Source organism: Staurois parvus, unplaced genomic scaffold (genome assembly GCF_062004578.1).
Source record: "Staurois parvus isolate SC_StPar_1 unplaced genomic scaffold, SC_StPar_1.0 ptg000154l, whole genome shotgun sequence".
Taxonomy (NCBI): Eukaryota; Metazoa; Chordata; class Amphibia; order Anura; family Ranidae; genus Staurois; species Staurois parvus.
The window spans coordinates 25,091,600-25,227,500 of NW_028317950.1; the positions used below are offsets into that span (position 1 = coordinate 25,091,600).

Here is a 135,901-nt window from a genome sequence, read left to right on the forward strand (position 1 = left end):
CTCCACACAGCCACCACACATCTGACAGTTGCCGCCGGTGGTCCTGAAACCATTCCTTCCGGTAGCCTTCTGCGGAGGTGCGGATGGTCTTAATACAGTAATTAGGTGGGAATGTACCTAAATCTTTACCCTTAGCATCATCATGTTCAAAGCAGGTGAAATTTCTTGGTACCGGTTTAGAGGCCAAAGGTAAATTTCGTAATCCGGTAACAGGGAACTTCTTAACAAAATCAGAACATTCCTTCTCAGTGATGTTATCTTTATACATTCTAATTAGGCAGGACATATTAGTTTCTTCTTCTAACAAAGGAACTGTGGCAAGTAGGGGGCGGGGATTGGCACATGAAACACAGTCTCCCTGTCCCTTGCTCTTAGTGGTCCATCTCACCCATTCAATCCATTCATTTTTGTCAGAGTAACCAGTTTCAATGCTTAATCTGTCTTCTGATTGCATCACTACTCCTGTCACCTCATTATCCAGTCGATCCCTAACTTTGGGGAATGAATTGTCTATGGTATTGACATGGACTCTTGGGGGGGGTTTTACCTGTAATATGAGGTTGGCCCAGGGGTCTGTTCCTGACACAGTTATTCCCAACCTATATTCCCCATTATCTCTGACCTGTGGGTTCCTTATTGTGAAAATGATATTCCATTGACCTTTTGCTATAGAGATTCTTTGATAGGTGCCTATGTCCTCTAGGGGAATTCTAGCTGATTGGGTCTCCCATTTATGAGGGTCTGTTGTCCACCATATATTCTCCCAGTAACCACAGGGCTTATTCCTCCCACACATGTACACATTATAAGGTCCAATATCATAAGTAACTTTAGTTGGGTCAAACACCTGGTTTTTAGTCAGAGTAGACTATGGTCTGATTTACATCCTCAGTAGTCAAGACTGGTGTTTCCTGTAACCCCCATCCCTTATCTTGTATTGACATTCTTCTCATCCTTCTCTTAGTGCGGGTTAGACCTTGTTTTTTTCTGACACTAGAATGTTGTGTACTATGGTTTTGTGTGTGCACTGGTTCTGCATTATCTGGGTCATTAGCTTGGATGGAGGTATTACATATACTCTTAATCACTCCATAATCATCTGGGTGATAAATACAGTTAGTTATTGTCCATACTGGGAGGAACACAGTCAGGGTTGCTAGTATGAGGAAGCAAAATGTCTGCCCAGAGTTCTGTGAGAGCATCAGAAAGGTCATGTTCTTCAAAGACTTTTACACCGGCTTCACTTCCTTTTTCTTCTTCTGTATCTGTGTCTTTGTCTTGCTTCTTAGGGGCTTGGTTCACCCTTTTTACACGACTGGCATGGATCCAGGCCTTGGAATCCTCAGTCAGGACAGCGGTCCTGGTGACAGCGATCACAGAAGTGGGGGGCCCAAAGGGATACTCTTGCTTCCGATTCCTATGGAGGGCTTGTATCACCACACGGTCCCCGACTTGGAAAGAGTGAGTTGGTTCCTGTGAAGAAAGAGGAAAGGTGCGAGCAACATTTCTTTCAACCTTGTCCAAAGTTTCAATAAGTTTTCTCACATATTCCTCCTGAATCAATTCCAAATCCCCTCTTTCTACCATGAGTGGCTGTCTGGCCCAGGGAGTGGGAAAGGGCCTACCCATTAGAACCTCAAAGGGGGAGTAACCTGTCTTTTTAGAAGGAGTCATCCTTACCTCTGCCAAGACTGCAGGCAGTATTTTCTTCCAGTTTGCATAGGTACCTCCAGTAGCTTTCCTAATTTTATCCTTGATGGTCCTATTCATCCTTTCCACTATACCTGAGCTCTGAGGGTGGTAAGGAATGTGAAACTTCCACTCAATTTTGAGTGTTTTCACCAAATCCTGACATACCTTGGCCACAAATGCTGGAACGTTGTCAGAATTAATCTGGAGTGGACATCCCCATCTGGGAATAATTTCCCGTGTGAGGATCCTCACTACAGTTTGGGCATCTTCTTTTGTGGTTACAAAGCTTTCTACCCAGCGGCTAAACATGTCCACAATTACCAAAAGATATTCTTGTCTTTTTCCTACCTTTGGCATGTGTGTAAAGTCTACTTGTAGGTGGGTAAAAGGTGTTGATGGGTATGTCAGGTGTTCATGTCTTGCCTTGTGAGGATTGTTTGGGTTATTCCTTATGCATGTAATGCATCTAGACACATAAGATTTTACCAAAGAGGGAAGGCCAGGAATGAAAAAATCATTATCCAGCAGTTCACATGTAACCTGCCATCCCCTGTGACCTACTCCATGATACTGTGAGATGAACAGAGGTGCACTGGCCTTTGGAATGCATGGTCTCCCCTCTGTGACACAAAGTCCAGTTTGTGGATCTTTGGTCACACCAGCTGCATTCCACTGCTTAATATCTTCTGAGGTAGCATATGTCTGTAAATCCTGCAATGTTTGATCCAACAGTGGCATTTCAGGGGTGAGCATTGGCATCTGGATCATGGCAGGCTGGGTAAGGGCCGCCTCTTTTGCTACTTTGTCAGCTAGAGCATTTCCCTTTGCAATATCAGTTTGTTCATTTGTGTGTGCCCTACAGTGTAGGATAGCAAGGGATCTTGGCAGTTGTATGGCTTTGAGTAAAGCCTTCACCAGAGATGAATGTGAGATGGATTTTCCATCTGCTGCAATGAATCCTCTCTTTTCCCAAATTATTCCAAAATCGTGGCACACGCCAAACGCATATCTGGAATCTGTGTAAATATTTACATCCTGTCCCTCAAAAAGCTGACATGCTCTTGTAAGGGCTATCAGCTCAGCGGCCTGAGCTGACTGGTATGGGATGGGTTTTGCTTCAAGTACTTTATCTGGCAACTGCACCACCGCATATCCTGCATGGTAAACAGTATCAGTGGGTCTCGAGCAAGAGCCATCTACAAAAACATTCTGTGCCTCTGGAAGAGCCACAGAAGACATATCCTGTCTTGGGGAGGTGTCCTGATGAATCAATTCCAGGCAATCATGCTGTGGAACAACTTCATCCTGCTCTCCCTTTAAGCCTAATAAGGCATTCAAAATTGGAGCTGGACCTGAAGTGGGAGAGGTATATTTTATTCTCAACTTAGGGTTTGACAACAGTATAACCTCATATCCACTAAGTTTCTGGGCTGACATGTGTTGGGTATGTATATTCTTGAGTAGAATAGACACATTGTGGGTGGTATGTAAGGTGGTCTCATGTCCCAGAGTGAGTGACGTAGCCATTTGGACCACCATAGCGCATGATGCTAGTGCCCTGAGACACGCAGGCATGCCTTGGATCTGTACTGGAACCATTTTTGAGAAAAAAGCAACAGGGCGGAGTTTTCCTCCATGTTCCTGGGCCAGGACCCCTGCCATAGTTTTACAATTTTCCCTAGCATACAGATGAAACATTTGATCATATGCGGGCAGACCAAGACCAGGGGCTATTACCATAGCATTTTTCAGATACACAAAAGCATTGCACATATCATCTGACCATTTCACAAGATCTGACATTTCTGAACCTGTGGCTTGTCTCAAAATGTTGTCATAGTAGGAACAGTCAGGTATCCATTGGCGGCAGTAAGCAATCATACCAAGAAAGGTGAGCATGTCTTTCTTGGTCAATGGGCGGGGCAGACCCATAAGAGCCGCAGCTCTTTTGTGGCTGACTTTCCTTTCACCTTTTGTGAGAACAAAACCAAGGTATTCAACAGTTTTCTGACACCATTGTAGCTCTTTCTTAGACACTTTATGACCACATTCACATAACCAGTTCATGAGATCTACACTATCCCCCTGGCTGGCTGCCCGATTAACACTACAGAGAAGCAAATCATCTGCGTATTGAACCAAAACTGAACCATGGCGAGGAGTCCATGGCTTTAAGGTAGCCTGGAGGACGACAGAGTAGACCACAGGCGAATCTACATACCCTTGCGGTAACTTACACCAAGCAAGGGTCTTTCTCCTGTAATGAAACGCAAAAATTGGGCGTGTCTCCTTGGCAACAGGGATTGGAAAAAATGCATTTGTCAGATCAATCACTGTGAAAAACTCAGCATCAGCTGGGATGGAGGAAATGAGTGTTGGTACATCAGGCACTATTGGGGCAATGGGAATCACAAGATCATTAATGGCCTTCAGGTCCTGCATAAATCTGTAAGAGCCGTCCGGCTTCTTAACTGGATTTATTGGGCTGTTGTATGGTGAGATCACCTCTTCAAGGACTCCTTCCTTGAGAAAGTGTTCCACCATGGGCGCTATTCCTTCCTCCTTTTCTTTTGACAAAGGGTATTGTTTGTGAAACACAGGTTGAGCCCATGGTTTCAGTGTGGCCTTATATGGAGTGCAGGAAATGGATCCCACATCCAAGGCACTTTTTGCCCAAACTTTGTCATTAATTGTTCCAGCAGGAAATGAGGGGTCTTCTTTAGTAATCATTGTCATGGCAGGGATGATTGGCATTTTGGCAGAGTGAGCCACAATACCACCTCTCTTTGTGGATTTCAAGTTGATGTTCAACTCTCCCAGGAGGTCTCTCCCTAACAAATTAACTGGACAATTGGGTATGATTCTGAATGAGTGATCTAGCAGAGTGATTCCCTGTATGGGGTCAAAAATTGGAAGAGGCGGTGTTTTATAAGTCTTGGTCAGTATCCCATTTATTCCCATGGAAGGTTCAGCATTCATTACCTCTCCCTTAAAATAATACTCACTCAGACTCGAACGAGTGGCCCCGGAGTCCAACAAAAATGGGATTAATTTGCCCTGTATATGTAAGGATACAAGGGGTTGTTCCTTATAAGAATGAGAGACAAGCGGGAATGCTGGGATACCACCTTCTGGGCACCTTCATTTATTTTGTGATTGTGTCTGCCAAGAGATAGGAAACCTCACATTCTGCTGTGGGAGGTCCCTTTGTGGTTGGCCTGGGGAGGGGCTATGCTGGGCGTGGTCCTGAGTTTCATATGGACATTGATTTCTCCAATGATCCTCAGCCCCACAGTTGAAACAACCCATGTCCCGTCCCCTATTATTCCTCCCTCTTCCCCTAAACCGGCCTCTGCCTCGGTTATTGAAACCCCCCCTTCTCTTGTACGGCGGGTTTGTGTGGGGAAAAGGATCTTCCTGAAAATGAGTGGCCACCGCCTTGGGTATCTCTAGACATCCGGCAGCATCTTTCTCAGTCAATTTTAATTGAAATTGTTCTCTGGTACAAGTGGGCCATTCAGAAATCATCTGTTTTACAGTTAACATGACACTGGGTTTTAGATTGGACAGGAAAGTCTGGATCAGTAGACTATGCATGGTGTCTTGCAATGTCAGTCCTGCCTCTTGTGTCCATGTCTCATTAAATCTTTTCCAAAAATCTAACACAGTTTCTCCTGACTTTTGCTTGCAGGCTACTGCGATAGGGAGGGAGGATCTAGATTGGAAAGCTCGTTCCATTTCTTCTGAGACCTCTCTCCACATATTGTCCCTACCATCTTCTGTGTTTAATTTATAATTTGTGGCAGTAATGTCGCCTGCTTCTAAGATGGATATGGTCCCAACATTACCCCAATTCCAAGGGGAAGTTTGTCCCAATATTCCATTGAGGATAAGGCGCATATCCTCTTGTGTGTAATTTCTACCTTTACATGCTTTCTTCAAATAGCTCACAGTAGCCGTTGAAGAAACAGTGGGTCTTGGACAATGTTTGACAATCCTATTTATGTCTTCTATCTCAATGGGTTTCTTTAATAGATTGTCTCCTATTGTCATGAAGGGCATCTGTTGTGTATTGGAATCAATACCATATTGGGTATTATGGCGTGTGTGTGATGAACTTAGCATGTCCACTATACCTAGACTATTAGCTGCTCTGAACAGCAGAGAGCCTGAACTAGCGGAATCATCAACAAGTGAGTCATCTGCTTCAGTAGTTGAAGAAACAGCTATTCCCCCTGTCGCTCCCTGTGTGGTAGGAATTTGAACCACACCCTGGGAGTGCGCGGGAGTTTGAACTGTACTAGGCTGTGTGGTACAAATGTGAACAGCACTAGGTATTTGAGGGGTCTGTGGAAGTGTTGGTGCTGGAGGTGCAGTGGGGTGCTGGACTGCATAATGTCCGGCTAAAAAATCAATATCTTCTTAGAGATGGATAAAGTTTTGTGGGCTGTGGGACAGGTGGGACATATGGGGGAGGGAATGGCATGAGAGGGTGTGTGGGTCTGTCTATTTCTGACTCTAATGCATGTCTTTTAGTGGCATCTACATTTCTAGCTTTGGCTTTATTTTGTTTCCCAGTTTGTCTATGAAACCAGAGAGGGGCAAATTCTAACCAATTTTGTCCTCCTCTGGCCATATATTTCTGATCCCACGCAGGATCTCCCTCATACCATGGAAAAGCCTGTTTATCCCCCAGACAGAGACCCCTAATCATATCCATATGAAAAGTATCATTACTCCCATCACGGGGGAACGGGTCAACACTTCCCATGAATTCACTCCAGTCTGCTAATTTATCCACCCAGGGGTTAACTAGATAGTAATCTGTCCCACAGATACGGGCTACATAATCTTTACATATCTCACCAACATTTGGGGGGGGGGGGGTTTATCCTTACTTCGACCACTTCCCATTTTTTACACTTACAAAGGTCTGTGTTACAAATCTGTCCTATAGGCTGTCCCAAAAGACAGGGGTCAACTTCCAAATGACAATTTACTTTATAAAAATGTCTGGACTTAAGATATTGATTGGGTCTTTCTCTAGTGGTTGACCAAAAGTGGAGATTATAACCTGGATATACAATACTTCTAATAATATCCTGACTCTGACTACCTCCCACTTTTTCTAACAATAAGCCTACAACACAATTTGAACAAGACATTTACATAGGCACCCAACTCAGTGTTGCCACGCAATCACCCCATCCAGATCATCAACCAATAAGGTTTAGCTGAAGGGGTGGGGCATGTCACACTGAAGTTGACAATACCTTCAGTAACCGCTGGTCCATACACTTACCACCTGGGCACTTGTGTCACACAAACAAATTATCTTATACTTCTATGCGATAGGAAGAAAAGCAAAGAGTTGCAGGACAGAACTGATCAACCCCGGACTTTTTCTGGTTTCTTCTCAAAGAAACTCTTTTCAGTCCCTTCTCTTAAGAGACTTGCAGTTCCCAAAACTGCTCCGGTCTTTCCAAAAGACCTTGTGCTTCCCACAGCACTCTGTGCCTGGCCACTGGCGTATTATGACGCGAGGTTCAGTGCTACAATAGGGCATGACATTTTTATCAGAGCCTTAACGGCAAGAGACTTATTTGGCAGAATGACAAAAAATCTTACTTACCGAAGGGTGATTATCTCATCCCGGAAACGAGCCCCCAATTGAAAGGAATTGACTCTCGTTCCTCTCGAGCCACTGACCCCCGTCAGTCCCTGGCCTTGATCAGTGTCTGTCCTCAGGCCTGGAGCCCCCTCTGAGACACAGGAAATGCACACAGACACAAGGTGGTATCTCAGAAGGAACTGAATTTATTCTTCCGTGTTTAAACTTTTATATGAAACTTAAAACAATGCATGGAAATAGAAGAACCAATCAATTGTCAGATATGCATAAACCAATCAGAATATTACATATGTCAGTCATGCCCAATCATTTGGCATTTATGTAAATTATTATTAATTGCGTCAAACATGAACTTTTGTTCAGTATAGAAAGTAGACAATTTCCCTATTTAACATTGGCTATAATTATTAATAATCTTGCAACAGGATATATCCAACCGCAGACTTTCAGTCTTGTGCTAGCTAAAAGAAAAAGGGAAGTTACACCTGAAGGGAAAAGAGGAACCTTAGGCTCTTATCGAAAGTAAAAAACAGTCTTAAAACACAAATTCATCTTTAAGTACTGACTAAGTTTTAAAATGGATACTTATCTTAAAATGGCAGAGCTTAGGCTAAGAGACAAAATGGCGGTATGGTAATGCTGAAAGGCTGATTCCTTCAAACCCCCTCTTAGGTCACGCACGTGACCTTACACCTTTTTTACAGGTTGGTACCTGGGGCCCTTAGTAGGTCCTTTATCAAGATACTGATTCCACATGGTTCTAGTAATGGTGGCGTCAATAAGTTTCTGCATTAAACCTCGGATGCAGGGGATACAACAGCAACCACACAGAGTTAATACTGCAGCAGCCATTACTATGGAAATCAGCATAGTTTTCATCAGGGTTCCCCATTTACCAAACAAATTTTCAAATAAACCAGCTAGTGGATTTTCTACTCCTGAGTTTTCAGCCAATTCTTCAGACAACATTTGGAGGCCTTGAAGGGCTCTAGTAATGCTTCCATCAGGAGCGATGTTATTGGGGATAAAAGTACAGCAGTAGGAACCAAACATTTTACATACCCCTCCTTTCTCAGCTAATAACATATCAAGAGCAATGCGGTTTTGCCAAGCAGTAAGGGATGTTGCATCAAGTTGGGCAGAGACCCCCTTTAGAGCATCTCTAGTATAGTTAACAAACCTTTGTTGATTATAATAAATGTAATTAATCAAATCCACATTTTTGTTAGGCTGTACCCATATAGCAATAGAGGCAAACCCTGCAGCAATCTGGTCCTGAGCTTTAAATTCATCAGGGACTCCTCTTGGTACACCTATAGCATCTATGTAAACTCTATTGTCAAAGGAACCACGGGGTGCATTTCTTTTATACCTTCTAGATCTGGATTTTTCCAAGATGGGCAAGCTTCTTATCCCATCTTCTACTTTGATCATAAATAAAGGCATGAGAAGATGGGTCAGAGCGCAGCTTCCCTTCCATCTGCTGGGGAGTCTGGCTCTGAGTCTCATATCTCCACACAGCCACCACACATCTGACAGTTGCCGCCGGTGGTCCTGAAACCATTCCTTCCGGTAGCCTTCTGCGGAGGTGCGGATGGTCTTAATACAGTAATTAGGTGGGAATGTACCTAAATCTTTACCCTTAGCATCATCATGTTCAAAGCAGGTGAAATTTCTTGGTACCGGTTTAGAGGCCAAAGGTAAATTTCGTAATCCGGTAACAGGGAACTTCTTAACAAAATCAGAACATTCCTTCTCAGTGATGTTATCTTTATACATTCTAATTAGGCAGGACATATTAGTTTCTTCTTCCTTCTGGAGGGATCGTGCAGTCAAACGTGGGTTTTGAATTGTTTTTCTCACAATCCTGTGAGCTGTTCTGTCTGATATTTTTCTTGGTCTTCCAGATCTTGCTTTAACTTCCACTGTTCCTGATGATTGCCATTTCTTAATTACATTTCGAACCGAGGATATTGACATCTGAAAACGCTTTGCTATCTTCTTATAGCCTTCTCCAGCTTTGTGAGCGTCAACTATTTTCAGTTTCAGTTTTCTAGACAACTGCTTAGAAGAACCCATGGTGCTGATTGTTGGGGCAAGGTCAGATGAGTCTGGGCATTTAAAACCTTTGAGCTTGATATCACCTGGTCTTCCCAGACGATGACTGAGAACAATCCATGACACTGGCAGGTCTCAGATTTGCAAAGGGGGCAGTGCATGCTATAAATTCTGCAGGGTGCCCAAACTTTTGCAGATGCCATTTTTTTGCTTTCTGTTATTTTGAAAGTGTAAATGATGGAAATAAAATCTAACTTTTGTTGACATATTATAATAATGTCTAATCTGTAATTTGATGCCTTTTGGAGATTTTTCCATCTTTCCTTGGCTTCTTTATGCACATTAATACAAATTTTTAGCTGGGGTGCCCAAACTTTTGATCCCCACTGTATATCTACCAATCAATCAATTCTGATGTACTGATGGCCAATCTCATTTCTTGAGGCCCAAAAATGCCAGGACAGTACCAATACCCCCCAAATGACCCATTTTTGGAAAATAGACAGCCAAAGTTATTTAGTAAGAGGCACGGCAAGTTTTTTGAAGTTGTAAATAAATATATATATATATATATATATATTTTAACATATTGTCACCAGTCCAGTCCAGTATTATCATATAAGTGGTGTGGTGGTGAATAGGGACACTGACCTGGTGACAGTATGTAAAAATAAATAATAATTTAATTATTTTTTTCAGTTTTTTTATTACTTTTTTATTTTATTACCATTTTCAACACACGGTGACAAAAGCAATACAATGTTACCATAGTAATATTGTACTACTCTGGGCAAAGATTTTTTTTTTTTTTTGCATTTCATTGGTTTTAGCAACCATTGTTACTGAATGAAACTGAAATAGTCTGGGGGAAGGGTTAGATTTTTGTCTTTTTTTTTTTCTATTGGTGTCCCCATCTAGGGAGATTCACCCTTCACCCTCTCTATGCATCCTGCAGACCACTGCCACTGGGACAGAAAGTGCGACAAAATGCAGAATGTTAGCATTTCCACTAGAGCAAGAAGTGAAATGAAATGGCGTAGTGGAGAGACCTGTTCCTGTGAAAAAAATGAATTAAAAAAATTGTTTTAAGCCGCCACCCCCACGCATATTTAAAAGTAAACACGTATGTAGCATGTGCCCAGGATTTTTATATTATTGTGGATCATGTGTTTCCTACGCTAGGTGGGAGGAGGATACATTGTATCTTTCTCCTCTTGCACGAGAGGAAGAAGTAAATAAACAAATGTGTGTAAAGAAAATATATTAGAAAAAATGAAAACAAAGAAAAAATTAGCTATACCATGGTACGATCTAAATCAATGCCAGGGTCAGCATTAGGGTTAAGGTAAAGGTAAAAGGTCAAGGACAGTATATTTTAAGTAGGATTTAAAAAATAAAAAAAAATTTAAAATTATTAATTAGTACTGTTTAGGTAGGATAAAAAAAGCAAAATACACACTGTTGTCTATGGGCTGTACTACGGGTACAAACAAATAATGTACACATATGTGGTATCGCTGCGATCATCAGGAGTAGGAGATATTATTTTGGGTTGTTTCTTGGTGGTAAAGCATGGTAATAGCAAAAAATACAAAAGCTAAATTTTTAAAAATAAGTTTTTGCTTTTCTTTTTAAATAATTTGAATCAGTTTCCCTTTGATAATAAAAATAACAATTCTAGGGCCATCATTCATAGTTAACTGTGAACTGAAGAACACCAAAACTACTGCTCCAGGCTTGTCCACCCTTGTCTGCCAGGACTATCAAGTGCTAGTCCAGCTTATATCTGAGGATGGAGGAATGACTGCCATCCGATAAAACCATTTCTTTATTAGGACAGATCTAAAAAGACAAAACTGATGACCTGCAAAGAGCCCTTTAAAGCATCACCTATGGATAATTTGGGGTATCAAAGTTTGTTGCCATTTCAATTTTATGGCTTGACATGTTGGGTTTGTACTTGGCTCAACATTATCTTTTATATTTCATCAAACAATGAAAATTTTTTAGTGTTTGTATACATCAAAACTAACTTATATACATTTTTTTACTAACAATAGGGGGTTTATTAAACCGCTGTGCTAGTATGCTGTAAGATAAAAATGAAAACAAAGAAAAAATTAGCTATACCATGGTACGATCTAAATCAATGCCAGGGTCAGCATTAGGGTTAAGGTAAAGGTAAAAGGTCAAGGACAGTATATTTTAAGTAGGATTTAAAAAATAAAAAAAAATTTAAAATTATTAATTAGTACTGTTTAGGTAGGATAAAAAAAGCAAAATACACACTGTTGTCTATGGGCTGTACTACGGGTACAAACAAATAATGTACACATATGTGGTATCGCTGCGATCATCAGGAGTAGGAGATATTATTTTGGGTTGTTTCTTGGTGGTAAAGCATGGTAATAGCAAAAAATACAAAAGCTAAATTTTTAAAAATAAGTTTTTGCTTTTCTTTTTAAATAATTTGAATCAGTTTCCCTTTGATAATAAAAATAACAATTCTAGGGCCATCATTCATGGTTAACTGTGAACTGAAGAACACCAAAACTACTGCTCCAGGCTTGTCCACCCTTGTCTGCCAGGACTATCAAGTGCTAGTCCAGCTTATATCTGAGGATGGAGGAATGACTGCCATCCGATAAAACCATTTCTTTATTAGGACAGATCTAAAAAGACAAAACTGATGACCTGCAAAGAGCCCTTTAAAGCATCACCTATGGATAATTTGGGGTATCAAAGTTTGTTGCCATTTCAATTTTATGGCTTGACATGTTGGGTTTGTACTTGGCTCAACATTATCTTTTATATTTCATCAAACAATGAAAATTTTTTAGTGTTTGTATACATCAAAACTAACTTATATACATTTTTTTACTAACAATAGGGGGTTTATTAAACCGCTGTGCTAGTATGCTGTAAGATAAAAATTTGAAACTAGCATCACTGTGTTCTCCAGAGTCTCTGCTTTCGGAAAATATATAATTTATTAGGAATATAAAGTCATTGTGAGCCACAAATCGTGCAGTTTAGCCGGAGTGCAAGAAAATGAAGAAAGTCTCCAGTGATTGGTCGGTCAGGGTCAGGTGACCTCCAACTGTCACTTCTGACACCAACAGCTCACTCTGCTTTGAGAGATTGGAGAGGAGGGAAGCAGGGAGAGTTCACTGGTCATTTCTAGTCACATCCACAGCGATTTTACAGTGATTTCGTTTCAGAGAAGACCGGAGATGACGTCTGAACGCCCAGAGACAATAAGTGAGTGTTATTAAATAAATTTTTTAAACCGTTGCTATGGTTACCGTTTCTCTGTTTTGATGGGCCTGTCCCCAGCAGTGTCCCTAGGAATCTGAATGACCCACCAGTAATCCCAATTACAGTGCTAGCCCCACCCACAAGGCCTACCCCTCCTCTAGAGGACTAGTTATTCTCCCTGTGGGTGGGGTTTGGTGTGGTAGGCCTGCCCTGTGGTTTCCAGGCCCCTCCCATATGCCATGATATAGGATGTAGTGATGAGCCTGAGGCTGGAGTCTGTGCAGACTACAAGTCCCAGCATCCCTTTGGGTATCAGGGCTGTGTGTTATGCACAGCCTGCCATCATCCCTATGCAGCAATCACTGAAAGCCCTGTCTGGGGATGATGTAGGAGAAGTGTGCTGTGACAGAAATCTCTTGTTGCCCCTAGCAACCAGTCAGCCTCTAGCTGTCAGTGCTGCACCAGGCTGTGAAATGAATTCTGACTGGTTGCTAATAGCAAAAATAGATTTTTCCTTATAATACACTTGTCATACAATGCATTTTTAATCCCCTAATTATGTAGAATTTGTAGAATTCATTCACTAGATCAGATTTTGGTGGACTGGGTTGTTTACATTTTGCTAGAATGTTATTGAAGTGTCCCAAGTGACATGTCATTCAGTTCTCTTCATCATTGGGGCCTTGTGATGTGGAGGCTTGAGTCCCTAATGCTGAACAGAAAACATGTCCATGTGTGAGATAGATATGTATATATACACAGGGCTTTCCTTCTGGCTGAACTAGGGTCTGACACCCCCACTGATGTACGCGGGGAACGAGTGGGACTTACTCAGCTCTCTGCAGCTGTGCCGGCCACAGAGTAAGCAGACGGATGCATTTGCCAACGCTGCCTCTATAGTGCTGGCCAGCGGCTGCAGCAGTTCTGACCGTCTCCAGCAGAGATCTATGTGAAGCTGCCCTCTCCCTGTATAGGGTAGGGGATATGCCTTGACAGGGGAGCCAGGAACAGGCTGCAGGGACTGAGAGAGATCTGCTGCCTGTAGGTTTGCTGCCTGTGCCCACTCCTAGTGTCCTCGCTCCTCCTGGCTGAGTGCACAGTTTCCCCATAACTATTTGTTCATGTTACATAGAGAATGAGGATCTATTGTTGCTGCTGAGGAACAGTATGGGGATCTATTGTTGCTGCTAAGATTCACATTATTGCTGCTGGGGTATCTATTGTTACTGCTGGGCTATCTTTTCTTGATGCTTGGCTAATTAGTGTTGCTGCTGGGTCAACTATTCTTGCTATCTATTGTTGCTCATACATCTACTGTTGTTGTTGGGGTATATATTCTTGCTGCTGGGGTAACTATTCTTGCTATCTATTGTTGCTCATACATCTACTGTTGTTGTTGGGGTATATATTCTTGCTGCTGGGGTAACTATTCTTGCTATCTATTGTTGCTCATACATCTACTGTTGTTGTTGGGGTATATATTTTTGCTGCTGGGGTAACTATTCTTGCTATCTATTGTTGCTCATACATCTACTGTTGTTGTTGGGGTATATATTCTTGCTGCTGGGGTAACTATTGTTGCTAGAAGGGGCCTATAATTCCCGTAGTCAGTGGGGGTTATCGTTAATACAAAGATGTGTTCTAATGGCTCATGCACATGGGAACTGAGAGCTGTACTGTATAAAAATTGGGCATGTTCCTGTGCTAGCAAATAACAGGTCTTGTATTCAGCTAGTAGAAATTAATGCCAAGGTGCAACACACAGCAGCAGTTCCCATTTATTAATGCCCATCCCCCGTGGTACTGCAGTTTTGTGATTGATGTGTATGGGGATATATGCTCTGCATCCCTGTAGGTATTTGTCCCTGTATGGAATTACTGCTGGGATGTGTAAATATGAATACAGCTGCTGCGTATATCATTCTGGTATTGATTTCTACAGGCTGTTGGCAGACAACTTAATATAAGACCTATGGCAAAGATATGCCTGGTATTACACTATATGGCTCAGAGGGCCTATGTGCATGAGCCCTCAACTTCTCTGTCACCCACCAGGCACGGAGTAGTAGAGCGCAACAATATGAAGCGCATCCATGACAAATATTGCAATTAAAGCCTCATTCAGATGGGCATTGGACCCCGTCCTGTGTGCAGGCTGCCTTTGCCTGCAAGCAGCTCAGGGTGGATGCAGAAACAAACTACAGAAGCGGATGCAGATGCAGCAGCTGCAATGACACAGCCACATGTGTATAATGTGATCGCTGCGCAGCCCCAAATGCAGATTGTGTGCACACAGGGCCGTGCAGATGATCCAGATTGTGACATGCATCTACTTCTATAGGCTGTTTGCATGTAGCTCAGGCAGATGCAGAGCAATGCTAGAAGGAGGGGGCGGCTCAGACAAGGGGTTGTGCTAGGAGTGGGTAGGAGGTGGAGAACACCCTGACCTGAGTAGTTCTTCCACCTATACTTTGAGGAACTTTAGACAGATTTTATATATATATTGCTGTCAATAAGGAATGCTTTCAGAAATAGAAGTGTTAATCATTTATTTTTATTAATGAACAAAATGGAAAGTAATTGAACAGAAGAGGAATCCAAATCAAATCAATATTTGGTGTGACCACCCTCTGCCTTCAAAACAGCATAAATTCTTCCAGGTACACCTGCATACAGTTTCTGAAGGAACCCGGCAGGTAGGTTGTTCCAAACATCTTGGAGAACTAACCAAAGATCTTCTATGGCTGTAGGCTGCCGCAACTCTTTCTGTTTTTTCATGTAGTCACAGACAGACATGATAATGTTGAGATCAGGGCTCTATGGGGGCCAAACCATCACTACCAAGACTCTCGTTCTTGCTTACACTGGAGATAGTTCTTAATGACATTGGCTGTATGTTTGGGGTCATTCTCCTGCTGAGGAATACATTTGGGCCAATCACACGCCTCTCTGATGGTATGGCATGATGGATAATTATCTGCCTGTATCTCTCAGCATTGAGGACTCCATTGATCTTGAGCAAATCTCCAACTCCACTTCCAGAAATGCAGCCCCAAACTTGCATGGAATCTCCACTATGCTTCATTATTGCCTGCAGACACTCATTATTGTACCGCACTCCAGCCCTTTGGCAAACTACCTGCCTTTTGCTACAGCCAAATATTTCATATTTTGACTCATTGGACCACAGCATCTGCTGTCATTTTTTTGCACGCCAGTTTTCATGCATACTTGAGTCGCCTAGGCCTTGTTTCCATATCTTATGCATGAAAACATAGGAACCGGGGTGCAGAAAAATGGCAGCAGGTGTTCTGGGCCGATGAGTCAAAATTTGAACTATTTGGTTGTAGTAGAAGGCAGTTTGTTTGCAAAGGGCTTGGGAGCAGTACAATAATGAGTGTCTGCAGGTAACAGAAGCATGGTGGAGGTTCCTTGCAAGTTTGGGGCTGTATTTCTGCAAATGGAGCTGAAGATTTGGAGTTGGAGATTTGGTCAGGATCAATGATGTTCTCAAAGCTGAGAAATACAGGCAGATACTTATCCATCATGCCATACCATCATTGTGGTGTGTGATTGGCCCCTAATTTATTCCGCAGCAGAACAACGACCCTCAAACATGCAGCCAATGTCATTAAGAACTATCTTCAGTGTACACAAGAAAAAGGAGTCCAGAAAATAATGGCTTGGCCCCCACAGAGCCCTGATTTCAACATCATCCAGTCTGTATGTGATTACATAAGGAGAAAGAAGGATTTGAGGCAGCCTACATCTAAAGATCTGTTGTTATTTCCAAGATGTTTAGGAACAACTTACCTGTCAAGTGCCTTCAAAACTGTGTGCAAGTGTACCCAGAAGATTTAAAGAATTCATGCTGTTTTGAAGGCACAGGGTGGTCACACCAAATATTGATTTGATTTGGGATTCTCTGCTGTTTATTTTTATGAGCAAAATGGAAATTACATAAACTATTAACACGTCTATTTTTGAAAGCTCTAATTTTTTTAGTGTGCTACTAGCAAATGAACCCAGCCGCTGCTTTCAGATGTACCCTCTAGGCAGCTCTACCTATAAGTCTGTGAATTATCACTCAACTTTAGAATATAGTTTCCTAGAATAAAGAACAAGCCATATACAGTATATATATATATATATATATGTGTGTGTGTAGGTGACCCTAATATGCAAACAAAAATAGTGAAGAAAACACAACTGGGGAATAATTCTAGAAAGAAAACCCAGGGGATTTACAAATTGGAAGCCCTGAGCCCACAGGATTTGAAGATAGAGAAAGATCTCAATTGTTTTATCTCCAGTATCAAGGAGGAGATATTTCAGACTTCTGAGATTTTATCATTCAAACTAAGCTAGATAGGTGTTGATAGCGATTTTATAAATGGGGAGCACACATTTTTTCATTTTTATTTTCATCTTACTATTTTTCATAAATGGCCACTAGATGACATTAGATTGTATATGCATTTTTGATGATGATGGTTATGTATTACAACATCACTAAACGGCAATTTTCTTAGATAACGGTTTATGGATTTTTTATTATTACTGGGTACAAATTGGTTGATCTTATTTGTTCTTAATTGTAATCCTGCTCTTCCACATGATATTTGTAAAAAATAATTGCTTATAATAATATATCATGGCCCAGCTGGCTAACTTACATGCAGATGGTTCATTGTAAAATAGTTCTTAGCGAGTGGAGGATGTCGCAGCCGTACCTCTGCTTGATGACGTTCGGATGTGACAAAATGTGTAGGTTGTGACCAGGGGCGGACTGACAACTCATGGGTCCCCCGGGCAATAGGAGATCATGGGGCCCCTGTGTCCTTGCCCAAACTCAGAAAAGTCTATGAAAAAGGTACCAGGGGCATCTCATGGGGCCCCCTACTGACCCCGGGCCCTCGGGCAGTGCCCGAGTTTCCAAAGGGTCAGTCCGCCCCTGGTTGTGACTTCAGTTGGTGACCTCACCTCTGCTTAAGTTGGTACACACTCTGGCTCCAGGTGAGTAGTGGAGCAGCGGGGTTCCCTTACAGCTTATGCAGGCTTGTCATTCCGGGTGCAGGATCAGGCACAGGGCAATGTCAATACATATGCTTATGTTTTTATATGTGTGTTAAAAATAATACAGATGGAAAATGATGAGGGTTCTTTCTGGTCTGTGTCATCACATGAGCTTTATGAAGTGACAGTTTGGTGACCAACTCTGGGAGTCTGATGGTTAAAGGAAAGGAGCCTAACTGGCGGTACAGATATTTTTACCTTCCAAGGTTGGAGAAGAGCAAGGTGGAGTATAACAGCAGGAGAGTGTGGAGATTACATCCAACGTGCATTCAGACCTGATTATTATTAAGGGGTCCATACAGTATGATGAGTGAGCATTTTAAAGGAGAAGCAGCACCAATCACAAGTGTTTTTATGTGGATAGAACTGGGCTTTGAATATCTGCTATAAGTTAAGGTTTACATATATCTATGGTTTTCACTTTGCTTTTATATATATGACTGTATATCTCTCTCAGGGATGTGCAATTCATATGGGCCGACGCCGAGGACATGTAGTTCCGGGCGCCGGTCAGGTAGTTTTTTGTTACCTGTAGCCCTGCTCCGGGCAAGCAGCAGGGCTCACCTGTCAGGTGGAAGCTTTCAGGTGGCAACGCTGCCGCCCGATTGCTTCCACACAGCCTACTATGTTGCCAGCCTCTGCCCCGGCTCCGCTTGCCCATCTGCGGGCTCAGGACCATTTCAGTGACTGCCAACGTGTATAGCAGAGGGAGGAGAGCGAACACATCTGTTCCCTTCCCCTTCTTGTCCTGACCTGGAAGTGATGTGACGTCACTTCCGGGTCCCCGTCGGCAGATTACCGGACATCAAGGCTGGAATAAAATGTAATGCGTTGCGATATGCACAGCATTAAATTCAGTGGAGCACAGGAGGGACATGCAGGGTCTTTTAGACCCTGTATGTTTTTAAAAAAAGAGAATCTGTCACCAAAAATCATCACTTTTTGTCCCATGTGTGATGAAAAAAAAAGTTAAGTAAAAAAAAAAAAATGTTTAATTTTTAAAAAATGAAAAGTTACATCCAAATATATAACCCCTACAAATTTTTCAAGGACTCCCCACCCCCACATATGTACGCACGTACAAACATAAAAGCGTGCGCAGGGGCGTCTACGCATGAAAGCGATGATTGCGATACACGTTACATATCGCAACACACGCCAGAATGGGAGCAATAATTCTAGCACGAGATATCCTCTGTAACGCTAAACTGATGACCTATAAAGGGCTTTAAAAGTGTCACCTATAGAAAATATAGGGTTACTAAAGTTTGTTACCATTACACAAGTGTGCGCAAATTTAAGGTTCGACATGTTGGATATCTATTTACTCGATGCAACCTCGTCTTTTATATTTTACTAAAAAAATAGATAATTTTTTGCTTTTTGTGCCCTAAAATTAACTTAAGTGTATTTTTTACTGAAATTTTGCATTTCATAGACCTTTGCGATAATATCGTGTGACATAAAAACAACTGGAACTACCACTATTTTATTCTCTAGGGCAATGGGTCCTCAAACTATGGCCTGTGGGCCAGATACGGCTTGCCAAAGTAATCTACCTGACCCAAAAAACAAAAACAAAATATGGCGCCAGCAAATAGCTAGGCTGCTTGCTGGGTTCTCGGCTGTGCGTTACAGTGTACAGTGCATGTTGGTGTCTAGTGCGTTACAGTGTACAGTGTATTGTGGTGTACAGTGAATTACAGTGTACAGTGCATTACAGTGTGCAGTGCATTTTGGTGTCCAGTGAATTACAGTGTACAGTGCATGTTGGTGTCCAGTGCGTTACAGTGTACAGTGCATGTTGGTGTCCAGTGCGTTACAGTGTACAGTGCATGTTGGTGTCTAGTGCGTTACAGTGTACAGTGTATTGTGGTGTACAGTGAATTACAGTGTACAGTGCATTACAGTGTGCAGTGCATTTTGGTGTCCAGTGAATTACAGTGTACAGTGCATTTTGGTGTCCAGTGAGTTACAGTGCATTGCGGTGTCCAGTGCGTTACCGCGTGCAGTGCATTTTTAATATTGTATTGTTTTTTCCTGTTTTTTTGCACTACAAATAAGATATGTGCGGTGTGCAAAGGAATTTGTTCATATTTTTTCAAACTATAGTCCGACCCCCCAACAGTGTGAAGGTCAGTGAACTGGCCACCTGTTTAAAAAGTTTGAGGACCCATGCTCTAAGGTCTCTGATTTCAGAAAATATATATAATGTTTTGGAGTTTTGTGTCATCTTTAGGCCCTAAATGATTTTTTAAACGTGTGCAAAAAACGCAAAAACACATATATATACTGTATATAAATATATAGCAAAGTAGCACGGCATATAATAATATGTTAGATGATTTATCTTCTTCAGCTTCAACAAGCCACTCTACAAAGGACCCGCCTACGTTGGAACGCCAGCAGGATCGTGGAAAGAGGAAAAGAAAGAGGCCACCATGTGAAGACAGCGAGCCACAGGCGAAGGTTTTAAAACTTGACCCTACTGCAGCCTGGATCCCACAATTGGGACTCCGCATGCAGGACAAGGCTAAAATTGAAAATGATCAGCCTGTCAGCTCTGCTGTTGTCCATGCTGTAGTCAAAATAATGAAAAATCAATTTCAACACACACAGAACATGCACATAAGAATGGTTGGCTCACTTGTAATACCAGTGTTAAAACCAACCATTCAGTTACACCTACTGCCAGGACATGTTTTTGTAACGGCCTATAATGGTAAACGGGTGGTGATGGCCGACAGTCAACTGGTGATCGATTATACATCAGCTGCCTTTAAACAGACTGAAGAATGCTATAGAGTTCTTCTGAAAGACCCACTAAAACACATTATATTATTAAAAGTGCAGCAGCAGGCAGCAAATGATCCCAGTTGTGTCATGTATTCAGCTGCAAATATGGTTGAGCTTTTGACTCCTGGAGGTAATTCAGAGTGTAAGTACAATATAAAGCTCCTAAGACCACATTTTATTCAATGCCTGGAAAATCAAAAATTTACCCGATTTCCCAGGAAACGCAAGCGTCCACCACCAAAACCACCCAAACCCACATAGGCATAATTTTGGTTGGACCATCCAATTTCTAACAACTGATTTTTCATATTCACTATGCAACAAATCATATACCAAATATGAGGAGGTAAGTATTGAGTACAGCAGCAGGCTAGAGATACAGTACAGTAGAGAAAGAGGAGGAGAAGGAGAGGAGTAGCATAGGAAGAGGAGTAGAGTAGAAGCAGGATATGGGAGGAGTAAAGTGGAGGAGGAGTAGAGAAGGAGCAGGAGAGGAGTAGAGTAGAAGAGTAGCAGGAATTGGAGTAGAGTTGGAGTACACGAATGTAAACTACTACTACTACTAATGTAAACTAGTAAAAATGTAAAAAGTGGAGGAGGAGTAGAGAAGGAGCAGGAGAGGAGTAGAGTAGGAGAAGAGTAGCAGGAATTAGAGAAGAGGTGGAGTAGAGTTGGAGTACACTAATGTAAACTACTACTACTACCACTACTACTAATGTAAACTAGAGTAAACTACGGTAGAGAAGATTAGGAGTATGGTAATAAAATTAAAAACTATAAAACATATACAAATATAAACAAATATATATATATATATATAAAATACATATACATATATATATTAAAAAAAAAAAAATTAGTTTGAGTAGACTAGAGTTAGAGTAGACTAGAGTTAGAGTAGAGTAGGGCTGGCCAGAGAGGGATTACTTTGACGCAGTTGGCCAGCTTAAACATGTATTGCAATGCATGTGAACTAAAAATTGCTGTGTTCATGCAAAGATTACTAGAAGGGGGCTATAGCACCATGCAGAGGGTTCATTTAGTATTTTTACTGGTAACATATAGTCATGCTCCTTAGACACCTAATGTGTGTGTGTGTGTGTGTGTGTGTATCTCTCTCTCTCAGAGATTAAGTTATGTGTAATAAAATGAAATGACACAGGGAAAAAGTATTGAACACGTTAACTGAAGTTTAATACTTTGTTCAAAATCCTTACTTTGTAATGACAGCTTCAAGACACCTCTTGTATGAAGAAACTAGTCACATGCACTCCTCAGATGTGATTTTGGCCCACTCTTCCACACAGTCTTCATACCTTGAAGGTTCCGTGGGCCCCTTCTAGGAAATCTGGTCTTTAGTTCTTTCCATAGATTTTCTATTGGATTCAAGTCAGGTGATTGACTGGGCCATTCTAGCAGCTTTATCTTCTTTCTTTGAAACCAAATGAGAGTTTCCTTGGCTTTGTGTTTGGGAACAATGTCTTGCTGAAATGTCCACCCTCGTTTCATCTTCATGATCCTGGTAGATGGCAGCAGATTCTTATCAGGAATGTCTTGATACATTTTTCCATTCATCCTTCCTTCAATGACATGAAGTTTGCCAGTACCGTATGCTGAAAAACAGCCCCACACCATGATGTTCCCGCCTCCAAATTTCACTGTTGGTATAGTGTTTTTGGAGTGACGTGCAGTGCCATTTGACCTCCAAACATGGTGTGTATTATGGCATCCAAAGAGTTCAATTTTGGTCTCATCTGACCAGACTATATTCTCCCAGTATTTCACAGGCTTGTCTAAATGTTGTGCAGCAAACTTTAAATGTCTCTTTCTGTCTGAAGCTCTCCACAAGTGGTCTTTGGCTCTTGGACAACCTTTTTGAAAATACTTTTCACTCTTCTATCAGAAATCTTGTGAGCACCACCTGGTTGTGGCTGGTTTATGGTGAAATGATGTTCTACTTCTGGATTATGGCCCCAACAGTGCTCACAGAAACATTCAGAAGTTTAAAAATCCTTCTGTAACCACTGCCATTAGTATGTTTTGCAACCGTAAAGTTGCAAAGGTCTTGAGAGAGCTCATTGATTTTACTCATCATGAGATGTTTCTTGTGTGACACCTTGGTAATGAGACACCTTTTTATAGGCCATCAGTTGAGACTGAACCAGCTGATATTCATTTGCACTGACAATGGACAGGATTGCTTTCTAATTACTGAAAGATGTCAGTTGGTGTCTTGACTTTCCATGCCTTTGTGCATCTCCCCTTCTCCATGTGTTCAATACTTCTTCCCTGTGTCATTCCATTTTATTACACATACCTTATCTCCTGAACATATTTGTTTTGGTCTCTTTGTATGTATTGATTGCATGGGTTTTTATCGACATGTGGTGAAAAGTTCATGTCAATTGCAACTTTAGAAATACATTTACCTAAAAAAATGGTGACGTGTTCAATAGTTATTTTGCCCGCTGCATGTAAATGTATAACTGTTGGGATTTGAGCACAGGTATATTTAATTTATATTGCATAGTGCAGGTCAGTGACCAGACTTCAACCTATAGCTCTTCTACATCTTGTGTCTATTTGCCCCATATTGGCACAATATCAACTGAAGTTTTCTATAAGCAAGTATTTTGCATTTTGAGTAGAGAAGAGACTGGCCAGAGAGGGGTTATGGTGATGCAGTGGACCAGCCTAAACATGTATTGCAATCTATGTGAACTAAAAATCCCTATTTTTATGCAACGTTTGCTAGAAAGGCTGTTTAGCAGTGTGTAGAGGGTTCATTCAGAATTTTTAGTTTTCATACATAGGTGCCCCTAATGGGTGCAATGACATTCCTGTGTGCATTTGGGGGCAGCATAGGCTCAAACATTTTTAGGGGAGATATTTAGCTTAGATGAAACTTTATATTTTGAAGTTGTTTTACTTTTACTAAAACTTTATTCATATCTTATAGGGAAAATCATCCAATAGAAGATAGAAATATTTTTATTCTTTCTTTCTAATGGGACACATCTCACTTACCTTCTTTTAAAGCTGATGGAGCACAAATTAATCAGACTGTTTCAAGAGCATAACTCAATAAAGTTATAAAAATGCATATTAGTTGATTTGTTTTCTTTTTTATATTTGTTTTACTGTTTAACTGTCTTGTGACCAATGCCATATGTACACAGCCCCACTTCCAAACATCTCCACTGTTGCTAAAACTCATCCCAAGTGCACACAAGTGCAGGGTAAATATGGGCCAGCAAATAGAAGTGATTTTGTGGCTTTACAGCCAACAGAATCTGATTGGCTAAACATAGAAAATACAGATGATTTTTATATCTTTACATGTAGATGTAAAGCTACCTGATCACTCCTACCGACATGTAGTCATGAAGCTTTTTTGTGTGCCTGGCATCCCTGCAGGTGAGTTCCACATGGAAAGAGTGCTGGCTAATCTCTTCCGCTTAGATTGAAACCTGGAAGCGCTTAGCTCTGAGCACTTTTGGTCTCAGGGCCTCAGAATCCCAGAGGCAGCAGCTTGGCAAACTTCAATTCAGGGACTTTGTCCTTTCCATCTACAGGCACTGCAAGCACAGAATGCATCAGGGGTCTTACAGATCCAGGAGTAATCCTGCTTTCTCATATAGCTCTCTGCTCATCCCTCTGCTCTTCTGTCCATTCACAGAAGGCTTTGTATTTTCTGAATGGGTTCACATAATACATAGCGCTCCAGCAGAGCGGAGGGGTTGACAGAGAGGCTGCATATGAATCTGAATCTGCAGGAACTGAAGGTGCAGCATTGGAGCACCAGAATTAAAGGAAAGTCTGTGAAGTGTCTTGCACTTTGTTGGCCTTATCCCATATAAGCTAGCACATTTTAAAAAGTGACTAAATTGCTGACGTTTACCTTTAAGTTAAAAAAAAAAACTTTAAGTAGCTTTACAGTGATACATGCTTTTACATCAAACGGCAATAAGGCCCACTTGGACCGGCAGATAGAATTGGCCAGTAGTTCTCTGTGGCTGTCCCTGTTCTAGCTGATAGAAATTGGCCAACGACAGGACAATGTTCCATCAAGTTTCATAAGGAAATAAGAGACTGCAGATGATCAGATTAAAATTGGCCAGCAGCAGAATATTTTTAATGGAGTGCAAATCGGCCAAAATGTACTAAAAAAAACACAGGCATGCTTTCTATAACAAGAATTATGTACAGCAGATGCCACAGAAGTGTAAGATTGACAAGTAGCAGGAATATTAGAAATAGCAAGGCTAGACCCAAAGACAAAGGCTGGGGCATTATTATAAGTATTAAAGTGGTTGTAACGTTTAAAGGTTTTTTTTATCTTTGATACTTAACTGAGGTAATGGATATCTCCTGATTTTTTTTTTGTTATCAAAGGAAAACTGGCCCAAAATAGTAAAAATATTTTTTAGCTGTGTGTTTCTTGTTACTACCATAACCTACCACCAAAAAACAACCCAAAATAACTTTTCCAGCTCTTGACGATCGCAGCGATACCATATATGTGAATGTTATTTGTTGTTTGTACCCGTAGTACAGCCCAGAAACAATAGTGTGCATTTTGTTTTTGTCTTTTTTTTTTTTACCTAAAAAACACTGACACTGATACCAATTTTTTTTTAAATCCTGACTTTTGACCTTGAACTTTGGCCCTGTCCTTGACCCATACAATAACCCTGGCACTGAACTAGATCAAACCTTGATCTAGGTATTTTTTCTTTATTTGTTATTTTATTTTTGAATATTTATTTATCTTTTTTTTTTACAAATTTTTTTCTCTCTATGCCAGGAGTTAGAGAGATACAATGTATCTCTCTTCATTCATAGAGAGAAAAAACAAGGAGGCCGGGCTGCACAGTGAATGATGACTGTGATAGCCAATTAGAGGCTATCACAGCGATCTTGTGACCCGAAATCGGGATTCCCAGGTCCCGATCGTTAGAACGGGACCCGGTGCTCTCAGTGACACCGCGGTCTTTGTGCTGGGAGCACGCAGTGTGGCGCGCTCCCAGCACAAAGACAGGTACGCAAATATGCAGCCCCACAGAAAAAAGCGCAGTTCCGTGAGGTCGCATATTTGTGTGACGTCGGCGTCAAGGGGTTAAGATACTGCACAGGTTACAACAGTGTAAATTGGCCAGCAGCAAAACCATTTTATTCAGGGGGATAAAGAACTAATGTATGCCTGACTTTTATTTTTTTTTTTTTTTCTATGGGGGTTTTGAAGCGCAGTGAAAAGTAAGTGATTTATTGGGTGGTAGTTTACTTGTACACTGTTCTTGCACTTATTCTTCTTTTTTTTTTTATTTCAATAATGCAGTAATATGCTGCAAACAAAAAAGCAGCTTCAAGAGCAAATGTTCAATTACAAGTGTAGACTCCACTTTGAGCATCCTTCACTAATGAAAGGCCCCATGAACATAACTAAAGAACAAACAAAAGAAATAAAAACCTCAAAAACAGCACAGCATATCATGAAAAAACAATAAATCACTACAATTACCAAATAACTTTTTTTACTAACAAAACCTGGAAAACTGACAGGCATCACATTTTTTTGGAAAACCTCAAATATCGCAAAATCACCTAATATCATTTCAAATAATCAATATTTTTACCGTATTGACACTATGGGATCTATTTATAAATGTTTTTTAAATTGGATTTCATAAAAAAAGGGTTAAAAATTGTGTAAATATTGGAGGGAATTAAAGAGTGGTGCGAGCATAAACGTGTGCAGATTTTCTAAATTTTGAAGAAGAAGATGCAGCTCATATTTAAAGGAACAGTTCACCTTTATGAAAAAAAAGCCTATACAGATAAGGGATGTCTGCAGATAAGAAAAAGCAGCTTTGACCAAAACTGAATAATGCCCTTGCTATAGGGATAGGCCATTTACATACCTTAAGAAGCCTGACCTGAAGCTGTCCAGGATGTTGCTAAGCATTGCTCAGCTATTACTGTTCACCTTCACTTTCACAGAAGTGAGCTCTTTCTCCGATTCACACCCCCTTCACCTGCGCTCTCCCCCCTGATGCAGTATCTCTGAGCTCACACTTTGAGAGCTCACCACTGTGATGGTGAAGGTGAACAGTAATAACTTGGCCTCACTTAGCAACATCCTGGGAGTTTACCTGTCACCATGCTCCTTTCCAACACATTTTCATGCAGCACACCTCGCTCGGTCCCAGCCCTGATGGTCCCTAGTTTTTGTATAGAGGATTACAAGAAGCCGATACTAAATCAAATGCAAGTACCTACATTAAATTGCATCATAAAATGCAATTATTGATTTATTCACACCTTGTTGCATTATTTTGTATCTTTTATATCAGCTTTGATGCAGACAGCACTAACACGTTAGCATTAACCCATTCATTACAGTTGTAAATGTAATTCTCAAGATGTCCAATTTAGAACCCTGGAAGAAAAGGGTGTCTGTGTTGGTCAGTGCTGGTTTAGTTGTCTGATTTCCAATATAACAAAGGAAAAATGGCAACTCTAGCCCAGGGACGGACTGACAACTCATGGGGCCCTCAGGCAATTGAGGATCATGGGGCCCCTGTGTCCTTGCCCACACTCAAAACACACCCAAAAAAGCCTATAAAAGGTACCAGGGGCATTTTATGGGGCCCCCTTCTGACCCCGGGCCCTCGGGCAGTGCCCGAGTGCTCGAATGGTCAGTCCACCCCTGCTCTAGCCATGTAACAAAAACAGAGCTCCACTTTCCACAGTAAGAGCTCTTAACTCCCCCAGTAACACTCACATTAACCCATGACGGCCAATGTCCCAGTCCTCTGATCATCAGCCCTGGAATATGGCCAGGTATCTCAGACATGTTCCATCTGGATCATGTGGATGCTACTCCTGTACCAATGAGAGGGTCAGTCTGGAAACCGGCATACAGAGCAGCTTCATTGGAGCAGTCATCAAATCCCAACCTGTGGAAAAGGGTTTGGATTAGTGATTATCAGAGAGTTCATGTTAAAGTGTATGTTATCCTCAACTATGAACTTCTTTACTTGCTCCCTGGTCTGATATAGTGAACCTTCTACCTCAGTGGCAACGACCACTTATTCAAGTTGCCCCCTCCCCTACCCATTGCATAAAAGTACCTCTGGAGGGAGCTAGAGATCTCACCTTTCCCACAGTGCAGGGGGTGACATCATCCTCCTGTCGACAAGAACTTGGGGAATGTTGAGCACAGCACGGTGCAGGGTCATCTTCTTGACTGGAAGCAGGATGAGGTCACACTTAAGTAGGCGCTGCAGGAGGAAGACAGAGAAAGGTAAGTATATTATCCATTTCCCCGAAAGTGTTTTGGGGAGGGGGTACAATAACAATAAACGGGCTTTGCCACAAAGGTAGAAGGTCCATTATAAATGCATTATTGGAAGTGATTTGGCATATTAGTTTGGTAAGTACGGAAAAAAAAAGTTCAGCAACAAACAGGCAACTGGCAGGTATTTTAGCACTTTTAGCTCTAAGGTAGCTGGTGATAAGCCACAGAACTAGCCATTCCAAGGGCTGGTGCTCAAATACTCTTTTGGTCAGAGGACATGCTCTGCATCTTTACTGGTAACTCTGGAGCTAGTGTTCATAGGATTCCTGGGCTTATCAAGAGGGATCCTGGAAGACCTGGCAAGAGGTCCTGTGAGGAATCCTGGAAAAACCAGCAGGGTTCCTACAAGTACTGTAACAAATTGGCTGAAAGGGAACCTGTACAGAGCAAAGCAACGGGTTAATGTTACCATCACCCATGTGACAACACTGGGCCAATCACCAAGTACCATTGTCACATAAAGCAAGTCACATGCTCCTCCATACCCAAATAAAAGGACATTTTTGATAATCCAGTCTTTTTTAAATGGCAATCTCTATTCCTTACAGTGAATGAGTAAATTAATAAAGTAACAAATAAATAAAGCTTTAGATTATCTTTCTTCTGGCACACTGGAAAATAAATCCCCTATTCAATATTGTACAGACTTGCCTACATTAAAGCCCCCACATGCAGAGACTGTCACATAATATTTATACATTGATCACAGTAGGACAGACTTTAGCATTATCAGTCCTCACACTTTACCACTCTCACCCCTTAAGCTGGTGATACAAGGATTGAAATTAGTCAGGGACTTGGCAAATTTTGAACCATGTATGGGCTAGCTGGTTGTGCGCAAGTCAATCAACTTGTGTACAACCAGCCTGTTGGGTTTTTACCCAACAATTAATAATAGCCAACAACACTGATCATTGTATAGCCAACAACACTGATCATTGTATTCGAATGTCGGGGAAGGCTCCCTGCTGGCAGAACACAAAAGCACAGTGGAAGTGATTCCCCCCATCTACCTCAAATGTGTGGATGGGGAAATTGGCACTTTTTTATTTTGTTCAACCCCCTGGCTGAACAAAAAATGTATATTGTGTTGCCAGCCTTACCTACAGTATGTCTTTGGCTCGTCATTGGCTTTCCTACACTTGTCAGGGTGCATTTGTGACTCCTGCCATACCTTGAAATAGGAAAGAAAAATCTTTTTGGTAATTAATGTTCTTTTTCAACAGCTGAATTGTTTCCTGATTTCTAACCTCCTGTGACAGAGCAGTTATCTGAAAGCTTTTTGGTAATTAATGTTCTTTTTCAACAGCTGAATTGTTTCCTGATTTCTAACCTCCTATGACAGGGCAGTTATCTGAAAGCTAAAAGGAAATTGGATCCTTCTGGTAAAACATATAGATAAATATGGTGCCTGTACATGTTTGGGGCAAAATGGAAGGTGGCGGTTTATTTACAGTACACGTTTAGGCTATACTATACAACACCTTTAAATGCTGCTTCCCCATTGCCTCCCATTGGTCTTCATAAATTTAAGCATAAATCACATTTTAAATACCTATTTTCCTTGTTTTCTCATGAAGTCATGTGACAAAATCTCTGGCTTATCTGTGTAATGTGCAGGGATGAGAATGGGGCTTAATTCCATAGAGCAGTCACATTGCCCACCTGCATCCACTGTTTTAGGCATTGTCTGTGGGAGAGAGTTCCCTCTCACCAGCTGCACATTACCAGCTTTGCAGTCAAGTTACTACATAGAGAAACAAGATGGAAAGGCATTTAAATTGTGATTTATGCTAAAGTATATGAAGGGCAATGGGGAGGCAGCACTTCAAAGGAAGTGTATGTTATAGCCTAAATTTCTATATGTGCCAAAAAGAACAAGTTGGGTGGAGCCTTGAAGTAAACTCTGACTATATTGGAGACTGGAACCTAATTTCTGGGTTGAAATAACGCTAAACTGGTGACCTATAAGGAACTTTGAAAGTATCGACCTATAGAAAATATAGGGTACTGAAGATCGTCGCCAGTTCACGAGCACGCACAAATTTAAGGCTTGATAAGTTGGATATCTATTTATTCACTGCAACCTCATCTTTTACAGTCATGGCCGAAATTGTTGGCACCCTTGATATTTTTCCTGAAAATCAAGTATTTCACACAAAAAAGGTATTGCATTAACACATGTTTTGCTATACACATGTTTATTCCCTTTGTATGTATTGGAACAAATATAAAACAGAGGCAGAAAAGCAAATATGACATAATGTCACACAAAACCCCAAAAATGGGCTGGACAAAAGTATTGGCACCCTTAACTTAATATTTGGTTGCACACCCTTTGGAAAACATAACTGAAATCAGTCGCTTCCTATAACCATCAATAAGCTTCTGACACCTCTCACCCGGAATTTTGGACCACTCTTCCTTTGCAAACAGCTCCAGGTCTCTCTTATTGGAAGGACACCTTTTCCCAACAGCAATTTTAAGATCTCTCCACAGGTGTTCAATGGGATTTAGATCTGGGCTCATTGCTGGCCACTTCAGAACTCTCCAGCGCTTCTTTGCCATCCATTTCTGAGTGCTTTTTGACGTATGTTTGGGGTCATTGTCCTGCTGGAAGACCCAGGATCTTGGACGCAAACCCAGCTTTCTGACACTGGGCCCTACAGTGCGACCCAAAATCCTTTGGTAATCCTCAGATTTCATGATGCCTTGCACACAGTCAAGGCACCCAGTGCCAGAGGCAGCAAAACAACCCCAAAACATCATTGAACCTCCACCATATTTTACCGTAGGTACTGTGTTTTGTTCTTTGTAGGCCTCATTCCGTTTTCGGTAAACAGTAGAATGATGTGCTTTACCGAAAAGCTCTATCTTGGTCTCATCTGTCCACAAGACGTTTTCCCAGAAGGCTTTTGGCTTACTCAAGTACATTTTGGCAAACTGTAGTCTTGCTTTTTTATGTCTCTGTGTCAGCAGTGGGGTCCTCCTGGGTCTCCTGCCATAGCGTTTCATTTCATTTAAATGTCGACGGATAGTTCGCGCTGACACTGATGCTCCCTGAGCCTGCAGGACAGCTTGAATGTCTTTGGAACATGTTTGGGGCTGCTTATCCACCATCCGGACTATTCTGCGTTGCAATCTTTCATCAATTTTCCTCATCCGTCCACGACCAGGGAGATTAGCTACAGTGCCATGGGTTGCAAACTTCTTGATAATGTTGCGCACTGTGGACAAAGGCAAATCTAGTTCTCTGGAGATGGACTTGTAACCTTGAGATTGTTGATATTTTGCCACAATTTTGGTTCTCAGGTCCTCAGACAGTTCTCGTCTCCTCTTTCTGTTGTCCATGCTTAGTGTGGCACAGACAGACACGCAATGCAAAGGTTAAGTGAACGTCTCTCCTTTTTATCTGCTTTCAGGTGTGATTTCTATATTGCCCACACCTGTTACTTGCCCCAGGTGAGTTTACAGGAGCATCACATGCTTGTAACATTCTTATTTATCCGCAGTTGTGAAAGGGTGCCAATACTTTTGTCCAGCCCATTTTTGGAGGTTTGTGTGACATTATGTCGAATTTGCTTTCTTTCCTCCCTTTTTTTGTTTTGTCCCAATACACACAAAGGGAATAAACATGTGTATAGCAAAACATGTGTTAATGCAATACGTTTCGTGAGAAATACATGATTTCCTGGAGAAATATCAAGGGTGCCAACAATTTCGGCCATGACTGTATATTTAAAAAAAAAAAAGTAATTTATTGCTTTTTTGTGCCATAAACTTAACTTTCTTGTATTTTTTACTGCAATATCATGGGACATAAAAAATTGGAACTACCGCTATTTTATTCTCTAGGGTCTCTGCTTTCAGAAAATATATAATGTTTGGGGGTTTTATGTAATCTTCAGGCCTAAAATTATTTTTTAAACTTGTGCAGAAAAATGCAAAAACGGCTCTGGCAGCGAAAGGGATAAAGGATAAGGCGGACATTCCGCTTTCCTGATGAGCAGCCAATCGGTGCTCAGTACACTGCAAGGTCTCTCCCCTCCCTGCTAGTCCTGGGTGCAGTGCTGGAGACAGGCAGGGAGGGGAAGAGGAGATAAACAGCGCAATGTTAAAAATATTAAACATTTAAGTGTTTTTAAAAGCCCCAGACATTTCTAATATCACCTCCGATTTAAATACAGTTTTGGTAGAAAAAAAAAATGTCTTATCTAGACAAGTAGATTGTCATGAGGGACAAGTAGATTGTCATGAGGGACAAGTAGATTGGGGCAAGGATTTAGTCCCTGGACAAGTAGTTTTTTTTTAAATGTCCACACCCCTAGGGTGGCTGATGCATCTCGGCAGACAGATCCATGCAGAATTCAGAAGAACACTGAATGCTAGGCGGTGAAGAACCCTTCTATTCCGGTAAGTGGGGGGGGGGGGATGGGGAGGGGTAGTTTGAGGGTGGGGCTTTGTTTTATGGTACACCCTGAACCCCTTTTCACATCTGAGTGTTTTGGGGCACCATTCCCTAAGTGTGACAACATTCAAGGTGAAGAATCCCATTTTTCTCAATAGGCCCCCTGAGTGTTGTCTTTGCTTGTCATGTGAAGCTCAAAAACATGACCTTCTTTAGGGTAGAATTGCACATTTTTAGACCCATGAACTTTTAAAAAGAAGTGTTGCCAAAGTTTTTTTTATACCATACTTCTCTTAGAACATTTTTTATAGGGCGCCCTCAACAAACAGATGTAAAAAAAAAAATTGAACAACACCTAAGTTACAAGAATAATGTGGCACAGCTACGTTGAGCTACAGAATACATTATTTTTAACCTCAAAATGTAAGCAGCAAGTATAAGAACAGTGGGGGCAATGTTATAAGGACCATTCACACCACAACATAGCATTGTGGTAACACACAATCTTCTATGCGTTAAGCCCATGTATTTTAGCAGTGCACAGCAAAGAATGCTTGGTGTGCTTGTGTGAAGCTTTGCCAATGCACCTGCCTAGGGACATGAATTTTTTTGCACAGTGCAACATGTGGCCTTCAGACCATAACTCTTTTTCAGCACGCTCGATACATTCCATGTATGTAACTCATATTGGGACCCCTTGTGCATTTAATATGGATTGTTTCTTAAATATGTTATAGTATATCACTGTTATGTATATTTTCTAACATTGTTTGATCTGAATTTAGGCCACAGAGCTCTATAAATCCCCTGAAGAAGCTGAACCCGATTCTGCGATCCCACCCCCAATTGAACTCACATATGATGTTTTTTGATATTTGATATACAGTATGTTTGTACAATTCATGAGGCTGTGAGTGCAACATACCCTTCAGATAGGTTCAAGACAATTTAATTTATGGTATAAAGGAATGTGCTTTATAATTTTAAACTGTTTATTTTTAACATTGATGTAGCAATAAAGTGTAGTATTTTAATTGGTTGTTTGGGTCCGCCGGAGTTCTGCTGTTTTTTTTTTGTTAGGTTTGTTTTTCTGTGCAGTAGTCTTACCACCAACAAAAGTCTTCCCCAGTAAAATCCCTCACCGGAAAAAAAAAAAATATCCCTCCTTCCCAAAGAAAATTCTCTCCTGAAGCAAAAATCCTCACTTCTCAATCACACAGAAATCATGCACAACCCCCATAGCCGCAGTCCACCACTCTTCTCTGCATCCCTTGTCCACTGCTCACCTGTGAACCCCTGTCTTACCTTTGCACTACCTCATCACCTATGAACCCCTTGTTAACCACAGCACACCCTGACTAACCTATTGTACCCCTTCATTCTACTACTAACCTCTGTACCCCTTCATTCACCTCTTATCCCTGAACCCCCTTGTCCACTTCTGCTCACCCTTCCACAACTGCAGCCCCAACCACCTCCACCTCTGCACTATCTTCCACCATTGCAATTATTTCCACTTCTGAACCCCGTTCTACTATTGCAACCACCTCTGCACCCACTCTTAGCATTGCAACAATTTCCACCTCTACACCCTCTTTCATCATTGCATTACCTAGTTCTAACCCCTTCTAGCATCTGCATTCCCTGCTCCATCCTCCTTGTACTACTGCAATCCCTTTCCACAACTGTAGCCCCTTTCCCTTCCATCTCTTCACCCCCTTCCATCATCAACCTTTGCAACCCTTTCCACCCCGCAACCCTGCCACCATTGCACACTCTTTCACCAAAATAACCCATTCAACTATTGCAATCACTTCCAACTTTGCACCCTTTTCCACCTTTTCTGCCCCTTTTAACATTTCATTCTGTTCCACCCCTGCACCCTTTTCCACCATTGCAACAACTTCCACTTCTGTACCCCTTTCTGCCACTGCAACCACTTCCACCCCAGCATTTTCTTCCATCATTGCACGCTCATCTACTATTGCAGCTACTTCAACATCTGCATTGCAACCCTTCACATTTCTGCACTCCCTCCCACCTCTGCACCCCCTTTTATCTGTGCAACCCCTGCCACCAATGTGCACAGCTCACCTGAAGAGTCAGTTCAGCAATCCCTTTCCTGCTGGCAAGTACATAGCGCTGTTGACAGCACTTAGGGTGGTGCCAAATGATGTTGTGAGCATTTTCCGCTGCCCACAGGTGCAGGATGAGAGAGAACAAGCACCTCATGCAGAATTCTGTTGCAGCAATGAAGAGAAGGGATCAGAAGAGGAGGAAACAAGAGCTGTCAGTCACACCCTGCATGGAGTACTTATATTGGGAGGAGGAGGAAGCAGGAGAGGAGGGGACAAGCACTGGAAGGAACCCAAGTCACTTGGGTCATCCTTTTCAGAATTCTGAAAATTAAATGCACTCAGAGGCTTGCCTCAGAGGCTAGGTGAGAACATTTCCCCATAGACCAGCCTTTATCAACCTTTTAACCTCGAAGGAACTTGTGAAATAACTTTCAGGTCTTTGGAAACCTCTACCTGAAAACCTATGGCACATGGTACTTTAACATGATCCATAAGTTGTAAATAGTTTTAATTAAAGATTAACAAATGTGGCCTACTTAGCATATTTGACACCTGGGGCAGATACTCCTATTATTTATTACCACCTTCATGCTCTATACAACAAAATCATTTTCCGTAATAATCTTGAAATTAAAAAAAATGTGGTATTCCTATATATTAGTGATCACACCATAGAAAAGGCTCCCTACATTGGTGGTTACATTGCCGCTTGCATTGGTGGTCAGTGTAGGATGGAGAACAATTCCCCATTGTTACCCACTCAAGGAACCTCTAGTAATCTCAGGAAGAACTCTACTGTAGTTGAGAAAGTGTGCTCTAGATTGTGCTAACTGAAATGCAGCCGCATAGTCTGGTGTCCAGTGGGAACACACTTTGTAGCGAATTGTCCCCATTGTGAAGGCACACACAGTAAACATTTGACCTTCCTTGGACATTGTATTGTTAAAACAATGGTAGACATGTACTTTGATTTTCAAAATGTTTATGAAAATATGATTTGGGCCTACTTACTCTTGCCTGTAGCATGACAGTTGCCAACACTACCTCTGGACTGCAACAAGAAATGTGTCCCAGTTCTCAAGAAAGAGCCACAAACTTGAAATTTCCCTGTATCCTTTATCATAAGCCTGTTCCTTCTTTTTGTTTAATGTGCATTATTCAACAAAATACTTACCTCACAATGTATTATTAACATGCCATAATTGAAATTTGGATTATATTTGCTAAATCAAAGGACTGAATGCAGTAATTGCTCATCACCTAATCAAACAGCAGATGCTGGGCTAGATATCTCAAGTAAGATGGCTCAATCAATGGGATAATGCTATAAAATAATGATTATAATGTGGATCCAACAGAAAACAATTAATTATATGGCTTTATTTACTTCTGGATTTGTCTAAAGAGGATCTGCCAGAGTGATGAAAAAGCATATCCAGGCCACAAGCTGAATTAATTAGTTAATTATACATGTCCTAAGGAAGATGTAGCAAATCCATCAAATTGTATTTATTGGCTGCACCCTGTAGCCACCAGACTCCATGCCATCCCTTCTCTCTAATTTCGATCATGCACATAACAGGAAATAAATTATTGATCATGTATTTGATTACTTTAAATGATCATTTGCTCAAAAACAAAAAAATCAGAGTTTGGCTATTTCTGCCAGGACCGACTGATTTGGTCAAATTCATTGAAAAGTATTTTTACCGATTAAGTATCTTAATTTGTACATTCAATATGCTAGAAACATCAAAATGATCGTTATATGTTATATTGTTGCATGTTGCATGACTAGCACATGAGTAGCAAGGAGCAAACAGTTGGGAGGAACTGACAATATGTGGCCTCCACATTTACAGCCTAGGCAGTAAAGTGACCTGCTGCAAAACAGGTACACACGGATGAGGAAAAGATGCCACTGACAGGTAGGTGCTATACAGAATATACAGCTTAAAGAAGATCTATTACTATACATATTTAGTTTAGCTGCTTAGTCTAAGTGCAATATAGTATTTGGTCCTGTTCAAATCCGTCTCTAAATTTCTAAGCAGCATGGTTGGACATTCCCCCATCCCATCAGATAATGTTGTTAGAAAGGATTTGTGATTGACAGCTCTGGTATCTGGCAGCAGGAGCTGCTCTGGAGACCATGAAAAACAGCACACAGTCTGTGATGATGTGTATTGTATCTGATGATGCTTATGCAAACACAGAGCAGATACTTTACACAGATACACAACTCTAAATGGTCCTTCACTATTATGAATGAACAAGCAGAGCTGATTGAGCTTTGCGCTCAGTTCTATTAAGTCTGAATTCTTCTTCGCTAATGTTTGGGAAAGAGATGAGCCTTCTACTTCTTCCCTAACACTTGTATGGAGTGTTCCCATGTTCTTTACCTTGTTTGGAAAGGGGGACTCCATGGGATCATACCAAGGGGGACTTCATGGGATCATACCAAGGGGTACTCCATGGGATCTCACCAAGGGGGACTCCATGGGATCTCACCAAGGGGGACTCCATGGGATCTCACCAAGGGGGACTCCATGGGATCTCAGGAACTACCAATACACTTCCTGAAGTAAATTCTGCACTAAGTTCACTTTGCAGGGGTCTTCCTTGGTCATCTCCTCAGTGGGCTTAATGTCTGCCCTGATAGCCATTCCATGCAGGGAATCCTGTACCTATTTTGGGTTCATGTGCAATGAGACCCTAGGACCTACTTCTATTTTAGTGTGGCTCTGACTGATCTTCCCTTAACCAGGACATTGCTTTCCCTCTGTTTGTTTTTCACAGCATTAGCGTGCCAGAAAATGCCTGATTCAACATGATGGATTTTTATTAGAAAAACTAAACAAGTGATGGCATAAAATGCAAATGGTATATTTAAAAGTAATTGTCAAATTTATCTTCAGAAAATGCTGAATATATTTGAATTACCTAAAGAGAAATTAAAGTGTTACTAAATTCACAACAGTAAAATCTGTCTGTATATACAGTAATATATGCAGTAAAACATGCTGGTTATACTCACTGTGAAACCTAAAGGGTTAATCCTGCACATTGTGTAAAATGACTGTTTGATCCTGTCTTCTCTGATCCTCCCTTCTACTGTCCCCAATCTATCTACTAATAGTACAGAGCTCTAGGAGTCACTCTGCACATGCTCAGTTTAGTGTATATTGCTAGAGAGTTTTTCTCTTCTTTGGTAAGGTGCATGTGATCAGCATAGGGCCAATCAGCGCTGTCCAGACAGAAGGTCAGGGGTTATGCAGCCTCATAGGACAGTCAGAGGAGAATGAAAATTCCTCCTACAAGCTTTAACCAGTGCTCAGCTGGACACAGATAGAAGTCACAATACTGTTATATACTGCTGATGAAAAAAGGTATTTATTAATTTATATTTAGTAAAATCATCGCATTTCCATGTTGTGTGTACTGTGGGAGACCAGATATAGTGAATGCGGGGTCCCAAATTTTGAGATGTCCCCAGAAAAGTAATGGGGAAATTTTCCAATGGTGACACTAGTTCTGGTGACCTGGGAGTCCCCAATGAATTCCCTTAATCTTCAGGGATTTCCTCTCACTTCCTGTTTGGCTATGGGACAGGAAGTGAATGGAAATCTCTGCAATGGGAAACAGACTGCAAAAAGACATCTGACAGGGGTTATAACCCTCCCTTACTCTATCCAAAAATGGAAAAAAAGTTTTACCTATAGTTCTGCTTGATGTCATGTGATCAGTCTGCTGCAGGCAAGAGGAAGCTTTTCCCCAGTCTCCTCTCCCCTAGTGATCAAAATGCAACATTGTAACTTTGTAGGTGAGAGGCTGCAGGTCACCAGGATTTATATGATTGTGTCATTTTTGAGAAAGCATCTCAACCCAGGAAGTATATGGTAACCCTGGATGATGACTAAACAAAGATGTCCCCTGTGTTAACCACTTGCCTACCAGGCAAATTCTGACATTTCACTCCTACATGTAAAAACCATAATTTTTTTTGTTAGAAAATTGCTCAGAGCCCCCAAATATTATATATTATTTTTTAAACAAAGACCCTAGATCAGTGGTTCTCAACCTTTCTAATGCCGCGACCCCTTAATACAGTTCCTCATGTTGTGGTGACCCCCAACCATAAAATTATTTTCGTTGCTACTTCATAACTGTAATTTTGCAGTGGGAGGACTAGTGCGACATCATTGGTGTCAGTGGTAGGAATAGTGCCCCATCATTGGTATCAGTGGTAGGAATAGTGCCCCCATCATTGGTGTCAGTGGTAGGAATAGTGCCCCATCATTGGTGTCAGTGGGAGGAATAGTGTCCCATCATTGGTGTCAGTGGGAGGAATAGTGCCCCATCATAGGTGTCAGTGGGAGGAATAGTGTCCCATCATTGGTATCAGTGGGAGGAATAGTGCCCCGTCATTGGTGTCAGTGGGGGGAGGAATAGTGCCCCATCGTTGGTGTCAATGGGAGGAATAGTGCCCCATCATAGGTGTCAGTGGGGGGAATAGTGCCCCATCATTGGTGTCAGTGGGGGGAATAGTGCCCCATCATTGGTGTCAGTGGGGGGAATAGTGCCCCATCATTGGTGTCAGTGGGGGGAATAGTGCCCCATCATTGGTGTCAGTGGGGGGAATAGTGCCCCATCATTGGTGTCAGTGGGGGGAATAGTGCCCCATCATTGGTGTCAGTGGGGGGAATAGTGCCCCATCATTGGTGTCAGTGGGAGGAATACTGCCCCATCACTGGTGTCAGTGGGAGGAATAGTGTCCCATCACTGGTGTCAGTGGGAGGAATAGTGCCCCATCATTGGTGTCAGTGGGGGGAATACGGCCCCATTATTGGTGTCAGTGGGGGGAATAGTGCCCCATCATTGGTGTCAGTGGGAGGAATAGTGCCCCATCATTGGTATCAGTGGGAGGAATAGTGCCCCCATCATTGGTGTCAGTGGGAGAAATAGTGCCCCATCGTTGGCATCAGGGGGAGCAATAGTGCCCCAACATTGGCGTCAGTGGGAGGAATAGTGCCCCATCGTTGGTATCAGAGGGAAGTATAGTGCCCCATCGTTGGTGTCAGTGGGAGGAATAGTGCCCCATCGTTGGTGTCAGTGGGAGGAATAGTGCCCCATCGTTGGTGTCAGTGGGAGGAATAGTGCCCCATCGTTGGTGTCAGTGGGAGGAATAGTGCCCCATCGTTGGTGTCAGTGGGAGGAATAGTGCCCCATCGTTGGTGTCAGTGGGAGGAATAGTGCCCCATCGTTGGTGTCAGTGGGAGGAATAGTGCCCCATCATTGGTGTCAGTGGGGGGAGGAATAGTGCCCCATCGTTGGTGTCAGTGGGGGGAGGAATAGTGCCCCATCGTTGGTGTCAGTGGGGGGAGGAATAGTGCCCCATCGTTGGTGTCAATGGGAGGAATAGTGCCCCATCATAGGTGTCAGTGGGGGGAATAGTGCCCCATCATTGGTGTCAGTGGGGGGAATAGTGCCCCATCATTGGTGTCAGTGGGGGGAATGGTGCCCCATCATTGGTGTCAGTGGGGGGAATAGTGCCCCATCATTGGTGTCAGTGGGAGGAATAGTGCCCCATCACTGGTGTCAGTGGGAGGAATAGTGTCCCATCACTGGTGTCAGTGGGAGGAAAAGTGCCCCATCATTGGTGTCAGTGGGAGGAATAGTGCCCCATCACTGGTGTCAGTGGGAGGAATAGTGCCCCATCATTGGTGTCAGTGGGGGGAATAGTGCCCCATCGTTGGCATCAGGGGGAGCAATAGTGCCCCAACATTGGTGTCAGTGGGAGGAATAGTGCCCCATCGTTGGTATCAGTGGGAGGAATAGTGCCCCATCATTGGTGTCAGTGGGAGGAATAGTGCCCCATCGTTGGTGTCAGTGGGAGGAATAGTGCCCCATCGTTGGTGTCAGTGGGAGGAATAGTGCCCCATCGTTGGTGTCAGTGGGGGGAGGAATAGTGCCCCATCATTGGTAATAGTGACACCAATGATTGGGCACTATTCCTCCCACTGACACCAATGATACTTACCTTGCTGACCCCGGCTCCAGCCTGGGCTCGCTCCCTCCCTCTCCCATGGTACAAACACTTACCGGTCAGATGGCTTCCTTCTCCGGCCGCTTTCCTCCTCTTCACTCGCTCGTGCTTCGCGGTGCCGCTCGGCTCCTCCTTTACAAGCTCCATCTCCTCGCCGGTGATTGGCCGCCTGTGTGCCTCTCTTGAGCTACAGTTCCGGCGGCCAATCACCGACGAGGAAGGATTGATCCCGGGGGTGTGTCCAGATGACAGGGACGGCATGTCATCCCGCCCACACCTGCAGACGGATCAAGGAGCGGTGTCTCGGTTCCTAAGGCCATCGGAAATATGTGTTTTCCGATGGTCTTAGGCGACCCCTGGGAAAGTGTCGTTCGACCCCCAAAGGGGTCGCGACCCCCAGGTTGAGAACCGCTGCGCTAGATAATAAAACAGTGGATGTTGCATTTTTCTATGTCACACTGTATTTACGCAGTGATTTTTCATACTCTTTTTTTTTTAAATATAATTTAATGAATTTTAATGCAAAGAAAAACAATATATAACCTATTTTTTTGGTAAAATATAAAAGATGATATTACACCGAGTAAATAGATACCTAACATCTAAAATTGCGAATGCTTATGAAATGGCGCCAAACTACAGTACTTAAAAATCTCCATAGGCGACACTTTAAAAATGTTACTGTGCTAGAATTATTGCTCTCGCTGTAACGTTTGCAGCGATACCTCACCTGTGTGGTACGAACACTGTTTACATATGCAGGCGCAACCTACGTTTGTGTTTGTTTCTGCGTTTGAGCACAGGGGAATGGGGGCACTTTAAATTGTTTTTTTTTTTTTTATTTTATTTCTTTATTTTTATTTTTACACTGTTACTGAAGTCATTTGGGGTCAATAAGACCCCAGATATCTCCTTTGCCCTGGAAAGCATGATTTAAAAAAATGATGTCGTCATGATGCCACTTTCCGTCTCCCAGGATCATAGAGACAGCTCTATGGCAGCCCAATGGCAATGCCGGATCGGATACTGGGCTCCATAAAACACATGGGAGAGTCCAGAGAAGCACCAGTGGGCACCAGGGGGGGGGGGGGTGTCCCCTCCTGCTGCCTGTAAAAGCAATCCAGTGGATAATCAGCTACTAGGATAATCACTGGCTGAAAAGAAAGATACCGGTAGCTACAGGCATCATCCTGGTATAGTGGATGAAAGTTCTGTAGATACCCTTATAGCAAGCTGTGTCATGCAGGCACCTGTGCAGGCACTTTCCTGAGCTAGGCTGTGTGTGTCCATAGAAACACAGTGTGTTTTTGCCATGTCCCCTACTCCCTCTGACTGACAAAAGCAGGATCCTATGGCTCCTGCTGCTCTCAGAATCTGATGTGAGCCAAGGAAAAAAAAAGAAAAGTGGTTCTGCAGAGGGGACAGCATTGAATTGTGAGAGGACTCAGGTAAGTGTTTAAGGATTAGGGGAGCAGGTATTAGATTTTTTTTCCCTTACTGCAAAGAATGCACAGATTTAAAAAACTTTTGCGCTTAGAAGCACTTTAGGTTTACATGTTATGTAGCATGCATGCAGTTACCATGAAAAATGAGGGGCGCCGAGTCAGGTCTGAAACACTAGTAAAATCAGAATTGTTTCAGCTTTCTAGTTCACCATTTGGTAAAATAGATGACTGTGGTACAATGTGTTTCAGAAGTCTCTCTCATTTCTTTAAAATGACCCTGTCTCTTTACAAAATGTTTTAAAAAAAGCCATACCTGTAAAAGAAGATATAACTGTAGCACCCTCCTAGGTAGCTAGGGGGAGCTGGAGGAATAGTCAGAGGGGTCAAATTTCGGTTCTGACTATTGGCATAACCACTGATAAAGGGGTACCCCCGGCCCTCCTGTAGGGGGCCCGGCCCCATCAGCTGCAGAGAAGGCACCAGGTAGCTGACAAGCCCATCTACAGCTGCTAAAGTCCATTGTTAGCCTCCTGTCATTCATCTTCACAGGTTTGACACTTTCAAGTTTCCTTCTGTTTATAGTTGATTGCAACTTTGTTTCTCTCCTCTTCCTCAGACTGCTGATCCCTTTCTGTTCACTGATACAAACCTCTCTTTCCTTATACAGCTTGACCCCCTGGCCCCCCACTGTCATCGCCTGTTCCCTCTGCAAATCACAGCTCAATTCTTTTTATTTAACTATTTATTTACTGATCAAGTTAATGTGTCTCATTTCCTATCACCTACAACTCAAATCTAGCATTAATATAATCCTATTGTGTTGCGCTCCTTAAAAATTACATATGATCACTTATCCATGCCCAGAACATATGACCATATGAAGACAAGTGAAAAAAGCATACATTAAATCCTTCATTAAAACATTCATATATAATAATCATTTAATTTACTTAAAAAACAAATTAATTCTTACTATTAATATATATCCGTGATTAAAAAATAGCTAAATCAATAATACATCATTTTTAGTGAGAAGAAAAAATATAAATCTCAAATAAAATTATTTTAAATAAATATACATATATACTTAATTAATATTGTGTGAGAGACGTATGGAGAGGAGAGTATAGAGGACTTGGGTCCTCGTGAGAAGGGATCAATCCCAGAGGGGAAAAATCAGTGATAAAGGATATCCACTATTTAAAAAGGAAAGAGTCTTAACCAAGCAGGTTCCATAGGAGGAGAACCAAAAGCGCATATAGCCTAATTATAGGCAGATAAGGAGGTGAGCTTACATCTGCACTAATGGGAGGATTCACAAACAGTCACGGATTCACATGCAATCACGGATTGAAGATTAATTAAAGTCACAATATATTTTTTATGTTATATGGGACACTGTTTTCACACAATATTAATTAAGTATATATGTATATTTATTTAAAATAATTTTATTTGAGATTTATATTTTTTCTTCTCACTAAAAATGATGTATTATTGATTTAGCTATTTTTTAATCACGGATATATATTAATAGTAAGAATTAATTTGTTTTTTAAGTAAATTAAGTGATTATTATATATGAATTTTGGTTAAAGGATTTAATGTATGCTTTTTTCACTTGTCTTCATATGGTCATATGTTCTGGACATGGATAAGTGATCATATGTAATTTTTAAGGAGTGCAACACAATAGGATTATATTAATTATACACAGTGGTAGTTATGTGTTAGATGTCTGCGATCCTATTATATTAAGGACATATTTTGTCCAGTTTTGTGTATTAGGGTGGCTCTCTGATTTTGGCTCGCAAGATATCTTAACATTTTTATGGTGTCAAATCTAGCATTATTATAAGATTCCTAATTGTATCTCACCACTAGTCTGATTGCATTCACAATTCCTGGTCAGTCCCGTTCCCTTACCTATAACCTTTAGGGCCAGTTCACACTGTATGCGTTTCAGCTGCTTTTTTTCTACATCCAAAATGCACAGAAAGTAGGTTATATGGATGTCAGTGTCACAGTTCACATCATTGCTTGTAGTTCCGGTTGCAGAAAAAAAAAAGTAGAACAGGCTGCATTTTTTTCTGCACAGAACTGTACTGGAACGCGGTAAAACGCATCAAAAACACTCCGGAATGCACAAAAAGGCACTGGAACGCACATATACCTAATTAAATTGAATAGAAAGAGTAAAAAATTTACTGGAATGCATAAAAAACGCACTGGAATACACCAGAACGTGCTAAAAATGTGTAAAAAGCGCACATACAAAAACGCATCTAGATTGTGTTTCTATAGTGTGCACCAGCCCTTAGGACTTGTTTTCACCATTTGTGGTGCAGAAACTCATGCATTTTCCTGCACAGCAAAGAAACGCAATGCCATTTGCAGATGTGCGCAGGTACCGTGAATACTTAAGTGCACCTCCACACATCTAGTAAACACAGATGCAATCAAAACGCATGGCACCACATTACTGAGTGTTTAGGTGCAACACACTTTAAAATAATATGCCTACAGTATTTTTGCATGTTCCCATACGTTAGGCAGTCCACTGAAATTAAGGGCTAAGGAAAAAAAATTGTCAAAAATGTTACACCATGGGGACACAGCAGCTGTATGAACACAGGTTTTCATCTGACAGGTGTGCAGGCGTGGGAAAGTAGCCCTGAATGCTCACTGTCTGTGTTCAGGGCTGTACACCTGCACCTATATGCCTGTCAAATTAGGACCTGCAGCATTTCCATAGTGTAACATAGGTTGCCTGCAAATGGCTCCAAGTGGCTCCAGCCACATAAACAAACCACTGATTCACACTCTACAGGCCACAGCACCCATGTGAATGAGCCCCAAGACCTCAATTACACACACAACTTTATTTATTAACTCAGTACAGTTTTATCATTTAGATTTTAGAATTTTCTTGGGATTGTGTATATTAATAACGTTTTCAGTGTATTTTTACCGTAAATATAATTTTGATTTTTTTTCTGGTGGGGGGGGAGGTGTGGGCCTGTGAGGTAGGCTATCAAACAGTGGCCCTGACTACTGGTACATAGTTCCAGGGAGTTGTCCTCAGTTTTACAGTTCCTCGGGCATCCCATGTACCCCTCATCCCCATCTAAGTTACTTACCCCTTAATATTATAAAAAAAAAAAAACAAGCTCAAGGACTGTTTACTGTCTCTGGAATGCAAGTCTGGAAGGAAATGCGTGTTGCCTGGCTGTGCAGGACTATAGGGGGACCCAAATCTCTAGCAACTCCTAAGGGGGTAGTGCTACATAACAAACTCATCTTTCCTGCTGCCCGAGACACCAATCCTGCTCTGATCCTGAGAACTCTTCTGCTGAAGTCCACACTGACAGTGACAGAAAGTGTTAATCTTCAAGGTTCCGTGCTATCCTTTTTCAAACAAACTTCCCTTTTTGACATATACAGTTTAGCTTGCGATTGTTTCCCATCTCTTTTTATGTTGAGTTCCAAGTCCCTTTTCTTGTGGTGTATACATTTTTTTCGCTTCTCTTGACATCACAATGGAACTCCTCCCTCCTGCAAACTTCTGGTAGAAAGGCAGTGACAAATCGTAACGTTTGTTATACGAGGTCGCTGAAGGAAGACTAAAGGGCTAATGTGTATCTCTGGACTACCATAAACCAGGTATGACAGTAGACTGGTACTGCAGGTAGACATGGGGGGGATTTACTAAACCTAATCCACTTAGAATCTGGTGCAGCTGGGCATGGTAGCCAATCAGCTTCTTACTTCAGCTTGTTCAATTAAGCTTTGTCAATAAAACCTGGAAGCTGTTTTTATGCAGAGCTGCACTCAATTTTGCACCCTCCAGTTTTAGTAAATAACCCCCATAGTGTGGTCATAGATGTGCAACTATCTCCCTGGGAAACCATGCGTTCATCCTTCAACATGCTGGGACCCTTCACTTAAGCCCGGGTTCACACTGATGGGTGCGGACTTTGTAGCGTTTTCTGTGCGAATTCCGCACCGCTTCAGAATCGCACCCCGTTCATGCGAACCACTGCGGGTGTGTATGTTAAGTTAACAACACCCCAAAAGCGGTCTGAAAACCATGGTGCAATGTGCAGAATCGGATCACATAGGTGTGAATACCCGATCCGCTTCTAGTGTGGACCCAAAAAAGGGTCCTGTACATTTTTGGTGCGGATGCGTTGCAATTAGAGCCATACAAAATGCATGGCTCCGATCGCACCGCACACAAATAACATTCGATTTGCACAGGAATGTGGTGCGGTTCCTGTGCGAATCACATGCGTTATACCGCACCGCATATATGTGAACTCAAGCTAAGTGTTCTGCTGCCCAACCTATAAACCTAGAAATCTGAAAAATATCCATATGGCTAGGAGTGCTTCCAAAGTTGGATTCACTCATAAGTGCCTCCTAGGGTAACCCTAAGTAGCCTGGTCCTGAATCAGGGGCGGACTGACCATTTGGAAACTCGGGCACTGCCCGAGGGCCCGGGGTCAGGAGGGGGCCCCATGAGATGCCCCTGATACCTTTTTCATAGGCTTTTTTGCGTTTTGGCAAGGACACAGGGGCCCCATGATCCCCTATTGCCCGGGGGCCCCATGAGTTGTCAGTCCGCCCCTGTCCTGAACTGAAAATTATGTACCCTTCAATGCAGGGGCAAGATCAGGATTTTTTATGGTGAACCTTAGGGATAATCTGTACATATGCGTTCCTGAAATGCAAATCAAAATCTATGCTGCAGCAGTTACTATTTACAAAACATATCCTGATATGTATCACAACCCCCTACTGTTTGTGCGTTTATTGCTAGGAATAGCTATTAGGAGGCTCCCAGGTCTGCTTACAAATGCTGTGAAGTCTTACTCATCATACTTGCTTACTAACTAAATGATACAAGTACTGTATACACAATGGCACCTTATGGCAAGTGATAGCCCTTGTAATGGCCCTTGCCAGTGGGTGGAGCTGGGAACTCAGGTGCTAAAATTTAATTGAAATAACTTAATGAGAAAAACATGTAAATGTTGAGTTATTCAGCCTAATAGCATGCAAGATCTCAAGATGAAATTGTTTTAAGAGAACAGTACCTAATTCAGTATGATCTTCATAAAATTACAGTGGGGAAAAAAATTCTTTGATGCTCTGCAGAATTTGTAAAATAAGTATTTGATCCCCAAGCAAAACATAATTTTGTACTTAGTGGAGAAACCCTTGTTGGCAAGCTCAGAAGTAAGACGTTTCCTGTAGTTGGTTTCCAGGTTTGCACACATCTCAGGAGGGATTTTGGTCTACTCTTTTTAACAGATCTCAAATTTTCTGTAGGATTAAGGTCTGGAGACTGGCTTGGCAACTCCATGACCTTAACGTGCTTCTTCTTGAGCCACACCTTTGTTGCCTTGGTGGAATGTTTTGGGTCATTGTCATGCTGGAGGACCCATCTTCAGTGTTCTGGTTGAGGGAGTGTAAAATATCGTATTGTCTCGATATTTTATTAACTTGTATTGATGAGAAATGTTCAGATAGAAAGTCCTTCCACTTCTTGAATAAACTCAAAAAGATGATTTAATAATAACGTTGCATAAAATTAGAAATAAAATATTGGCATACAGAATGTTTAAATAATGTCCAAAAAAATATAGTTAAGTTCTTGATAATAAGATTGTATATATGTATATGTGTATGTGTGTGTGTGTCTCAAGGCTTCTAGCAAAGAGTGTCCTTAAAAAGTCTTTGTTCTGCTCTTAAAAGAGCAATCCAGCCCCCACCATCTCCTAAAAGTGGGTTGGTATTCTCTTGTAGTCCCACTAAGATAATTGACACCAACAGAGGTATTAAAACAAAACCTCCAATCTACTTCTCTCAAAGTCTGAGTGTAACTTTATCTCTTACATAGATGGGGGAGGATGGGGGAAGGTATAGCTAATTGCTCTCATATGTGGCTTGAATGTAAAGGAAAAACCCAAGATATATGTTCATATGTATATTCACAGACTATGAAGTCTAATTACTTACTTTTCCCAATCTAGAACAAATATAAATATAATAATTCAATTATTCTATTAAGATCCAACTCATTCATACTTATGTTAGTACTGTTAATAAGAAGATATTAGATATTAGGTTAAGGAAAGCTTCTAACATTTCCCTCTCAAAATGATCGATTTTATCGAATCTTAATCATTTTCCTTATCTTAATCCATTTATACACATTCTCGTCACTTTCATATCCATTCATGCGTTTTTGGATCTTAAGATAATTGATCTGAACATATCTTTAATTTGATTCTATAATGGGAAAACAAATTCTTTGATAAACCTTTTGTTATGTATCACATAAAAATATTTTTACCCTTATTATTTTCCTTTTACCAAATAATTCACCCCTTAATAAATGTATAACTGTAACATTATAGTACAATACTTTAAAATATGTCACTTAAAAAATAGATGTTTCATATTTTCCCTCCAAAATGTGTGTAGCACACAGTTCTAAAATCCATACATTTTTCAAATTACCTTATCAACATTTAAACATAACATATGTTCCGTAGCTTCAATCCATACATGTATATCAAATGATTTTTTTTTTTTAAAACATACATATAACAATGTAAAGCTTGCCTAAGTTTTTCTATTTGTACCTTAGAAAAACTTATCTCTAGCTTAATTAACAACAGATGTTCTAACTAAGTAGAGTGACTCTGTTGTAACAAAAGTTTAACCCTTCACTTCTGAAAATACATAGTGTGTGATTGCAAATGTTCATGTGAAAACTGATCTCATCTTGATATGGTAAACATATCATGTCAAAATAAAATGTACACACAAAAAAAACAATATATCTGATGAATGAATTATTTCATCAGTAGTCAAAAGTCAATTGTTTTATAAGTTCTTCCTCTATGAGATGCCTTGAGATGTCTTGTCTTCTTCTAGCGCTCTGTAAAGTTAAAATAACTTTATTGAACATAAAAAGAACAACAAAAACAATGATGAATGAAATTCTTGTTGCAAAGCTTCTTCCAGAATAAATTTCCTTCTTGGAAAATGTATTATCATCTGAAAGGTTTAGAAATATTTGAGTTTTCTTCCTTTAACAGTTACTCTTAGGTCATTTCCTGTAACAGAAATGCAGTATCATTATTTTGGCATTAATAACTTTACATGGATTAATCCTCTTACATTTATCTGTTAATATTACATATCATAATCACAAACATTTCTAGTCATGACATGGAAGACATATTTTCATTATAACATTTCTTATTGACTTGTAGTGTTCTATTTTAGAATGCGGGCACTTCCGCCTAACAGTACTAGGGTCGCTGATTCAAATCCCAACCACGGCACCACCTGTCTGGAGTTTACATGTTCTCCCTGTGCTTGTGTGAGTTTCCTCCGGGTACTCCGGTTTCCTCCCACACTCCAAAGTCATGTTGGTAGGTGAATTGGCTCCTATCTAAATTGGCCCTAGTATGTGTATGTATGACTGTGAGTTAGGGAACTTAGATTATACACCCCTTGAGGGTTAAGGACGTGAATGTACAATATATATGTAAAAAGCACTACGTAAATTGACGACGCTAAATAAGTACCTGAAATAAACAAAAATAAATATAACAGGACGCTACATCTCCATTATTGGTCATGAGTCAAAACCTTGGTTTCAAAACCAAAGAAAGGTTTTGTATCAACCCAGAGATGACAAAGGATTATGCCTTTGATCTTATCTCTATAAAATTGGAAATATGCGTAACTGTTTTTTGTGTTGACTTACTTCTTGTAGTGTAAGACTGATCTGCAGTAATACATACTGGTTTCAAACTTTTCTCAGTTCCTATGTTGAAAACATGAGGTACAAACTTCTCACCTACAGCTGTACAAATATGTGTTGGTATGTTTTCCTGAAAATGTCTTTTTGTTACATCTATCTGAATGTGTTTGGATGACAGTGTTTTGTACCATATAGGATAATTTTCACGATAATCTTCCTTTAGGAGTTTCAGTGATGAATCAGATGTCTGTAATATAATCTTACTTGATCTAACAATGTGTCCAGTTACCTTGACTGCAAAGAAAACACTTAACAATTTTTTCATATGTGCATCAAAGTTTTTCTCCATATTTGTCAAAGTTCTTGAGAAGAAACCTATTATTTTCTGATTACCTTCTTTTAATTGTGACAAAGTTGCTGAGATTGCATTATTGGAAACATTGGTTTCTAAAACAAAAGGAATTTTACTACAAAACTCAACAGTATTTAATGTAGTAGCATTCTGCAAATCCCATTTCAATAGTTCAAAAGCTTCTTTCTCAGTTTGATCCCATTGATCGAACACACCATCTTTTTGTTTCAAACGATCAAATAATGATCTAGACTTCTCTGCAAAATTGGGTATAAAATCTTTACAATGATTTACTTCACTCAAAAACTGATGCAAAGCCTTGCGATTTGTTGGAATTGGATAAGCAGAAATAGTTCTAACTTTTTCTTGCAACAACTGTCTCTGTCCATGACTAATTTGCATATGAAGGAATTCCACCTGTCTTTTCATCAACTGAACTTTCTCTGTATTCAATTTCAATCCTGCTGTTTGTAACAACATAAATATTTCAGACAAAAGAGTGATATGTTCAGTTATATTTTGTGTATACAAGAGAAGCTTGTCTACATGCTGGACAATACATTCTGGCCTAGAGAATTTAGATAATATTTTTCCCAAATACTCATGAACAATTCCATCACTTAAATCTAAGCCTGGGGCTAATCTTGTGAATGTATACATTTCTTTGTTGAAGCTAAAAGCAAGTTTATATTGACAACTCTTAGCTAAGGGTACTGACAAATGGCTATTGGCGATTTCAAGTACAGAGAATATTTTGGCCTTGGCATCCAGATGTGACATTATGTTACAATCAGGAACAATAGATTTGTTATTTGTGATGCATTTGTTCAATGTCCTGAAATCAACTGATAAAGAATATGAATTATCAGCTTTGATAGGCCAAATACAATTATTCACCACTGATTGTACTTTCTTTAAAATTCCGTGCTGTAAAAACTCATCTACAATGGAAGAAATTGGATTAATTGATTCTAATGGCAATTTGTATTGAGGTTGAGGCTTAGGGTCTCTACCTTCAATGTCAACTTCAAAATCTATAAACAAACCTGAATCATTTTTGCTTTGACTCCAAAGATCTTTATGTGATCTAACCAATTGTTCCAATTCAAGATTGGTTCCTGTATGTGGCCATTTATGATCTGAAGACATGTCAGCAGTTGCTGTACAAATACTTCCAACATTACAGTACATGGAAGAATCAATTAATGTTGATTTGGGCCTTCCACTTTCATCCAATAAATTTGGAGCAACATATTCCAACGGTAAGAAAGAAGAATCTCGATTTGATCCTGATTTAAATTTAGGCAATGGCAATAAACCATTCCTGTTAATGACAACAGCACTGTTTACCATATTGTTTAAGCTGTTGTTAACTCTCAGTGAACTGATCTTTTTAACTTCTGAGGCATAAGGCAACTCAGACAGACTATTGTTGGAACATGGAGGAGCAGATTGTTCAGAAATTATATTTTGGTCTTCTAATTCCAAAGCTTTTCTTTGTAAATCTAATTTATAATGAATACAATCTCTTTTCAAATGACCAAATCGTTTACAATAGAAACAAATAGTATTTCCTGTCTGCTCTGAGACTCTCGTCCTGCCTGTGACGTGTTCATCATCATAACTGGGTGTGGCTAAGCACATGGTCTCTCTCTGTTCTCCATTTTGAACAATTAAACTTTCCTTCTTCTGATTGTTTAATTTAAGTTGCATTCTAACTGTATTTATAACTTTGGCTGCTTGATCTAAATCATTTTTTCCAGTAGCAATAATAAAAGATGCTGGATCAAGATACTTGAATTTTTTAACAAAAGCATTTACCATAGAAGGAGTCTCATTGTCTAAATTAAATATCATTTTGTATACTTTCAAAAATTTATTTTTAAAATCAAAAGGATCATCATTAATCGTAGCTCTTAAGGAGTCTAAGATTTCCAAAGAAGGAGTTTCCTCTCCAGTAGTAAATATCAATAATTGACGTAGTCGGTCTGATGCATTGCTATGCATTTCCTCATCATCCTCAATATATGGCGTTTTGATTAATCTACGTGCCATAACGCTGGGGAGCCATAAACAGAATAGAAAATTTCTTTGCTCCTGATTTAAACAAAAATGATTACAAAAATTTTCATAAACTTCCATGTTATGGAAAGCATCGGCATCCTTATCATAGGCTGGCATATCCTTCAAAATTTTCATGAGCTGATCAAGGATTTTAAGATTAAGTTCTGCAGCTTTATCCCTTAATTTTCTCTTACACATTTCTTCCTGATCTATAGGGTCTCCTTCTATAGACTGGATCTCTGGTACAAAAGATTTTTGTTTCTCTGCCTTGGTATTCACACAAATTCTTTTTACATCATCTTGCAAGTCAGACAACTGAATGTCTTTAGTTTGAATTACACTTTGCAGAGCGTCTATGTGCTCAGTCAAAGTCTGGCAATTAGCACATACACTGCTCTGATCTTGCTTCATTACACAAGCAGCAGTCTTAGGAACATCAAAAGTCATGGCATTAAAAACATTAACTAACTTCATTACATTTCTAACTTGTTTGCTCAGTTTCTTAAAGGAAAACTTAGATTTTTCTATCTTAATATTAGCCTGTAAGCATTCATTATACATGTACCGCCAAAGTTCATCATCTTTAACAAATGTAGACAGATTCTTGAATTCTAACTTACTCTCTCTAGATAATTCATCAAAAAAAAACCATTACTTACCGATTAAGAAGGTCTTTCTTTACATAACGCGTCTTTTCTCTCTTGGCGGGAAATGACATCACCAATTCTCACCAATTCTGCATTTAGGTTCTCGATTATGCCGACGATTCATCTGTTGCAGACTTTTACTTCTCCTGAAAGCTTGATTTCATATTTTGCTGAGTTTGCAAACATCTTCCCTCTCATCAAGGTGAAAGAGAAAAAAGTTAAAAATAAGCGATTGTCGGAAACGAATCGAACTGGAGGCTCGCCACTGTAAAATATCGTATTGTCTCGATATTTTATTAACTTGTATTGATGAGAAATGTTCAGATAGAAAGTCCTTCCACTTCTTGCATAAACTCAAAAAGATGATTTAATAATAACGTTGCATAAAATTAGAAATAAAATATTGGCATACAGAGTGTTTAAATAATGTCCAAAAAAATATAGTTAAGTTCTTGATAATAAGATTGTATATATGTATATGTGTATGTGTGTGTGTGTCTCAAGGCTTCTAGCAAAGAGTGTCCTTAAAAAGTCTTTGTTCTGCTCTTAAAAGAGCAATCCAGCCCCCACTATCTCCTAAAAGTGGGTTGGTATTCTCTTGTAGTCCCACTAAGATAATTGACACCAACAGAGGTATTAAAACAAAACCTCCAATCTACTTCTCTCAAAGTCTGAGTGTAACTTTATCTCTTACATAGATGGGGGAGGATGGGGGAAGGTATAGCTAATTGCTCTCATATGTGGCTTGAATGTAAAGGAAAAACCCAAGATATATGTTCATATGTATATTCACAGACTATGAAGTCTAATTACTTACTTTTCCCAATCTAGAACAAATATAAATATAATAATTCAATTATTCTATTAAGATCCAACTCATTCATACTTATGTTAGTACTGTCAATAAGAAGATATTAGATATTAGGTTAAGGAAAGCTTCTAACAGGGAGGAAGGTTCTCATCCAAGATTTTACAATACATGGCCCCGTCCATTGGCTCCTCAATGTGGCAAAGACAGCCTGAAATGTTAGCAGAGAAACAGCCCCAAAGCATAATGTTTTCACCTCTGCTTGACTGTAAGGATGGTGTTCTTAGGGTCATAGTCAGCATTGTTCTTCCCCCAAACACGGAAAGTTGAGTTAATGCCAAAGAGCTCAGTTTTGGTCTCATCTAACCAGCACTTTCTGCCAGTTCTTCTCTGAATCATTTAAATATTCATTGACAAACTTTAGACGGGTCTGTACATGTGCCTTCCTCTTGGGGGACCTTGTGGGCACTGCAGGATTTCAATCTATGGCAGCGTATTGTGTTACCAGTGGTTTCTTTGGTGACTGTGGTCCCAACTTCCTTGAGATCATTCCCAAGCTCCTCCCATATAGTTCTGGGCTGATCCCTCACTTTTCTCATGATCATACCCCATGAGGCGAAATCTTGCATAGAGTTCCAGACTAAGGGCAATTGATGGTTATTTTGTATTTCTCCCATTCTGAATAGTCTCCTTCTCACCAAGCTTCTTGCTGATCGTCTTGTAGCCCATTCCAGCCTTGTGCAGATCTACAATCTTGTCCCTGACATCCTTTGACAGCTCTTTGGTCTTGCCTATGGTGGTGAGGTTTGAGTAGAAGAAAGAATCTCTGGACAAGTGTATTTTATACACATAATGAGTTGTCGTTAGGAGTACCTTCTTAAATTGACAGGACTAATTTGTGTACCACATGAGCACATAGCCAGTCTGTGGGAGCCAGAATTATTGTTGGTTGGTAGGGGATGAAATACTTATTTTACTCACTGAACTGCAACTCAAGTTATAACATTTATATCATGTGTTTTTTGTGGATTGTTGGTTGATACTCTGTCTCTATCATTTAAAATACACCTATGATAAAAATTATAGACCCTTCATTTCTTTGTAAGTGGGAAAACTTACAAAATTTGCAGGGGATCAAATAGCTTATATTGTAAGCTCCAAGGAGCAGGGTCCCCCTAACCCTCTTGTATTGAACTGTATTGTATGCCGTTATATTGTAAAGCACTGAACAATCTATTGGCGCTATATAAATCCTGTATAATAATTATTTTCCCCCCAGTAGCTATTTCCTGGGTTTTATTTTATAGGTAGGTAGGTTTTCAAAGCAGAATGGATCCATGATTCTGGCAAAACTGATTTTGCTGCAAAATTACCAATCTTGTCGTTGCTATCGATATGAAACTTCATTTAGATGTTTAGAAAAAATAGAGGGTATTTTGTTAATTGATATTTGGGGACGTTTGTTTTAATTCTTTTAAGTGTGTGTATATTTTTTCCCATATGTTCTGTTGCTTAAATGGTTTTATTTTTCACTTTATGCATTTTCTGTTTTTTTCTTTATCTAAAAAAAATTAAGCGAGTGAAGGGACATTTTTTGGCACAAGAACAAGTCCAGGACAATCGAAAGGAGCTTCTGTAACCTTCATAAGCCATTCAAAGGCCATTGCCCCAAAGAGGGTAGTATTTAGGAAAGCCATCAATGTGGCAATTCTTATATCCCAGGGCAAGGCCTAGAACAGCCTTTCTCAAGCTTTTCAAAACAAAAAAACCCTTGAAATAACTTTCTGGTCTCATGGAACCCCTGCTAAAATGACTATTTACAACTCATGATACATTAGTGTGATGGTCAGTGGGAAGAATGCGCCTTACACTTGTGATCATTGGGAAGAATTACCCCCTTACAGAGAGCTAAAAAGATCGATGGAAGTCAGTGGAAACTTATCTGAGAGGCAGAAATTGCTCATTGCTCAAGGAACCCCTAGCAGCCTCTGGAGGAACTTTAGTATTCCATGGAACCCTGGTTGAGAAACCTTGATCAAGCGGCTTGGAACACAAAATGCTGCAGAGCTGCAGTGTTTTGATAGTGCTGCTACCATCCTTGCTATGCAGTGTGGTAGGGGCGTGTGAATAACACCACTGGCTGATAAGATTTACAAGTATTTTGGTAAATAAAGTGGTCTGTGTGTATATTTCAACTATTTATTTAGGCAGTTTCATTTTAAAGCAGTGGTCTCCAAACTAACTTCTTCTGGCCAAATGTGACCTACTTCAAGATTTTATCCAGCCATCTGATATAAGAGGGGACTCTGATGGGGACTCTGTTGTAGGGAGGACTGTGATGTAAGGGTGCTCTGAAGGGGACTCTAATGTAAAGCCTCGTACACATGATGAGAATATCGGACGAATGATCGTCCATATTTTTTGCTTGCTAGTGTCATATTAAAAATGAAGAGGTTACTAAAGTTACAAAAATTCTTGTACGACAGCATGCAACTTCGAAAATAGTTTAATACAGTGGTGGGCAACTGTGGCCCTCGAGCTGTTGTAGAACTACAAGTCCCATGAGGCATTGCAAAACTGACAGTTACAAGCACGACTCTCAAAGGCAGAGGCATGATGGGACTTGTAGTTCACCAACAGCTGGAGGGCCACAGTTGCTCACCCCTGGTTAATGTATTGTATTGTATTGTAATGCATTCTTTTGTTTTTGAGCATGCAGGGTCTTGGTCAGTTGATTTTTTTTAGGACAAATACTGTACCGATTAAATGAAAATCGTTTGTTCTGGTGTTGTACGAGAACAATTTTTGTGCTTGCCCCTTTGGATAATTTTGCATGAACTGTCATGATCGGCTCTTGAAAACTGTGTACAAACGATGAGATTATCAACCAATCGCTTCAAAAGTGGTATTTTACGTCTAATTTTCTCATTGTGCTTACTAGACTTAAGGGAAGACTCTGAGGAGTTCTAAGTTTATTTGGAATGTTTTCTGTTGTTCTGATTTGTTATTGATAAAACCGATTTTTTTTCAGCTCATGAAAATTTAGTAAAAAATATATGATGTGGCCCTTACCCTGAAAAGTTTAAAGACCTTGTACTGAAAGGTTTGAAGGCCTCTGCTTTAGAGAATCATGTCTGTGTTAACAGGAATGCACTGGAATTTCAGCATGAAATATAGTTCTAGTATTTTGAGCTCGGTTCCTGTACTGTGCTATCTACTTTACTCAAATTCGATTCCCATACAGTCAGGTCCATAAATATTGGGACATCGACACAATTCTAACATTTTTGGCTCTATACACCACCACAATGGATTTGAAATGAAACGATCAAGATGTGCTTTAACTGCAGACTGTCAGCTTTAATTTGAGGGTATTTACATCCAAATCAGGTGAACGGTGTAGGAATTACAACAGTTTGCATATGTGCCTCCCACTTTTTAAGGGACCAAAAGTAATGGGACAGAATAATAATCATAAATCAAACTTTCACTTTTTAATACTTGGTTGCAAATCCTTTGCAGTCAATTACAGCCTGAAGTCTGGAACGCACAGGCATCACCAGACGCTGGGTTTCATCCCTGGTGATGCTCTGCCAGGCCTCTACTGCAACTGTCTTCAGTTCCTGCTTGTTCTTGAGGCATTTTCCCTTCAGTTTTGTCTTCAGCAAGTGAAATGCATGCTCAATCGGATTCAGGTCAGGTGATTGACTTGGCCATTGCATAACATTCCACTTCTTTCCCTTAAAAAACTCTTTGGTTGCTTTTGCAGTATGCTTTGGGTCATTGTCCATCTGCACTGTGAAGCGGCATCCAATGAGTTCTGAAGCATTTGGCTGAATATGAGCAGATAATATTGCCCGTAACACTTCAGAATTCATCCTGCTGCTTTAGTCAACAGTCACATCATCAATAAATACGAGATAACCAGTTCCATTGGCAGCCATACATGCCCACGCCATGACACTACCACCACCATGCTTCACTGATGAGGTGGTATGCTTAGGATCATGAGCAGTTCCTTTCCTTCTCCATACTCTTCTCTTCCCATCACTCTGGTACAAGTTGATCATGGTCTCATCTGTCCATAGGATGTTGTTCCAGAACTGTGAAGGCTTTTTTAGATGTCATTTGGCAAACTCTAATCTGGCCTTCCTGTTTTTGAGGCTCACCAATGGTTTACATCTTGTGGTGAACCCTCTGTATTCACTCTGGTGAAGTCTTCTTTTGATTGTTGACTTTGACACACATACACCTACCTCCTGGAGAGTGTTCTTGATCTGGCCAACTGTTGTGAAGGGTGTTTTCTTCACCAGGGAAAGAATTCTTCGGTCATCCACCACAGTTGTTTTCCGTGGTCTTCCGGGTCTTTTGGTGTTGCTGAGCTCACCTGTGCGTTCCTTCTTTTTAAGAATGTTCCAAACAGTTGTTTTAGCCACGCTTAATGTTTTTGCTATCTCTCTGATGGGTTTGTTTTATTTTTTCAGCCTAATGATGGCTTGCTTCACTGATGGTGACAGCTCTTTGGATCTCATCTTGAGAGTTGACAGCAACAGATTCCAAATGCAAATACCACACTTGAAATGAACTCTGGACCTTTTATCTGCTCATTGTAATTGGGATAATGAAGGAATAACACACACCTGGCCATGGAACAGCTAAGAAGCCAATTGTCCCATTACTTTTGGTCCCTTAAAAAGTGGGAGGCACATATGCAAACTGTTGTAATTCCTACACCGTTTACCTGATTTGGATGTAAATACCCTCAAATTAAAGCTGACAGTCTGCAGTTAAAGCACATCTTGTTTGTTTCATTTCAAATCCATTGTGGTGGTGTATAGAGCCAAAAATGTTAGAATTGTGTCGATGTCCCAATATTTATGGACCTGACTGTATAAGGTAGATCTAATCTGTAATCCAAACACTTGTTCCCTGGCCTTCGAGAGAGCTCTGTGGCTTCTGTGAACACACAGGTTTGTTGGGATTCTTTATGTAGTATCTATTCCTCTTTTCATGGGATGTATGAGAAGTAGAATGTCAGTATCATGCATGTGATTTTATTTAATTCCTTTTGTTGTAACATATTGTAGTAGCTTAATTGAATAGATTTTACGTGCTCAACAAGCATTCTAAATACAATTATCTGGAAAAGTTGCTTTTGTGATATTTATCAATGAATGCAGGGAAAAGTAACAGTGTCTATGTGAAGGGGCTCTACCAATTTATTAACCTCCTTAGCGGTAATCCCGAGTGTAGCTCGGGGTAAAATTTCTATACCAAGAGCGGCAACCCCGAGCTACACTCGGGCTTACCATGCGGCGTTGCTCTGGGGTTCCCTGCAGCACTTACCTTATCCTTCGCTCCCGTGATGTGTCCCCTGCAGCGTCCCCGGCCATCTCCTCCGGCCGATGCCGGCATCCGGCTTCTGTGTTTTGGTCCCTGTGACGTCGGGACGTATGGGCGCCGGAACCGGTGGGAAATTTGAAATTTTTAAAAAATTTCATTTTTGCTCTCATTGCTGTTTCAATGCATTTCACATATATTTTGTCCCTACTGCTTTGTCCTGTGCCCTGCCTGCATTTTGAATGTTCTTTCTGCCTGGAAACTGAGAAAAAGTCCATGGCGTCCAAAAAGCGTCCCTTTACGTCAAAAGCGGTTTTAGAACAGCGATAGTAAATTAGAACCACTTGCAGAATTGAGTGATACTGATTTGTGGGGAAATTCGTCATCAGACACTGAAAACGATTTTGCGACTTTGCTCAGCGATGTGCGAATTTGCCTCTGTATTTCAAATTTCAGTGTTTTTGGTTTGATTATATTATTGAATTAAATTTATTATTATTATATTATTATTTTTTAGGATTATTTATTAAATTATAATTTATGATTTCGTGTTTTAAATTTTATCATATCCGGGATGTTTAATAGACTCTTATTTGGACAGATTTCAGTGAGTTATTCCTAAAAATTACAGCCTACAATAAAAAACTACATATTTCCATGCAAAAAAATGGTACCACTTTCAGCACAAAAAATCGGAAAGAATCATACCCACGAGGAGGTTAAAACACATGTGATGAACAGGCTGAAATTTGCTTAGTGGGTCGTCCTGTCATCCCCCTCCTGCCTGACATCCTTTGATTGAAAAAGTCAGGCAGAGAAATGTCAGCCAAACAGTGGTTGCACCCAATCAGACGCAGCCACTAATTGGATATTTTGACAGCTGGTTGGCTGTGACTTCCTCCCATGTGACAGTGCTCAAGTGTAGCTGACAAACACCAGGCCTGAGCTCTGTCACATGATTGACAGATGAGCCCAAATAGATTGTGGTTTATAAGGCAATATTCCGTTCTAGCAACTAGCAACCAGTGCAGAAGCAATTTTTGAAGACAGTATACTCAGGGGCGTATCTGCCATGAGGCAAACAAGGCGTTTGCCTAGGGCGGCATTTCTCGGGGGGGCGGTTAGCTGACCGTGAAGAGGAGGTGCAGGGGAGGAGACCCTATCACCGCATGTCGGGTATCACTGCAGCCGCAGACACCACAGACCCCAGATAAGTGCTGCTTTACTTGTCAAATAGATCAGATGCTTTGGTCACTGTCTCTCTCTCTTACAATGTGAGTGATACTGGATAAAGTGAAGGCATCAGAGATCAGACATTTTATCTTTTCTTATCCTCTGTTTAGTTCCACTCACATGGAAGCTGGAACAGGAAGCTGCTTAGTCCTGAGTGCTTCCTAGTCATTTAGAGATGGGGACCAGGGAAACTCTGTCCTTAGTCCCTTTCTCTGTGTCAAAAGTGAGACATCAGAGGTCTGTTTAGACCCCTTATATTTCACCAAAGCCCCCCAAGGGCTCCTAACAATTATAAAAAATAATATTGTAGAAAACAAATTATATTTAAAAAAAATCAGTAACAAAAAAAAAACCTGACAAAATCCACTGCCCTAGAGACACCAACCTCTGCCCTACTGACACTGTCCACTGCTCTACTGAAACTGTTCAGTTTTATTTAACCATACCCCTTTAAGCCCCTCCCACTGTTAATGCAATTTGCCCACACCCACTGTTCATTGTGGCAAATGTAGCAAGCCTCATTACTACGCCCCTTGAGGCACCCAAAGGTGTCCCACGTCTTTTACAATCCTATGGTGTATACTTCAAAAATCAGGATGAAAGATCAGTCCTTGAGATAACAGATCTGACAGATTTGGCAGAGGTCATGGAGTGTCGGCTAGCAAATCACGCTCTCCAAGGCCAATCTGGAGCTTTGAAAATGACTGGAATGCATGTGTTTCTTTACCTCAAAAGGTAAATGTTTCAGAAGAAAGGCATATATCAGGGCTACTGATCCCACAGTGCCACCAGGGCATCCACTGCATCCACTTTCAGGTTCCACACCCTGGAGACAAATCTGTTTAGTTTCTTTTTTAACTGAGAAGTTAACACACAAAGTCAGCTTAAATGCTAATGGATACAACATTTTGCATATAAACGTCGCAGCCGGTATGAGTATGCTTTCCAAAGGTATGGGGTACCCCTTTAAGGCAGCTGAGATTATCTGGTTAGTTAACGTTGGTCGGCTTTTGGTGGGGCCCTTATTTAGATGGTGCACATCAACTGCCCCTTTAAGAGTGTTGTGGATGTACATGAACATCTGGGTAAGAACGCTCTCTGCAGCGTGCAATGTGTATGGCAAGAGCTTAAGAGGTGTAGTTCAGCCCCTCGCAGGAAATTAGTTCATTTACAATTGCAGATTCCTGTGGTCATTGCAGATTCTGGAGGCACAGCAATTCTCTCTCTGAAGTTCAGTCTCTGGGGCAGCTTGGCAGGCTCAAAACAGATCCATCCTCTCTCTCTCTGGTGTAGATGGACAGGCACAGAAGAATGTCCATTAGCTCCTCTACATGGTTTTGGTCCCGTGGATGTGTAATACAGACCCCTACAGTAGGCCTATATCCTTTGCTCTCCTCTCTAAAACTGACCCCCTCTCAGCAGATTTGCCCAGAAAAATGGTGAAGCTCCAAATCTTCCACTATCAGGGATCTATGGGAGCTGAAGTCAAGAACTTGTTAGCCCTCATTTGACAAGGGTGGTGAAACATCCCTTTAAGAACTACAATTCCCATCATCCATGGTGCCCGCACAATGAGTCATTACTGATGCTCCCATTGGCTCCTTCTTTTCTGCCTTCTGATTGGATTCAAATCTGCACTGCCAGGAGGGAGAGAGGAGAACAGGAGTCAGGGTTTATCCCGCTCCTAAGCTGTGCTGCACTAAATCTCTGGGTGAGAGGATAAACCTGCAGACACAGCCATCTGCTTACACAGCAGGAGATAGCAGTGGGTGGAAAGGCTGAGGAGGAGCTAAAAAAACTTGTTTTTTTTACCAAAAAAAAAATTTTTTTTGGTCATATAATGGCAGTTTTACCACGTTTTTCATCAGATCATTTTTACAGCTAAAAAACTGGGTTTTTTAACAAAAAAAAAATTTTTTTTGATCAAAACAGTCCAAAAAGGCCGGTTTGCAGCGTTTTACCGCGTTTTTCATCAGAGCATTTTTACAGCTAAAAAACTGTTTTTTTTTACTAAAAAAAATATATTTTTTGGTCAACCAAATTAAAAAAAGCCAGTTTGCGGTGTTTTACTGCGGTTTTCATTGGCTCATTTTTACAGCTAAAAAAATTTGTGTTTCTTTTTACCAAAAAAAAAATTTTTTTTTGTCAAAAAATGCCGGTTTGCGGCGTTTTACCATATTTTTCATTAGATCATTTTTACAGCTAAAAAACTTTGTTTTTTTTAACAGAAAAAAATTTTTTGGGTCAAAAAAGTCCAAAAATACCGGTTTGCTGCTTTTTATCGCATTTTTCATCAGAGCATTTTTACAGCTAAAAAACTTTGTGTTTTTTTTTACCAAAAAAAATTTTCTTTTTGGTCAAAAAAGTCCAAAAATGCCAGTTTGCGTCATTTTACCGCGTTTTTCATCGTTAGAGCATTTTTACAGCTAAAAAACTCCCCTAGAAACCCACTAGTTTTGGGGTCTTTTTCCAGCCAAAATACGTCCCAGCCCATGAGGGCTAAAACTCAGCATAACAGCCAGATAATTAGCATTTTCAAAAGGCAATGCCAGTCAATGTGCTTTCTCAGTAATGGCTCTTTTAATGTGCCTATCATCTTCCACAAATCCAGACACTGATACGCTAAGGCTAGGTTCACATATGTGCGGGTGGTGCTGCTGCGGATCCGCACTAAAAAATCCGTGCAGCCGCACCACCCGCACAGAGAAATGCGGACCCACAGGCAGGTGCCATTAGTTCTGATGGCACTCCGCCCGCACTGGAAATCGCAAATGTACTGGGAACCGAGGTTCCCATGCGGGCTGCGTTTTCAGAAGAAGTGCAGGGACTTCTTCACTGCGTGTCCTGGGGCGCGGGAGTCCATTCAAATGAATGGGCTCTTGTGTCCGCGTAAAACGCAGACCGCAGGAACGCGGATATGTGAACCAGGGGTAAGTGCAGAATCCAGCCCTATATCTAGATAAATCATCCTAAAGAAAAAAGTCCACATATAGAAAAGTCACGTGCAGGGGTGGACTGACCATTTGGAAACTCGGGCACTGCCCGAGGGCCCAGGGTCAGTAAGGGGCCCCATGAGATGCCCCTGGTACCTTTTTCATAGGCTTTTTTGAGTTTGGGCAAGGACACAGGGGCCCCATGATCCCCTATTGCCCGGGGGCCCCATGAGTTGTCAGTCCGCCCCTGGTCACTTGCTGCATAGGGAAATCTCTGCATACTAGATAAAGCTGGGAAAATTTAAAATGACCTTTGCTCAACCTGGACCGCAGGGGCTAAATGCTCATTTTTGTCTAAGGCGTGGTTCACACCTATGCATGTTGCAATCTGCTGCAGAAAAAAAACAAGTCCCTGATCCTTTCCAAAAATACAAGGGCTGAAAATGCATAAATGTGAACTTGTCCCATAGGAAACTATGTTAAATGGACTGTAGTGAGTTTTTGCAATAAAAAAAAAAAAACAATAAAAACGCATAGGTGTGAGCCAGGCCTTAGGGTACCTTTAAATGCAGTTTTACTTACCTTATTCCTTCCACCTGCAGGCTTCTCCCTTTCCATGTAGACGATCGCCGAAAGCCACTTCTCTTCAGCACTCCATGAGTTGCAGGCACTCTTACATCATCACATACACATACAATGCAGGACCAGTGGTCTGCATTATAAGTGAGGATGCCGAGGGCCCCCCACAACCATAGCATAGGATATGTTAAGTGAAGCTGCTTTTAATGGTACCCTAGGATTAAAGAGCATTTAACCCTTGCAGTGCAGGGAAAGCCTCACCTACAAGGGTAGTTTAAAATTTTCCCCAGAGGTCAGCTTTAAAGTGGTTGTAAACCTCATACATGAAATCTGAACAAAGAACATATTTCTATAGTGTTTACTTGCCTCTCTCCAAAGCTCTATGTGTTGTTTTTCTGCTGTCCTGTTCCTCTGTTATCAGCATGAGTCACTTCTGACATGTTTTCCTGACACCAAGAGCTAAAAAGGTGACAGGGGAGAGAGCTCCAGCAGACAGCCTGTGATTGACAGCCTCAGTTCTGTTCCTGTATGCTGTGTGAAGGGGGGGGGGAGTCCCTTTCCTCCAATCAGCTCTCAGAGCTCTTATACAGTGTGCAACTGCAGCTCCCCACCCCTGCTCTGTGAATCTTTGAATAATCCTTTTCATCTCTGAGTTTTACAAGGATGTACAGAACAAATGGCTGCAAATAAACAGGTACAACTTATTATTATTATTATACAGGTTTTATTTAGTTTGCTCGGCCCTTTACAATATAAAGGGAGACAATACAGCAACAATTCCTTGGAACTTATTTGGATTTGTTTCACCCCTGTCTATCATATAAGGTCAGTCACTTCACTAGGTATATGTAAGGGTTTACAACCACTTTAGATCATTGATGCTGAACTTCAGGTATGATCTTCACTGCATATTTTGATTGGTCCAGCTCAGACCGATGTAAGTATGCACATCATATCTAAGGAGTCAATGTCGAAGCTGACAATCATTGCTACTGTACTACACTGATCACCACTGTCCTCTTCATTCTTAATGAATACATGATGTTCTCTGAATGGACGAGGTGGAGATTGTGATATCACCATCCCTCCTCTTCAGTTAATTCAGTCTTGTATTCATTGAAAAAATACAAGGTCTTTTGTGAATGGGTGATGAGCAGTGCCAAGTGAGCGAACCCCTGTGATCAGTGTGGAGTGGGGCAGCTGCTTGCCACAAGACCCAGAAGACAGTGACGATCACTGTAATAGCAGTTACTACTACAGTAATTGAGAGCTTCCACAGTGAACTCTCAGTATGAGATATGCATACTTACGTGATCATGTCATTTCCAATGTGAGTATACAATAAAAAACCTAGTTCAGGTTTTAAATACACAAATTCAAACTTTGGAACCTGTTTTGCACCAGTCAGAAAGCAGAGTACCCCTTTTAACTTTTTATCTTTACCCAAGCGCCGTCATCCACATAGAATGCAGCATGCAGGGGCTCGGTGAAGGTTGCCTTGAAGGTATGCAGATGTAGGAAGGTATCGCACAGCTGATAGAAGGACAAGTGTCCAGACTTATAATCCAGGTACACGACATATCTCAAACAGGGAGACGTGCGAGGAACTTCCTGTGTTTCTGAATTATGCATAGCTAAATATTTATTCGGAGCAAGTCATAAGCTCCAGGACTTCTTGTTTTCTCCAATACCAGACCTTTCTTGTTTCCTTTCCATGCTAGGGTAGCACACCCCAAATTCGCACAGTCCAAAGTGACTGGTTTCTATCTCCCAGAAATGTTGTCCTGAGGAGAAGCTCTTGGTGCTCAACACTTGACTCCAGAATGTAAATCTCCCCGGTAATTCTGACCTGACCTGAGGTGTTGTGTAAAATGATGCTACCTTCAGGTCATGGGATAAAGCCACATTCATATGCACAGTGTTGACATCCAGAAACATGTCAGAAGCCTCTTTCACGTGGGAAGAAACTTTCAAGTTTGCCTTGTTCACAAAATCAGTAATGGATTTATGCAAAGTCAACATAACCAAAACCTCATCCAGACCAGGGATGTCCAGATCTTTATTGACTTTTACATCTTGGCCCTCAGAAGCTTCATCTACATTTGCTTGCTGTTCTTGCAGAAGAGCTATTGAATCAGTCATGTCACTCAGCTTCTTCATTTCACGTATCTTCTTGGACAGCTTGGTCTTTTGTGATTCCACCTCCTTGATCACATCAGAGACTTTGAGTAAAACATGTTCTTCCACCTTGGAGATGTCGCTTAGGACTTGTTTCTCTTGGACCTCTGCCTGTCTTCTGATATCTTTGTACAGGTTGGTAGCCTGTTGTTTTTCAGAATGTGCTTTCCCCTGCACTTTTTTCTTGTGCTCCTGCAGACTTCGAACTTGTTTTTCAAGTTTGTCTTGCAGTGGAGTAAGTTTAACCAAAGCATTTTTTAGTCTCTCCTTCACCTGCTCGGCAGCCTCTTCTACAAGAATCACATCATGTCCCTTGTGCTTTCCAACCAAACAACAGGAGGTACACAGACAAGTAGTATCTTCACAGCAGTAGAACTCCAAAGGTTTCTTGTGGATGGAGCACTTTTTATTACCGAAGGAGGAGGTGGGTTCTGTTAAAACATGATCCAAGTTAATGTTGTGGGCCTCCAGGTGCTCTGCACACAGAGAGATCTCACAATGGAGGCAGGTCTTAACAGCGGGTGTAGAAGATTTAACACAATACGTACATAATATCTTCTCCTGGTCTCTCTGGATAGATAGGAAACCTTCCACTATGTTCCGTAGCTTCCTGTTTTTCTCTAGTAGAGGCCACTCGGCATACTCAGCTTTACATTCGGGACAGGTATACAGTCTGGACTTCTGTGCATTCAGTGCTGACACCACACAGTCTTGGCAGAAGTTATGTCCACATCTTAGTGACACAGGATCTTTATAGATGTCCAGACAGATGGAGCAGTTCAGCTCTTCTTGTAGATTGACAGACGCCATGCTGAAACGAGCGAAGCAGAAATGAAAGTGAAAATGTTACTCCTAGAAGGGCGGGAGACATTCACAGAATGTTCAGCTTGAACATTAACACATGCAGTCAACACTGCCAATTGAAAATAGACCCGTCATGGGAGAAATATGGTTGCAGCCTTTGCATACCATTTCTGAAAATGCTATTTTGTCTGGCTATCTGTAAATCACAGAATAATTGTAGTCAGAATGTTTCTAAAGAACAGTGCTATTACTGTACACAGTCAATACTTTATTCAATGGTTAATCAAGATAAAATACATATAAAAGCGCTAATATACAATCCATAAAACTTGAATCCCAATACAAATTGAAGTACTGTCTATCCAATGCAGAGTAAAATGAGAGACAAAACACAGGCGTTGCCTATTCAAAGTAGATTTAATGCATCACGTGTCACAACAGAAGAGATAATAACAGATAACTAGAAAAGCTATCATCTCACGCCTGGACTATTGCAATTCCCTTCTCACTGGCCTACCCAAACGAACGCTATCCCCACTCCAGTCGATCCTAAACTCAGCGGCTAGACTCATCCACCTCACCAACCGCTCCACATCTGCCTCCCCCCTCTGTCAATCCCTTCATTGGCTCCCGATTGCCCAACGCATCAAATTCCCAATACCCAAATACTACCCTACCGGTGCCCTCTGCTCCTCACAGGACCTCCTACTCTCTAGCTCCCTGGTCTCCTCCTCCCACGCCCAATTGCAGGACTTCTCCAGGACTTCCCCCATCCTCTGGAACTCCCTACCCCAATCCATCAGACTGTCACCTACCCTCCTCACCTTCAGGCGCACCCTGAAAACCCTCCTCTTCAGGGAAGCCTACCCCAACCTCACCTAACACCTGACCTCACCTAACAACTAACCTCCTCCACTCCTCCCACCACTCCATCCCCCACAGCCATCTCCTCCTGTACCACCTTCCCCTCCCTCCTAGATTGTAAGCTCGAAAGAGCAGGGCCCTCAAACCCCTTGTGTATTGTATTGTTACTGTCTTGTCTCATGTTCTGTCCCCCTTGCTACTGTACAGCGCTGAGCAAACCCTTTGGCGCTATATAAAAACTGTATAATAATAATAATAACTAGAAAAGCTACAATTTCTGGGGAAATTGTGTGAAGTGTTCTTGCCTCCACCAGTCTACAACTGCAGTGGGCGGAGTAACTGGGTGGAGTGGCTTGAGTAACTGTTGTAGCTGGAATGGCTAGAGTAACTGTGAAAAGGTTGGACTGGGCAGAGTAAAAACTATAAATCCTACAGCAAAGAGCTTTATATTGTGAGAATCACAAGACCCAGACCTACATTTTGATGCATAGTATGTCTCTGAAATATTAAAAATGAAGGCACAGTCGTAGTTTAGAAATTGCCGTGGACATTTTTAGTGGCAGCAGGGATAGCTGAACGTTTTGAGATAATATTTGTGTAGGTGGGCTTGAAAATAAGGGAGTGATGGCAGTTTAGAAATCATGTCCTGATTTTTCAGCTCACACTCTAGCTTTTGTCAGCTCCCACTCTAGTTTTGAACATTCCGCCATTCATTCCTATGGGACCAATTTCACCACAAAAACGCTGATATTTCGTGAACCATTTGGCGAAACGTTCCACAAAGTAATAGCACACCAATTGGGAACAATCCGCACGTTTCGGTATATTACTGTCTATGTAGTGTAAAAACTGTGGGAGGAGTTAGGGTGGTAAGTTTGGCTATAATAAGAATAAGAACTAGAAAATCTACAATTTCTGGGGAAATTGTGTGAAGTGTTCTTGCCTCCACCAGTAGTCTACAACTGGAGTGGGCGGAGTAACTGGGTGGAGTGTCTTGAGTAACTGTTGTGTGGTTGGAGTGGTTGGAGTAACTGTGAAAAGATTGGACTGGGCAGAGTAACTTTATGGAGTGGGCCTCCATTTCCACTATGCTGCTGTGGGGCTCAGGATCCCGAAAGCGTGGGTCTGAAAGGTCCAGTTTAATCCAGCGTATCTTTGCAGCTTTAGATCTCTTTCCTTTAGATGGCATGATGATATTCACACAGCTCTAATTTCTTTTCATAAATGTAGCTAGTTGAAACACCTCAAATACTCTCTACTGTAGAAAACTTGTTTCCAAACCTTTAACCAGAAGCCGGCCAAACTGTCACCAATTCAAAATTAGATTTCAAATAGGGCAGAGAAGAGCGGTTAAAAACAAACTGCTCCAAATTGCTCACTTCACTGGCATCTTCAAATGGTCGTAGTTTTAAAAATTATAAATCCTACAGTGAAGAGCTTTATATTGTGAGAATCACAAGACCCAGACCTACATTTTGATGCATAGTATGCCTCTGAAATATTAAAAATGAATGCACAGTCGCAGTTTAGAAATTGCCCTTCAAATTTGAGGTGGCTAGAGTGGAGTTTCAATGAATGTCAATGGGCGGCATGAGTTGCAAACAAATGGTCATATTGTGAAAACTATTAGGACTATGGCCCATTTTTAGTGGCAGCAGGGATAGCTGAACGTTTTGATATAAGATTTCTGTAGGTGGACTTGAAAATGAGGGAGTGATGGTAGTTTAGAAATCATGTCCTGATTTTTCCAGAGCTGCCTTCTGCTGTGTGCCCGGATTATCTTTGCCTGAACTGCCCCTCTGCTGTGTGCCCGGATTGTTCATTGTCTGCCAGCCTGCCCTTCTGCTGTGTGCCTGGACTTACCCATTGTCTGTCTGAACTGCCCTGTTGTAGCCTGGACTTTACCCATTACCTGCCTGAACTGTCCCTCTGCTGTGTGCCTCGGACTTAACCCTTGCTGCACCGATCAAGTGCCCCAAATCCCTCAATAAAAACCTTGTGTGCCGACCGCTCTCTGCGTGTGTTCTGTCTCACCTACACCTCCGTCACAGGAAGATTATCCCAGGAAGCTTGTTTGCCAACCACAACACTGGAAGGCAATTATCTGTGGTGAGTGCACATCCATGTGGGGGATTTCTGTGAAGAACTTGGTTCAGTCTATTGTACACAGTGAAGGAGAAGAATGGAGTTTATGGACTTTGGATCACTTTATTATGTTTTTTCATGGACTTTTGATCACCTTTAATTTAAATTGATTTTTTTATCACGTTAATCACGGATGTTTTATTAATTTTTGGTCACATTTATTTTGTGGTATTCACTTCACATTTGTTTTATTTATTATTTATTTAGCACCACTATAACAGTATAGGAGTTTTGTGTTTATTTTATTTCATCCTTGTTACTGTTCAATAAATATTACATTTTATTCTGAGTTTGTATAAAAATAGCCGTGTGCCAGTGTCCTGTATATAGTGCATCTGTCTTAAGGGCATTCTGGAGGTGGGTGTTTTTTTTCCATTGCTTTCCTCCCATGGAACTGTTGTGTATTTCTATTATCTTGCCCTTCCTTGCTCTGCCTGTGAAGTGTCTGTTTGTTATCCTGGACTTTTCAGCACTTCATCACACAGCTAAAGGGTGGAGGATGCTGAATCAGTGGTTGGAAATTGAGGGTAATGGTTACTATCTTAACTGCTTTAAGTCTGCACTATAGCTGAAATACTGCTACGGGGGGACTCTCTGTGCGACATCACGTATATATACGTGATTCGCGCGACTGCGGCGACCGCGCACGTACCCGCCGTCCCACCAGTGCCGTGATTTGGTGCCTGACCAATCAATCAACAGATTCAGGCCAGTGATGTTCGGCCTGGATCTTCTGAATGATCCCTGCCCTTTCAGAGATCTTCCTGTACCTGTGATTACATTTACACAGGTACAGGAAATTATTAAATCTTCTCTCTCTGGGCACATTCCGTCCCAGAGAGAGAGAAGAAAGCAGATCCACGTGAGTAAAAGCAGTACACCTTACATCAGGGGCGTGACTAGGGTTGGTGTCACCCGGTGCAATAACGCTTGGTGACACCCCCTCCGACGATCCCCGCAGAATGGATCGGATCTGCGGATTGAGCATAATGGATCGGACTCCGATCCATTATACTCCCCAATCCGCAGATCTGATCCATCCTGCGGGGATCGTCGGCTTTCTTTACAACTTACCTTTTCGTGGAGCGGGTCTGGTGTCAGCCTGTATAGGTTGCATGCCGACGATCCCCGCATGATGGTTCGAATCTGCGGATTGAGCATAATGGATCGTTTGAAGCTACAGTGCATTACATTTGGTTTCAAGGTTTGGATATCCTTTAAAGCCTAACCAGAAACTTTTTCTAGTATTGCATAGAATGGGGAAGCGTTAAATATTATTATTACAGGTACTTATATAGCTCTGTCAATTTACATATATATATTGTAAATTCACATCAGTCTCTAACCCTCAAGGAGCGTAAAATCTAAGGTCCATAACTCACATTCATGCATTTACATACTAGGGTCCATTTAGACAGGAGCCAATTAACCTACCAGCATGTCTTTGGAGTGTGGGGTGAAACCCATGCAACCACAGGGAGAACATGCAAACTCGAGGCAGGTGGTGCTGTGGATGGGATTCGAACCGACGACCCTAGTGCTGCCAGGTGGAAGTGCTACCCTTTTAGCCAGAGTTAATAATTCTCGAAGGTTTTTCTATCTGTAACTCCATTGGGGAGATTTTCTCTTACGTCCTGTCCCTGTGACACCTGTGAAAGAAATGAGGAGTAACCTGGACAGGATGGCACAAACAGCAATAAAAACATTGTCATATGTTCTAAACCTGCCTAACTCTACAAAAAATGTGATTTAAAACTGTTTGTAAAGGTTCAGGTTTTTTATTACATAACATACATGTAAAGGGCAAAGTGGTGGTTGTATGTCACATCCTCCATGTTTTCCCTCCCCACTGAGTGCCAAGCAAGGGTGGGTTCTTCCGGGCTACACTAGGCACCTTGTACAGGGTCTCCCCTACTTCACACAAAAGGGGTACCTTTGTGCCGCTTTCACCAATGCCTTAGGACAAGGCTAAGCTGGCTGCCAAGAAATACTCGGTCTTAGGTCAGGCCCCTACTATTAGAGATGAATGTACACCATGTACACTTGCACTGTTCTCCAGTTAAGTCCCCGTGTAAATGTATATCCTTCTACTGTAACTTGCAATTAGACAGGACATGTCAAACACCTGTCCAGTGTTTCCCACTACCGGTCCCAGTAGCAGCATGGAACACCATCGTGCGCAGGCTCAAAAGTGAACTTGGCTTTAAGTCTTGAACTTCCGTACCTCTTTACAGGATGGGACCTCTGCACTGAAGTTCTGTTCTAGCTAAGGGAGACGGAATGAGGCGTCAGGAGTGTCAACAACATCTCCCTGGTGGCTAGAGGCAATTCTACCTATAACAGGTACACATTTCGACAGGCTGCTTGCTGACTGTACCTTCATTGCTCATAGCAACCACATGTATAACTTCCACTAGAATGACTCTTAACGTGCTGACTCGTCATACCCCATGTGACGCAAGCTGTAGAGTGTGTGATAGTGCCAGTTACGTGCAATGTACCCTTTTCAAGGACTTCAGACCAGACAAGAGGCAAAGTTTAATGCTTTACTTGTATTAAAGTGCAACATTACAATAGAATCCAAGCAGACATAACAATCCAGTAGAGTGTCAAAAAAAGTCAACATCTTAAGTCCCTAGTCCTTACTTCTAACCAGGCTACACAGAGTCCTTCTGAGGCATTTTCCAGCACTGGAGTCTTTGACAGTAAAGTTTTGGCAACTTTACATCTTGATGGCAGACTATGACATCTTTGTACTCTTTTCAGGTGTAGCTCTCCTCTGGGAACTGGGAAAATGGGCAAGACCAGGCAATCACTCCAAAACTCTGGACTCGGCCCACCATCCCCTTTTATATCACATGTGCAGTGGGTTCGACCCAAAGATCCCGCCAAAAAAAGCCAAAGAACCTGGAAGGCATTAACCCCTACCCTCCCATCTGGAGCAGGACCTATCTGGCTAATTTCAACCTGCCTACATACGTTATACTTATATGCCCTGTGCAATGGTATTGCACAGAGAGGCCCCAAAGTTCCTCTTCTGGGCCCCCTGCCAGGGCTGTAGGCTCTTCTCTGTGCACCGCTCAGGAAGCTGCTTCTCATTGGGGCACAACTGTGGGCTTGCTTCTGTGCCGGATTGTGTGTGTCTATAGAAACAAACAGTGCAGCCCACCCCACCCCCAATCTCTGCTGGATTGAGATAGGACTCAGGTAAGTATAAAGGGGGCGATACTTCCACTGGAACATTTTTTAGCTTAATGCAGAGAATGCATTAAGGTAAAAAAATGTTCTTTATCTCCTAAATAGTTCAGCACTTCCGTAAAATTCTGGTCAATGGTATTGTATGCAAATAAATATAAGTAGTCAACAACTACTACACAGATGGAACATCAGAGAAAGTGAGAAAGCTAAGTCCCATCCAGTTTAGGACATATAAATTGTATTAGAGATCATTAGTTAGACAGAGTTCTCTTTAGAATCCAATACTATGCAGGGGTGGACTGACCATTTGAAAACTCGGGCACTGCCCGAGGGCCCGGGGTCAATAGGGGGCCCCATGAGATGCCCCTGGTACCTTTTTCATAGGCTTTTTTGAGTTTGGGCAAGGACACAGGGGCCCCATGATCCCCTATTGCCCGGGGGCCCCATGAGTTGTCAGTCCGCCCCTGATACTATGTATTGTGTTTCTCGCCCTGCATGCTTGTATAATAAATACATCTACTTTCCAATCTGGCTTCAGCAGTCAAAATTTTATCAAAACCCATGGGTATAGGTTTCCCCTTCAGGGAGAATGGCTGGGTGTTCACAAACTTCTGGCCACATAGTGTATTTATAAGGTCTGATTCTTCATAACATTCTCTTGGCGTAACCTTCGCTTCTTCTCTAGTTCCTTTTGGATTTTGTAAGTTTTCTCTGTAATCAAATGGTAGTACTCATCCTGGATGAAATGAAATAGACAAAGGTAAACAGACAAACAGAAAGTAACTAAATTCCACTATTACACAATCATTATCTTTAAAATCCATGGTCCCTTAAAAACTCTCTGCATGGGCAGAACACAGGATTGCTTTATCCACTTGACCTCCAGAAGGTTTACCCATTTTCCTGAACAGGCCTTTTTTGCGATACGGCGTTGTGTTACTTGAACTGACAATTGCGCAGTCATGCAACGCTGTACATAAATGAAATTTATGTAATTTTTTCCTCACAAGTAGAGATGTCTGTGGTGGTATTTGATCACCTCTGCGTAAATTTTTTGAGTTACAAACGAAAAAAGACTGAATTTAAATATATATATATATATATATATATATATATATATATATATATATATATATATATATATATATATATATATATATATATATACACACACACACACTTTATTTTCTGCTATAAAACCAATCCAAAACAAAATTTAAAAAAAATCAAATGTCTTCATAAATTTCGGACAGAATTCTGCTACATATTTTTGGTAAAAAGATCCCAATAAGCATATTTTGATCTGTTTGCGCAAAAGTTATAGCGTCTACAAACTATGGTACATATACTGGAATTTTAAAAACATTTTTTTTTAATATTAGCAATGGGGTGATCAACTACTTATAGCGGGACTGCAATATTGTGGCAGACATTTTTATATTAACTGACACTAGCTGACACTTTGTGGGAACCAGTGACACCAATACAGTGATCAGTGCTATAAATATGCACTGTCACTGTACTTATGACATTGGCTGGGAAGGGGGTTAAACATCTTGGATGATAAAAGGGTTAACTGTGTGCCTAGCTATGCGCTTGGTGTACACTAGGTAGTGCTTTTGCAAGGGGAAGTGAAGGATACATGATTGCAGGGACACATGATTCTTCACACCCCCCCCCCCCCCCAGGCAGAGCTCTGTTCTGTGTCCTGCCCAACGATTGGCAGGTGCCAGCAGATGTCTGTTCACCGGCACTCGCAGATCGGCTTCTGCTGTGAGTGTTAACAGCAGAAGTGATCCGCCGGCCTCCCTATGATGGAAGTGCAAAATCACATACTGTATAAAGCCAAATTCCAGTTACATTTTTAACCCACTGCTAAGCTTTTGCACCCTGCACTACAAGTGATGATAATGCTGGGGTGCGGGGGTTGAGGGAGGGGATGTATTTCCAATCTAGAGTTGGATTTTAAACAGGGAGCAAGTCACAATCCTGCTTCATCAAATGTAGCATGCAGAAAAAACCTCAGATACAAAATTGTATTAATAAATGTAAATATAGTATAACACAGTATCCAGACTACTAGTACTTTCAGAAGAAGGTCAGTAATTGAAGCCATCTTCATATCTCGCTTATCATTCTAATCAACAAAATTCTGTAAGACACTGTAGTACAATACATACCCGGCTATTGGCAGACGCAAACATGTCACCCTCAACCCTCTTAGCATACGCCACCAGGTTCTCCATGCGTCGATCTCTCATGGCAGCTGGATCAGGAGCACGGAAGATTGCCTGGACCCTGTAATTAGAATAACATTGGATAACATTCACATATACTACCTTAGGGGAATTCAGTACAATTCAGTTCTTAAACCTACAGTATAGCCCAACACTATTTCCCTACTGAGATTCACTTACAGTCTGTAGACAATGTGATTTCGAAGATCCTGAGTCACGTGTTGGTGCCAGGCTTTCCTCACCCCTGAAGCGCACTCAGCAGTTGGTATAGTGCCCATGTTGCCATCTTGCCTGTGATTATTTACATAATTCAGTAAAGAAGTGAAATGAGAAAATGATAGCAAGCATTAACTATGGGCATTTTTCATTAGCAGAAATATACAGTAGCCATTGTGAGTCTATGAAGGGGACCAGTCACCTATATAATAGATCACATGTAGTGAAGTGTGGTTTTGGCAATGGTCTATGGCTCTGCCAGGTGCGGTTGGGTGGGGAGTGCCATTATATTCCCAGCTGCTTACTCTGCATTTGGGCCAATGCGGGGAAGAGATGAAACCCAGCCTGGATTCAGATTCTGAAGTTGGCAGCTGTGCTGTGCCTGCTGCACAATATGAATCTGGCTGGCTGTCCTTTCCTCCTAATGTGCTGAATGAAAGAGGCTTAGATGACAGCTGGCTGGATTCACTCTGTTGTATTGGGTGTTCCAATACTTTTGTCAATATAGTGTATGTCTGTGTGACCAAGCTCTGTACAAACAACCTTACTTCTGTCCTTAGCGACAACAGTTCTGCACCTTACACGTTATGCCAGTCGTGTGGCTTAATCCGAGGGTCTGACCCTATGATCATAATGTGTAAGGGGGAAAAACGGTGGTGTCACGATGCTAAGAAGGCTAGAATCCAATGTATATTCTGGTTATTCTAAGTATAGGGATATCACATACTGTATGTAAGACTTTTTTGCAACCTAGCTACATAAAGGGACCTAAAATCCAAAAAGCACCCTCAAGCTTTCAAGAGGTATCAATTAGGCATCTCATTACCTGACTATTTATCACAGGTTTGGAGGCCCAGGAGTGCCAGGACAGAAGAAATACTCACAAAATGACCACATTTTGAAAAGCAGACACCACAAGGTATTTTTTTAGGAGACATAGTAAGCCTTTTGAAGATTTAATTTTTTTGTCACAAGTTTTTGAAAATGAGTAAAAAGAAATGAATTCTGTTGCAAGTTGTAAATTAGGTTAGGTTATTCCTAACACACAGTAAGGATATACTTAGAAAGAAAGCAGAATGTTTTTTGGGGTGTATTTCTAAGTATGGGGATACCACATACAGTATGTGAGACATAGAGGGGCCAAAATCCAAGGAGCACCTCCAAACTGACTACCTATCACATTTTGGAGGCTCTGAATCACCAGGACACCCACAAAAAAGTATTTTTTATGGTAAAATGGTGAGTCTTTGTGAGGATTTAATTTTTTTTGCCACAAGTTTTTGGAAAGTGCATAAAGAAAATAAAAATTTATTTTTTTTACACAAAGTTGTCAATTTAATAAGATGTTTCTTACACACAGCATGAGTATACTTAGAATTACATGCCAAAAAACATTACACATATGTGAGACTTTTTTAATGTATTTATTTATTATGTATTGAACATTGTATCTTGTGTATCACAAAAATCAACCAACATTGTATCAAAAACATACTGTAATGCCTCTGTAAAAGTGGTCAGGGAACAGAGCTTAGTGCAGCTTCACCTATAGCAGTTCCCATCCTATAAGCCAAGCAAAGCTAGCCTACTGGTACATCGATTTCCTCAGGAATTATACTCTGCTATGTTCACTGGCCAGAAAGTGTAGGACGTTGAGCAAAGGGTGAACAAAAGAGTTCCTGTGGTCCAGAAGTGCAGTTGTCAGCAGAACATGGCTGGGATTGGTGACTTGCAGGAACTTAGTCAGTGGGATATGCAGATGGATCAGTTCAGGCAGCAGGCAGAGAGGTGGTTGTCAAACAGGCAATGGATCAGTCCAGGCAGCAGGCAGAAACATGGTCAATACACAGGCCAGGGTCAGCACAGGTGGCAGGCGGAGGCAACACTGCATTAGTATGGCAATGATTAAGACCACTGTTGCTGGCTGCACTTTTAGGCAGGTTGCCTACTGTTCTGAGCCTGGTCTGAGGTTATTCAAAGGGGTGCATGTTGTTCTAGTGTATCAAAAGAACTTGGGTCAGTAAAGCACAAGTGGGGCATGGAAAAAAGCTCCTACAAAAGTCTAGCAGGAGGATCAATGGAGTTGCTATGGGTAACCAAGTACTAGTGCAAGGTACATCACAGCCAGTCATGAGGCGTGCTACCTGATCCAGGTAAACCTCAGTAGCGTGGGAGGTCTGTGTTCTGGTTCCCTTCGCAGCAGTCAGTCTCCCAAAGGAACCAGGACTGAACCCACGTTAAGGAGATCCTTAGCCTGATCACATGGTACAGGAGCAAAGGATTTATCAAGTACACACATGAGGTCTGAGTGCACGGCAGACCCCATTCTGTTTCTGGGAGTGAGGTTAAAGAGGTTCGCTGGACTGGTGTAGAGGGCTCGGGCTCAGAAGCTGCCCTCCTAAATGCTACATACAGGCAATGTGTGTATCGACTTGGGACAACACTTTTTAGAGGAACTCTGTACATTTTATTACTGCACACAGTGGCAAGGATCATCTCTAATTTGGGGAACTTCCATAATGTTTGATTTGACTGCAGCCTACACCTTGTCCTAAGCATTGATGAGCACAGCCACATCAAGGCCCCCCACGTGCAGTTCAAATGTCCCCATCCACACACTGGCTCTGGTGACACTGAACTGATGTGTTGGCAATCAGGGACACTTTTGATGGCTGCACTGCCTCTGGTGACACTGGCAATGGTGTGGCTAGCAATTAGGAACAGGAACATCGTTGCTGGCTGCACTTGTTTGGTGACACTGTCAATGGTGTAGCAGCAATCAGAAACATGGTTGCTGGCAGCACTGGTTTCGAGTCATGGTACTGGTGTGGCTAGCAATCAGGAACACTCTTGCTGGCTTAAACTGGCCTGAAGACTGAGACTGGTGTGACAGTGAACAGGAACAATGTTGTTTGGGGTCAATGGAACTCATGTGGCGATGATTAGGGACATTGTTCCTGGCTGCACTGGCTGTGCTGACACTGGGACTGCTGTGGCAACAATCAGGTACACTCTTGCTGGCTGCGCTAGTCTGGGTCACTGGCACTGGTGTGGCATCTAACATGAGCACTGTTGCAGCCTGCACCAGTCTGGAGACACTGGAACTGGTGGGAGGGTGATCAGGAACACTGCTGCTGGCCTACACTTATCTAGTAATACTGGGACTGGTGTGGTGGTGATCAGGAACATGGTTACTGCCTTCCACTAGTCTGGTAATACTGAGACTGGTGTTGTTGGGATTAAGAACACTGTTCTTGTCTCTCTGCAGGCTGAAGACCGAGAGCTCAGCGTTCAGCGGTGTTTGATCACTCAGTTCTCGGTCCTAGACCCAGTGGGGGACAGATGCAGTATTAGACCGATGCTGCATCCACCCAGGGGAGGCCCAAAGTAGGCTCAGCAGCCATGATTTCTTCCTTTGTGTCCACCGTGGAGCTTGCAGTTCCAGGAACCTATGCATGGGAGGCATCCACAGAGGACTCTGCACTCATGGCCGGAGAAAGGGTGACAGGAGTGGATGGCTGGTCTCCATCTGCCATGCTGAACCCCATCGGACAGGCCTCTACTCCTGCGCTGTTGCATACTGCACCAATCTGGTGACACTGGGACTGGTGTGGCAACAGTCAGGTACAATCTTGCTGGCTGCATTAGTCAGGTTCAAATCAGTAGTCAAAATGCAGGCAGAGCTCAGAGAGTAGTCGATGTCAGATTCAAGGACGTCAATGACCAAATCCAGACTAGCAAGCAGGGCAGACAAACAAGGAGCTTGGAGCATATGTTACAAATGAAATATCACAAGCATGAGACTGCAGACTTGGCTGGCTTAAATCAGGTTTAGTCTCCAGCCAGAGACTGGCCACATCAATCAGCTTGCAAGTGGACAGACAGGCAGACAGACCGAGAGAATGTATTATATCCCAAACCAGGATGCTAGAATGAGACTAGCAGCTGAGATGGAGCAGGAGCGCTCCTAACGGGGACACACTGCCCATTCTGGAGTTGTACTGTGATATTCCCCCAGAGTTGTACCAAGGAGTTACTTTGCAATATGCTACAAGGTGGAGTGATCCAGGAAATTTGCAGCTCCTTGGCCGCTTCCATTGTACTGGTGCTCAAGAAAGACAACAGTTTGCGGTTCTGGATGGACTATCGCAAACTGAACGCATGCAGCCACAGGGACACCAACCCCCTTCCTTGAGTTGAGGAATCCCTGATGGTACTTGGACAAGCCAAGTTCTTCTCCATCTTGAACCTATCCAGTGGCTACTGGCAAGTCTCTTTATGAGACCAAGACAGGGGAAAAAAAAAAAATCGCCTTTATTACACCCCTGGGATAGTTCGAGTTTAATTACATGCCCTTCAGCCTCAGCAACACTCCCAGCACCTAATGGAGAGATGTCTTGGGGATTTCAATTTTGAGACTGATGGTTTACCTTGATGACATTATCATCTTCTCCAAGACGTTTGCTAAAATGTGAAACATCTGGACCAAGTGTTCTCCTGTTTGGCTCAATATGGACTAAAACTCAATCCCAGCAAGGGCCACCTTGTGAGGCAAAAAGATACAGTAGTTGGAATATGTTGTCAAAGCCGGAGGCGTGACCCCATATCCAGGCAAAGTACAAGCTGTCCAAGATTGGCACCCACAAAACCATCAGGGAGTTACGCTCCTTCTTGGGTCTGGTAGAATATTACCAGCGTTATATCCTTATCCTGAAGTTTACCCAGACAGCTGCCCTACTTAATCAGTACCTGGAGGAAGGATGGACCCTCCCCTTCCATCCAAACCCAATGGTACGCATCCCATCAGCAGACCTTTGAGACACTTAAGCAGAAACTGACTTCTGCCCCATTACTGGCCGACTCAGACTACACCCAGCCCTTCCAGGTGTACATGCACAGAAGACTCCAGGGACCAGGTGCTGTCCTGGCCCAGTTGCAGGATGGCCAAGAGAGGGTGATTGCATATGCCAGCAGGAGCCTACTCCCTGCTCACGAGGGCCGACATTGGAGTCTTTACTGACAACAACCTGCTGACCTACCTGGAAACTGCAAAATTAGGAACATTGGAGCAGAAATGGGCAGCCTGCTTGGCATGGTTTAAACTCAAGATACTTTACAAGCCAGGGAAGCTCAGTCCTGCTTGCCCTGTCCTGTTTTCCAGTGGAGCGCCCAGGAGAGGATGTGGACTCTAACCTGGAAGACAGAGGTCGCTCCTGTCCTTCTTCGTATACCATTTAGGAACGAGAATATGTCCCACAGACCAAGACAGCAGAGCTCTATGGGCAGGAGGAATGAGCACTGATCCAACTAAAGGACACAAATTTCAAACAAGTGCAGCGCAACCTCTCACAGAAGTACAAGCCTACCTCTCGGGAGTGCCAAAAATTGTCCTCTGTTAATAGGGCAATCCTGAGATAATGGGATTGGCTGGAGTTATGAGACAATATACTCTACCATCAAGCCTGCATCCCTTCTGAACAACAGGGTATCCTTCAAGTTGTGGTCCCTCAGTCTTGGAAATCTGTCAATTACACCACACCATGGGAGGCCATTTGGGGGCAGATCGAACTGAGTCACTGGTTCAGAGGTACTTCTTTTTCCTCCATTTGCCAATCTGAGTACTCAAAGCATGCCAGAAGTGCAAAAGCTGTACCATCCACAAAGCATCCCCTGAGAAGGTAACACATATGATTATCACCACCTCTGAGCCATTTGAGTTGGTGACCATGGACTTTCTGACAATTTCCAGTGCACCTTTCTGGTATCAGTATGCACTGGTCTTCATTAACCACATCACTAAATTTGCAGCGGTGGTGCCTACCAAAGGACATACAGCTGTCACCACCGCCAAGCTCTTCTGCCACACATCATTTAACCCTATGGTTGCCCGTAGTGGATCCTTTTGGATCAAGGTTCAAACTTTGAATCCATGATCATGATGGAACTGTGCCACCTCAGTGGTATTTGGAGGTCCCACACCACCCCCTACCACCCTCAAGGGAATGGGGCCAGTGAGTGGTTTAACCCCACCCTGCTGGGCATGCTACAGACTCTAGAACTGAGCTACCAGGATTGCTGGCATCAACATGTTGGAGCCGTAGTGTGGGCCTAAAACAACACCGTCCACTGGACACACACCCTTCTTCCTGATGTTTGGGCGATATGGCCAAATGCCTGTGGACCTCCTATTGGGAACTCCAAAGCACCTCCCACCCAGAACACCCAGTTCTTGGGTACAGGAGCATTGGGAGCGAATGCAAAAGGCCAAACAGATAAACACAAAAAAATGTCTTCTGACCCTGTTCTGAGAGAACTGCCACTACAACCGGGGGACATGTGTTGGTTGGTTAAGAACACCAAGCACACAAGAGGGAGAAAGCTGGAGCCCAAGTGGGTCGGAGAACACCCAATCACAGGGTGGTGGGGCAGCTTTTCCCACCTACCCCACTCTATGACCTGGTCTCTGAGGGCCCCGACCCAAAAAGAGACTGCATTGGAACATGCTGAGACTTTGTGTGCTGAGTGGTGACTGCCCCAGGAGGCCCACCGATTGCCCAATCTGTGTCAATGACTGGTCAAATTGGAAGGGTGAGGAGGGTGGACTTTGGCACCTTTGCCTTGAGTGCTAGAGGACCTTGTCTTGGTACTGAATGGATTTTATATCTGAGAATAGCCAGCATAAATGTGAACCATCCACACTGACTGGGTTTTACATGTCTCTATGGTTTCTTCTCTAGTCATTATTACATACATGAGAATAATCTTAAAGCGGAACTTCACACTCTCAATTAACATTGACTATTTGTAATCCGTATGCTGCTAGCATTAGTAAAAAGAAAGGAATGTAAATCATATTTGCTTCTTTTAAACATTTTGTTACATTTCTTCAGTTACTTCCTGGTCTCCAAGCCTAGGCAAATGATGTTATATATCCCAGGAGTCCAGGAGTCTTTGGGGGGGGGGAAGGGGTTTTATCAGCTAAGCACACCCTCCTGCTTACGTGCCTGAGCTAAAGGCAGATGGATTCCAGGAAATAAATGCTACATGAATCATTTGTCCTTACTCAAGATGGCCACGGACAGAAATTCTAGGGTGGTATTTTTCAAAGTCATTTTTGGTTTGTGGTGCTCATATGCAGTGTAGTTCTGCTTTGTATAGGCAGCAAGGACAGAGCAGAATATGGTCATTAAGCCTCAGAAGTTTGCTTGCCCTGCAGAGGTATTTACTATGGTCTGTGGGTCGATTTAGTAGATTTCTCATCACTTCCTTTCAGGACAGGAAGTGAAAAAAATCTCTCTAGTGGGAACAGAGACTGCAACAAAACACTTTTTTTAAATAGTAAAATGTGGAAGGGTAACAATTTATGTCAGTTTATAAATACTGCCTGTGTCTCCCTGCCGTAGTGACAACCATTCCTCTCATTTCTTTTCCTGCAGTCACAGGCTCTCACAGGGACAGGAAGTTAGTGGGAATTGCCCCAAGAAGGTCATAGATAGTAATAAAATCTTGACAGAATTAGTTATTCCTCCCAAGACTATCCAGGGCCTGGACAAAGCACAGGTTCACTTTAATAACCCCAAAGATGTGAACCACTTTCTTGGTTTAAGTAGCAGACTCCTTAATTTGTCAATATTCCTTAATATGTGTGTCCTCGGTCACACTGTTGCAACTTGTCATGCAATTTGATAGTTTCAAATTTCATGACAAGTCGCACCTTATTGTCGCAATGGAAGCGGTCATATTGGTGCGATTCCGACTCCGTCAAAGTCACACCAATTTTGAAAGTACTTCATATACTACTTTTTGCAAGCTCAGGTGCGACTTGCATAGACATCTGCGCATGAAGTCACACAGATGTCTAACAAGTCGCACCTGAAGTCGGACTGACATCTGACATTGAAATCGTGCAAATTCAAGTGTAGTTGCACGATTTCAAAGTTGGATTCAGTCTGACCGAAGACTAGATCTCAGTCCGTTCAGATATAAGCAAATAATCTAAGAGTATTACCCCCTCATCACATAAGACTGCTTCAGACTGGATGCTATGAACAGATTGTCACTTACAGGCTGGCCGGGGCATTAGGAGGTGCAGACATATTGAACATGTTGGTCTCTTGGTGGTCAGTTATTGCATCAGCTGGGGGGTTAGCCTACAATATTAGAGAAATAATTATTGTTTGTCACAAACTATCAAAGGGGGTTTAAATCACAGAAAATCTGCTTTGTTTTTATATAATTACATACATTTAGACCCTGACTTCTCCATATAAAGAACATGTATACAAAAACGGCATTTCAGACTGTGACAGGTTGCATTCCATGCAGCAAAATGCAGGTAAGTGCAATGACACATAGAAAAACAGTAGTTTTCTATGTGTCATGTGCACACCAGAACGCTGTGTTTCTCTGCGTTTCAGTACTGTGCAATTTGATGCCACATATTTGAATAATATCATACTGCAGTGCACAAAAACGCATGTAAATGTGCCAGAACACACTGCAATGCACCTCTCACCCATAACAATAGGTCAGAAGAAACATGCCTTTTAAAAAGATCATATGCAGATAAACTTGCATGCATAAAAACACAGGAAAATGTGCATAAACAGGCATAAAAATGAGCGAAAAAGCAATGCACTGCAGAGTGTGTTTTTATGTGCATTGTAATGTGAATGAGCCCGTAAAAAAAAAATGAAAAATCATATAAAATAAATTACTAAACAAAATAAATCAGGCAGACATAGCACACACATAACTTACACTTACATGATATGTACTGTAGCGCTACCCCCACAGGGGCTGCTGAGTTTAACTGGTTCTTTCTGGGGATGTAAACTTTTGATCATGGCCATTTGGGTGATTTCTGTTATCATTATGATTTAAAAAGGAGCCAAACAACTATTTGATAATAAATGGCTTCGTATGATCATCATCCTTCAATAAAAGAGCATTTTTTGGCATGATCAGTCATATTTTCAATATCAATGCCAAAATTTCACAATTTCTGTCAGGGTGTGCAAACTTTTGAGCTCAACTGTATATATACCCATTCGGCCATTTGCAGCCTTTGCTGTCAATCACCAGATCCCGACCAGTGATTACTCGCCGGCGCCTGGTGATTGCCGAGCATCTCCGATGGGGGGGAGAACTGTTTGTAAACAATACAGTTCACTCCCCTGTCAGCTCCTGCACACTGCTTTGCATGGCTCTGTATAGCACAGCCATACAAAGCAGTTTGCTTACAGTGAAGCACAGACACAGCCCAGTATGTAAAACAGCACACAGCACACAGTTAACCCCACATATTAGCCCCTTCCTGCCCAGTGCCATTAGTACAGTGTCAGTGCTTTTTATTAGCACTGATCACTGTATTGGTGTCACTGGAGATGTCAGTGACACCAAGTCAGTTCCCCCCCAGTGTCAGACTGCCCACCGCAGTCCCGCTATAAGTCACAGATCGCCGCCATTACTAGTAAAAAATAAAATATAAATCCCACTATATACTGTATATCACCATTTGTAAATGCTATAATTTTCACGTAAACCAGTTAATTTACATGTATTGGGATTTTTTTTTACAAAGAATTGTAGCAGAATACATTTGTCCTAAATTTATGTCGATATTTGGTTTTTTACATTTTTTTGCTGGATATGTTTAATAGTAAAATGTAAAAAATGTTTATTTCTCAAAATTGTCGGGGTTTTTTTATGGCGCAAAAAATAAAAAACCGCACAGGCGATCAAATATTACCAAAAGAAAGCTCTATTCGTGGGGAAAAAAGAACGCAAATTTCATTTGGGTGCAGCGCTGCATGACCCCGCAATTGTCAGTTAAAGTAATGCAGTGCCGTAACGCAAAAAATAGCCTGGTTAGGAAGGGGGGTAAATCCTCTGAAAGTCAAGTGGCAGAACACTATGAATGAATGCTGCGGCCGGGTGGGCCGTGTTTTTTTTTTTTTTTAATTATGACAGCTAGTGGGGAGGAGAAGATCCCCCACTAGCTGTCACAGTGGGAAGGAGGGAGGAGCAGGGGCCGGTCCATTCGTAACATGTTACACCCTGAATATGGATGTAACATGTAACATGTTATCAAAGGTGAACTTATCCTTTAACCACTTCCAGTCTGGCCCATGTATATAAACGGCTAGACGGGAACAGCGCAGGAGCAGGTTGCTGTTCATAAACGGCACCCACATTTTCAGCCTGTGCGCACACCCTGGGAGCGCGCAGCACTGCGATCCGGTGCGAACTCCGATCGCTGTACAGGACCTCTGTGTGAGGTCCCAATCATGTGATCACTGATTGGCCAATCAGTGATCACATGAATAATAGTAAGCAAGATGTCACTTCTGACATCATTGCTTACTACGTGTGAAATCTGTGAATGATCACAGAGGTCACATGGTACAAGGCTATTCACAACAGCCTTGTACCATGTGACAAGCTGTGACCAATCACAGCTATTACAGTATTTCTCAATGGCTGCAAGAATGCAGCCAGAGAGAAGAAGAAATGATTGCTTTTACATCCTTTATGGGTGTAAAAGCAATCGGTGTAAAAAAAAAAAAAAAAAAAAAAAATCTTCATCACCCACCATGGTGACACTGTACTGCTAGGGTGACAGTATGTTACAAAAAAAAACAAAAAAAATAATACCGTATATACTCGAGTATAATTTTTTGTGCTGAAAAACGGCCCCCTCGGCTTATACTCGAATCAACGTCTGCCCAGGAGGGGCGCGAGGCTCCGTCAAGGGGGGCGCGTACAGGGGTGGGCAGAGGGCTGCTGTCTCTTACCTGGCTCCCACGATGATCCATCTAGGAAGCGCTGCTCCTTCCATCACTCCGGCCACTCCCTCACTCCTGCCGCTCGGCTCCGCCTCCTCACCGGTGATTGGCTGCCAGAACTGTAGCTCAGGAAAGGTACACAGGCGGCCAATCACGGGCGAGGAGGCGGAGCCGAGCGGACCCGCGAAAATCGAGTGAGGGAAAAGCCGGTAAGTGTGCAGTGCAGAGGTGCTGCTGCAACCACATATGCTGGCTGCAGCATCACCATACTGCAACAGGGGTCAGCAAGTGTCATTGTTGTCAGTGGGAGGAATAGTGCCGCATCATTGGTGTCACTGATACTAATGATGGGGCATTATTCCTCCCACTGACACCAACGATGGGGCACTATTCCTTCCACTGACACCAATGATGGGGCACTATTCCTCCCACTGATACTAATGATGGGGCATTATTCCTCCCACTGGCACCAACGATGGGGCACTATTCCTCCCAGTGATACCAATGATGGGGCACTATTCCTCCCACTGACACCAATGATGGGGCACTATTCCTCCCACTGACACCAATGATGGGGCACTATTCCTCCCACTGACACCAATGATGGGGCACTATTCCTCCCACTGACACCAATGATGGGGCACTATTCCTCCCACTGACACCAATGATGGGGCACTATTCCTCCCACTGACACCAATGATGGGGCACTATTCCTCCCACTGATACTAATGATGGGGCACTATTCCTCCCACTTTATTTTTTACATTGACTAGTAGGTGCCTCATTTCCCACCCTCGGCTTATACTCGAGTCAATAGTTTTTCCCAGTTTTTTTGTGGTAAAATTAGGTACCTCGGCTTATATTCGGGTCGGCTTATACTCGAGTATATACGGTAATATAAAAAAAATGTTGAAAAATTATAATTTTTGGTTATAAACTAATCTGGGTTATTTTTTTTTTTTTTTTACTAAAAAGATAGCTGAATACATTTTGGACAAGATTTTATGAAGAAAGATTATGTATTGGCAAACTTTCATAAGTAAAACTTTTTAACAAAATGTTTGTACTTTTTAATTTATATAGCAAAAAAAAAAAATCTCAGCTCTGAATTAATACCACCAAAATAAAGTTTTATCTGTCTCAAAAAATGCTAAAAAATTCATACGGGTACAGTGTTGCATGACTGCGCAACTGCAAGTGTGACAGTGCTGAAAGATGAAAATTTGCCTGGACAGGAAGGGGATAAAAGTGTCCGGCGTTGCAGTGGTTAAGCACAATTGACAAAGAAAAATAAAGTAAGAATGCTGGGGAGTTATGAGGGTAAGGAAGACCAGTGTACTTACAGATGATGTGTTTGCTGGGGGTCCTTCCAGACAATCCTGAAAGTGGGACACTCCATCTAGTTGGGACAGGATCAGGATATGAGTATAGTACATGATACCAGAAACAGCACATAGGCTTTTTTGTTCACACTCTGATGCTTGGTAATTGGCCCAGCTCTGTCATTTGAGGCTGGAGAAATGCCTTGGCCTTGTGTAAGCTACAAGGGACTTTCTATATTCACACCCAGCAACTGAACAAAGAGAATGAAATAAAGCAAGTAGGGCTGCTGCCGAGCAGCATTGTCAGGGCAGGAGCCGAGGAACGGACAGGCAGGCCTAACAATGTAACGCACTGGCTGACGACAACCACCACCCACAGACCGAAGTCCCTCAGGGCGCGGAGTCTAAGTCCCAGGCTGCCCTTCACCAGGGCCCCTGATGGTGGGGATGGACTTGACACAGCCAGGAACCAGGTCGCGGCCCCCGAGACACCTCAGCTGCGGTAATGGCCGCCGCCAATGGCGTGTAGCTGGTGGAAGAAACAAAAGAGTAGTCAGACAAGCCGGGGTCAACAACAACAGGACAAAACAGTACAGGACAGCAGACGAGAATCACAGATCACAAGCCGGGTTCAGCAACAGAGGGTCAGATCAAAGGAGAATACAAAGAATAGTCAAGTCACAAGCCGAATCAGAATACCAGGAGAGTCACGAGAGTCAGAACAGAGTAATAGTAACACAAAGACACAAGACACAAGTGCAAAGAGCATGTGCGGGCCACAGGCTTATATGTCATCAGCCACGCCCCTCTGGGGGGTGGACCTCAGAGACCTGAAGGCATAAAAAGGACTCCCATCATGCACAGCAGAATCCAAGATGGACGCCAGCACATGGAGTAACATAACCTCAGGGAAAAGGTAGGACCTTGACAGTACCTCCTCCTCAAGGGCCCCTCCCCCTCCGCGGCTCAACAAAAGGTTTCTGAGGAAAGCGGGTATGAAAAGCGCGGAGGAGGGCAGGAGCATGGACATCCGCGGAAGGAACCCAGGAACACTCCTCAGGACCATAACCGCGCCAATGAACCAGGAACTGTAATCGACCGTGCACCAATCGAGAGTCCAGGATCCGGCTCACCTCATACTCCTCATGACCGTCAACCCGGACAGGACGGGGCCGAGGCAGAGAGGTAGTGAAGCGATTGCAGATCAGAGGTTTCAACAGGGAAACATGAAAGATATTGGAGATCCGCATCCCAGACAGAAGGGCAAGGGCATAGGCCACCGGATTCACTTTGCGGAGAATGCGGAAAGGACTGACAAAACGGGGAGCTAGTTTGGGTGTGGGCACCCGAAGATTGAGGTTGCGAGTAGACAACCACACCCAATCGCCGACCTGGTATGAAGGAGCGGGCAACCGTCTGCAATCAGCCTGGAACTTTTGGCGCAGAGCTGAGTCCCTCAAGGCCCTCTGGATCTGCCCCCATGAAGAACGCAGGGCAGCAAGATGGTTCTCCACAGCCGGAATGTCCTGTGGTGAGAACCTCTCAGGTAATACTGCGGGTTGGAACCCATAGTTGGCCATGAAGGGCGACATCCCGGAGGAGGAGTTGACCGCCGAGTTCCTGGCAAACTCTGCCCAAGGCAGGAGATCGGCCCAATCGTCCTGATGGTCTGAAATATAACATCGAAGGAATTGTTCTAAGGCCTGATTGGAACGCTCCGCAGCCCCATTGGACTGCGGGTGGTAGGCTGAGGAAAAGGAGAGACTAATACCCAACTGGGAGCAGAAGGCGCGCCAGAATCTGGACACGAACTGACTCCCACGGTCCGAGACAATCACCTTAGGCAACCCATGCAGGCGAAAAATCTCCCTGGAAAAGACCATGGCCAGTTCTTGCGCTGTTGGTAATTTCCTGAGTGGAATGCAATGGCACATCTTGGAAAACCGATCGACGATCATGAGGATGACCGTATGACTCCGAGACACCGGGAGGTCTACAATAAAGTCCATCCCTAGATGTGACCAAGGACGCTCCCCATTGGGAATGGGTTGCAGAAGACCCAAAGGGAGATGTCGTGGAGACTTATTCTGGGCACAGATCGAACATGCCGCTACATAAGAGGCAATGTCGGCACGGAGGGTTGGCCACCAGAATAAGCGAGAGACGACCCAACACAGCTGGTTCTTCCCCGGATGCCCGGCAGTTTTGGCGTTATGGTAGGTACGCAGCAGGCGGGTGCGCAATCCCTCGGGTATAAAACATCTACCCTCCGGCTTCCCGGGGGGAGCATCAGATTGGGCCGCCAAAATCTGCTCCCCAAGAGGAGAGGTCAGACTGGTGCGAATGGCAGCCAGGATCTGATCTGGAGGAATAACCGAGATTGGCTCAGAGTCTTCCCTGGACAACTCAGAGTATTGCCGTGATAACGCATCAGCCCTGACATTCTTGGAACCAGGCAAATATGAAACCACATAGTTGAAGCGTGACAAGAACAGAGCCCATCTGGCCTGACGGGGTGTCAATCTTTTGGCCTCCGAAAGATAAGTCAGGTTCTTATGATCGGTAAGAATGAGGACCGGAACCGCGGAGCCCTCGAGCAGGTGCCTCCATTCCTTGAGAGCCAGAATGATTGCCAACAACTCCCTATCTCCAATCTGGTAGTTGCACTCTGCAGAGGAAAGCTTCCTGGAGTAGAACCCACAGGGAAGTAGGGGTCCATCGGGCGACCGACGTTGAGACAGGAGAGCGCCTACTCCCGTCTCGGATGCATCAACCTCAAGGACGAAGGGCAATCCAGGATTGGGATGAGACAGTATCGGAGCCAACGCGAAGGCGGATTTAAGAGCCTCGAACGCTACGATGGCCTCGGGTGGCCACTCGTGAGGATTACTGCCCTTCTTGGTTAGGTCTGAGAGAGGCTTTGCCAGCGTGGAGAAGTTCCGGATGAACTTCCGATAGTAGTTGGCAAAACCCAAAAAGCGCTGAATGGGCCGAAGACCATTGGGACGAGGCCACTGCAGAACCGCCGAAACCTTCTGAGGGTCCATGGAGAATCCCTCCGCAGAAATGATGTAGCCTAAAAAGGCAACTTGGGATCGATGGAATTCGCACTTCTCAAGTTTACAAAAAAGTTCGTTCTCACGTAATCGTTGCAGCACCTGCTTAACATCCTGGATATGGGACTCCATGGAGGCAGAGTAAACCAGGATGTCATCCAAGTAAACTACCACGCACTGCTGCAACAAGTCACGAAGGACATCATTTATGAATTCCTGAAAAACTGCGGGCGCGTTACACAACCCGAAGGGCATCACCAGGTATTCGTAGTGACCGGTTCTGGTGTTAAACGCGGTCTTCCACTCATCCCCCTGTTTGATCCGTACGAGGTTGTACGCCGCCCTAAGGTCAAGTTTGGTAAAGACTGTTGCCCCCTTAAGGCGGTCGAATAACTCAGTAATCAAGGGGATCGGGTAGGCATTCTTAGTGGTGATTCGATTAAGACCCCTATAATCAATGCAAGGCCTCAATTCACCACCCTTCTTCTTTACAAAGAAAAAGCCCGCTCCTGCTGGGGAAGTAGACTTACGAATGTGCCCCCGGGAAAGCGCATCCGCAACGTATTCCTCCATGGCCTTATTCTCCGCAACCGAGAGAGGATACACCCTGCCACGCGGAGGAGTGGCACCGGGTTGCAAGGATATGGCGCAGTCATAAGGACGATGAGCAGGTAAGGCACCAGCGCGTACCTTATCAAACATGTCCTGGTACTCCCCATAATCAGAGGGCAACGCAGAGTCCGAGGAGGCACACAACACCTTAACCGGCCCACGGATGCACCCGGCCCCACACTGTGGAGACCACGAGAGAATCTCGGCTGTTTGCCAATTGAAGGTTGGATTGTGCATCTGGAGCCAGGGATACCCCAAAACCACCGAATAGTGCGGAGAAGAAATCACATGGAAACAGGCCAACTCCCTGTGAACAGCCCCAATAGCTACTTCCACTGGCACAGTCTCGTGGGTAACCTGCGGTGGTTGCAGGGGCCTGCCATCTATCGCCTCGAGAACCAATGGGGTAACTCGAGCCTGCAGGGGAATGGAGTGCTGGGCAGCAAACGAGCTGTCCATAAACAACCCGCTGGCCCCAAAATCTACCAACGCCTGGGCCGTCACCGAGCCCTCCGCCCAAGAGAGGACAACAGTGATCAGTGGCTTATCTCTGTGGAGCGCCGGGGACGAGGAGACTCCACCCAAGATCTGTCCCCGACAGGATCTCAGGTGCGAGCGTTTCCCGGACGGACAGGACAGGACCGCCGAAAGTGCCCACCAAGACCACAGTACAAGCAGCGACCCTCCCGACGCCGAGCGGCCCGCTCCCCCTCGGAAAGGCGAGCAAACTCCAGCTGCATGGGCTCACCACCAGACAATCCATCCCCAGGAGGCGTGGGAGGAGAGGGAAGAACGTGTGGGACAGAAAACGCAGGTGCCAGTCGATTGGAAGGCCTCCGCAGGCGTTCCTTGAGTGAAGGCCTCTCCCTGAGCCTGGTGTCAATCAGGATCAGGAAAGAGATGATCTCCTCCAACACCACAGGCAGTTCCTTAGCTGCAATCTCGTCCTTCAGTATGTCAGAAAGACCATGGGAAAACGCAGCCACCAGAGCCTCATTGTTCCAACCGACCTCTGCCGCCAGGGTACGAAACTCTATGGCGTACTCGGCCACGGTCCGTGGACCCTGATGCATGGTCATGAGCAGCTTGGCCGCCGAGGCGGAACGAGCCGGTACGTCGAATACCCTACGGAAGGCATCGACAAAACCGGAAAAACCTTGAATCACCGGGTCGTTCCTCTCCCATAAGGGATTTGCCCAGGCCAAGGCCTTGTCTGAGAGTAGTGAAATTAGGAACCCAACCTTTGACCTCTCAGACAGGAAGGCATGGGGTATTAATTCAAAATAAATACCCACCTGGTTGAGGAACCCACGACACTGACTCGGCTCACCCCCAAAGCGCTGTGGAAGAGGGGCAGAGCCAGTCATACCTCTGGGTGCCGCTGATGCAGCCAACGAGGTGGTGGACGCAATAGGCGGAGAAGCAGCGGGGGAGACCACCGGAGTGACTACCGGCCTAATAGCGCCAGGAGCAAGGTGTGCAGTGCGTGCAAGCAGAGTTTGCAACGCCTGAGCGAACTGATCCAACAGGTGATCCTGTTGATCGAGTCTGGCGACTAGCGTTGGGAGCGAAGGCGTGCCTGCACCGTCAGGGTTCATGGCACTTGTGTAATGTCAGGGCAGGAGCCGAGGAACGGACAGGCAGGCCTAACAATGTAACGCACTGGCTGACGACAACCACCACCCACAGACCGAAGTCCCTCAGGGCGCGGAGTCTAAGTCCCAGGCTGCCCTTCACCAAGGCCCCTGATGGTGGGGATGGACTTGACACAGCCAGGAACCAGGTCGCGGCCCCCGAGACACCTCAGCTGCGGTAATGGCCACCACCAATGGCGTGTAGCTGGTGGAAGAAACAAAAGAGTAGTCAGACAAGCCGGGGTCAACAACAACAGGACAAAACAGTACAGGACAGCAGACGAGAATCACAGATCACAAGCCGGGTTCAGCAACAGAGGGTCAGATCAAAGGAGAATACAAAGAATAGTCAAGTCACAAGCCGAATCAGAATACCAGGAGAGTCACGAGAGTCAGAACAGAGTAATAGTAACACCAAGACACAAGTGCAAAGAGCATGTGCGGACCACAGGCTTATATGTCATCAGCCACGCCCCTCTGGGGGGTGGACCTCAGAGACCTGAAGGCATAAAAAGGACTCCCATCATGCACAGCAGAATCCAAGATGGACGCCAGCACATGGAGTAACATAACCTCAGGGAAAAGGTAGGACCTTGACAAGCATGAACAATTAACAGGATCACTATAACCCCCACAACTATCCATAAAGTGACACTAAACCATATCCTTATTCTCCAACAATAATATACACATCCGCTACTTAAAGTGTTACTAAACTCACAGCAGTAAAATCAGTCTGTATATGCAGTAAAGCATGCTTATTATACTCACTGTGGAACCTACGGGGTTAATCTGCATTGTGTAAAAAGGCTGTTTGATCCTGTCTTCTCTGATCCTCCCCTTCTTCTACTGTCCTCAATCCATTTCCTGATAGTACAGAGCTCTAGGAGTCACTCTGCACATGCTCAGTTTGGTGTGTATTGCTAGATAGATTTTTTTGGGGGGAGGGGTGCATGTGATCAATACAGGCCAATCAGCACTGATCAGACAGAGGGTCAGGGGTCATGCAGCCTCATAGGACAGTCATGAGTCAGAAAAAAAAAAAACTCCTACAAGCTTTAACCAGTGCTCAGCTGGACACTGATAGAAGTCACAAGACTGCTCTAACTGCTGATGAAAAAAGGTTTTTAACAGTTTATATTTACTAAAATAATTACATTTCCATGTTCTGTGTACTGTGGGAGACCGGATATAGTGGATAAATGGTTAGAACTTCCGCCTGGCTGTACTAGGGTTGTTGGTTTGAATCCCAACCATGGCACCACCTACCTGGAATTTGTATGTTCTCCCCTTCTTCCAGTGTCTCCTTATCTCCTGATAAGGCATATCCTGTCCACATGCTCAGTTTGGTGTGTATTGCTAGAGAAGTTTTATTTTTCTAGGGAGGGTGCATGTGACCAGCACAGGGCCAATCAGCCCAATCAGCGCTGTCCAGACAGAGGTCAGAGGTCCTGCATCCTCCCAGAGCAGAATGAAAACTCCTCCTACAAGCTTTAACATGTGCTCAGCTGGACACTCACAAGACTGCTCCAGCTGCTCATGAGAAAAGGTATTTAGCAGTTTATATTTACTAAAATAATTGCACTTCCATGTTCTGTGTACTGTGGGAGACCAGATATAGTGAAGACGGGGTCCTGGGATTAGTAACACTTTAAATGAACTCTGTTGCTATGGTAAAAACATTCTGTAAAATGAGAAGCTAAATACGTACCTGTCTGGTGGGCACTGAAATCCAGTGTTCTTTCTCTTCCAGGGTTATGGGCATAAATGCTATCCAACACTTCTGGGTTTGCAGTGCAACACCCTGCTATTATTCAGGCTGCATGATGTTAAAGAGACACAAGGTGGCAGTGTCCTAGATCTCAGTGGCTCACACTCTAGTGAAAAGCTTTATGGATTTTGTAGGCTGAATTGAAGGACTTTGCTGGATGGCAGTGAACTAGAAGACTACATTTCCCAAAGGAGCTGGTGTTTGGGCAGAGGGATATAAAGGTAGAAGCCTGGGAGCCCGGGGGTAGGAAGTGAGAGGAGAGAAGGGTGGAAGAAAAATGCGTTGAAGGCTGTGCGGAACACCAGAGGACTGGACTAGGCCACAAAGAGATAGAAAGTGGAGAGAAAAGGAGGAATAGCTGATCGCTGACATCGCCAAAGAATCTGGAGAACTACCCAGTTGGCCAGAGACCCAGAGTGCTGCTGTCATGAACCAACTCTGCAGGAGGAACCGCAGGACTGCTGGGGGCTCCCATCTACAGAGAGACCACCAGAGAACCTAGTGATGCCACAAATCCGGCAAAAGAGAGTCCCATTCTCCAGCCAATTAAGTTATCCATGACATTCTTTTCAATCAGCCATTCTCTATCTAGTTACTGACATTGTTCACAAGTTACACATGTTGAGGCCTAGTTCACACGGCCTATTAGCAAACACATTTTCAGCATAATCCAGTCATCAGAGCCTATTGCAGTGTCTGCCCTCTGCGGGCCAAGCCACACCACTGATTCTATTGTATTTGGTCCAATTTCATTAACCACTTCCTGTCCAGCCAATGTATACAAACGGCCGTATGGTGGCAGTGCAGGGGCGGGTTGCTGTTCATAAACGGCGCCCATCATTTTGGATTGTGCGCGCTTCCTGGGAGTGCGTGGCACCGCGATCCAGTGCCTGCTGTTTCCTACGGAACACCGATCACTGTACGGGACCTCTGTGTTAGTTCCCGATCATGTGATCACTGATTGGCAAATCTGTATTCACATGAATAGAAGTAAGCAAGATGTCACTTCTGACATCATTGCTTACTACTAGTGAAATATGTGACATCTTGCTTACACCTATTCATGTGATCACTGATTGGCCAATCAGTGATCACATGAATAGGTGTAAGCAAGATGTCACTTCTGACATCATTGCTTACTACTAGTGAAATATGTGAATGATCACAGAGGTCACATGGTACAAGGCTATTCACAACAGCCTTGTACCATGTGACAAGCTGTGACCAATCACAGCTCACACAGTATTTCCCAATGGCTGCAAGAATGCAGCCAAAGAGAAGGAGAAATTATTGCTTTTGCAGCCTTTATGGGTGTAAAAGCAATCAGTGTAAAAAAAAAAAAAAAATCTTCATCACCCCCCACACTATGGTGACACTGTACTGCTAGGGTGATAGTATGTTAAAAAAAAAACCCATAAATAATAATATATAAAAAAAAAAAAAAATGTTAAAAAAAAATGTTTTCAAAATTATAATTTTTGGTTATAAACTAATTTGCGTTATTTTTTTTACTAAAAAGATAACAGAATACATTTTTGCCAGGATTTATAAAGAAAGATTATTTATTTGCAAACTTTTATAAGAAAAACACTTTTTTTCTAAAATCTTGGACTTTTTCATTTATATAGCAAAAAAAAAAAAAAAAATCCCAGTGGTGAATAAATACCACGAAAATAAAGTTTTATCTGTCTCAAAAAATGCTAAAAAATTCATATGGGTACAGTGTTGCATGACCGCGCAATTGTCATTCAAAGGGTGATAGCACTGAAAGCTGAAAATTGGCCTGGACAGGAAGGGGGTAAAAGTGTCCGGACTTGAAGTGGTTAAGGGAAACTGTCCATTGGGTTCCATTGCTGCAATTTGCTATGGTAGCCTATATAGGGATCAACCTTTGCCAACAAGTGCCTGTGCCAACTCTACAAACCCCCTTGTTTAAAATCTTCAACTCAGTTTGAATATCAAAAGGGATACTGTCTAAATTGAATGTTACCTAAAGGGGTAGTTCCAGTTCTTGCATTAATCCTTTAAAGAATTTCCACCTACTGTATCCAAGGAGATTTGAATTCTTGTAGTGCACCAACTGGGCCCCAGCGTGCATGCAGAATATATTCCACTGTAGTTAAATGGAATTTAGCCTTCCTAATTAAAGAGCTTTTTCCTTACCTCTGATTCTAACCTTGTCATCAGCTTCTGAGGGCCAAAAGTGAGCTAACCTTACTCTTTAGTAGTTTTTCCTTTGCTCACTGGGAACAGAAACATCTCGGAGTTGAGGTCTTTGGTTAAATTCTCATTTGCAGGACATCCAGAACTGATTGAGATTTTTGCTGAATGTGTTGACTTTTGCTAAAAGTGTTACTAAACCCCGAACCCTGCATCCATCATATCCAGTCTCCCACAGTACACAGCACATGGGAGTACAGTTATTTTAGTAAATATAAACGGCTAAATACCTTTTCTCATCAGCAGTTAGAGCAGTCTTGTGGCTTCTATCAATGTCCAGCTCTGCACTAGCTAAAGCTTGTAGGAGGAGTTTTCTTTCTGCTCTAGGAGGATGGAAATCCCCTGACCCAATGTCTGGGCACTGCTGATTGGCCCTGTGCTGATCACGTGCACTCTCCCAAGAAACAAAACAAACTCTCTAGAAATACAAACTAAACTGAGCATGTGCATGGCTACGGTTCAGTCTGGAGATAAGAGGTGGTTGCTTGAAAACAGGGAGGAACAGAGAAGAAAGAATCAAACAGCCTTTTTCCACAATGCAGAGGATTAACCCCTTAGGTTCCACAGTGAGTATACCAAGCATGCTTTACTGCATATACGGACTGATTGTACTGTTGTGGGTTTGGTAACACTTTAAAGTGACTAAGAGTGATAACTTAGATTGTACACCCAGGGATTGATGTGAATGTACAATATATATATATATATATATATATATATGTAAAGCACTAAGTGTTGTGGTGGTTTATGTAAGGATATATATTATTTATAAAGGGCGTGTCCCTTTCCCTTAGATGAAATATTACAGTGCCTCCAGCCGTTAAAATACGGCAAATATTTAATAAACCAATAATTTGGACACTTTGATAATTTGATCACCACTTATTATTATACCTTGAATTCTTTTAGCCAATATGATTTCGTACCATACACACAAAATTTGCCTTATAATAGATAAATATAAAAATTTATTTATGTACAAAAATTATATATATATTAACACGAAACGCAAAAGATTGGTGATAAATGAATATTGGTACACACAATCAAAAATATATCCTACCAATGTAAGACACACTAATAATGTCTCTAACTAATTACATCAATCACAAATTTTAAATGATATGATATTTATTAAATTTATTAATAATTAATAATTTCGAATATCTCAAAGGTTATATTCTTACAAGCCGTGGCCATAGGATCGCAAGAAGGAATCCCTTGATATATGATACTCTGGTTATTAATATTCAATAAATTATGAAATATGAAAAATTTATAATATGGCAATAAACAATTTTTAACAGTAACACAGTATCTTTCTACATATATCTAACTACCCAATATTGTAATGATACACTAAGGTAATTTTATGATTCCACACAACAGAGAAAATAATTAATACAAAAATCAAATAAATATCTCACCACACCCGGAATTCAGACTAGGCAACTCTCCCGTGGATTTAGCTGGCAGTGGAACGCCTTTAGACTGATATATAGGGCAAGTGAAAGATTCTCAGTAGGGGAGAATGTAGGGAGTTATAAGATTAGAGGTTAAAAGTTTTAGGAAGTTTTAAAAAGATGGAAGAGTAGTTATTCAGCAGATCTTCTTCAGATGTCAGGTCTTTCCATGAGGTTTTTTTATGAGGGATCTCTTTTTCTTAAAGCACATGGGCTTTTATATCCACTAGTCCATTGTTCTAAGATACCTTCCCACCAGGCTTCCTGATTGGCTAGTTGAGAAATGTGTGTACATAAGCTATTTCTCACCTGCCCGCCAGGTGGCGGTCATGTATCACAGAACAATGTGAGTATTTGAGATGACTCATACCTTGGGTGGAATCTTCAGGTAATTTCAGGAATAAAATATACGGCTCTATCCAGATATAGCAGTGATACCTATATTATTCTAAATAGGGACCATGGAATATAGGTGTATATTCGGTTATTCCTCCTTGAAGTACCATCCTGTTTGTTTCCTGATAAGACATGTAACTAATGCTAGTCTATAATACATCTTACTTCCCATCATCTCAATACTCAAATTAGTGATATATAGTTCCCATTGCTGAGTATTTAGTGGTGTTTAAAATCTATAACATCTTATTTATGATATGTTTTTGTAGTATATTTTTGTCATGATATACAGTGAACTTTTAAACTTAAATGTCCTGAATTTCACCCCTTTGTTTCAGAATCAACATTTTCTCTGTGTAGGGAAAAAACTCTCTATTTGCATGGCCCTTGTATTGGGCTCATGGTAAACAATTGTTAATGCTTTCACCCTTGGTGAACAATAGTATATGGTAATAGTTTCAGAGGTCTGTTAGTTCATCACACTCTACAGGTTTTGGTTAAGCTTTCAACCAGTTGAGTTCCCGTCTCATTATTGTTGAAATGTTTAAAAGTCAAAGTCCTATCTGGCTATGTGTTTGACTTCTCTGTATGTGCATTCTTCTCAACCTCTATATACAAATAATCCTTGTTGACAGTTCAAACAGGCTTATTGTCTTGGAAAAGACTCACTTCCCCCATTCTCTATATTTCTTTAACTAGAATTCTTGATGGTTCAACCAAGACAAAGTTAACTCTTAGCATTCGGCTATGCTGAGCTGTTTGCCATATAATATTATGTCTTGATAAAAGTCATATTTTTGAGACATGATTCAAAAGTCCACAACATAAGTAAATTGACAGCTCTATATAAGTACCTGAAATAAATAAATAAACTGTCATAATATCCAAGCCTGTTTCTGTGTGCTGCATTACTGTGGCCACATTCAGTTCTAACATAAAAAAATATCTGTGTGTGAGTCTATTTTATGGTAATACTGTGGCCAGAAGTGTATGGTGGTGTCAGCAGGGGTTGGGCTATCAGAGTGGGATCAAAAGCGACAGGGAACCTGAAAATAACTCTGCGACTCCTAGGGGGGGTAATGCTACAGCAGGTTACTGTTTCCCTTGCTTTCCTCCCTCTGCCATTTCACCCATCAGATCTTAGATTACTATAGGGTCCTGTAGTAGCATAGGCCCTGATTTACTATTGGGCTTGGGCGCATATTCGTGGGCGAACGTCTACTTTTTATGAGCGACTGTCTACTTTTACCCTGCAAAGAGATTTACTATTGAGCAGCGTCCATAAATAGACGCCCAATCGAATTTACTAACGAGACACACGCCCGGAATCAGACTCACAAAGCAGACTTGCTAAGAAGCACGTCTAACATCATGAAAAATCACTGCAGAGACATGTTCACTTAGAAATTTGCTTTGCCAAATATCAGGACTTCACTTTAAACAATATCTGCTATTTCCAAAAAAATTAAGAATGTGTTAAAAATCGTTTTTTTAAAGGAAATCGACACAGTGAAAATCTAGACGTCCGTGCAGTGTCTTTGGCCGATATAAATGCGCATGTGCAGAACACATGTTAGACGTCCTCTGCAGGCGCTTGCTTTTTAGCCACTGCCCAATAGTAAATCTCAGTGTGGATTCCTCTGACAGCCGACACTCGGGCGCGTCTTCCGTGTTTAATAAACAGCACTAGGCATATCTTTATGTATTCTAATTTGATTTCCGTAGTTTTAGTGATTCTATTTTTGTTTCTTATCCTTTATAATTATTTCTGTAATGATTTTACTTATTTCAAAGGTCTAGATAATATTTATTTTGACAGCTGAATGTAAAAATAAAGGTCCGCAATAAACCAAAAAAAAAAAAAACAGCGTGGGTCCCCCCTCTCATCCATACCAAGCCCTTCAGGTCTGGTATGGATATTAAGGGGGAACTCCACGCTGAAATTTAAAAAAAAAAACAGCGTGGGTCCCCCTCAATATCCATACCAGACCCTTATCCGAGCATGCAGGCCGGCAGGTCAGGAAAGGGGGGGGGGGACCGAGCGCCCCCCCCTCCTGAACCATACCAGGCCACATGCCGTCAACATGGGGGGGTGCTTTGGGGCAGGGGGGGCTCCCCCCCAAAGCACCTTGTCCCCATGTCGACAAGGACAAGGGCCTCTTCCCCACAACCCTGGCCGGTGGTTGTGGGGGTCTGCGGGTGGGGGGCTTATCAGAATCTGGAAGCCCCCTTTAACAAGGGGGCCCCCAGATCCCGGCCCCCCCCCTACGTGAATGAGTCTGCGGTACATGGTACCGCGACTCATTCACAAAAAAACAAAGTGTGGTGTAAAAAAAACACAGTACAGGGTCTTTGACAAGTCCTTTATTAAAACAATGTCCCCCGAAGTAGATCCAACGTCAATCACGGCGGTGGCGGCGGCGACCCGAAAAAAGAAAAAAAAAAAAAGGTTCCGCTCCCGTCGGAGGCTTCCAGCCTTGTGAAGAAAAGGCTAGCTGACAGTTCTTAAATAGGTAGGGGGCGGGGCCAGCCGGGGACATCATCCCCACCCCTTACCTATTTAGGAATTGTCAGCCTGTCTCTCCACTGAGGCTATCTAGCTGAATGCAGGAGACAGTCTGACAGTTCTTATATAGCTATGGGGCGGGGCTAGCTGGTGACATCATCCGAGTGACCCCGCCCCATGTCACATGCTTGCTGTTCCCGGCTGGCCCCGCCCCATAGCTATATAAGAACTGTCAGACTGTCTCCTGCATTCAGCTAGATCAGCAATGGGCAAACTACGGCCCGCGGGCCGTATACGGCCTGGTGGACCTTTTAATCCGGCCCGCGGAGCTAGGCTCCCGCTAGGCTCTCACAGTCCACCCTGAAGACCAGTGTACCATGAAAATCTGTCTCCTATGAGGATCTGTCCCCCTCGACGTATCTGCGCATGTGCTGGAGATCGCCGATCGGCTGCTAATGCCTGAAACTGGCACATGCGCAGATACGTCGAGGGGGACAGATCCTCATAGGAGACAGATTTTCATGCTACACCGGAACACGGCGAGAGGAACGCGCGGTGCAAAGGTAAGTGAATTGACACAGGGGGGACTTGGGGACTTAATATGGGGGATGAATTAATATGGGGAATGAATTACTATAGGGGGGATGAATTACTATAGGGGGGATGAATTACTATAGGGGGGATGAATTACTATATGGGGTATGAATTACTATATGGGGTATGAATTACTATATGGGGTATGAATTACTATGGGGGATGAATTACTATAGGGGGGATGAATTACTATGGGGGATGAATTACTATGGGGGATGAATTACTATGGGGGATGAATTACTATGGGGGATGAATTACTATATGGGGGATGAATTACTATATGGGGGATGAATTACTATATGGGGGATGAATTACTATATGGGGGATGAATTACTATGGGGGATGAATTACTATGCTTACTATGGGGGAATATTACTATACTTACTATGGATGACACATACACATCATTCATCTACTCTTGGTCCGGCCCCCGGGTCCAATATATGAACCCATTGCGGCCCTCAAGTCAAAAAGTTTGCCCACCCCTGAGCTAGATAGCCTCAGTGGAGAGACAGGCTGACAATTCCTAAATAGGTAAGGGGCGGGGATGATGTCTCTGGCTGGCCCCGCCCCTAGCCTATTTAAGAACTGTCAGCTAGCCTTTTCTTCACAAGGCTGGAAGCCTTCGACGAGAGCGGAACCTTTCTTCTTTTTTCGGGTCGCCACCGCTGTGATTGACGTTGGATCTACTTCGGGGGACATTGTTTTAATAAAGGACTTGTCAAAGACCCTGTACTGTGTTTTTTTTACACCACACTTTGATTTTTTGTGAATGAGTCGCGGGACCATGTACCGCAGACTCATTCACGTGGGGGGGGGCGGGGTCTGGGGGCCCCCTTCTTAAAGGGGGCTTCCAGATTCTAATAAGCCCCCCGCCCGCAGACCCCCACAACCACCGGCCAGGGTTGTGGGGAGGAGGCCCTTGTCCTCATCGACATGGGGACAAGGTGCTTTGGGGGGGGGAGCCCCCTTGCCCCAAAGCACCCCCCCATGTTGAGGGCATATGGCCTGGTATGGTTCAGGGGGGGCGCTCGCTCGTCCCCCCCCCTTTCCTGACCTGCCGGGCTGCATGCTCGGATAAGGGTCTGGTATGGATATTGAGGGGGACCCACGCTGTTTTTTTTTTTAAATTTCAGCGTGGAGTTTCCCCTTAATATCCATACCAGACCTGAAGGGCTTGGTATGGATGAGAGGGGGGACCCACGCTGTTTTTTTTTTTTTTGGTTTATTGCGGACCTTTATTTTTACATTCAGCTGTCAAAATAAATATTATCTAGACCTTTGAAATAAGTAAAATCATTACAGAAATAATTATAAAGGATAAGAAACAAAAATAGAATCACTAAAACTATGGAAATCAAATTAGAATACATAAAGATATGCTTAGTGCTGTTTATTAAACACGGAAGACGCGCCCGAGTGTCGGCTGTCAGAGGAATCCACACAGAGATTTACTATTGGGCAGTGGCTAAAAAGCAAGCGCCTGCAGAGGACGTCTAACATGTGTTCTGCACATGCTCAGTTATATCGGCCAAAGACACTGCACGGGCGTCTAGATTTTCACAGTGTCAATTTCCTTTAAAAAAACGATTTTTAACACATTCTTAATTTTTTTGGAAATAGCAGATATTGTTTAAAGTGAAGTCCTGATATTTGGCAAAGCAAATTTCTAAGTGAACATGTCTCTGCAGTGATTTTTCATGGTGTTAGACGTGCTTCTTAGCAAGTCTGCTTTGTGAGTCTGATTCCGGGCGTGTGTCTTTTTGTAAATTCGATTGGGAATCTGCTTATGGACGCTGCTCAATAGTAAATCTCGTTGCGGGGTAAAAGTAGACGGTTGCTCATAAAAATTAGACGTTCGCCCACGAATATGCGCCCAAGCCCAATATAAAATCAGGGCCATAGTGTCCAGCAGATGGAACCACAGAATGCAATGTATATGTGACACACATGGAAGTGTCAGATAATAGAATCACTAATAGCTCTGGAATAAAACCACCCGGACTCATTGCCTCCTCAACAGGCAAGTAATCAGCATCTTCTTTTACAGTGTGCTTTGGGTTATTATAGCAATGGAGTCACGTTAAAGCTTAGAATTGCATTTGCTCCACAATAAATTATACACAATATATTCTATCATCAGTAAGGGCAGACATGGCTCACAATGACAAACCTTTTTAGTAACATTGTTCTAGGTCACCAAAGAGTCTAAGGACAGAAAATACACTTACACAGCCGGGACCTGTTGCTACTGCAGGTCTTTAAAGGTTGGCACACAGCACAGTCATGCCTTGTGCAGTTCTTCCAATGGGAGATTATCTGTCTAGAGGAAGAGCAGTGGGGAACTAAGGGATGAAAAGGGTTAATAATCAGTAAAACATAAGTTAACATACATATAAAATCCTTTATTTTATTTAATCTGGTCCACCCACTACAGGCTACCTGCAAAGAAACTGCAGGGAGCAGATACAAGAACAGCCATCCTGCACAGGGAGAGAGTAGCAGTGACCGGTCATGCACAGAAGCAAAGTACGCAAAGGGCACCAGTATTCATCATGCTTCTTGTATCTAGAATCCATATTTAGAAGTGTACCAGTGATTGAACGGAGCGAAGGGGATAGTTAAGAAAAGGTGAGTATACAGTATGCTGTTGGGGAGGGGAATATTAAAGCAAGCATACAATTCTCTAGACCAGTGGCTCTCAACCTTCCTAATGCCGTGACCCTTTAATACAGTTCCTCATGTTGTGGTGACCCCCAACCATAAAATTATTTACCCAGTAATTATAATTCATGAGTGTCGTTTTACCTCCAATACTGCTGCTTTCAACACAGTAGCTGCTTTTAACAGAGTAGCTGCTTTCAACACAGCAGCTGCTTTCTACACAGTAGCTGCTCTTTACACATCGGAAATATGTGTTTTCTGATGGTCTTAGGGGACCCCTGTGAAAGGGTCGTTCGACCCCCAAAGGGGTCGCGACCCACAGGTTGAGAACCACTGCTCTAGACAAAGCTCTATTATGAAGTAAAATGTTCCTAAAAATTTCAGTTTTAGCCTACTTAAAATGTAAAGTTGTTTTGGCCCAAAAAAGAAAACCAAATCAGAAGCAGGTTGGTCCATTTAATGTAGAATTGAAGAGTCAAAAAGAAAAATCTGGCTACCAGCAGTTATTTTATGGGACCAAGAATTATAAAGTAAAGACAGTGAAAATGTAGTAATTGTTGGCTTTTGACCCCTAAAAATTGGAATGATGCTACAATTATTCTGGAATTATATTCACATCTGCAAATTTTGTTTCTTTTAAGTTCACATTTTGCAGGCACCATGGTAATAAATTCAGAAGCTACAATGATTTGACAGCTTGATTGAAAAAAACATCCAAAGTAGGAAGTCACAGGTTGAAAACCTAGCACATTCAAAGCAGTGAACAGGGAGGAGAGTTTTTCAGGCGTTTTTTCAAGCTTTTATTTTTTTCAGGCAATTTTAAGCTTTTTTTTTTTTTAGCAGATATGCAAATATTATAGGCATTTTTTTCAGGTGTTTTTCATTTTGACGTTTTTGCTGAGGCCAATAGAAATAACCGCTGTTTGAGCCTAAAATGCCTAAAAAAAATGCTCATTCCCACTATTCAGGCATTTTCCATTCAAATCTATGGAGACAAAATGCTCAGATCTGCCTGAAAATTAGTGCAAGTACATTTTTCAGTGAAAGGCGTTTTATTACAGGCAACAGAATGCTCAAGTGTGAACAGATACAACTGGAAATAATGGGATTTTACTTGTTGAGTGTTTTTGAGTATGGAGGTTCAACCTGAAAAACGCTCAAGTGTGAAAGGGTCTTAACAGCTCAGTACATGTGATAACAGCTTACCCTGACAAGTTCTCCCAACTGTACAGATTGTCATGTGATTCAGAACATTCTTCATGGTACGACAGTGGGGAAGGGTGCATACGTACATCTCACCATTGACTTGCTGTCGTCGTTGACATTTGTGTGCATGTAGCATTATCACCAACTGCTGCTGGATAAGCTTGCGTTTTTCTGGTAAATCAGTAAGGGGTCTGATTTCCATTGAGGGAGATGTACCTGTGCTGGTTTCAGTGGAAAGATTTGTACCTACTGGCTGAACCGGAGACTGTAGAGGGGACTGGAGAATGGAAAGAAGATTTCCAAGACTGTAAAACACATAAGCTATAAAAACTAAAAGTGTATAAGCAATAAAGCAGAAGGCAGACATGCTCAGTATAGTGCATAGAGAGAGCTGATAGAATAAACATTGGTTCAGACAAAAACTTAGCCACTTTGATCATAAATTGAAGATAAGTGAAGTCGAAGAAAGACAATAAACCTACAACAAAGTCTGAGCTTCAGGTTCCAAGCATTGCCTTGAATCTGTAGGGAAAGGCTAAACAAAGGAGGAACTGAGCATTTCCATTCAAATTTCTGATAGAAGCTCTTGGTTTACCCTAGATATAGACAAGTCTTCACCATTAAACAATAAAAAACATATCATTGCAAAAAGAGCCCGGCAAGCAAGACAAGGCATACAGATGAGATGCCCCACTGAAGTCACTAAAGCATTTTTTTCAATCTGTTACAAAGTTTCTTACCTGAAGAGCCTGTCAGTAACAACACTTCCCATTGCAGGCTGACAATGCCAAACCCCTATCCATGGTTCATGATGTGGTGTTGGTCGAGGTACTTTAGTTGTAGACATCCAGCACAGGTGTCATGGAGAGGTATCAGGGAAAGGTGATCAAGTTGTGGTGAGGGAGCAGAAGGTTCATGGAAAGGTGATCAAGTTGTAGTGAGGGAGCAGAAGGTTCATGGAAAGGTGAGCAAGGTGTGGTGAGGGAGCAGAAGGTTCATGGAAAGGTGATCAAGTTGTGGTGAGGGAGCAGAAGGTTCATGGAAAGGTGCAGGACACAGGTGAGTGAGATGTGGACAGGAAGCAGAGGGCTAATAGAGAAGAGACAAAGAGAGGCAAGTAAGGTGTGAACAGGTAGCAAGAGGGTTCATTAAGAGGGGTGACAAAAGTTAGGGAAGGCAGGAAAAGGCAAATAAGGAGGTGCCGAAGAGAGAGAAAGAGGTGTGGGCACGCAGAAGAACATTGATTGAGATTATGGAAGAGGAATGGAGGGCAAAAATTAAAACACAGGAAGAATGCCCTTATGGTCAATAATATAGGACAGAATTGAACAAGTTGTGGTCAGGCAGCAGGGGCTCATGGAGAAGTGTTGGGAAGATGTGGTGTGGTCAGGCAGCAGAGGGTTTATGGAGAGATGCGGGTAAGATGTGAACAAGGTGTGGTCAGGCAGCAGAGGGTTTATGAAGAGATGTGGGTAAGATGTGAACAAGGTGTGAACAGGCAGTATTGGGAGGTGTGGTCATACAGCAAAGGGTTCATTATGAGGAGACAGATAGAGGTGAGCGAGTGGAAACAACAGAAAAAAAAGAGGGCACACCAACGTAGTGCATTATCCAAGATATTTTAATAAAAAATACCAACAGAAAACTGCTCAAAGTGCTCACAAACACAGAACTAAAATACACTCTTCAAGCCACACATTAGTGGCCAAATTTGGATAGTTTCCAAAGCACAGGGGAATGTACCAGCAAAGGAGGGCTGCTTCGGGGTCCCTAACGGTTGACGCGTTTTGGAGGAATACCCTTCTTCCTCAGAGCCAGAGGCTGTTTGAAGGATATTCCTTTGAGATGATTCAGCCTTCAGGGACCCCGAAGCAGCCCCCCTTTGCTGGTACATTTCAACAAGTCAGTGTAGCCCAAATCTGGGGCACTGAATTGGAGCATTATAACTAACTTTTTTCTATTGCCACTATTTTATATGCATTCTTGGGAACGTATAGCATTTGTGACATGCAACACTGGTTCATGTGTTGCATTTTCAGTTGTTTATATATCATTCTCAACAAGTTTGCGTTTCCCCACCAAATTTGTGTGTGCTGGACAATTCCACCCCACCCACGAGGCTTAGTCATAGAGGCATGTGGGTGCAGCATAAGGCAGCATGACCTCTGTGTCAGAGGAGATGGCCTGGGAAGAGCCTAGGCAGAGGTCATTTTCCATCCACTGATTCAGGATGCGGCACCTCTGAGTCATACTTTGTACAGCCGGCCGGGACCCTTGAGTAGTGGGTTACTGGATGGGGCTGAATGGGCGCTTGGAGCGGTGATGTAAGAGACTAAGAGACTACATAGGGTCACACAGAAGCAACCACTCAGTGTGGGGGGAATGAGAGACTGGTAAAATAAAAACAAAACATGCCATCAACAACATAATATATTTCCCCTTCTAAAGCATCACATTAAGGCCTCATGCACACAGGGTGTTTTTGCAGCCACTTTTAGGGGTGCTTTAGTGCTTCCAAATGGCCCTCTATGTAGTCCTATGTGTCCATGCACACATAGACTTTTAGAAGCTTTTAGTTTTAGTAGCGTTTACTAGCAGAAAAAAAAAATCCAGGGCCAGTGTGTCCAGAAGCAGCAGTGTTTTGGCTGAAAAAAAATGCTTGTCGCAGCTAAACGCATCTAAATGCTAGGCATGTCTAGTGCTTGAGTGTTAATTCATTTCAATGGCCAGAATAAATGATCATTGTGGCCAATGAAATGCGATTTTAGAAGCGCCTAAACGCTTGTAAAAGCGTTAGATACTTTTACAAGCATCAGGCTTTTATTATGCAAAAACACTGCTGCCATGAGGACAGCTTCTAGGAGAGTTTTTTAAACGTCTTGTGTGCATGAAATATACCCTGTAACAGTTGCAAGGAAAAAAAAAACCAAATAAATAAAAACATATCTGAAAATATCAGGTTGTGCATGACTTTCGATTTTTTTCTTCTACTAAAATCTATATTCCAGCACCTACTGGTTAAATCTTGGACAGAGTGGCCTATTCATAACAGTGGGTAAATCCCATTCATAGTCCAGGCCTCCTGGAATCCTTGTCTGTAAGTGCAATATCCAGAAGACTTCCCACTTACAGAGAAGTCTGAAGATGTTACCTCCCAATTTTGGGGCAACAATTCTTTCTATGCCCTGTATTTATAAGACTGTGGGGTCACCCCCATGCACGCCCATAAAATGTTTAGCCACATTTGTGGAGAGATTTTTTTCATTGTTATAGATGTGATTATGGAGACAATCCCACAGTCTTCTACTAGTCCACCCACATATGGTACCAGGGTACCAGGGGCGGACTGACCATTTGGAAACTCGGGCACTGCCCAAGGGCCCGGGGTCAGTAGGGGGCCCCATGAGATGCCCCTGGTACCTTTTTTATAGGATTTTTTGAGTTTGGGCAAGGACACAGGGGCCCCATGATCCCCTATTGCCCGGGGCCCCATGAGTTGTCAGTCCGCCCCTGTATGGTACTGAGCAAACCTTGCATGTTATCAGACAACGTACTGAGTGTTGCAATTAATAACGATTTTGCTTTTACATTTTTTACCATTTACAGTAGACTCAATCTCTTTGTGTCTAACAATATGGGGACAACAAAGGAACCTGTCCCCACCATATCTTTAATTACCTTTTAATTGGAGTCCTGCCCTTAAAGGAAAGTAGCTGAGGGAGAGAAATATCCCTACAGAAAGGGCTCACCGAGAGACAGTTTTAACCCCCCCAGATAAAATTTGGGCATATGTATCCTCCTCATACAATACTGGTAGGTATCGATCCACAATGTTTTAGTCTTTTTAAACTCTATGCTGCATGTTGTGAAGAACATTTATCAATTCCTGTCTTATAACAGAGATTTCCTATCTTCCTGTTTTAGCTACAGTATATGTACTGCTCTTTTCAATCATTTTTCAGGGTACTCACGCTGACAGAAAAAAATAACACATTCATGCTGCTTCTTTGGTAAATTCATCCTCATCATCACAAATCCTGCACAGTGAGAAACTGATGTACCCCTTTGCCACTAATGGTGTCATCTGGGTGTCCAGATCCCTATATACAGTTGTGTTCAAAATCAAAGCAGTGTGTTGAAAAAAGTGAATAAAGCTCAAAATCCTTCTAATAGCTTTTATTTCCATACACACAAATGCATTGGGAACACTACACATTCTATTCCAAATCAAAACGTGAAGAAAATATATTAAATTTGTGTTGTTCCTCTAAAAAAATTGAAGAAAAGTGAATATTAGTCGGTTCAAAAAAATCGCAGTGTTTGTATTCTTCTTTACAAACTCAAACATTCACTATGTAAACTGAAAAATGTTTGAAGATTTTGCTTTCCTTTGAATCACTTAATGAATATTTCGTTGTATAAGCACTGTTTCTGAGAACTGCTGTACATCTGTGTTGCATGGAGTCAACCAACTTCTGGCACCTGTGAACAGGTATTCCAGCCCAGGATGATTGGACTACATTCCACAGTTCTTCTCTATTTCTTGGTTTTGCCTCAGAAACTGCATTTTTGATGTCACCCCACAAGTATTCTATTGGATTAAGATCCGGGGATTGGGCTGGCCACTCCATAACATCAATCTTGTTGGTCTGGAACCAAGATGTTGCACGTTTACTGGTGTGTTTGGGGTCGTTGTCTTGTTAGAACACCCATTTCAAGGGCATTTCCTCTTCAGCATAAGGCAGCATGACCTCTTCAAGTATTCTGATGTTTTCAAACTGATCCATGATCCCTGGTATGCGATAAATAGGCCCAACACCGTAGTATGAGAAACATCCCCATATCATGATGCTTGCGCAACCGTGCTTCACTGTCTTCACAGTGTACTGTGGCTTGAATTCAGTGTTTGGGGGTCGTCTGACAAACTGTCTCCGGCCACTAGACCCAAAAAGAACAATCTTACTTTCATCAGTCCACAAAATGTTGCGCCATTTCTCTTTAGGCCAGTCAATGTGATCTTTGGCAAATTGTAACCTCTTCAGCACATGTCTTTTTTTCAACAGTGGGGCTTTGCGGGGGCTTCTTGCAGATAGCTTGGCTTCACATAGGCGTCTTCTAATTGTAACAGTACTCACAGGGAACTTTACACCTTCTTTGATCTTCCTGGAGCTGATTGTTGGCTGAGTCCTTGCCATTTTGGCTATTCTTCTATTCATTCGAATGGTAGTTTTTCGCTTTCTTCCATGTCTTTCAGGTTTTGGTTGCCATTTTAAAGCATTTGCGATCATTTTAGCTGAGCAGCCTATCATTTTCTGCACTTCTTTATATGTTTTCCCCTCTCCAATCAACTTTTTAATCAAGGTACGCTGTTCTTCTGAACAATGTCTGGAACGACCCATTTTCCTCAGAATTTCAGAGAGAAATGCACTGTAACCAGCATGTACAACATTTGCTGCCTTCCTTCCTTAAATAAGGGCAATAATTGCCACCTGTTTTTCAAAGAATGAATGACCTCACTGATAGTACTCCACACTGCTATTATTTTGAACATGCCCCTTTCAATAAGTGATTCAATTACACAGAATCAGCAGCATGCATGTCATGACTGTTGGGTCTGTTGGGTTTCTGTTACTCTACTACACCTGCTAGTAAATTATTTGCCATGTAGAAATATCATTTCTACCAAAAACAGTGATTGATCAGGTTAGTGATGCCTGACTGCTATTATTTTGAACACAACTGTATATCACTGACATCTGTACACTCAGTGTTTTATATAGGGAATAGCAGTCAGTGTACAGACATCAGTGTTATATATAGGGAATAGCAGTCAGTGTACAGACATCAGTGTTATATATAGGGAATAGCAGTCAGTGTACAGACATTAGTGTTATATATAGGGAATAGCAGTCAGTGTACAGACATCAGTGTTATATATAGGGAATAGCAGTCAGTGTACAGATATCAGTGTTATATACAGTGCCTTGAAAAAGCATTCATACACCTTGAAATTTCCCCATTTTGTTATGTTATGTTTGTCATGTTACAACCAAAAACGTAAATGTATTTTATTGTGATTTTATGTGATAGACCAACACAAAGTGGTACATAATTGCGAAGTGGAAGGAAAATAATAAATGGTGTTTAAAATATTTTACAAATAAATCTGTGAAAAGCGTGGCGGCATTTGTATTCAACCCCCCCTTGAGTCAATACGTTGTAGGATCACCTTTCAGCTGCAAGTCTTTTTGGGGATGTCTCTTCCAGCTTTGCACATCTAGAGAGGGACATTTCTGCCCATTCTTCTTTGCAGAATAGCTCAAGCTGTCAGATTGGATGGAACAGCAGTTTTCAAGTCTTGCCACAGATTCTCCATTGGATTTAGGTCTGGACTTTGACTGTGCCAGTCTAACACATGAATATGCTTTGATCTTTTTTTTTTTTTTTTTTTTTTTAATTTAAATATTTATTAAATTTTTCATGTTAATACAAAAACCCAAAAAGGGAAATAATTCTCATACAAATAGACATTTATTACATTTCTACCTTTCCCTTTCTAAAAACTCTTTTCTTTCCCGTCCCACTACCCCCCCCCCCTCCCGCCCCTCTTCCCCCCTCCTCCCCCTCTGCAGACTCTAGCCCATTCTAATCTCTTGAGGCTTATTAATTTTTTGTTAACATCCTAGTTCATATTGTCCTATATTTCTCTTTCAATCCTGCTCTTTCCCACTTTTCCCATCTCCTGAAATAAACTCTCATCCTATCTTCCTGCATATGGTATGATCTTTCCATTCTACCTATCTGGTTTACTCTATTAATCCAGTCTACCTCCTTCGGTACCTCAGCTTTCCGCCAAAACTTGGGTATCAACCCTTTCGCTGCATTCAAGAGGTACCAAATACCTGAATCTTTATATTTATTTACAGGCATCTCCACATTGTGTAGGAGGCACGTCGTTGGGTCTAACCCTATGTCAATTTCAGTTATTTCTTCAATCAACTTGACTATTATCTTCCAAAACGCCTGGATTTTCGGACATTCCCACCATATGTGAAACACCGTGCCTATCTCTCCACATCCTCTCCAGCACATATTTGAATTTTCCCCATTCATCTTGTGCTCTACACTCGGTGTAATGTGCCATCGTGTCACACACTTATAATTAACCTCAACCTCTCTCATACTAACATTATCGTGTATCAATCTAAACATCTTTCTCTGTCTATCTTCATCAAACCCAACTCCCATATCTCTTTCCCATTTTGTCATAAAGATTAACTTTGTGTTTGTGTCTAATTCTGTGAGTATTCTATACACTTTTGAAATACCGTGCTTCCCATCCCTTCGTGTCTCTAACAACCTTTCAAACATATTCCACTCCTGTTTTATTCTCAAAGGTTTCGGTAGATTTCCAATAAAACTTTTCAATTGATGATATTTCCACTCATCTATTCTAATAAAAATGTCTCCCTTCTTCTCTATTAACTCTTTAAGTGATCTCAGTTCCCCCTCCACCAAAACATCTCTCAGTTGGGTATCCTCCTTCCTAAACCATCTCCCTGATATCTTATTCTTTCCCGGGGGAAAGTACTCAGTATTTGTGAGAGGCATTAATATTGAATTAAATTCCCATTTCATAGTTTTGTGTAAATTGTCCCATACCCTAAAAACATTTAAAGTGTAGATACTTGTGCTTTCTTTAATTCCCCTGAACTGTGGTGGAACCCATATCATCTGACTCAATCTAATGCCACTAAGATCGTTTTCAATTGTTACCCAACTTTTTCCCTTATGGTTAAATGTCCAGTCATATATTCTTGCTAAAACCACTGCTTTATAGTATCTCTTGACATCTGGTAGACCCAATCCCCCTTTCTCTTTAGTCCTACTCAATGTTTCATATGCTATTCTAGGTTTTTTATTCTTCCATATGTATCTTGTTAACAATTTTTTCATTATCTTAAAGAAGGCTTCTGGAATTTTAATTGGTACCATTTGAAATCTATACAGTATTTTAGGCATAATTACCATTTTGACTAAGTTTATACGTCCTATCCAGGATGGATTTCCTCCTTCTAGTCTTTTTAAATCTTCCCTGATCTCATTTATCAAAGAGATATAGTTTAATCTATACAAATGCTTAGATGAGGCAGTGAGTTTTATTCCTAGGTATTTTATCTCTTTTTCTCTCCATATAAAGGGGAATTCTTTTTGTAGTTTTTCTTTTTCTTCCTTTAATATATTAATATTCAGGATCTCTGTTTTCGTTGGATTAATTTTTAAATTTGATAGTTCACCGTACTCCTTCAGAATCTTCATTATATTTGGGAGAGTTATTCGGGGATTCCCCACGTAGAACAATAGGTCGTCCGCAAAAGCCGCTACTCTATGTTCTATGGATTCTATCTGAATTCCCTTTACCGATCCACTATTTCTTATTATTGACAACAGAGGTTCGAGTGACAATACATATAGCAGAGGGGACAGAGGACAGCCCTGTCTTGTACCATTAGACATTCCAATGGGTTCTGATCTCTCCCCATTTACCGTGATGATTGCAGTAGGCTCCCTATATAATTTACTTATCCACTCTCGCATTCTATCACCTATCCCCAGCACTTTTAAGTTGTCCATCATAAAGCCCCAGTCCACTCTATCAAATGCCTTCTCTGCATCAATTGACAAGAGCACCACCGGGACTTTCCCTCTTTTACTTTTCTGAATAAGCATCAGGGTTCTCAAGCCGTTATCTCTACCTTCTCTCCCCGGTACAAAGCCCACCTGGTCTCCATGGATCCATTCAGGCATCAGATCTCTCAACCTGTTTGCTAACACCTTTGCATACAGTTTAGTGTCTGTGTTCAATAATGAGATAGGTCTATAGCTGGAGCACTGAGATGGGTCTTTCCCCTCCTTGTGAATAAGTACTACATGAGCCTGTAGGGATTCTCTCCTCACTTCCATCCCACCTCCCAGAGCATTCATATATTTCTCCAGCTTGGGTAACAGTACTTCACTAAATGTCTTATAGTACTTAACTGTATAGCCATCCGGGCCTGGACTTTTTCCCCCTCCTGTGCTTCTTAATGCTATTTTAATTTCTTCCTGGGAAATTTCTGCATCTAAAGAGTTCAACTGTGCTTCACTTAGTTTTGGTAATCCCGCATTTTTTAAGTATGTCATCTTTTTTTCATTAATTCCCTCTTGGGCTTCTTTTAGATGGCCTTGGGGGCTAATATTATATAACTTTTTGTAATACTCCGTAAACACTTTAATAATCTCTTTATTTGAGTGGACCAACTCCCCCTCTGAACTTTTTATCTTTTCTATATAGTTCCTATTTTTCTTTTTATTCAGAGCTCTCATTAGATATCTTCCTGGTCTGTCTCCCCATCTATATCTCTCGTTCAAAACTCTGTTGTATACTCTTCTCTTCTCCTCATCCATCAACCTCTCTAGTTCATCTTTTTTATCCATTAACTTCTGTCTCGTATCTTTTGTTATTTTCTTCTTATGGATCTGCTCCAAGTCCAATATTTCTTTTAAGAGCCCACTGACCCTCTCTCTTCTTTCCTTTTTCTTCCTTGCTCCTGCCGCAATCAAGATTCCTCTTATGAATACCTTGTGACTTTCCCAGACTGTAGCTATCGATACTTCCTCTGTTTCATTCTCCTTAAAGTATACCTTAATCTCTTTCTCGATTTTCTGAACTACATCCTCATCCAGAAGAAGAACCTCATTTAACCTCCACCCTAATCCTCCAGTCCATCTTCTTCCCCATCCCATCTTCATCACTACCGGAGCATGATCCGAGAACGTCCTTGTCTCTATGTCAATTTTTACCAGATGATCTATAAGTTGATGGTCTATTAAGATGTAATCTAATCTCGAGTATATCTCATGTGCATTAGAGAAGAAGGTATAGTCTCTGTCTTTCATATGCGTTATTCTCCAGGTATCCACTAGTTGGCACTCATGCATCACTTTTTTCAGAGCTCTCAGAGACCTACTCCCCTCTCTTTGCACGGAAGAGGTATTATCCTTTTGTGGGTCCATACAGAAATTTAGGTCTCCAGCTACTATCAAGCGCCCTTTTTTAAATTCCATTAATTTTTTCAACAGACCCTTCATATACATCTCCGAGTTTTTGTTGGGGCAGTATATATTGGCTAAAGTACACTCAATCCCCTGTAGTCTACCTTTTAAGAATAAAAACCTCCCCTCCGGGTCGGTTCTTCTATCCTCGAGCTCAAATCTCATATTCTTTGCCAAACCTATTGCAACCCCTTTTGCTCTTTTAATTGGAGAATCTGCATAGTACCATGTTGGATAGTATTTGGATTTCAATTTCACGTTTGCCTCAATCTCAAAATGCGTCTCCTGTAAAAACACCACTGACGCAGCCCTATGATGTAACTCATTAAACAACCTAAATCTCTTCCCTGGACAACTCAGCCCGTTCACATTATAGGTTATAAACTGTATTTCTTCCATCATTCCCAATTAACTCCTTCTCTCTTCCAAATTGCCTCTTCCTCTTTATCCCTTCTGTCATGCAGAGTATTGACCCAGTACCTCCTCCCCTCCCTCTCTCCCACCCAACTCTCATCCCCTCCCCCCTCCCCCCCCCCCCCCACTTCCCTCCCCTATCCCTCCACCCCCCCATCCACTTCTCCCCTCCCTCCCACCCTTCCCATCCTTTAGGCTTACATTTTGCCTATATATCTTTTGTGGGGTCAAACCCACCATAGATTACCTCCTTGGGGTTGAACTCCAACCATGGACAGATCCCCACACCTCCCACCACCTCAGATACCCCAAAAGTATTTCCATCATCAATTCAAGATGTTCCACCTTTCTTAAGGTCCCGAAGGAGAAAAGAGAGAGAGAGAGGGTGGCGTCAAGCGGGAGAAGAGGAGAGGAGGAGAAAAAAAAAAAAAAAAAAAAAAAAAAAAAAAAAAATTATTAAATAAATAAATAATAATAATAAAAAAAAAATAAATAAACTTCCCCTCTCTCTCCCTCTCCTCCCCCTCCCTCCCAGCGCCCTCCCTCAATTCTCTACCTCCCTCTTCTAGCAAACTGCCACTCCTCTCTCTCTCCACCTCCCAAACCCCCTTCTTCCACCTCCCAACCAGGGACTTCCATCCTTTGTAATTCAAGTCTATCACAGAAAGTTCTTAAATCCTCAGGAAATCTCAATTGAGCTGTAACTCCATTCTTCCATCCAATTAGGCTCTCCGGCGTACCCCATCTATAGTGCACCTTTTGCTTTATCATCTGTTCTAACAGGGGTTTTAAAGTTCTTCTCCTCCACAATGTCTCTGGTGTTAAGTCTGCAAAAATCTGTATATTCTTTTCTCCATAATTAATACTTGATCTTCCCTTGGTCTTTCTCCATACTTCTTCTTTATCCTCCCATTTCTGAAATTGGACTATTATATCTCTTGGTTTCTCTTTTCCACTTCCTTGTTGATTTTTTCCTATCCTGAAAACACCTTCCAGGTTAATCTTTTCAGTTTCTGATCTTTCCATAATGGAGTTTAATATTTTACAGATAAGGCCTCTTGTTTCTTCTCCTTTTACCAATTCCGGAACTCCTCTCACCCTAATGTTGTTTCTCCTTTCCCTGTTTTCTTGTACTTCCATTCTATATAACAGCTTTTTTTGATCTTTCTTAATTTCCATTGTCCTTTTCTCCAGATCAGAAATATATTGAGCATGGCTTTTAACTCTTTCCTCTGTCTCCTCCACCCTTGATAGCAACCGGCCCAAATCATTTTGTATACTTGTCATTTCATGTTTTAATGTTTTTTCTAAGTTCTTGAACATATCTGCCATCTCTTTTTTGTTTGGAATTTGTAATTCACTTTCCGTGTCTCTGCTCTCCAATTTTTCTGTAAGATGCTGACTGTTATATTCTTTTCCCAGAGAGAGTCTAGGGCTACCTTCTGTACTCATTTCCCTTTCACATTTTTCACCAACGCTTTGAGATCTTTCTGGGGTCACATTTCCTTGAGATGTATATTTTTTTATCGTGCCAGTTTGAGACCCCCTTGGGCCACTATTTTTAACATTTTTATTTTTCATCTCTTCTATGCGTTCTTTTTTTTTTTTTTTTTTCTTTCTTTAATAAGGGAAACACAGAGATTTATAACAATATATACCAGGGACTCCTATTTTTTCTTTTTTTTTCCTTCGAGTTCTCTATTTAATATTCCTTCCAGGCTGCTTTTAATCTCCTCCTCTCTCTCCGTCAGACCCCCCAGGGAAACCCCCTTTCACAACTCCTCCTTCGCCTTTAGACAACAGAAACAGTCATTTATATATCACAATAATCCATCCAGGCTGCTCTCACTCACCCTTCACAGCTGCAGCTCTAGCAAGTTCCTTAGTTGTCACATTCCATAGCTCTCTTCAGGGAGGAGGGGGGGGGGGGTTTCCTCCGGGTCTCTTTGTTTTCACTCCTCTGTAACAAAGTCACTTCCATTCAGAGGGGGGGGGGGAGGGAGGCATCTTGCTGCATACTTCTCCCATAAGAATGTCTCATGTACTGGGAGGGGAGCAATCCGATATCTTCCTCTCTCCTCTCAGCTCTAAACACCAGCCGGCATTTCCCCTACCCAGTAATTCTCTGCGGCTGACACGTGGGCAAGCCGAGCCTCCTCGTTTCCTCGGCAACCCTGCTCTCTGCTCTCTCTCCCCTGGGACGAGTCTCCAGCCTGTCTTCAATCCGACAGCACAGTTCACTTCCTATTCATAGTGCCCGGGACCACGGCTTCAGCACGTAACCCACCATACTCTGGTAGGTCCCCACGGTCCCTGTTCTCCAGTATCTGTATCCGAGGCGGTGGGAAAGGACGGAGAGCTTCCACACCACGCTCTCCTACACCGCCATAGTTAGGCTCCTCCCCCGGAAGAGGTGAATATGCTTTGATCTAAACCATTCCATTGTAGCTCTGGCTGTATGTTTGGGGTCATTGTCCTTCTGGAAGGTGAACCTCAGCCCCAGTCTCAAGTCTTTTGCAGACTCTAACAGGTTATCTTCTAAGGTTGCCCTGTATTTGGCTCCATCCATCTTCCCATCAACTCTGACCAGCTTCCCTGTCCCTGCTGAACATGATGCTGCCACCACCATGTTTCACAGTGGGGATGGTGTGTTCAGGGTGATGTGCATTGTTAGTTTTCCACCACACATAGCATTTTGATTTTAGGCCAAAAAGTTCCATTCTGCCCTATCTGACCAGAGCACCTTCTTTCACATGTTTGCTGTGCCCCCCATATGGCTTCTCGCAAACTGCAAATGGGACTTCTTATGGCTTTCTTTCAACAATGGCTTTCTTCTTGCCACTCTGTGGACAGATTCTCCCACCTGAGCTGCAGATCTCCAGAGTTACCATGGGCCTCTTGGCTGCTTCTCTGATGAATGCTCTCCTTGCCCGGCCTGTAAGTTTAGGTGGATGGCCATGTCTTGGTAGGTTTGCAGTTGTGCCATACTCTTTCCATTTTCATATGATGGATTGAACAGTGCTCCATGAGATGTTCAAAGCTTGGGATTTTTTTTTATAACCTAACCCAGCTTTCAACTTCTCCACAATTTTATCCCTGACCTATCTGGTGTGTTCCTTGTCCTTCATGATACTGTTTGTTCACTAATATTCTCTAAAAAAAAACCTCTGAGGGCTTCACAGAACAGCTGTATTTATACTGAGATTAAATTACAGACAGGTGGACTCTATTTACTATTTACTGAAACTTTTGAAAAAATATATATTTTCTACTTTCTGCTATAAAATATATCCAATAAAAAATTAAAAAAATAAAATGTCTTCATAAATTTTGGGCCAAAATGTATTCTGCTACATGTCTTTGGTAAAACTTTCTTTAATTTCTATAATAAACATTTATTTTGAACATAGTGTAGAGAAATTCTGTGACAAACACATGTAATGCGGTCAGTACAATATGTAGGTGGGGCTTTGTGTGAGTGTGGCTTGAGTGTGGGCAGGGACACAGATTGCCCCATGATCTCCTATTGCCCGTTGGCCCCATGAGTTGTCAGTCCGCCCCTGGCCCCCCCACTACGTAAAGAGAATACAGAGCACCTCCACACAAACACACAGACACAGGTCTCCCCTCAGGCTCTTACATTTCAGTTCTCAGCTCTCCAGTCACACATAGCTCTCCCTCCTTCCTCTCATTGTTACACCCTGGGTTCTCTCACTGGTTCAGGAAGTATCTTCCTCCTCGATGATCTATCAGACAGACACCCCACCATGTCCTCTGCCCCAAACACTACCATACACATGGCATGGATGGACATGGAGCAGGGTGCAGGTGCCAGGGGCAGGTTAGTTGGGGGCCCCATGACAGGCTCCTGAAAGGATGGGGCAGAATGGATGGAGTAAGTTGGCTCCGTGTACAGTCCTGAGAGGAGAGGACAGAGACTGAGTGAGTCCCGCTGTCAGAATCCAATGGCACAATGCGGAGGATTCCTCCATCCACCTCGCTTGTGTCGACTTGGGAATCTGTTTGTTTTTTTTGTTTGGCCCTCTGATTAAAGTAAAAATGAAACCCACTGTAATCACTTTCTAACCTTCATTATGAAATTGAAATGAAATAGGTGAGTGTTTACTAGGAGATGGAAAGATCAGTTTACTTACAGGCAATGTGTTGTCTTGGAATTTTTCAGGACACTCCCGAACGGGGGGCTCGCCACCTAATTTGGACAGGATTACAATGTTGGTATAGCACAGTGTACCAGAAATACAAATCCAATAAACCAGCAAAAACTAATAAAGATATTGAAAATTGCCTAGAGAGCTACCAAAACCTCAGTCTGTCCTCTACATACACTGTGGGAGACATTTAACAATTTTGCTAAAGCAAAGTAAGGCTAAAGCATCTCCCATCAGGAAGCTGTCATTATACTTGGTCAATCGTGGTCAAAAGTGGTCGAGGCATTCCCCGAGCATATACAAGGGATGTGTAGCCAGGGGTCTGGCTGCTTATGATTGGCCAAGCACAATGACAGCTTCCTGATGGGAGGGGCTAATTGGGACATGTTGCAGGAGCACCACGCCCAAGTAGTAACATATAACAAAATGGGTTTGGCTACAAAAGGACTTTAGAGGTTCTCATGGAATACACACTTAAAGTGGGGTTCCACCCATTTTTAATACTTTATCTTATTATGTAGTCCCTGTGAAATAAAGCACAAGTTGAATATTTTATTTCTTCATTATACATACCTTTTAATCCACTGCAAGCCTGCAGTTCCGGTCCCGACCACCTAGGCGATGACGTTGTAAGGCGATTTGCAAAGGTCTCCTGGGATGTCATTTCCTGTATCCCAGGAGTCCTTTGGTTTCCTGTAATCGCGGGACTTGGAAATCAGAAATGACGCAAATGGGAGGTGTTTCGCGCCATTTTACCGGAGTCCATGATATATTCCCTTCCTTGCAGTGCAGTGCTGTACAGGTTGCCTGACTGGGGGCGGAAACTTCATCTGTCCCCACCATTTTTATGGCAACCTGTGCTGCACACGTTGCGCCGAGCAGTGTCTGTACTGCGCATGAACGAGTGGTGCACGCTGGGATAGCTAGCAGCACGATTCCAGGAAATAAATACCTGCAGGCTTCAGATGCCCACAGCCATCATGGCGCCTGCCTGCTTCCGAGATCCTGGTAAATGTTTACGATTTTCTAAGTAATTACAATGCTTTTAATATTGAGTTATTCCAATTGTTAATGCTATTTGTAAGGTCATTGTGGATCTGTTTTTAACAAAACATTTTTAGGTGGACTGGAGCTGCGCTTTAACGCAACATATTGTAAAAAATGTGGTAACCCCCTACAAAGTTTTTCAATTCAAAAGATTAAAAAAACACTCAAATTCTTATTAAAAACAATCATGGGGAAAGGTTAAGAGAAATTCTCTGCAGAACTGTGCCACCCTAATAGAGCTAAATACAGATTATAAATATCTCATAGTGGTTATCACTAACGTATTAAAACTGGGCAAAAGTCCTTACAGTAGATGAGCATATGGTTTGTTGAGCGTGGCTAAATTCGCAGACAATGTCTCAACACGTTATGTAGGAATTAAGACCTGCTTCTTCAGGAAAAACTGTGCTGTGGGAGAGGAGGACAGGCCTTGCAATTGATGGGATGATAGTTGGCTTCTAACCTCTATCTGGTAATCATTGCCTCATTCACTCCCATTATTCTGGGCAGCCCTGTGCAGCTTGGGGTGAGCTCTCAACATTGTGTCTGCTGTAATGTTGCTTTGTGATGGTCTCCATTATGTTTTAGAATTTGGTTGAGCTAGGCGTATATAGTGATGCACTAGATGTGATTTCTCTCTGGGAATATTTTCCTGGTGGTTTTGAACTAGGATCCAAACATGCCTTAGCTCATCCTAAACAGAAACGGTGAAACAGATTTGGAGACAGATTTACTACAAGGTTACTCCTTAGAGAACATTAAACCTTTGTGTAACATTTATCTTACATTACATTAAGATTACATTAAGATCCACCCAACTAGTACATAGTATAGTGTTATTTTCCTTTGAGGTTCCCCAAAAAACTTCCTTTTTTGATTTCCTCTTTCTTTAGTCCTTCTCTTCAGTTTCCCTGAATATCCACTCAGGGATTATACCTTGAGCATGTCAGAGATTGAAATCTGTGGGACTACATGTCCCATGTTTCACTGTGCACTGCCCATAATGTGCATGCTTTGCCTGAACACAGCACAGTAAGGTATGCTGCTACAGTTCTTCTTACTGTTTCATGGAGTGTGTAATGATGCTTCACGTCTTAAATTCTTGCAGGCAGAGGGTAAAGGCACTTTATGTGTAAGCCCCACTCAGGACAGAGTTTGGGATTCTGATTGGTCAGGGCTGGCACGTGACTGCTTTGACCAATTGGAATCACTCTCATTCGTCCCAGCATCCTTAAGAAAAGAAGGGGAAGAAAATGGCACATTTCAAATCCCTGGACCAGCGCACTGGCTGCACGGCAATGAAAGCTAATCCACCAAAGTATGTAGCGGGAACCAGGGGGTGGGGAGGTTGCAGTGTGTTAGTTAGTTATCCTTTTATTGTGCACAGGTGAACTTACACTTTTAATTTTTTTAAAAATCTATGGTTTGTTGGAAAACTTTTGTCGGTCGACAGCTGAAGCCCCTGATCAGTGTATTCAGGGGATCAAGGCCCTTTATGTGTAAGCCCCGCCCAGGAGATGTGTTGGGGGGGTTGAGTCAATGTTTGGAATATATATTGCCCCTGCAGGATGGGAGAAGGGTCTGAAGGGGAGATAGTGACCTGGCAATAGCAACATGTGAGGCTACAAGGGTTTAGAGAAATACCCTGATAGGCCCCAGGCTGCTCCTGAGAGAAGTGGGTCTGAGCTATGGACAATTATTTTTGGGACTGAATCTGTGAAGGTTGTGCTGTACCCACTGTGTTGATACTAGAGTTGCCAGAGTTTGTGGGGAGAGGTAGAAGGAAAACGAATTGGAATGGTTTTGTACACAGCAACTGCTTTGTACCACTTTAACCACTCTTATATTATTTTAGTTAAGCATCTAAAATGGCTGACCGTATGGACAATCGTTGATTAGCAAAAATGCCAAGTGTTCTTCGAAGTGGGCCTCAGACCAGGATTATGTGAGTAGCCAAGATGAAGGAATTCCTCCATAATTCAGGTGTTTGGTACCCCATCTCGATCATGTTTCAGGAAGGGAATGGGTGGTGTCCTGGCCTGGCATGACAGTTATTGGTGGCCAACCAGGAACTGCTTACACTTGGCGTAGTTGACAGGGTAGGATATGTTGCCACCAAAGGAGAATATATCAGCTTTGCTAGTTGGGGCTTGATTGAAAGGCGGAATCAAAGGGGCAATGGAAAGAACGCAGCAATTTGTCAGGTCATGTGGTTAAAGTGGAAAGCAGGTTTCTACTACCTTGGAAAAGAGCTACTTAGGATGAGGTTTGGCCCTGTATGGTGGGGAAACTACAGTGGACAGTGGGCTGAGGTTCCTGCACAACAGGACTGCCTTTGTGCCATCATGATGTTAGGGAATCGCAGGTACCACTGTAGCCACAGTGTGGGAAGTGTCATATGTATCTGTTTGAAACCCTTCCAGATCCTGAGAAACCAAAATATCTAGCCATACCTTGGGAGGAGGACAGTGTAGCAAACTAACTCATCAGAGTTGGAGCGGAGTTCTCCTTTTCCATTTTTTCTCTTTTTATTCGAGATATTTCTCATTCCTCAGCCTCATTTCCTACCCCCCCTGCAGTCCTGAGAGGCAAACGTTATCTCCTGACAGATGGTGTGGGTCAACCAGGTTAAGACATCCCTGGTTTGGTGCCAGTTGTCTGGGGAAACATGTAACCTTTCTCACCTACGTCTGATAAGGCAGCATTTCTCAGAGAATTGGGAAGCACTGACCCCAAAACTGTGTAAGCCCCCACATCATAAAACAGATAATAGCTTCTCTCCAGGACTTAAAAGAGAATTGAACATTCCTCAGGTCAACTGTGTGTTTCATGTCATGGATTATGAAGCTGTTAGTTTTAACTGAGTTTCCCACTGACCACTCCCAAAACTTGTAGTAAGAGCCCCCCTCCCCTTTGAGAGGGACTTTTAAGAAGAGACAAGCTAGTTTAAGATACACACAGATCTCCCAGTGAACATCGTAACAAAAGGAGATCAAAGAATCACCCTGCTCTGCAGCTTGAATCTGCAAAACCAAGGCAAGGCAAGTAACTTAACCCAGTAATCTCCTTCCTATTATCTTGCTGCTGTGTCTTTATATACATATATATATATTTTTGTGACATCTCTTTGTAAATATTTTATTGCACCTGTTTGACTCTTTTAGTAATAAATCTTTCTTTCTGAAAGTGTTAAAACTGTTTTTAAGCGCTTACCTGCAATTCACGAATTCCTGCCTTTTGAAGAGAGGCTACTGTGTTTGTTTACTCCCTGCCCAATTGACCATATTGGACAGGTGACTTTTCAATCATTATAGTGTATTTCTGACAGAGTCCGTCTTCTCTGTACATTTCAAAACGGTGGTGGCAATGTGAAGGGTTAGTGGTGTAATTAACCTGACCCAGTAACAAGCGCATTCAGGCTGCAGGCACCGATTGTAGCCCATTAGCTGGACAATCGCTGTGCAGGGTGCAGCTGGGTGGGGCCTTGTTACACGCGTCACACCGCGGTTTTAGATCGGCCGGTCCTTCGGTCACGAGTTTGGTGAGAAGGTCTGGGGTCTGACGCCGTGGGCGTGACGTATTACTGTTAGCAAGCTGGCTGGCAAGTTGTCCAAGAACATTGTTCTCTCCCCTTTATTCACTATGTGATGCCTGTTTATGTGTCCTTGCTTCATAAGCCAGTTATAGACTTTGGCGGGTGGCCACTTTTATGCATGTTTGAGTTTTTGGTACATGGGTGCACTAGGACCCTGGTTGCCATTGTGCTACATGCTGGGGTCCAGTGCACTCCTTTGCCTTTAAGAGGGGTGGCTCCCTCAGGTCCACCTGCCCATGATCTATCCATTAAATGCATGTGCCTCTACTATGGGGACTCACAAATTTTAGAGTTAGGACCACAGATTACCAGGGTGCCGTGTCGTGGCTCTCGTATGTATTTGCAAATGTTTGCTAACTAAACCTCTGTTATAAACGCATACTGTTAGACAGGTTTATTCGGTTGTTAGCAAGCTGGCTGGCAAGTTGTCCAAGAACATTGTTCTCTCCCCTTTATTCACTTAGTGGTGTAATTAACCTGACCCAGTAACAAGCGCATTCAGGCTGCAGGCACCGATTGTAGCCCATTAGCTGGACAATCGCTGTGCAGGGTGCAGCTGGGTGGGGCCTTGTTACACGCGTCACACCGCGGTTTTAGATCGGCCGGTCCTTCGGTCACGAGTTTGGTGAGAAGGTCTGGGGTCTGATGCCGTGGGCGTGACGTATTACTGTTAGTCGCGGTCGTGCGATTGTCGCATGTTGGTGGCGGCGACCGTGGATCCGTGACAGGCGGAGCCTAGGAAGAAATTTTGGTTGGCAAGGGGTCAGGGGTTGGATCAATAGTAACAGATCCCCTGGGCTCTCCTTGTTCCTAGTCATTCTGGGCTGGTGGAACAGTGGACAGCTTCCCTAATACTTTCCCAAGTGTAGTTGTGATCAGTGTGATCAAGCGTGTCCTCAGCCTCAAATACCCCACAGTTGGGAAAGTTGCAGGCATCTATAGTGGTGGTGCTGGAGAAAGATGTAGAGGAGCTGGAGGTGAAGTTAGGGTTGATTTGAGAAGGGGAGTGCTTCCCTCTGAAGGGGCGGATGACTGTTGTCAATGGTGGTGGAGCTGATAACGGAAAAAAATTTAAAATAGTATTGGAACAGTTTTGTATGCCAGAACAGCTTTGTACCACTCTTTTTTTTAGTAAAGCATCCAAAAAAGCCGACTGTGTTGAAAATCGCTCATTAGCAAAAATACCAAGTGTTCTTGGGAGCGGACCCCAGGCCGGGAGTACTTGAATAGCCAAGATGGCAGAATTCCTCCATAATTCAGGAAGATGGTGGGAGGTGCACTGGGCTAGCATGGCCATTCCTGTTGGCCAACCTAAAGGAGCACTGCCACAGAATGAAACCTCACCTGACCACATTGTGTGTGTCTGTTTAAAGGAAACTCTGTCTTATCAACAATGATAAATCTGTTTCAGATATTTATTCCTGTTTCAGGAAGATGGCGGGAGGTGCACTGGGCTAGCATGGCTGTTGCTGTTGGCCATCCAGAGACCTGCTGCTCTAAAGGAGCACTGCCACAGAATGAAACCTCACCTGACCACTTTGTGTGTGTGTTTAAAGTGAAATTCTGTCTTATCAACAATGATAAATCTGTGTCAGACATTTGTAAATCTGTCACAATTTGCTGCCCAGGATTTCAAGCACAGGGGTTGCAAAAACACAGCTAAACTGTTGCATAGGCATTTTAACAGGAGGTAGCCTGGTTTCCATCTAATTGTTTTGCCAATTTGTTTGATAATTGTCTCCTAATAAGTCTAGGTGCCTAGTATATTATGACTGGTAATACTCCAAAAGCAGGGTAGAAAGGAATGGGGAAAGCACAGGTTCACTTTGTCCTTAACACCAAACTTAAGTCCCAACCCCTAAGCTTAAAGGAACTCTATGGTCACAGCATAGACTTTCCTTTTTTTAACATCAGTACTGTGATAGCAATACAATCAATAGTTATTTTTGACAATCCAATATAAGCTTACTTAAAAAAAATTCTGCTTTCATGTCATGAGTACTGCCTGTCTGCTGGCCATCTCTTTCCACAATTTCTCAGATTCCCTGCATGCTTTCCAGCTGCTCCTCTGCTGCATGCTCACCATTTCTAAGGACTACATATCCCATGGTACCTTGCTGCCTGCAAGCTGTGATTCCTGTACTGACTCCGCCTCCTGAAACTTCTCCTCTGAGAACCTCTGTAGTTCAGAAGGCAGGCTCTGTGAAATTTATATAAACAAATTCAAATAAATGAATATAAAATAAAATCCAAACACTTAAATATAATAATAAAATTCAAAATAAAAAATATAAATAAAAAAGTCCAATGCAAAGTGTCCCAAAATGTCCCAATATAACCAAAAATAGTGTCCAATAGAAATGGTGTCCAAAAATTGTCCAAATATCCAAATTTAATTCATCCAGTCAGAAGAAATTCCCTTCCGTCCCGTAATACCTCAAAAAAACAAATTCAAAAATCTAGTGCATTACCTTAATACATAATATATTCTCTCCGTGCAAACACAAAAACACAAAAATGTGCAAACACTATATATCTGTATCTCTTCCGTGCACATGTGAATAAACTGTGATCACTCAGTGAAAACTGCAACACTGTGTTCCACCAGCACCAATAGTATTAGATACTATTACCCTCTGTATCCATATACCAGCATCCAAATGAGATCTTCCAAATGCTCCAATGAAAATATTCCAAGGTCCTCAAAAGACAAGAAGGGTCTCAAGGCTCATATTCAGGGTATAATAAAAAGATTTAATAAGAACTTACATTAAAATTTCATTATTCCGGCTTCCAACATGCTTCCTATGTGAGTCCTATCAAACAAATGCGATTTGCCATGTGTTGACAACCCACAAAATGGCCGCGGCGACACTTCCGGTCTGCGTGCGTGCGTCACTACGTCACACCCTTAACGCGTTTCGTCACTTCCGGACTTCGTCTGATCCCTTCAGACGAAGTCCGGAAGTGACGAAACGCGTTAAGGGTGTGACGTAGTGACGCACGCACGCAGACCGGAAGTGTCGCCGCGGCCATTTTGTGGGTTGTCAACACATGGCAAATCGCATTTGTTTGATAGGACTCACATAGGAAGCATGTTGGAAGCCGGAATAATGAAATTTTAATGTAAGTTCTTATTAAATCTTTTTATTATACCCTGAATATGAGCCTTGAGACCCTTCTTGTCTTTTGAGGACCTTGGAATATTTTCATTGGAGCATTTGGAAGATCTCATTTGGATGCTGGTATATGGATACAGAGGGTAATAGTATCTAATACTATTGGTGCTGGTGGAACACAGTGTTGCAGTTTTCACTGAGTGATCACAGTTTATTCACATGTGCACGGAAGAGATACACATATATAGTGTTTGCACATTTTTGTGTTTTTGTGTTTGCACGGAGAGAATATATTATGTATTAAGGTAATGCACTAGATTTTTGAATTTGTTTTTTTGAGGTATTACGGGACGGAAGGGAATTTCTTCTGACTGGATGAATTAAATTTGGATATTTGGACAATTTTTGGACACCATTTCTATTGGACACTATTTTTGGTTATATTGGGACATTTTGGGACACTTTGCATTGGACTTTTTTATTTATATTTTTTATTTTGAATTTTATTATTATATTTAAGTGTTTGGATTTTATTTTATATTCATTTATTTGAATTTGTTTATATATTTTTCAAAAAGGTTATAATACTGTGTTGCTTTCTGGGGAGAAAGCGTGACTTTTTGAGGGTTTTTGGGGTTAGGTGATATACACATATTTAAAATAAGGCTCTGTGAAATGTGTGACACAACAGTGACTATCACTAGGGCATAGCGAATTTATGTCACGGAATTCAAGCAGGGAAATGTCTGGGGATCTTTACAAAGTGAATTGAAACCTTCAAGGTTATTTAGATGAATGGGAATAGGCTAGAAATAATTGAAACACAATATGGAAATGAATATATGATTTTAAATTTTGATCATAGATATGCTTTAAGGGCTCCTACACATGGGTATCTGGGGATGGGGGGGGCACGGTAAAAACAAGTGGTTCAGACGTGGTTTTTTTGCGCCCTGGCTGCTGTAATTACTGTATTGTTGTTACAATACACCTGGATGGGGCTGTACACATGCAGCATTTTTTACTTGAGGTACAGAGTTTGATAAGTAGAAGCTACTGATCTGAGACCAAGGGGCAGAGTGAGAGCTCTGCTGGCAGTGATGGTAATAAGGACTTCCATTTGATCTCAGACCAAGAGACTTCAGCATACAAACATGGGAACAGAATACATACATGATATCCCGGTTTTCTCCTGTTCTCTCTGCGTATTTCGGACGTATTCCACTATATTACGTAGCTTCCTGTTCTTGATCAGGCGAGGCCTCTTTGGGTACTTTCCTCTGCATTCAGGACAGGTATAATATCTACCCCCTTCCTGGGTGTCCAGTGCCTTCACTATGCAGTCATGGCAGAAGTAGTGACCACATCTCAGTGATACGGGATCCGTGTAAATGTCCAGGCAGATAGCACAGGTCAGCTCCTCTCTCATAGCAGCAGACGCCATGATGAACACAAAATGAAAGTGAAAGAATTTCTAAGAAGAACAGATGACTTCTTGGAAACCCCCCAGATACTGAGTCACTGACCCAGGATAAGTATGGAGGAAGTAAAAATGACAGTTGCTTATCTGCGTTCTTGTCTTGAATGGGTGAAGATATTCAGCACTAACTGAAAACGAAAACTGAAAACTGAAAAAAGCCTATGAAAAAGGTACCAGGGGCATCTCATGGGGCCCCCTACTGACCCCGGGCCCTCGGGCAGTGCCCGAGTTTCCAAATGGTCAGTCCGCCCCTGTGTGGGAGTAATCCTAGATGTCTGCCGTTATGCTAGCAAGGCTATTGTACAGTATCCCTTTTCTGGAATCCCTTGAAAAAGGGGGGATGGCTATTCTTAAGAGCTGTAATTCCTAAACCCTTCCTCCAATTTGGATGTACATAACCTCAAATTAAATCTGAGAGTGTGCACTTTCAGCCCATATCCATGATATAACTATAGTTTGAATATGTGTTGGTAAATACCTGAAAATAAAGCTAAAATTGTGCCCAAATATATATGAGCCGAACTGTATGTAAAGCACTGCGTAAATTGACAGCGCTATATATATATATATATATATATATATATATACACACACACATATATACAGTCAGGTCCATAAATATTGGGACATCAACACAATTCTAACATTTTTGGCTCTATACACCACCACAATGGATTTGAATTGAAACGAACAAGATGTGCTTTAACTGCAGACTGTCAGCTTTAATTTGAGGGTATTTACATCCAAATCAGGTGAACGGTGTAGGAATTACAACAGTTTGCATATGTGCCTCCCACTTATTAAGGGACCAAAAGTAATGGGACAATTGGCTTCTCAGCTGTTCCATGGCCAGGTGTGTGTTATTCCCTCATTATCCCAATTACTATGAGCAGATAAAAGGTCCAGAGTTCATTTCAAGTGTGCTATTTGCATTTGGAATCTGTTGCTGTCAACTCTCAAGATGAGATCCAAAGAGCTGTCACTATCAGTGAAGCAAGCCATCATTAGGCTGAAAAAACAAAACAAACCCATCAGAGAGATAGCAAAAACATTAAGCGTGGTCAAAACAACTGTTTGGAACATTCTTAAAAAGAAGGAACGCACCGGTGAGCTCAGGAACACCAAAAGACCCGGAAGACCACGGAAAACAACTGTGGGGGATGACCAAAGAATTCTTTCCCTGGTGAAGAAAATACCCTTCACAACAGTTGGCCAGATCAAGAACACTCTCCAGGAGGTAGGTGTGTGTGTGTCAAAGTCAACAATCAAGAGAAGACTTCACCAGAGTGAATACAGAGGGTTCACCACAAGATGGAAACCATTGGTGAGCCTCAAAAACAGGAAGGCCAGATTAGAGTTTGCCAAAGGACATCTAAAAAAGCCTTCACAGTTCTGGAACAACATCCTATGGACAGATGAGACCGAGATCAACTTGTACCAGAGTGATGGGAAGAGAAGAGTATGGAGAAGGAAAGGAACTGCTCATGATCCTAAGCATACCACCTCATCAGTGAAGCATGGTGGTGGTAGTGTCATGGCGTGGGCATGTATGGCTGCCAATGGAACTGGTTCTCTTGTATTTATTGATGATATGACTGCTGACAAAAGCAGCAGGATGAATTCTGAAGTGTTTCAGGCAATATTATCTGCTCATATTCAGCCAAATGCTTCACAACTCATTGGACGCCGCTTCACAGTGCAGATGGACAATGACCCAAAGCATACTGCAAAAGCAACCAAAGAGTTTTTTAAGAGAAAGAAGTGGAATGTATGCAATGGCCAAGTCAATCACCTGACCTGAATCCGATTGAGCATGCATTTCACTTGCTGAAGACAAAACTGAAGGGAAAATGCCCCAAGAACAAGCAGGAACTGAAGACAGTTGCAGTAGAGGCCTGGCAGAGCATCACCAGGGATGAAACCCAGCATCTGGTGATGTCTATGCATTCCAGACTTCAGGCTGTAATTGACTGCAAAGGATTTTCAACCAAGTATTAAAAATTGAAAGTTTGATTTATGATTATTATTCTGTCCCATTACTTTTGGTTCCTTAACAAGTGGGAGGCACATATGCAAACTGTTGTAATTCCTACACCGTTCACCTGATTTAGATGTAAATACCCTCAAATTAAAGCTGACAGTCTGTTTCATTTCAAATCCATTGTGGTGGTGTATAAAACCAAAAATGTTAGAATTGTGTCCATGTCCCAATATTTATGGACCTGACTGTATACACCTGTAATAATAATATCTGCGCAACACCTCATTTTTTAATGTGAATGTTTTAAGTCAGGTGCATTGCTTTGATTGTAAAAAATTTTGTGCAACCCTGGGCGCAATGGAAAGAGAAATCCCAAGGAACGTACAGTATATCATACCACAGTGAACGTTGGAACAAAAATAAAAAAAGAAACCGCATGCCTTTCTGTACACAAAATATAGACATTAAGCTAACTCTATGCCTTTGCCTTCCTTAACTTCAACATTTGTGGAAAAAAATAGAGAAAATGCAAAAAATAATGAAGCATATACTGTGGAATTGCAACACAAGCCATGTTGTAATGTTATGTTATTAAAATTACCTTTCTTTTTCAATCTGATGCTGTAATCTTATGAAAAATTCAATGTAATATGGCAACCTGATTGTGTTCTATACACTGTTGGTGTAGAGAAGGGTCCCAGAAATTCATATTCCTGTTTATTTGATTGTTTCACTAAATTTCCCAGATGTTTGCACTAAGATATAAGTAAAATTTTTAAACACCCCCTGCACAAGGGATTTCAGTTTTGGTTAGATACGGGTTAGATAAGGGTTAAATGATTCTACAGGGATGTAGATACTGCAGCTTTTCTCATTAAAATACTGAGAGTACACCAGCTGATTATAATGAGTCAGTCCCTCCCATTCAGAATCAGTCTGCAGAGGACATGGTGAAACAAAAACAGAGAAAACTTCATGGTAAAGGGCAAGGCAGGAATCTGCCACAAAGTTTGATAAAATCCTTGAGATGTACATTGGTCACCCAATAGGGATTGGAGTATACAGGTGGCGCAAACACCTAGTGCATTATCCAAGGTTTATTGAAAAGTAAAAAAGACGAAAACATACTCACAGACATAGCATGTGTGTAAAGCTTTGTATGATAATAGAGATGATCACAACAATGGGCAGGGTGTTCCGACTGTTAGTGTGGTCAGCTTGCTGACACGTTTTGGGGATGAATCCCTTTCCTCAGAGCTAATGATGGAAGCTTAGCTTAGCTCTGAGGAAAGGGATTCGTCCCCGAAACGCTTCAGAAGCCAACCGCACTGACAGTCGGAACACCCTGCCCATTGTTGTGGCCATCTCTATTATCATACAAAGCTTTGCACACATGCTATGTCTGTATGTTTTTGTCTTTTTTACTTTTCAATAAACCTTGGATAATGCACTAGGTGTTTGCGCCACCTGTTTGCTCTTTTTAAGTTGTTGATTTCCCTATCTGAGGAGGGCTGCATCTCCAAAACGCTATCCATAGGCCACCTTTTGCCTTGGTTCCCCTGGCCTTCCTTTGGCAATTGATTCCCGCAGTGCTGGAGAGTACACTGTTATCCAATAGGGCTTGCATTTTTCTCAACAAAAGTAGAGTTACTCTTTAAGTAAGAACTTGATTAACTAGGTTGGGTACTAGTTAGCAATCAGCAACTGCTGAGATAACAAACCCTTAGGTCAGGAGTATGTAATGTACAGCACAGCTTATGAAATTCAGTGGTATTTTTGCAGTATGTTCACATAGTGTTCAGTGTGGTATCACCTTATATTCCTTACATAGGCAGTCATAGGTGAAGTGCACCTTTTCACTGATTGTCAGTAGAGAAGTGTCTCCTACATTAGTGGTCAATGGTAAAAGTGGTCCTTTTAGGTTGGTGGTCAGTATTGTGTGCCCCTTCCATTGGAGGATATTAGAATGCCTTCTTTTATTGGTGGCCGATTGTGAGTGCTCCCATGAGTTTCTATTTTGTCACCTGTTCAAACAGGGAAGGAGCTGCAGGAGAAATATATTATTATTATACAGGATTTATATAGCGCCAACAGTTTGCGCAGCACTTTACAAAATGAAGGCAGACATTACAGTTACAATACAATTTGGTACAAGAGGAAACAGAGGACCCTGCTCATTAGATATATTGCATTATTACCATCTCAATAACTAATAAAAAGCTAATTTTCAAAAACGTACTTATTTTCAGCCTTCTGGACATGTCAGGGCCCACACCTAAAGTGATATTAAAGGCTATAAATGTTTTTGTTAAAGTAAAAAAAAGAGGTTATATTTACCTGCTCTGTGCAATATTGTGGCTTTTATTTTAAGGTTTTATTTAAAAGGTCCCTTACCTCCTCTTTAGCAGTTCCCTACTAGCACTGTCTGATCCTACTGCTCCTCCTCTGTGTGCCTCCCCAGCAAGCTGGATGCTAAGAAGGCACCCATGTGTATGCGCTCCCAAGCCGAGCTGTGTGCATGCATAGATACACACAGCGCTGGTAAGCCATGCCCATGCTTCCTCCTTGCAGGAGTTTGACTGGCAGCAGAAGGAGCTCCCTTCTATATGACACAAAAAATGTTTGCTTTTAGTTATACTTTAATTCCAGAAATAAAGATTACAGCACTTCGGTACTAAAGAGTATAGTAACAACTTCTGCTTACACCATGTTATCCTGGAGAAAGGGGCCCTAAAACATTTCCCAGTCCTTAGCTGCATAATGATGTGAGGAAGCATAGCTTTTATCAGATAGAGAGGAGTCAGGGCCTTCTTCAATTTAAATTCTCAGACCACTGAGAACCATAAAGAAGAAGTTGGACAGTTCCCCAATAACCCTTGAAGACTTCATCTGTTATATTTCAGTTTCATACACCCGATATCACCTACAAATAATTTGTATTTATTCATTCTATGCAGGCGAAAACTGAAAGGTTATTTGCCCAGCGTAAACCTTGATTGGTATCATATAAAATAAAAATGGTGAAAAATAAGAAAAAACTTGTACTCTTCAATGGGCTTTTGGCTACTGGCAACCATTAGAATTCATACACAAAGACCATTTTTATTTGTTAGTTGTATAGTTTTTTTATTTTGAATCTTTGGTAAAATCTGCATGGCGGCACCACGTAAGTTCACACGGTAGGTTCAGGCAGTGTTCGCTCAGTTGGGCTACTGATGTCAGTGAATCTTGCTTCATTTTGCCTTTTAGTTCTGTAATGACTTTATATCCATGTACCTATGCTGTAAAAAAAAAAAAAAAAAGAGAGAAAGTAAAAATATTCAACAGAGAAATACTATTTGCTATTATTTGTTTTTGCAGCACTACCTGTATATACCCAAGACTACCTAAAGATGACCGTAGACAGTTCCTCCAACTACACAAACGGGTTGGATGGAGGAATCCATCAACCCCTCCTACCCAACTGGGATATTGTATTCTAACAGTGGGGGCCGGCGCTGTCAGAATACACTAATTAGCAGCTGCAGCCAATTGACTGCAGCAGTTGATCATCAAAAGTTTTCCAACTTGTTCATTTGACAGTCGTCAATCTAAGGGAAGGTCTCAGACTAATTGAAATTTGTCCGGTCCTTGCTGAACTGGTCAAATTTTGATCCATCTATGGCAAGCTTTAGTCTCCAGACTAAAAAACCCTGTATGATGACTATATAAAGTCTCCTGAGGAAAAGGACATCATGCTTATAAACTCGCACATTCAGACCTATTTATCAGATAGGGACACAAAGGAAGAGGGGATATTTGCCTGCAGCCCAGCCTGGTTCATATCTTCTTACTGACATACGTATGTATCTGCATCTTTACTGACCTGGGGCCCATTCTGCTTTGCATAGATCTCAGAGGATCCACATAAACCACCAATAGTCTGATGCATTTTATAAAGAAGATGTATACCATGTATGTACAGTATGTGTGGTTATATTGGTGCTGATATCACATTTTTATAGGCATTTTTGCACACTACATAAGCGCTATTTAAAAGAGACAAAGGGTCAAATTTATATCCATAGGATGATTGGAGGGCTGCATAGAATTTAACAAAACAATACAGTTTTTAGCACAAACAACGCTTTCTATTGATTATATTGTCTTGCAAAAAAAGATTTTATTGTCTACTAAATCCATAGAATATATATCTATCTATCCATTTAGTCGTATCCGACCCTTGGCGATTGCATGGACCATCACTCGCAAGCGACTTCTTCCATAAATTCTCTTAGCAATTATTGTACAGGGTAGGTTGCCAGGTCTTTCCCCAACCCCTACCATGCAGGAGATCCCGCATGGCCAGGGATAGAATATATATATATATATATATATATATATATATATATATATATATATATATATATATATACATACACACACACACACAGTGAGGCAAAAAAGTATTTAGTCAGCCACCAATTGTGCAAGTTCTCCCACTTAAAAAGATGAGAGAGGCCTGTAATTGGCATCATAGGTAGACCTCAACTATGAG

At 42.2% G+C, this 135,901-nt stretch overlaps 2 protein-coding genes across 2 annotated transcripts; both read right to left on the reverse strand.

The window, feature by feature from the left end:
* Positions 1-65,247: 65,247 nt before the first annotated feature.
* LOC149463683 (E3 ubiquitin/ISG15 ligase TRIM25-like) lies at positions 65,248-66,579 on the reverse strand. The gene has a single exon (XM_089675330.1). The coding sequence runs from the start codon at positions 66,577-66,579 to the stop codon at positions 65,248-65,250; it is 1,332 nt and encodes a 443-aa protein (XP_089531456.1).
* Positions 66,580-72,114: 5,535 nt separating this feature from the next.
* Positions 72,115-103,973, reverse strand: LOC149463684 (histone lysine acetyltransferase CREBBP-like). Its single transcript, XM_089675383.1, has 6 exons — positions 103,826-103,973; positions 87,364-87,419; positions 83,298-83,383; positions 75,198-75,308; positions 74,961-75,078; positions 72,115-73,516 (listed from the first exon to the last, which is right to left on the reverse strand). Exons 3-6 carry the CDS (start codon positions 83,336-83,338, stop codon positions 73,409-73,411), a joined length of 378 nt encoding a protein of 125 aa, XP_089531509.1. The 5' UTR covers positions 83,339-83,383; positions 87,364-87,419; positions 103,826-103,973; the 3' UTR covers positions 72,115-73,408.
* Between the last annotated feature and the right edge of the window lie 31,928 nt (positions 103,974-135,901).

What these genes read in the sequence shown, in the direction of transcription:
- LOC149463683 (XM_089675330.1), bottom strand. Translation starts at nt 66,579, where the DNA reads ATGGCGTCTGTCAATCTACAAGAAGAGCTGAACTGCTCCATCTGTCTG.
- LOC149463684 (XM_089675383.1), bottom strand. Translation starts at nt 83,338, where the DNA reads ATGTTCAATATGTCTGCACCTCCTAATGCCCCGGCCAGCCT. An exon ending in CCTAATGCCCCGGCCAGCCT is followed by an intron (nt 75,309 to 83,297) that starts GTAAGTGACAAT and finishes AAATAATCACAG; the next exon opens with GCAAGATGGCAACATGGGCA. An exon ending in TTGCGTCTGCCAATAGCCGG is followed by an intron (nt 73,517 to 74,960) that starts GTATGTATTGTA and finishes CATTTCATCCAG; the next exon opens with GATGAGTACTACCATTTGAT.